The 144,179-nt window shown below is 44.6% G+C and overlaps 1 long non-coding RNA gene across 1 annotated transcript; it reads left to right on the forward strand.

Annotated features, from left to right (window-relative positions):
* The first annotated feature begins 52,547 nt into the window (after positions 1-52,547).
* On the forward strand, positions 52,548-53,309 carry LOC138641410 (uncharacterized). Its single transcript, XR_011313823.1, has 3 exons — positions 52,548-52,686; positions 52,858-53,053; positions 53,190-53,309. It is a non-coding gene; the product is annotated as an uncharacterized lncRNA (long non-coding RNA).
* The last annotated feature ends 90,870 nt before the right edge of the window (positions 53,310-144,179 follow it).

The following is a 144,179-nucleotide window of genomic DNA, read 5'->3' on the forward strand; positions in this document are numbered from 1 at the left end:
TTGTTTGTTAGTAGTTTAGTTATCCATCTTAACCCCTTAATGACCGCCAATACGCCTTTTAACTGACCTGACATATAAGAGAATAGCCTCCCAATACAGATGACAATCCAGCATCTGTTGGTTGTGCACTATAGCTGACAACTTGCTGTATCAGCCATGATCAGTATTTGCACCTTCTAAATCTGTTTAACCCCTTAGATGCTGCTGTCAATAGTGACTACATCATTATAAATGGTTAACAGAGTGTGGGGGCTTCTTCTTTATCCCAATTGGTGCCCTCACATCATGATTTTGTTGTCCTGATGTTTGCCATGGCAATTCATGACCAAATAGCGGCCTTAGAGTCTGATGGCTGTAGTAATCTGTTTAGAAGTTAGCAACATTTAGGTGGTAAAAATACACATTTTCATTTCTGTCATGTCACTTTGCATTAATTCCTGTAAAGCACCTGATGGGTTAATAAACTACCTGACAGCAGTTTTCAATATGTTTAGGGGTGCTGTTTTTAAAATGGTATCACGTTTGGGGGTTTCCCAATATATGGGACCCCTAAAGTCACTTCAAACATGGATAAGTCCCTAAAAAAAAAAATGTGGTAAATTTCTTTGAAAAAATGAAAAATTGCTGCTACATTTTTAAACCTCCTAAAATGCTAACAAAATAAAATAACATTTTACAAATGGTGCTGATGTAAAGCCAACATGTGGGAAATGTTATTTATTAATGGTTTGCTGTTGTATGACTATCTGGATTAAAGGGATAATCATTCAAATTTAGAAAATTGCTAATTTTTTAAAATTTTTCTCAAATTTTTTATATTTTTTATAAATAAACACAAAAAATGTTGAACTAAATTTACCATTATCATAAAGTATAATGTGTCACGAAAAAACTGTCTCAAAATCACTGGGATTTGTTGAAGCGTTGCAGAGTTATTACCACATAAAGTGACACTGGTCAGATTTCAAAAATTTGGCTCGGTCACTAAGGGGTTAAGGTGTGTAGTGGTTTATTTCTTCATCCTTAAGTTCCCTGCAAGCCTTGGGGATTGCAAAGACTTGTGGAGCAGCCCCTTCCCTGACTGCCCCTACAGCCACCAGAGTCATCCAGATTAGTGATGAGCGAATGTGCTCGCCACTACTCGGTACTCACCCATGTATCACTGTGCTCGGTGTACTCGGCGAGCACCGAGTATTTCCATGATTATTCGGCGGGAGCTTGGGTCTCCGCCCTGCAATTCTGGCACTCTTTAGAGCGCCAATGACAATGCAGGGATTGGCTGCCATGTACTGTAATACTGCAGTCATCTTTGTTGTAGTATTACAGCAATTGGCTGGCTGAACAGCATCATCAAGTCTATAAGAGACCTGGTACCGCCCTGTTCACTTCATTCTGCTCCGGACTTAGGTAGTGTAGGGAAAGCTGCTTCAGAGATAGGGTCAGAGTCGTCCTTTTAGTTGTTAGTGTGGGTCTGCAGGTGTTCAGTCCACAATTCCTGAGAAACCTGCTGTCCTGTTTAGGGCTAATTCTGGAGTTCTGAGTTTGCAGCGCTTGGTAGGCAGGGGAGTCTATGTGCACATATCCACATCAGTGCAAAGCCTGCAGGCACTGTATGTGAGTACATAAATCTCACAGCATACCTCAAAAAGCTCCATTACTGTCTGCTGCTGCTTATTTAATATATACCTAGCTGAAGTTATCTGTGGCCATTTTTTGCAGCTTGTACCTGCTCATTTTATTCCAAAGGAATTCATAGCCCCCTTTTTTCTACATTTATTTGCTTGGTCACGCTGCAGACTACAGCAGGTCATTGTAATAGAAGAGCGTGCAAATCTAAGAATTTATTTTATTTTTTTTTGTCCCAGGCATCAGATGTGAGAGCACCAAAAAGCTGTCCTTTTTTTTTTGGTACTATGTACTATTTTGTACTGTCTTACACATTTTGGACACCATTTTGCTGCCCCAAAAATCTGTAGCTGGCCCAAAAATATTTAGCTACAGGATTTATCACTGTGATTTGTACACCACACGCATCGCATATTATTGCTCTTAATATCTTACAGTTTTAGTACTCAATTTTTTTGTGTGTCATAGCCAACTTGTTGACACAATTTTGGTGTGCCCAAAACATCAAGGCCACATTTAGATCAGTCTGTTATCTCAGAACGACGGCTGGTGTATCTGTGGTGGAAAAATCTTTGCTTCGCAGGCATACATTGCATAGTTCTGTCTGCTAGCCTTGTTCTACTCATTCTTTATCATTTTAAAAAATGACCAACAAACATAAAATTAAATTTATACAGTCTGGTATCTCAGGCTGAGGCCTCATGTATCTGTGGTGGAAAAATCTTTTATTTGCAGGCACATGTTGTATACTTCTGTCTGCTAGCCTTGCTCTATTAATTTTTGATTGTCTTCAAAAATTGCCAACAAACATAAAAAAATTATAGTCTGCTATCTCATGTTGAGGCCTGGTGTATCTGTGGTGGAAATATCTTTTATTCGAAGGCATATGTTATATAGTTTTGTCTGCTAGCCTTGTTCTACTCATTTTTTACTGTTTTTAAAAATTCACAAAAAACATACAAAAAAATTATACAGCCCTATCTCAGGCTGAGGCCTGGTGTATCTGTGGTGGAAAAATCTTTTATTCGCAGGCATACATTGCATAGTTCTGTCTGCTAGTCTTGATCTACTTATTTTTTATTGTTTTCAAAAATTCACAAAAACACATAAAAAAAATATACAGCCTTATCTCAGGCTAAGGCCTGGTGTATCTGTGCAGGAAAAATCTTTTATTCGCAGGCATGCTTTGCATAGTTCTGTCTGCTAGCCTTGTTCTACTCATTTTTTATTGTTTTCAAAAGTTACCAACAAACATAAAAATAAATTTATACAGTCTGTTATCTCAGGGTGAGGCCTCGTGTATCTGTAGTGGAAAAATCTTTTATTTGCATGCATACTTTGCATAATTCTGTCTGCTAGACTTGTTCTATTCATTTTTAATTATTTTCAAAAATTGACAACAAACCTAAAAAAATAATACAGTCTGTTATCTCAGTCTGAGGCCTGGTGTATCTGTGGTGGAAATATATTTTATTCGAAGGTATATGTTGCATAGTTCTATCTGCTTGCCTTGTCCTACTCATTTTTGATTGTTTTCAAAAATTTACAAAAAACACAAAAAAATTATACAGCCTTATCTCAGGCTGAGGGCTGGTGTATCTGTGGTGGAAAAACCTTTTATTAGCAGGCATACGTTGCACAGTTCTGTTTGCTAGCCTTGATTTACTCATTTTTTTATTGTATTCAAAAATTACCAACAAATAAAAAAAATGTATACAGTCTGTTTTCTCAGGCTAAGGCCTGGTGTTTCTATGGAGGAAAAATATTTTATTCGCAGGCATACTTTGCATAGTTCTGTCTGCTAGCCTTGCTCTCCTCAGTTTTTATTGTATTCAAAAATTACCAACAAGCATAAAAAAATATACAGTCTGTTATCTCAGGCTGAGGCCTGATGTATCCATGGTGGAAAAATATTTTATTAGCAGGCAAACTTTGCACAGTTCTGTCTGCTAGCCTTGTTCTACTCATTTTTTATTGTTTTCAAAAATTACCAACAAACAAAAAATGTATACAGTTTGTTATCTTAGGCTGAGGCCTGGTGTATCTGTGGTGGAAAAATCTTATATTCACAGGCATACATTGTATACATTTGTCTGATTGCCTTGTTCTACTCATTTTTTATTGTTTTCAAAAATTACAAACAAACATCATAAAATATTCAGTCTGTTATCTCAGGCTGAGGCCTGATGTATCTGTGGTGGAAAAATCTTTTATTTTCAGGCATACATTGCATAGATTTGTCTGTTTGCCTTGTTCTACTTATTTTTTATTGTTTTCAAAAATTACCAACAAACATAAAAAAAATATGCAATCTGTTATCACAGGCTGAGGCCTAATGTATCCGTGGTGGAAAAATCTTTTATTAGCAGGCATACTTTGCATAGTTCTGTCTGCTAGCCTTGTTCTACTCATTTTTATTGTTTTCAAAAATTACCAACAAACATAGAAAAATGTATACAGTTTGTTATCTCAGGATGAGGCATGGTGTATCTGTGGTGGAAAAATCTTTTATTTGCAGGAATACATTGCACAGATCTGTCTGATTGCCTTGTTCTACTCATTTTTTATTGTTTTCAAAAATTAACAACAAATACAAAAAAAATGTATGCAATTTTTAATCTCAGGCTGAGGCCTGGTGTAACTGTGGTGGGAAAATCTTGTATTCGCAGGCATACGTTGCGTAGTTCTGTCTGATAGCCTTGTTCAACCCATTTATTGTTTTAAAAAATTACCAACAAAAATAAAAAAAATTATACAATCTGTTATCTCCGCCAGATGCTTGGTGTATCTGTGGTGGAAAAATCTTGACTTTGCAGGCACACTGATCACATATTATTTTTCTCCAAATAAATCCATTTGCATTGAGCTTTTCAAATATTTCTGTAGTCCATTTAAAATGGGCAAGGCAAGGGGCAAGGGATGGGTAAGTGGATGTGATGCTGATTGTGCATGCAGAGGACGAGGCCGTGGCCAAGATGAAAGTGGGCCACATCGAAGACCCACATGTTGGCACTCGACCTTCTTGTCCCAGTTTTAGGGACCGCAGCACACCACTATTGAAGCCGGAGCAGAGTGAACTGGTTGTTGGTTGGATAGCGGATAATACTTCCAGTCTCTTAGCCACCACCACCATGTCTTCCATACGGTCAAGTCTGAGTAGCCATAAATGTGGACCGGATATTCCTCACCCTGATCCTCCTTCCTCACACTATGCTGAATGCCCTAAGACAACTGATCCAACACTTGGATGATGATGAGACAAAATTGCCAGAAAGTCAGGAGGAGGAGCAGGGTGCGGATGTGGAAGACGAGATGGTAGATGACTATGTGACTGACCCAACCTGGCAGGAGGACATGTAGAGCGAGGACAGCTGCACACATGGGGAAGGAGGCATATCACCCCAACAGCCAGAAGAAGCAGTGTGGTGGCCGCAGACAGAAGGCGTGAATCTGTTCCCCGTAACACCAACATGACGGAAGTTGCCATTCCAACTGTTAGATCTTCCCGAGTCTGGTTATTTTTTAAAAACTCTGCCGATAACCCCAAACAGGCCTTTTGAAGCACTTGCCATGCATCAGCAGGGGTAGCAAGACTACCAGCTTGACCACCAACAAAATGATTAGGCACATGGCAGCAAAGCACCCGACTTTGTGGGCTGAACCCCAGGCTCCAGGAGCTCTGTCTGCAGGTGACAACTCTGCTTCTTCCACTGTTTTGCATAGAAGCCAATCCCAGTTCACCTTGCCTGTGAAGATGCCTCGAGCTCTGCACCTGTTGTTGCCTACAGTCAACCAGCACTATCATCAAGCTGTCTACATCCTTGTCCCAGCACAGCCTTCAGTTGTCTATACCACAGTCATTGGAACACAAGCGGAAATACCCAGACTATGCCCCACAGTTCACAGCACTTAATTCGAACATTTCTCTTCTGCTTGCGCTCAAAATGTTACCTCTTAGGCTCGCTGACATGGAAGCTTTCGGCGGCCATCCCAAGATACTTGGTACCCAGTCACCAATATTTCTTCTGGTGTGTTGTACCGGCATTACACCAGCATGTGTCCCACAAAATTACCCGTGCACTCAACAATGCTGTTAATGGGAAAGTCCACCTAACAATGGACACATGGACAAGTTCTTGTGGGCAGGGACAGTACATTTCAGTGACGGCACACTGGGTTAACAAAGTGCAAGCCAGGACCCCGTCGGACCTTGGGATGGAACACATCCTCCCCACGCCGAGGATTGCGGGTACTACATCAGTCAGAGTAGCCCCCACAGTCTACGGCTCCTGCACCTCCTCTTCAGCCACCATCTCTGAAATCAACACATCAGTCAGAAGCTTGAAGCAGTGAAGCACTGCCTCAGCCAAGCGGCAACAGATTGTGCTGAAGCTAATTGGAATAGGTGACAAACCGCACAATGAAGAAGAGTTGTGGACGTGCTGAAAAAGTAGTCAGATATTTGGATGACACCGCTGAACCTACTGCCAGGCATGGTCGTGTGTGACAATTGCTGAAACCTGATAGCAGCTCTGAGGCAAGGTGAGCTCACACACGTACCTTGCTTGGCCCATGTGCTTAACCTCGTGGTCCAATGTGTTCTGTAAAGCTACCCATAGCTGCTGGATCTGCTAGTGAAAGTATGCCGTCTGCCCATTTTTGAAAGTCAACTAAAGCTTCAGCCGCCCTTGCCGTGTTTCAGCAGCGTCTGCAGCTTCCAGCTCATTGACTAGTGTGTGATGTCCCCATGTGATGGAACTCTTCACTGCATATGTTTGAAAGGATTTGTGAGCAGAAGAGGCCAACTGTTGACTACCAGCATCAACAAGGCCATTGATATTCAGTTCAGACTCCACACATAAGACCTCAGGAGTGGACATGGATGTCAGACATATGTACCATCCTCCAGAACTTTGAGGAATGCACCAAGATGGTGAGCGGTGATTACACCATAATTAGAGTCACCAGCCCGCTTCTCAGCATTCTGAAAACCTCTCTGCTCACAATTAAAGAGGATGCATTGCAGGCAGAGCACGAGGACATGGAGCAAGGAACCATACAGGGTGTTGACTCTCAACCCAGCCTCATGTTGTTGCAGCATGGATTGGTAAACAATGAGGAGAAGGAGGAGGAAGAACAGGAGTTACTTTCATGCGCTATAGATGGTACTACAAGCACAGCTGTCATATCGTCTGTTCAGAAGGGATGGCCTGAGGACAGGGAGGAGGAGGAGGAGGAGTACAGCATTATCAGTCATCATGTTGGTGAGGACACAGAAGTCTTTCCTGTTAGCAGTCTGGCATGCATGGCTGACTTTATGTTGCGCTGCATTTCCCGTGACCCTTGCATTATTAAAATTTTCAGTGACACTCATTACAGGTTGGTGACACTTCTAGACCCACGCTACAAGGAGAACTTTCAATCTCTTCTTTCAGAGGCAGATAGGTGTACAAAAATGCTGCTGTACCAGACGACCCTTGTAGCGGATTGCTGAAAAAATTCCCATGTCTGAACGCTGCCAGCAGACGTCAAAGTTTGTTGTACAACCAAGGAGTCCCAGCTAAAGAGACAGAAGTACAATCCAGCTCAGGCAGGGGAACAATGACAAAGTTCTGGGACAGTTTTTTTCAGACCCTCCCATCATGTCAGCACAGAGGCATTGGGAGCTGGCACAAGAAGTGCAATGTTTGGGAAGATGCTGAGGGAGTACCTTGCAGATTGTACAAACGTCCTCCATTATTCCGCTGTGCCTTTTAATTTTTAGGTATCCAAGCTGGACATGTGGCATCAACTGGCTCTCTGCATCTTGGAGGTCCTGGCCTGCCCTGCTGCTAGTGTTCTGTCACAGTGGGATTTTGGTGCCACTGGTGGAATTATAACAGATAAGCGCATCCGCCTGTCAACTGTCAATGCTGACAGGCTGACTCTTATAAAAAATGAACAAGGGCTGGATTGGGCAAGATTTCTGTACACCACCGAATGAAAACAGAAAAAGATAACTTCAAATACATTGTCTTTTTTGTGGTGGTGTATTCTCATGCACCTCTACCAAACCACACATGGGTATCCACTTCCTGATTTGGTCTGTTTGGTTTTATCCTCATCCTCATCCTCATCATCCACAACCAGTACAACACCAGGGTGAACATATTCTGTGATGCAAAAGTCACTCAATTTTTGTGCAAGGGTGTTTTTATAATGCTTGTTACTAACTAGAAACCAAACAAATGTTACTCCCCCAAGGAGAACTGTCATAAAAATGAGATGTACGCATGTTCTTCCCATTTATTGTTATATTTTCTATTTTTCCTATCTCTGGACCATCCTTTTATGACCTACTGTATACCTCTCCAATATAAAAATATTAAAATACCACTATATTATATTTTTATTTATATCCCTGTCTCTGAGCTGTTGCTAGGGACCAACATATTTTGTTGGACACATTCAGGCTTCATATCAATGAACCTGTGTTCGCCCCTCCCTTTTGTTATTAACTTTCATAGTTAGATTCACATCCTTTATTTATTTGTTTGATTTCAGTATGATTTATCTTTATGTCTCCTCATTCTCCACCACTAGATCACCAGCGTTTACTTGTTCTGTGCTGCTACAGGCAGTCCAATTTTTGGCAAGGGTGTCTATGATGCCCATAATATACTTTTTAAAAATGCACCCCCCATGGGGAAATGTTTGTCAGCCTATGCACTGCGTGTCTGGGCATTACAAGTTTAGGATACCCGTTCCTTTACATTGGGCCTAGTTTTTAATGAGGCCTTCATCAATATCTCCTCATTCTCTGCCACTAGATCACCAGGGTTAATGTGTTATGTGCTGCTACATGCAGTTCAATTTTGGGCAAGGGGGTCTATGAAGCCCATAGTATATTTTTTAAAAATGTATCCACCATGGAGAAATGTTTGTCACCCCAAGCACTGTGTGTATGTGCATTACAAGTCTCGGAGACATATACCTTTACATTGGGCATAGTTTTTAATGAGGCCTTCATCAATGTCTCCTCATTCTCCGCCACTAGATTATGAGGGTTTACGTGTTCTGTGCTGCTGCAGTCAGTCCAACTTTTAGCAAACTTGTCTATGATGCCCATAGTATATTTTTAAAATATTTACCCCCCATGGGGAAATGTTTGTCATCCCATGCACTTCATGTATAGGCATTACAAGATTTAGAGACCCACTTCTTTACATTGGGCCTAGAATTTTATAAGGCCTTCCTCCACATCTCATCAATCTCTGTCACTAGAACACCATAGTGAACATGTTGTTTGTTGTTACAGCCATTCAATTTTTGTGCAAGGGTGTTTTTATGATGCCGTTACCAATTTGAAACCATAACAAATGTTACTCCCCCAGAGAGAAATGTTGTAAAAATTAATATGTACGTATATTCTTCCCATTTATTTTTACATTTTCCATTTTTCCTGTCTCTGGACCATCCTCTAATGAGCTAGTGTATACCCCTACAATACAAAAATATTGAAACACTATTATAATGTATTTTAAATTATATCCCTGTCTCTGAGCTGTTGCTATAGACAAACATGTCTCGTTGGACACATTCTGGCTTCATATCTATGAACTTGTGTTCGCTCCTCCCTTTTGATATTTTCTTTCATAAGTGATTTCATAATTTGTATTTATTTGTTTGATTTCAGTATGAATTATCATTATGTCTCCTTATTTGTTGCCACTAGATCACCAGGGTTAACTTGTTCTGTGCAGCTACAGGTAGTCCAATTTGTGGCAAGGGTGTCTATGATGCCCATAAAATATTTCTAAAAAAGGTACCCCCATAGGGAAATTTTTGCCAGTCCATTCACTTCGTGTATGGGCGCTACAAGTCTAGGAGACCTGCTCCTTAACATCAAGCCTAATTTTTAATTGTGCTAGCTGGGCAGGGGAGTCTATGTGCACATATCCACATTACTTCAAGTCTTGCAGGCTCTGTATGTGAGTCTATAGATCTCCCTGCATACATGAAAAGGCTCCATTACTGTCTGCTGCTGCGTATTTTATATATACCTAGCTGCAGTTATCCGTGGCAATTTATTTTATTTTTTTTAACGTTATACTTGCTCATTTTATTATAAAGCAATCCATAGCCCCCTTTTTTCTACATTTATTTCCTTGGTCACAGTGTACACTACAGCCAGGTCATTGCAATACAAAAGCGTGAAAATATAATTTTCTAACTATTTTTTGGGATGCCCAGGCATCAGATGTGAGTGCGCCAAAAAAATCTGTCCTTTTTTGGCACTATCTAATATTTTGCAGTGTCTTACAGCATTTTTGAACACCATTTTGCTGCCCCAAAAATCTGTAGCTGGCCCAAAAATATTTAGCTACAGTTGTTATATTTATCTCTGTGATTTGTATGCCACACGCATCGCATATCATTGCGCTAAATATCTTAAAACTTTAGTACTCAAATTTTTTTTAGGTGTCATAGCCAACTTTTTGATACAATTTTGGTGTGCCAAAAAAAATCAATGCCATATTTGGATCAATCTGTTATCTCTGACTGATGCATGTTGGTGTCAAAATCCATGCTTTGTAGGCATACCTTGCATTGTTCTGTCTTCTAGCCTTGGTCTACTCAGTATTTATTGTTTTCAAAAATTAAAAAAAAAATTATGCAGTCTGTTATCTCTGTCACACGCCCGGTGTATCTAAGGTGTCAAAATCATCTTCGTTTCACAGGCATACTTGTATTTTTTGGTCTGCTAGCCTTGGTCTACTCATTTTTTTTTTTAAATATTTAAAAAAAGAAAAAAACATTATTTTAACTGACTGTTTTCTCTGTCAGACACTTGGTGTATCTGTGGTCTCCAACTACTTGCTTTTCAGACACACTGATCACATATAATTTTTCTCCAAATAAATCCATTTGTATTGAGCTTTTCAAATATTTCAATTGTCCATTTAAAATGGGCAAGACAAGGGGCAGGGGACGGGTAAGTGGACGTGATGCTGATGGTGCATGCAGAGCACGGGGCCGTGGCCAAGCTGAAAGTGGGCCACAACAAAGACCCACATGTTCATGCTCGACCTTCCTGTCCCGGTTTCTAGGGTACCGCAGCACACCACTATTGAAGCCAGAGCAGTGTGGTATGGTTGTTGGTTGAATAGCAGATAATGCTTCCAGTCACTTAGCCACTACCACCGCCATGTATTAAACACGGTCTTTCCATTTTTCTGGTCTCTTGACCATCCTCTTATGACCTAGTGTGTACTTCTCCAATCTAAAAATATTGAAATACTGTTATATTATATTTTTATTTATGTCCCTGTCTCTGAGCTCTTGTTAGGGACCAGTATATCTCGTTGGACACATTCTGGCTTCATATGTATGAACCTGTGTTCGCTCCTCCCTTTTGTACTTTCTTTCATAGGTGGATTCACATCCTTTATTCATTTTTTTATTTCAGTATGAATGATCATTCATTATGTCTCCTCTTTCTCCGGGTTCTATGCTGATTCAGCCAGTCCAATTTTTGGCAAGGGTGTCTATATTGCCCATAAAATATCTTTAACAATTTTACTCCCCCGGAGGAAAATGTTTGTCAGCCCGTGCACTTAGTGTATGTTCATTATGAGTCTAGGAGACACGCTCCTTTAATTGGGCCTAGTTTTTAATGAGGCCTATCTGAACATCTCATCATCCACCACCACTAGATCACAAGGGTTAATGTGTTCCGTGCTGCTACAGCCAGTCCAATTTTTGGCAAGAGTGTCTATGATGCCAATAAAATATTTTTAAATATTTTACTCCCCCAGGGGGAAATGTTTGTCAGCCCATGCACTTAGTGTATGGGCATTACGAGTCTAGGAGACCCACTCCTTTGTAATGGGACAGGTTTTTTAGGAGGCACTTCTCCATGTTTCTTCCAAGGGGGGATTGGGGTGCATGCAAATTTGGGTCAAGGCGGCCCTTGCATTCAATGCATAAGGAAACTGTATGGCAGGACCAGCTGAAGACTGTGAAGTGGGTTTTCATGTGGCCTTCCAGTATCTGGGTTCAAAGACTTATTGGGGTGCATATGACTTGGTAGCAGGGCAGGCCTTGCATTTAATGCAACATACTTTCAGGAGGCCCTCCTGTACCTCTCGACCTCTCGTGAAAGAGGTATTGGGGTACATTGTAATTCTTGGCAGCCCAGCCACTCACTGCATAGGCAATATCAGCATAGGAGACTCACTGTTTAATAATGGCCCTTTAAGAATATTAATGCCTCCTGATGCCCTTCTAAAAATAGGCTTTATGTCTTTAAGTGTCCCTCCTTCAGAAATGAAACAAGATGTGTCTCCTTATGTATCAAACACCACATGGCCAGCTAGGGTTGTTAAATGTTACAATGACATTTCCCAGAGAATGCATTTGTTTTCATTGAAAGCAATGTTAAAGTTGAAAAACGCATCAAAAACACTGTGTGTGAACATAGCAAAAGTGATGGAAGAACATTTCAGTCTGGGGTTAATTATTTTGCCTTATATACAAGTCATTACCCTGGAAAGGATATACCTTAACATATTTTCCAGCAAAATCCATTTTGGTTTCGTTTTTGTATGTTTTTTGGTGCACCTGTAAAAATGGCGTGAAAATCTGACAACATTGCTCACAGCTGGGACCTAGGAGTCAGAAATGCTTTCGGGGCGATCTCCATGAAGTTCCTGTGTCATTTGAACAGTGTTTCCATCATTTTCAGACGTTTTTAGACTTAAAAGGACCCCTGGGGGAAATTGCGGTAAAAATACTAGAGTTTCCCATAGACTTACATTGGGCTTGTTGCTTGGGTCGAGAACCCGAGTATTCCAATTTTCTCTACTCAAGCAACGAGGACCAAAGCATTTTAGTGCTCGCTTATCACTAATCTAGATGTAACTCCCCTGTCCATGCTTGCTCATCCAGGTGTCATTGTTGAAATGCACCCTGGCAGACAAGTAATTTTTCAGGGAACGGGTGATGTTGTCTGTGACTTGTTGCTGTAACGCAGGCACATCTTTATCGGAGAAATAATGGTGACTTTGCAACTGGTACTGAGGGGACTGTGACGGACATCAACTTTCAGAAACCATCTGTATCCATAAGGCAAAAAGTCTGCATTTCTGTCGCCAACAGATTTTAGTGGCCATGCAATAATCAGAGAGATCACAGGCAATGAGTCATACAGAAACAAGCTCTTTGATCTTTGTAGTGAATAGTTCTCAGCTGGACCCTATCATCCACACAATTACACAATTGGGCAATGAATCATCTGAGGAGACCCTCTAATCACTGGGTCTAATTGTGCTGAGTAGTAAGCTATCGGTCTCTGCTTCCCTCCATGTTGTCGCATCAGTACTGCGGTAGCATGTACTCCCTGCTCTGTGCAAACCAAGAAAAATGGCTGATCATAGTTTGGAATGCCTAAGGCTGAAACAATGAGCAGTTTGAGGGCACGGAAGGAATCAATTGCTTCTTGGGTGAGATTGTAGGGGTCTAATGACAAGCAGTCTTAGAGTGGTTGCATCATTTCTGAAGCAGACCTTATCCAAGGCCTACAGTAGGTCACCAAGCCTAGGAAAGTGCGTAGATGCTGGTGTGACCTGGGCAAAGGTTTTGAATTGCCTGTTTTCTCTCTTTAGTCAGGTGTCTTGTACCTTCAGCAATACAATGTCCTAAAAATGTCACCTTTTGTTTGCAATACTGTAATTTGTCACGTGAGACCTTGCAACCCCTCTCTGCCAAAAAACACAACAAGGACATCTGGTCTGGGCAGCAGAGTAGGAGGTCATCCACGTGCTGTAATAGTACAATCTGTGGATGAGGTGGTTGCCACTGCTCAAGGATCCCTGCCATTGCTGTTGAATAGATGGTGAAGGAGTTCTTTCCTCCTTGTAGGAGGACTGTCCAACAATATTGTTTACCTTCGTGAGTAGAAGAAAAAAGATACTGAGAGCCAGAGTGCAGGGTACAGAAAAGAATGCATTTGCCAAATCAATGACTGTGAAACATTTTGACATTGCTGGGATCTGTGACAGTAAGGTGTGTGGGTTAGGGACAATTGACGTCACGCTCACAGTTACATCATTAATAGTCCGTAAGTCATGAACTATTCTGTAAGTGTCAGGGGAACTCTTGGGTCCTTTTTCTTCTTAATGGGATACAAAGGGGTGTTGCAGGGGGAAGATCTTTGCACCAGAACCCCTGCCTTAACATACTCTTTAATATCCCTGCTCAGGGCAATTGATTTAGCTAGGCGCAAGGGGTATTGCTTTAAACAAGGAGGAGTGGGTCCTTCTTTCAATTTAATCATGACAGGGGGAATGGGCAGCCAACCCACATTAGTTTTTCCCCTTGCCCAAACTGTGTCTGGCTTCTGACTCATTTCCCCATCCTCAGACATTTTGGTTTCAGGCGTTACTTTCACTGTTTTTGTCATATACATCATTTCTGCAATCTTACACAAGTGTTTATCTGAGAGGGGACTTGTGACTGTAATACCCTCAGGAGGGTACTGTATAGTGGCCTGGATAGGACTCAACACATCTGCTTCCAACAAATTCATAGGGGCATTGTAACTAACAATAAGTTTTGTAAGCACCTCTTGGCTGTCTCGTAATTTTAGTCTTATTTGTTTAGTCATTAGGGCTTCTGTCACTTATCCCTCAACCCCCACACATTCCACAGTCTCCTTAGTAATCATGTCTGGCATTATCAAGTCTTTGTGTACCACAGTTCACATTGTTATGGTGGTCATCAAGGCAAGACCATGTCCGGAGGGGACAAGAACAGGGCACACATTTGTCACTGGGTTGCCAGTTTCCTAGCCTGAAGGTGAAGGAGGTGGAGATTGGTCTGCTTAGCCTCCTTTGTAGGGTTTCTGTAGTGGTTGGCGTAGTGTCCATTTTCTCCACAATTCGAGCACTTCACTGTTTCTATGTCCTTAGGTCCCCTACTACGTCTCTACTGTTTTCCTTGTGCTCCAGCATATATGGCAGGTCGTCTTATTGTCGTAGTTTGTTCAACTCCTTTAGCAACCTTCAGGAGGACTTTTGGATCTACATTTCTCCATTCAGGTCTGGCTGTCTTTACTGCGTCTCATAAGCCTTTGTTCATACAATCAATAAATGCATTTACCAATATTTTAACATTGAGTGGGATATGGGACTGTACCCTGTGTCTGCCCATTTCAGCTGTAGCCATCCAAAGTACGTCTCCACACTTTCTTCTTTTTGCTGTGTCACGTCAGTCAGGAGTACAGACTGCTCTGATTGTTTCACTATGGCCCATTGTTTTAGTGATTCACAGTACATCTTCCCAGACAATGCAGATTTATCATCCATGTCCCATGCTTGATCCTTTGCCACATCTGTATGTGTCTTAATTATGTGTCCTAGTACGTCACCTGCCTTTGAACTCACCAAGCTCTCTAGGTCTGCCCAGATGCACTTATACGTCCGTTGTATTGTCTTTATTTGTCTGTAAAATGGGAATGGTTGGTTCTCAGGGTCAGCCACTGTTTTAGCATAGCTAGCTGGTCAGAGGGGCTCTATGGATAATACTTCCATATCTGTCTTACCATACTCACCCTTTTTGGTCCTGATGTGGTTGGTTCTCTGGTAGTGGGTCTGGTGGTGAAGGTGACTAGATGATCGGTTGGGGGTGACATGCTGTTCTACAACTTCCTTCCCAAAAGGATTACTGTCAGCTTACTCCCAAAAAGTTAATGTCTCCACTACCCACTAACCACACTCCTGTGTCAGCTTCTTATGTCGCTACATCTGATCTTGTGTGGACAGGATTCAGTGCAATTCATTTAGGTCGGGTTGCAGCACAGGTCATACAAGTATTTCTCCAGTCTGGGTTTGTCTGACCACAGTGTTTACAAATCCATCTGTCTTGTCTGGGTCTCTGGTTATACAAAGGTATGACGGTAGCAGTATTGTGTCGGTAATAGTCGGACTCTTGAGCATCAAAACATTCATAATACACCTTACTTCTGTACTGATGCAGAGTGGCCGATCGCTCAGACATACTATTCTTTTATGGTCAAATTGGCCCGGATCACATGGACTGAATAGTACATGTGATGTCAGAAATTGGTTAATAATAATAATAATAATAGTAATAATAATTATAATAATAAATAAAAATGATTTTATTTCCATAGCGCCAACATATTCCGCAGCACTTTACATTTTAGAGGGGACAGGCAATAAAAGACATAACAGAATAACAATAGTCACATAAACAACAGATACCAAGAGGAACTAAGGCCTTGCTCACAAGCTTACAATCTATGAGGAAATAGGGGAGACACGAAAGTTGGATGGTAATAATTGCTTTCATTGTTCTAACCAGCCATAATGTAAAAAAGATTGGGCGTTCATGTAATGCTGCATGAACCGGTTACTAACCAGTTTATGTAAAAGTACAGTCACAGAGGGCTATTCACTGCATAAAGTGTGTGAGAGCAAGATACAAGGATCTTGGTTATGAAGAAAATTTTGAATGAACAACACAGGGATAGTTATGCATATGTGTTGAGGCAGTAGGCGGTTCATATGTTGGCAAGGCTTAGTGAGCAGCACAGAGAAGTGTCTTAATTCCAGCTTCTCAATGCCCGTCACTCAGCTTCCACATATGACAAATGCCGAGTGAGTGTAGATCGATGTCATTTGTGAGGTTCTTCAAAATTTTCAATACTGCACCAAGATGGTGAACGCTGATGGTGTAACCATTCTGCTGCTTTATCTATTAAAACGTTTGCTACAGAATCTCCAAGAGGAAGCTTTGAATTCCAATCAGGTGGCTATGGAGCAAGATTTTACAGTGGCTGATAATGCACAGCCCAGCCTCACACAATATTATCAAGCCACATTGGGTGATGATGAGGAGCAGGAGGAGGAGGAGGATGAGGCAGAACAGGACTTTTTGGTCAGTTCTACAGAGGGGACTCCCAATTCAAGCTTTATGACTGTCCAGCATGGATGGCCTGAAGAGTTCAATTTTAGAAGAGTCAGCCTGTCTGCATTTTCCATTGACAGGCGTGTGCGCCTATCTATTATAAATGCAGTAGCCAAACTAAAAACCCGCTAAGACAACACATTGCGGCATGGCATTTTTAGTTGGCTGGTGCAATCATAACAGATAGGCACACACTCCTGTCGATGGAAAATGCAGACAGGCTGACTCTCCTAAAATTGAACAGGGGCTGGATTTATGTTGACTTTGTAAGCTCTGCGGATGACAGCAACGTAATGTAAGAGCAGCCCAAATGTTTTGTTTGAGAAGTAGTCTTAACATGCCTCACTTACCATCCAAACCCATTTTGTTCAAGAAATCACCTTCGCCTGCATCTGCAACAAGTACTTATTGTTCATCTATGTCAGTGTTTCCTAAACTCAAGTCCTCACAGACCCCAACAGGTCTTGTTTTCAGGATTTCTTTAGTATTACACAGGTGATGGAAATATCAGGAGTTCTCTCACTTGTACAGCACTATGAAAATCCTGAAAACACAACCTGTTGGGGTCCGTGAGGACTGGAGTTTGGGAAATACTGATCTATGTATACATTGTGCAATGGTGAAATTTGTTCTCCCTATTGATTCCCTTCCTGTTACACTCTAACAGCGGAGTAATAAAGATTATTGCCTTTGCTAAATTATCTCTACCCATATTGCTAGATAAAGATATGCTATTTTTTAAGCCAAAAGAAAATTAGGATTTTTTTTTCAATCGTCTTGCGGACACACTTCAAATACGGAGTAATGAAGATTATTTCCCTTGCTAAATTGCCACATACGATTATCTCTACCCAGATTGTGCGAGTTAAGGCCCCTTCACACTAAGCGACGCTGCAGCGATACCGACAACGATCCAGATCGCTGCAGCGTCGCTGTTTGGTCGCTGGAGAGCTGTCACAGAGACAGCTCTCCAGCGACCAACGATGCCGGTAACCAGGGTAAACATCGGGTAACTAAGCGCAGGGCCGCGCTTAGTAACCCGATGTTTACCCTGGATACCATGCTAAAAGTTAAAAAAAACAAACACTAGATACTTACCTACCGCTGTCTGTCCTCCAGCGCTGCGCTCTGCTTCTCTGCTCTCCTCCTGTACTGTCTGTGAGCCGGAAAGCAGAGCGGTGATGTCACCGCTCTGCTTTCCGGCTCACAGCCAGTGCAGGAGGAGTGCAGAGCACAGCGCTGGAGGACAGACAGCGTTAGGTAAGTATCTAGTGTTTGTTTTTTTTTACTTTTAGCATGGTAACCAGGGTAAACATCGGGTTACTAAGCGCGGCCCTGCGCTTAGTTACCCGATGTTTACCCTGGTTACCAGTGAAGACATCGCTGGATCGGTGTCACACACGCCGATCCAGCGATGTCTCCAGGGAGTCCAGCGACGAAATAAAGTTCTGGACTTTATTCAGCGACCAACGATCTCCCAGCAGGGGCCTGATCGTTGGTCGCTGTCACACATAACGATTTCATTAACGATATCGTTGCTACGTCACAAATAGCAACGATATCGTTAACAATATCGTTATGTGTGAAGGTACCTTTACACAACTGCTAGATAAAGATACCCTATTTTTTAATCCAATAGAAAATTATGATTTTTTTTAAAGTGTCTTGCTGACACTCTCCAAATGTGGAGTAATGAAGATTATTGCCCCGGCTAAATTGTCATATACCTTTATCTCTACCCAGATTGTGCTAGTCGTACAACTGATAGATATTAGGTATTTTAAGCAATGGACAAGGAACATTATTTAGCAATAAGATTTTAAAATGGATGTTACTATATGCTGACATTGAGTTATATTATTTAGTGGTAAAAAAAATGTATATGCTGCTATATAGGAATATTATGTAGCTCCCCAAAAATGGTTTTGAATATGCTGGTACTACCTAATATTATTTCCCTCTACAAATAGCTGATATTTAAATTTTGGTAGTGGATGAAACCCTCTCTATTTCACCATAATCCCACAGTCTATTCCTAATACTAACTACTATACAACACTGTGGAAAATAGCACAGATCTGCAGCATGTACTTGCAATGAAATGGTCAGATCGAGTTTGAAGTAGAACGGATCATGGATTCTCATATGGTTCGTAGTTCACTTCAGTATTTGGTCCATTGGAGGGGTTATGGTCCTGAGGATCGATCTTGGGTTCCGGCACGATCTGTCCATGCTGATCGATTGATCCGGGCATTTCATGCACATTATCCTAGGAAACCTGGGGGTCTGGTGGCCCCCCTTGAGAGGAGCGTACTGTCATTATCCGTTCCAGGGTTTATTAGTGTCTGCCCTTTTTTTGGGATGGATCATATCAAGGGTTAACTTTGCTCTGCCTCATTCTGGGTTTGGGTTTGCTATTTAGCTCCCATGAATCTTGCTGGCAGTGTCAGTTATAGTTCTGTCTTCGGCCTGTGAACCTGACTCTGGAAACCCTTGGTTTGTCCTGCTGTTAACCATGACTTGTCCTGTGTCTGTAATCCCCCTCTGCCTGCCCTTTCCCTGCATTTGTCTGTTCTGATTGATTCCCTGATGCTGATCTCCTGGCTTGGTTATTGACTCTGTCTTGATTTGTCCCTATTGTACCGTATTTTGCTCGCTCTGGTTTACTGATCTCCTGCTATGTCCTGACTATCCTTTCTGTTTAATCCTTTTTGTACCGATGTGTTATTTTGTGTTCTGACTCGGCTTTTTCTGACTACTCTCTTGCCACTAGGTGGTATCTGTTCAGCTGCTCAGTGTGTGCAGTCTCGCATCCCTATTAATCTCCCCCTAGTGTTAGTTGCACTGTATTGCACTGCAGCTGCATGACACCAGCCCAGCATGTTCATTGACTGCAAATAAGGCACGAAATATGCTGGGTGGGTCACTCAAATATAGCGAGGTGAATACCTAAGGCCTCTTTTACACTTCCGCTTTTTACAATCAGTCACAATCCATCAAAATGTTGAAAAGACGGATCCTGTGCAGACTGTAAAAAACTGATGCACTGGATCCTTTTTATTGACGGATCTGTGGAGGCAGTTGTTGCCAGAATTTAAGGATATGTTCACACGTTGCCGTGTTTTTTCGCTGCAAAAATGCATACACAACACAACCCATGTTAAAAGTAATAAAAAGGTAAGAATATAACGATTTTTGTTTTTTTATTATTCTTACTTTCTGACATCCCCGGCAACCTTCCCGTTCCCAGTGATGCCTTGAGAGACAATGACCTGAGATGACGTAGCGGTCTCGTGAGACCGCTACGTCATCGAGTTATTGTTGCAATGCATCACTGGGAACGTGAGCTGCTGGGAACTTCGTGAAGGCTGCGGAGGATGCTGAAAGGTAAGAATATCACGATTTTTTATTTTTTTATTATTTTTAACATTATATCTTTTAACTATTGATGCTGCATAGGCAAATAGTAAAAAGAGAGAGTGAGAGAGAATTTCCATGACTGGAAATTTGTCCAGGCATGCTCAGTTTCAAAAGACGGCATTCGTTGCAGGATTCCTGCTTTTGACTGTCAGCGATGGATCCTGCGTCCATAGGCTTCCATTATAGCCAACGACGGACAGCGCAGGATTTTCCGACGTACACAAAACATGTTTCTATGTGGGTTGTCTCTGCCCGACACAGCAATTTTACGATGGATCCAGCGCACGACGGATGAAACAGAAGGCCATCAGTCACAATGCGTCGCTAATACAAGTCTATGAGAAAAAAACAGATCCAGCAGAAACATTTGCTGGATCCATGTTTTTGACGGAAACAAAAACATGGAAGTGTGAAAGAGGCCTAATTACTCGATGAGTAACAATAGCCCTAATATCGTATTATTCGTGCGAGTAATGAATAAAGCCAAATGTATTTGCTAATCACTAGTTATTTTATAATGGTACAACTATTAGACTACTGTGTTAGGCATTGGGATTCTCCTGCTCCACAGGATAGATCCCAAGCCTTATCTGCCTATGCTGTCTCCAATTCAGCTTCAGCCGCTGCTTAGCATAGATGTCAGTCCCAGCGTCTTGCTCAGGCTCATGCTGTTCACTTGTTTACTGCTGGCTGTCCAGTCAAGCCTTTAGTAACCAGTAATATTCAGGTGCAGTCCAGCACTCTGTAGCCTAAGTTCAGAAAACCCCTTACTGAACATGTCCGTTGTCACGCTCACGCCCAGAATGGTGGGCGTGAGCTCGGGGGGTTTGTGGCCCCACTGTGCCACAAACCAGACTACCCTGGAAGGGGCCTGACTATGACAGCTGCCTGGGTTTTCACTGGAGCCTCTGATAGTGAGGTCAGGCTTGTGCAGCAGGCAGCTGCCAGGTGCTACTCCAGGGTGGTGTCTGGCTGTGGCTGCTGATCCCACTTGGGAGACAGGAACACCAGGATTGGTGCGGGCATCAGGCAGGACTGGCAGAAGAGCATGGCTGGAACTCAGACGAGTAGGCTGGCACGGCTAAGACACAGGACTGGCAGACACGGCAGAGAACACAGGGCTGGCAGAGACACGGCAGAGAACACAGGGCTGGCAGAGACGGCAGGAAACACAGGACTAGCTAGGATGGCAGGAAACACAGGACTGAAAGGCACAGCAGAAACACCGGACTGGAAGGCACGGCAGGAACGCAGAACTGGCAGGAACACAGGATTGGAAGGCACGGCAGAGAACACAGGACTGGTTGATGTGGTATATGAAGGAACAGGTAGGGGCCTGTTCACACTAGAGGTGCAGGTACGGATATGTAGTTTGGAGGAACAGGTAGGGACCTGTTCATACTGGAGGTGCAGGAACAGATATGTAGTATGGGGGAACAGGTAGGGACCTGTTCACACAGGAGGTGCAGGAAATGAAACAAGCAGAAAGGAATGAGGTATGAAGGAACAGGTTGGAACCTGTTCACATAGGAGATGTAGGAACGGAAACAAGCCAGAAGGAAAGAAGAATGAAGGAACAGGTTGGGACCTGTTCACACAGGAAGACAACCACAAGGCTGCAGATAGGAATGGTAGAGCAGCAAGAGATAGTGTAGCAAGAAAAGCTAAGCAGAGCAGAACCACAAGGAATACCGAGAGGAGCTGCAGCGAGAGGTTTCTGCAGCAAAGCAGAGCAGAGCCACAAGGAATGTGGAGAGGAGCTGAAGCAAGGAATAACTGCAGCAGCAGAAGATAAGCAGAGTAGAAAGGAGCAGAACCGCAGGAGTGCGGAGCAGAGGTAAAGCCACAAAGGTACAGAGCAGGCAGAGCCGCAAGAGTGCGGAGTGTAAGCAGACTGAGAACACGAGGAAAGACACAGCACGGAAGGAAGCCACAGACAAGGAGACCGAGATAAGACTAAGTTCAGACAAGGAAAAGGAACAAGACAAGAAACAAGGACAAAGACACAAGGACCAGGATATTCTGCCTCCTGGAGGGCAGACAACAAGATCAAGGCAATAGCACAGAGAAAAGCCTCCAGAGAGGGAGTAACACAGAGCAAGGCCTGGCAAACTCAGAAGCAAAACAGTAACTGAGCTAACATATTGCACAGGCCCAGACCACAGGGTGGAGCTGCACTATATACTGGAGGCCTCTTGGTAATTGGTCAGGAACAGATTAGACAGATGCACCTGATTCCTATAAGAACCAGAGAGTTCAGGTGCCACCCCCCTATACACACAGCCATGAAGCATGCAGAGAGCAGAGACACAGAACATGGAGCTGGCATGAAACAGAAACCACATCATGACCTGGAGCAGTGGGTAAAATAGAGTGAGAGATGCGAGGCCATGCTGTGATGCCAGCAGAATTGTTACATCCGTGATGTGGCAGCTCCGATTTGGCCTGTGGGTGATGTCACGACTGGCTGGGCGTGAGTATATGGGGTGAAGCCTAATGTTTAAAAGGCCATCAGAGGTGCATGCCGGTGTACTAGCATCATTTTATGTATGGCTATGTAAAAGAGTTTCTACCACTCTGTCTGCCAGTATCGCGAGTCTGTCTATGCTTTGGGACTGTATACGTCGTCAGGTAGCTAGCGTCAGTAGGGGCAATTAGCTATTGGCTTAGCATCTGGTTCCTACTTGTGTGCGGTTAGCACAGCAGAGTTCCAGAGCAATCATAACCCTAGTCAGGGTATTAAGCTCAGATCATCTGTTCCATTTCTGTGTGCGAGTGACACAGTTCAGTGCAGAGCAGCTGTTTTGTTTCTGTACTGTTCATCTCCGTGGAGTAACAGAGGTTGGATCTCAGTATCCTGTTCACACTGAGTGATGTCAACCCAGTGTGTACAGGCAATTGCTTGCCGTGTGTGCCGTCATTGTTTACTAGCAGCAGTTTTCCATCTCTGCACGGTGGACACTGGGTTGCAATTTCTCTTTATTATTTATTTTATTTAGTGCAATCCACCAATGTTAACACACTGTTTGTCTGTTTCAGGAAACATCATCTATCCGTTAGTCCTGGAAAAGGTTTGGGTTGTTTAATAGGACATATGTGGGAAAAACACAATTCTAATTCAGACTCAATGCATTTTGCTGGCTTAGAAAGGTTGAAGATCACCACAAATGTCATGAGAAGAGAAGCTAGGTGGATACTTCGCACAAAGTGCTTCCGGCCTCAATGAGAAATTGGATATGTTAGTGTTTTTATAACGTTACATTGTGTTTTCAATATTTTGCCACTCTTGTTAGTACAGAGTGTTAATAGTGTGGTTCACATGGTTCACATCTCTTTAATGATATACTTGTCAGGAGAGTTATGTGTATTTAAAGCAATTGACACCCATTTACCTGTAAGCAATGACCCTTTGAATCACTTTTAGGCCGAAACGGTCATTGTCCACAATATGTATTGCGTTCTCTCCTGCAACCTGCTGGAAGGTATGTGTGACCTTTTTCCTTTTACTTCCTATGTATCTACAATGTGTATAAAGGCTATCAGTTTCCTTTTTCATGTGACTGAACTGATTTTATTAGAGATAAGCAAATTGTTGAAAGGAGAATACAATTTTAATTTGACAATAATTTGAATTTACCAGAATCTGTTTTTTTTTTCTTTTTACAATTTGCTTTGGGCAAATCCAGCAAAATGTCATTTTGTTTAACCCCTTTACAACCCCAGCTTTTTTCGGTTTTGGCTTTTTCGTTTTTCACTCCGCTCCTTCCCAGACCAATAACTTTTTTATTTTTCCATCAATATGGCCATCTGAGGGCTTATTTATTGTGGGACAAGTTGTACTTTTGAACGACATCATTGGTTTTAGCATGTCGTGTACTAGAAAACGGGAACAAAAAAACAAGTGCCGTGAAATTGCAAAAAAAAGTGCAATCCAGCACTGGCTTTTTGTTTGGCTTTTTTGCTAGGTTCACTAAATGCTAAAACTGACCTGCCATTTTGATTCTCCAGGTCATTACAAGTTCATGGACACCAAACATGTCTAGGTTCTTTTTTATTTAAGTGATAAAAAAATTCCAAACTTTGCTAAAAAAAAAAAATACCCATAGCGTCTCCATTTTTCGTGATCTGTGGTTGAGTAAGGGCTTATTTTTTAAGTGCCGAGCTAACGTTTTTAATGATACCATTTTGGTGCAGATACAACTTTCGATCGTCCGTTATTGCATTTTTATGCAATGTTGCGGCGACCAAAAAAACGTAATTCTGGCATTCCAAATTTTGCTCTCACTACACCATTTAGCAATGAGGTTAATCCTTTTTTTATTGATAGATCGAGCGATTCTGAACTCAGTGATACCAAATATGTGTAGGTGTGTTTTTTATTGTTTTATTTGGATGTGGTTAAAGGGGGGTGATTTAAAGGTTTATTTTTTTTATTTCTTTCATATTTTTTAAAAACTTTTTTTTACTTTTGCCATGCTTCAATAGCCTCCATGGGAGGCTAGAAGCTGGCACAACTCAATCGGCTCTGCTAAATAGGAGCGATGCATAGATTACTCCTATGTAGTAGAATTACTGCATTGCTATGAGCACCGACCACATGGTGGCGCTCACAGCAATACGGCATCAACAACCATAGAGGTCTTCAATAGATCTCTGATTGTAATGCCGATGCATCGCTGACCCTCAATCACATGACGGGGGTCAGCAATGTGCTCATTTCCTGCCCGATGGCCGGAAGCGCTAGTTAAATGCTGCTGTCAGCATTTGACAGCGGCATTTAACTAGTTAATAGCAGCGGGTGGCTGGCATCAAAGCAGGGGATCTGACCTCGGACATACTATTCCATCTGAGGTTAGAAATGGTTTAATGATAGAGGGTAAAAAAGCTGTTGTAAAGAATCCTTAGTCTCTTTTCCTCGTTTCTCCCTGTACCTTTTCCAGTGGTTCTTCACACAGATTTCTGTCTCCTATTTTCTTTGATTCAGTGAATGTGCCAGAATATAACTGTAATGATAACAGTATTAAAAAAAGAATTGTCTGGCATTTTCATATTTTTTTGTTGCTCTATTGGTGAGATGGATCACAAAGTGTACTGTATAGTATAGTATTTTCTGATTCAGCTCTTTGAAGGGTCTGGAGCAAGAATTTGTGGCTCAAATTAGTATGAACAATCCACTCTCACATCCGTTTTTGTCGCCGTATAGGTCGCCATTGATTGTTACAGCCATGTTACAGTACTATTGTCATTTCATTTAGCCCTAGCAATATATTTTTCTGCAAGTGTTTTTTTAGATATTAAACATAAAAAGTTAATGTATTTGTATCTTTTTTATGGAAGTATTTTTATAACTAACTTGTACCATATAAAAAGCATTTTTAAATTCCTAATCCCTTACATATAAAAATTGTCCTCCCAATTTTATGAAGGTCTTTATGACAGAGACCAGGTATTTCAGCCTAATGACAGAAAACACTTCATTCTAACTAACTGCCTAATGTGTTTCATAATAGCTAAAGAATGAATAATTTAATGGTGAATTAGATGATTTTGCTGAAAAATATAGTAATAATCTCTACTGCTTTAATTAACCTTTACTGCATGTAGGACACTTGATGCTTGTTTTTGCGATTGGGAAATATAATATATGGGACTTTAAAGATTTCATAATTATTCTTTCTTTATGCCCTTAATTGTTAAGAAAGCAGTCAAGTAATGAACTTTCTATTTGACTTTTACGCTAATTTTGTGCACTGAAGTTAAAAACTTCTTGAATCTTGTAAGTTGAATAAAATCCAATAATGAGATTTTTCCTGCATATTCCTAAATTTTAAATATAAATTATAAAATGTTTTGTTATTTTATATTGTGCTGTGTTGTGTACAAAGAATGTGCCTAAAATTAAATGCATTATTATTTTTCTTATTATTTAATAAATGCTCTTTGCATAAATCTGCAAACTATGTCTTATGAGGAACAGTTCAAGGATCTGGGAAAGTTTAGCTTTCAATAAAGAAGGCTGGAAGGAGACTTACCGTAATAAGCTGTGTACAAATATCTGACGGGATGTCATAGTGTAGAGGGATCATCCTTAATATCATTTGCACATGGAAACACTACAAGCAATACAATGAAACTGGAAGGAAAAAGATACAGCTTAGATAATAGAAAAAACTTTTTGACTGTGAGGGTGAACAATGAGTGGAACAGACTGCCATGAGAGGTGGAAGTCTTCCTTCAGAGGTTGGACAGACATCTCTCAGATTAGTAAATCCTGGATTAAGCCAAGAGTTTAACATGATTGATTACTCTTGAGGTCCCTTCCAACTCCTGCTTAGTTATCAAAAATGTAAAGTTTTTCCAATTATTCATCTTTAGGCATGTACCATTCACCTGCCTCCTGGCTTCCTAACAAAAAGTTTGCAAGTCTATGTCCTTTGTCTAGGAAACTGGCAAAATCTGATAGACTGTTGCAGTGGCTACTAATCTTGGCAACAATCATTGAACTACAAAATCAAAAACCTCTCAGCTTTTTTGTAAATGAGTGGATTTTTATTAAATTGTTTATACAAGAACTTTTCAATTTTACTTTTTTAATAAGGTGCTACAACCCATTTACCATGCCAGACTAGCTTCATGAAACAATTATAATTAAAAAAAAAAAAATCCTTCCTAAACGTAGTTATGCAGTCATTTCTAAGTAGAAATTTACCCTGCCATTTAATGACAGCTTCATCTTCGGTCTTGTTTCACCTTTCAGTTTAAGTAGAGTATGGTTTATTTTAAAATCAACCTTAGCTTTTTGTAAGATAAAACAAACAACAATTGCATAACAAAATGTTAAATTGAATGATTGCGGGAATTCATTCTTCTGTTGGATGAAGAAATATTATCAGAACTGAATTAGTAGGATATAAATAATGTTTTATACTATTGTCCTTTGTAACAGTGGTCAAAATTCACTAAGCAGTATAATCGTTCTCGACATCTGACGGACATGTATGGTGCAAGTCAGCTGAGGTATGAAATAGGATCAGAGGCTGAACTCACCATATCCCCTTAATGACCAATAGCCTCCCCATACAGGTGACAATCCAGCAGCTGTCATCTGTACACTATAGCTGACAACTTGCTGCATTAGCCATGATCAGTGTTGGCACTGTCCATATCCGTTTAACCCCTTTGATGCTGCTGTCAATAGTGACTACATCATATAAATGGTTAACAGAGTGTGGGGGCTCCCTCTTTATCCCACTTGGTGCCCTCAGATCATGATTGTGTATTCCTGATGTTTGTGATGGCAAGTCACGGCCAAATAGCAACCTTAGAGTCTGATGGCTGTTGTAACCTGTTCAGAAGTTAGTGGCATTTAGGAGGTAAAAATACAAATTTTCATTTATGTCATGCCACTTTGCATTAATTCCTGAAAATCACCTGAAGGGTTAATAAACTCCTTGACAGCAGTTTTCAATATGTTGCTGTTTTTAAAATGATATACCTTTTGGGGGTTTCCCAATATATGGGACCCTTAAAGGCACTTCAAACATGGATAGGCCCTAAAAAATAAATTTTGTAAAATTCCTTGAAAAAATGAAAAATTACTGCTACAGTTTTAAACCTCCTAAAATTCTAACAAAATAAAATAACATTTTACAAATGGTAGTGATATAAAGCAGACATGAGAGAAATTATATTTATTAATGTTTTTCTATGGTATGACTATCTGAATTAAAGGGATAATCATTCAAAGTTTGAAAATTGCTAATTTTTTTACATTTTTCTCAAATTTCTGATATTTTTTAAAAATAAACACAAAATATATTGACCTAAATTTACCATTATCATAAAGTATAATGTGTCAAAAAAAGTCTCAAAATCACTGGGATTTATTGAAGCGTTTCAGAGTTATTAACACATAAAGTGACATTGGTCAGATTTCAAAAATATGGCTCCATTACTAAGGGGATATACCTAACAGATAATGACTGCATGTCACAGTCAGAATCTGTCGCTAAAGGTACCTTCACACATAATGATATTGTTAACGATATTGTTGCTTTTTGTGACGTAGCAACGATATCGTTAATTAAATCGTTATGCGTGACAGCGACCAACGATCAGGCCCCTGCTGGGAGATCGTTGGTCGCTGAACAAAGTCCAGAACTTTATTTCATCGCTGGACTCCTGCTGACATCGCTGGATCAGCGTGTGTGACACCGATCCAGCGATGTCTTCACTGGTAACCAGGGTAAACATCGGGTAACTAAGCGCAGGGCCGCGCTTAGTAACCCGATGTTTACCCTGGTTACCATCCTAAAAGTAAAAAAAAAAAAAACACTACATACTTACCTACCGCTGTCTGTCCCCGGCGCTGTGCTCTGCACTCCTCCTGCACTGTCTGTGAGCGTCGGTCAGCCGGAAAGCAGAGTGGTGACGTCACCACTCTGCTTTCCGGCCGCTGTGCTCACAGCCAGTACAGGAGGAGTGCAGAGCACAGCGCTGGAGGACAGACGGCTGTAGGTAAGTATGTAGTGTTTTTTTTTTTTTACTTTTAGGATGGTAACCAGGGTAAACATTGGGTTACTAAGCGCGGCCCTGCACTTAGTTACCCGATGTTTACCCTGGTTACCGACATTGTTGGTCGCTGGAGAGCTGTCTGTGTGACAGCTCTCCAGCGACCAAACAGCGACGCTGCAGCGATCCAGATCGTTGTCGGTATCGCTGCAGCGTCGCTTAATGTGAAGGGGCCTTAACAGCCTTGAATGGAGATGAGCTCTGACAACAGCAGTTAACCTCTTGATCACAATGCAACAATGGTATGCTTAGAAAGCCAGGTGTCTGCTGAAGACCTTTATACATGTTATAAGAGTGCTGACTTTAACCCCTTCATGACCAGAGGTATTTTCATTTTTGCATTTTCGTTTTTTACTCCCCTTTTTTCCAGAGCCAAAACCTTTTTATCTTTTAGTCAAAATGGAGATGTGAGGGCTTGTTTTTTGAGGGATAAGTTGCGCTTTTGAAAAACATAATTGTTTTTAACATATTGTGTACTGGAAAATATGATTCTCTAGGTCATTATGAGTTCATAGACAAAAACCATGTCAAGGTTTTTGTATTTAATTAATGAAAGAATAATCCAAACTTTGGTGAAAAAAGTGCAATTTTCCTACACCTGTATCGTCTCCATTTTTTGTTATCTGGGGCTGGTTGAGGACTTATTTTTTCACGCCGAGGTGACATTTTTATTGATACCATTTTGGTGTAGATATGATCTTTTGATTGTCCGTTATTGCCTTTTATTGCAATGTAGCGGCGACCCAAAAAAACATAATTCTGATGTTTTAGATTTTTTTCTCATTATGCCGTTTATCGATTTTTTGTTTACTTTTTGCATGCTTCAAGAGTCTCCATGGGAGACTAGAAGCTGCAATTGTCTGATCTCCTCTGTTACACACAGGCGATGATGTGTAGCAAAATGCTCACTTGGTATGAGTGCCAACCACCATGTGGCACTCATAGCAATCCGGTTATGAAAACCATAAAAGTCTGCTGGAGGCCTCTGTTTGTCATGCTAACCCATCAGTATAGGAAAAAATGTTAGCACGGCCAAACTTGGAGGTACCACACAGTAGGTTCCCAATCCTTATAGCTAATTATCAAATACCAGGCACACTCAGGGATTTTTGGTGCAAAAATCAAAATTTAATACATACAGTAGCCACTAGTTACAAATGTTTCGGTCGTGATAGACCTTCATCAGTGTACTAGAGTTAATTTTTAGATGCTAGTGTGAGTAGAACACAAACAGTAGCCAAAGATCAGCTAAAGGGTGTAGCCCAGAGCGTAGGTGGTCAGTAACCTGATATAAGGTATTTTGTGACCAAAACCAGGTATCTGTTGAGTATCATATGTCGCAGTATACACCGCAAGACAAGGAGGTGTCACCGCCATATTGACACCTCCTTGTCTTGAGGTGGATACTGTAACATATGATACTCAGCACATACCTAGTTTGGGTCACAGTGTTAAGGAGAGAATGTATGGCATATGAAGATATACTGAAATCAAACATATATGGACGTTTTACTTAATATTAGATTCATGTCACTTTATGGGTTTCTAATTCACTGTTATAAGACTTAATTCTGTTTATTATTCCATCCCAAGATTTGCCAAGATATGCCAATGTCTAGATGGACTTTGTAATTCCCCTAGTCTTATCAAGAGTAAATGCACCTGTACATAGGGAGATCATTTCCCAGTAAACTGAAGATCAGTAGAATACGTGCATAGACATATGCCAACCTGACCTAGAACGGGTCATTAGGGTGATAACGGTTCAGAATAATCAACAAACAATATAATCAATCAAAAGTGACTTGTGATAATTGTTTTGTTAGAAAAAACCATGAAGTAATGAGACTGCCTAATTTCTCCTATAAAAGGAGGTATTCTGCGAAGCATTAAACGGGAAATGAATCATTTGATACATGATCTACTGTGTATTGTGTGTTCTTTCCTCCGTGCACATATCATCTCTTTCAGAGACCCAATTTGGCCACAGACAAGAGGGGTCACACCTTTGTGTGACAGAATTCACAGCTGGCGCCCAACATGGGGCTCAGGATGATACCCAGATGACAACAGCCACACCAAGTCTCCCCCAGGATGGACGTCATCAGTGGGAAGAGTCTGCAGCTCTGAACAAGGTAAGAAAATATATCATCTTACCTGACCTCTGTATTCACGTCCGGGCCTGGGTCGAGATAGTTGGCTGTCATTTGAAAGTCCTGAGTCTACGAACCTGGTCTGATATATACTTCCTTAATTGTCTGTATCTGTGTGTATTGTCCAGTCCATTATCAATTAAGGGTGTGTCTGGTGTCTAGGCATACATAGGCCATCCCACACTGTACAAAGGCTGCTTGAATAATACAGTGCGGAGGGGGTGTTATATTACTACCGTGCAATTGCCCTGGTTCTGACCTTAGACGGTCGATCAGTTAAATTTATACAGGTGCTCACATTCGGCCATTCGCCCCATAGTACAGATCTGGGGTCTGGTGACGTGACTTATACGGCATACACACATATGTGACACTAGAACAAAGGATTGTGGCATTGCTATAGACCTCCACTGTAATACTAAACGGTAGAGAATAATCAACAACAATATAATCAATCAAAAGTGACTTGTGATAATTGTTATGTTAGAAAAATCCATGATGTAATGAGACTGCCTAATTTCTCTTATAAAATGAGGTATTCTGCAAAGCATTAAACGGGAAACGAATCATTTGATACATGATCTACTGTGTATTGTGTGTTCTTTCCTCCGTGCACGTATCATCTCTTTCAGAGACCCAATTTGGCCACAGACAATTAAGAGGGGTCACACCTTTGTGTGACAGAATTAACAACAGTATACCTGATTGCAGGTCACTGACCACCTATGCTCTTGGCTATACCCTTTAGCTGATCTTTGGCTACTGTTTGTGTTCTACTCACTCTAGCATCTAAAAATTAACCCTAGTACACTGATGAAGGTCTATCACGACCGAAACGTTTGTAACTAGTGGCTACTGTATATATTAAATTTTGATTTTTGCACCAAAAATCTCTGAGTGTGCCCGATATTTGATACTTAGCTATAAGGTTTGGGAACCTACTGTGCGGCACCTCCAAGTTTGGCTGTGCTAACATTTATTCCTATACGTGGCAACCCTTATGTTGTGCACGCCTTTCAGTCCATGACCTCACTTACCTTTTCTTATAACCTGGAGGAGATATCCAATATCATTGCCCTTTCTAAGGTCCCTAATGATTTTCTAAAAATCCCCCCAGTGAAACCAAGGGGCAGGATTGGCAAAGGGAACTCTGTCACCACACCAGGTTGGAGCTTCACGGGGCTACTCTAACTGAATATGTCAAAGCAAAGAGAATACCCCGGGGTCTCCGGGTTTCATTCCACTCCACTCTCTTTAGCAAATCTACTGAGTTTTGATCTAAATTCAAATTGATTTTAAACAAATGATCTTTTGATCTTATTGATCTTATGGTTTTTACATTAGAACACCTCCATAAAGAGATCTCCACAAGCCAGGAAAGAGTTGAAAGCATTGAAAGTCAACTCTCTACCACTACCCCCGCTGAAGAATTCCGCTCCTTGAAATCTAAAATTGAGATTAACATCAGCCAATACCGCAGAGACATTGAACAGAGAAAAAGGGCTAAGTTTCAATGTGACATAGAGGACTACAAACTTGACAGGGTATACAGATGGCGGGACAAGCCTACATCCAGACAAACCTTCAACAGACAAGGTAAGCAATCTTCAATAGATTTTTCTACCTCTGGCTCGAACATGGAGAGGCCAATAAGAGCCCCCAACCCAGGTCATTTTTTAGGATGACAATGGTGACTAAAGAGAAGTGGCCCAGATGGGGGAGTCAACGTCCAAAGAAATTCGGACTCTCAATGAGTGACACACTCCCAGGTACTAACTCACTCATAGTTAACATTTCCTCCAAATCAATGGGCATAGCAGAACGCCAGGTCCTCCAAAAAGGGCTATCTTTTTGTCCTAGCTACAAAAATAGCACCTTCAATCTTGAAATGTACCATCAGAGATTTTACAGATGTCTTAAATTACATTTTGCCAACAGTGACACAGATAATAATCAGCCCTCAACTGCCCCTTCTGTTAAATGTTTGTCCGCTGTGAGCCTTGACCTATGCAATAAGAGCACATACAGGCCTCCATTAGGCTCTCACACGGTCAAAACATTTATTCATTTTGTCAATAATGTTTTCCAGAAACTAGGTAATGACACTGATAGAGGACTACTACATTATCCCCTTAATCTTTCTCCATTAGATGGCCAGGCTCTCAGCTCTCTACAACAACAGAAATACCTCATAATAAAGCCAGCAGACAAGGGTGGCACCATCGTGGTGATGGATAGAGCACTCTATGTCAGTGAGGTCTACCATCAACTTAATGATGGTAGCACATACAAGAAACTTACAAGCAATTCCACTGACCAGATCCAAAGGGATATACAGAATACCCTACAGAAATTCCTAGCTAGGGGTGTAATTGATAAAAAAAATGTGATTTCCTAACGAAAAAATACCTTATTACTAGGGTTGAGCGACTTTTGCTTATTTAGGGTCGAGTCGGGTTTCGCGAAACCCGACTATCTCAAAAGTCGAGTCGAGTGAAATCGGCCGATTATGGTGAAAAGTCGGGGATCAACTGAAACACGAAACCCAATGCAAAGTCAATGGGATTTTTTTTCTCTCTCTCTCTCTCTCTCCTCCGTCCCTGAACAGAAAAGCTGATGTTACACATTGCAAATCGCTACAGCGCACAAGCGACAAGATGGCGATAGGCGTCCACGCCCCTAAGACCTATGTCATCACTCTGCCCACGCTCCTTCATTGGCTGAAAAAATGGCACCAAATGCGTCATACGAAACGCGACTTTGGCGCCAAGATCGCCGACCGCATGGCCGATCCCACACTAGGATCGGGTCGGGTTTCATGAAACCCGACTTTGCCAAAAGTCGGCGACTTTTGAATTTGTACGATCTGTTTCGCTGAAGCCTACTTACTACACCAATCTTTTACATCTTGCTTAAAATTCATAAGAGCCTCGTTAATCCCCCTGGCAGACCAATAGTAGCCTCTACTGATTCCATTTTGTCTCCCATCTCAATATAATAAGAAAAAGGTAATTACCCCATTGATAAAGAATACACCTCCTTTCTCCTTAATACCGGAGAATTTCTTGTTATTATCTGTGAAATCAGTCCTGTTCCACCAGATACAAAATTAGTTTCCTTCAATATGAAGAACTTTTATACGTACATACCTCATTCTAATGGCATAGCCTCAATACGCATCTTCTCTCTAACTCCAGTATAGACCCAGACCAAATTGACCTCTGCTGTGACCTTCTCTCTATCGCCCTCACCAAGAATTTCTTCCTTTTTGAGGATTCTTACTACCTACAGGTTAAAGGCACAGCAATGGGCTCGATCATCATGTCTCCATATGCAAATGCTTATATGGCCCACTATTAGGAGTTTATTTACATCAACCATCTCTTCCATACCCATGTGAAGGTATGGAAGAGATTCATAGATGACATATTTTGCATCTGGACAGGGGAACTTACATCTCTGGAATGTTTATTTATATTCCTGAAGACCTCTTGGCCCAGACTGGATTTCGCTATGACACACCATAGTGAACAAACTAGTTTCATTGACACTTTGGTCATCAATAATGTTGAGCGATACCTTCCGATATCCAGAAGTAGCGGTATCAGGTTGGATCGGCCGATATCCAAAAAATATCGGATATCACAGATACCGATACCCGATACCAATGCAAGTCAATGGGACACAAATATCGGAATGTAAATAAGCCCTTTCTGTCCTTCTACATCCTGTTCTGGAGGGGGAAGAGTGTGGGTGGTGCGTGGGTGGACACTGTGCATGCGAGCGGGGTCTGTGCGGGCCTGCCGGGGATCTGTAAGGGCCTCTTGGGGCTCTGTGTGGGCTGCTGGGGGTCTGTGCGTGCTAGCTGTGGCTCAATGCGGGCTGCATGGGGTCTGTGCACGCCTGCCGGGGCTCTTTGCTGGCTGCTGGGGGTCTGTGTGTGCCTGCCAGGGCTCTGTGTGGGCTGCTGGGGCTCGGTGCATGCCTGCTGGGGCTCTGTGCAGGCTGCCGGGGGTCTTTGCGTGCTGCCTGGGCTCTGTGCAGGCCTGCCGGGGCTCTGTGTGGGCTGCCGGTGCTCTGTTCAGGCCTGCCGGGGCTCTGTGCGGGCTGCCGGTGCTCTGTGCCGGCTGCCAGGGTTCTGTGCAGGCTGCTGAGGCTCTGTGCGGGCCTGCCGGGGGTCTGTGCAGGTTGCCGGGGCTCTGTGCGGACTGCCGAAGTTCTGTGTGGGCCTGCCGGGGGTCTGTGCATGCGTGCAGGCATTGTACGATGGGATTACAAGTCCCATCATAGTTATATAGTTATTAAGGTTGAAAGAAGACTATAAGTCCATCTAGTTCAACCCATAGCCTAACCTAACATGCCCTAACATGTTGATTGGACGATGCCTGCTATAGTGACAGTAATTGACACATTAGCCAATGATGAGACAGTAGTAGCCCCATCATCCGGCTAATATGTTGAATAAAAAAAAAAACATACATACTACATACATATTACATACAGTACATTCATACATTACATACAATACATACATATAGACATACAGTACATTAAACATAGAGTACATACTCACCATTACTTGCCATTTTAATCCCCGAAGCCAGTGACACCTGTAAAAAATATTAAAATAACAAACAACCAATATACTCCCTGTCAGCAGAAATTCACGAGTGTCCCACGACGATCTCCCATAGAGAACGGCAGCATCAGCTGATGCGACCGCTCTCCAGGGGCTCCAGAAACACAATGATGAGAGGAAGGTATCCTTCCGCACTGTATTCCCCCGCCACTGTAAAAAAAATAGTCCCTAGTCTCACTTTTGGCATTGCTGTGTGAGAAATTTTCCCACGCAGCAATTGCCATAAAGTGAGACTTTGAACTCAGGTAACCTCAGTGATGCACTGCAGAAGCCATTGTCTCCTCTCAGTGTGTCATTGAGGGTCATATAGAGCAGTGACATCACCCAAAGTCACTGTTCTATAGGGGAGATCGTCATGGGACACTTGTTATTAATTGGACTATGGCGGACAGGTAGCATACGGTTTATTATTTTACGTTTTTTGCAGGCACTGAAGTATGGTAAGTATGGTTAAATGAAGAATATTAACATACTTTTTTCCTAATGTGTGAGTGTTTTATTAACCCTTTATTACTATTGGATTACTAATGGATAGGTGTCCGTTATTAACCCGGCTTAATGTCACCTTACAATTGCAAGGTGACATTAACCCCTTATTACCCCATATCCCACCGCTACAGGGAGTGGGAATAGCAGAGCTAAGAGCCGAAATTGGCGCTTCTTACAGATGTAGCCATTTCTGGGGCGGCTGCGGGCTGGTATTTGTAGCCTGGGGGCCAATATCCATGGCCCCTCTCTAGGCTATGAATATCAGCCCGCAGCTGTCTGCGTAGCCTTTCTGGCTATAAAATATAGGGGGACCCCATGTCATTTTTGGGGGGTTTCCCTATTTTAATAGCCAGTAAAGGCTACGCAGACAGCTGCAGGCTGAAATTCATAGCAGACTACAAATATTGGCCCCCGGCCGTCGGCTTTCCCCCTCTGGCGCAGAAAATTGCGCGGGAGCCCCCCAACGTTTTCTTCCATTTTTTAAAATTAAGCGCTCATTAAGGCCTTTTTCACAGTTGCGTCGGTACGAGTCCGTCGCTATTTGTCGGGCCGATGTACCGACGCACATTGTGAAATTAGTGCACGACGTGGGCAGCGGATACAGTTTTTCAATGCATCCGCTGCCCATTCTGAAGTTCGGGGAGTATGGGTAGGAGTTTTGGCCGCACATGCGTGGTAGAAAATTGCGGACGCGACGGACAAAAAAAGTTCACTTGAATGTTTTTTTGTGCCGACAGTCTGCTAAAACACGACGGATCCATTGCACGACGGATGCTACGTGAGGCCTTCCATCACGATCCGTCGCTAATACAACTCTATGGGTAAAAAACGCTTCCTGCGAGCACATTTGCAGGATCCTTTTTTCCCAAAACAATGGATTGCGTCTAGTGTTGAGCATTCCGATTCCGCAAGTATCGGGTATCGGCCGATATTTGCGGTATCGGAATTCCAAAACCGAGTTCCGATATTTTTGTGATATCGGGAATCGGTATCGGGATTAAGATTCATGTGTAAAATAAAAAATAAAAATAAAAAATATTGATATACTTACGCTCGGACGCGCCCTGGTTGTCACCGCTGCAACCGCCATGCTTCCGTTCCTAAGAATGAGCGCGTTAAGGACTTTCGATGACGTCGCGGCTTGTGATTGGTCGCTGAGCGGTCATGTGACCGCACACGCGGCCCAATCACAAGCTGCGACGTCATCGAAGGTCATTAACCCCTTTACCCCAAGGGTGGTTTGCACGTTAATGACCGGGCCAATTTTTACAATTCTGACCACTGTCCCTTTATGAGGTTATAACTCTGGAACGCTTCAATGGATCCTGGTGATTCTGACATTGTTTTCTCGTGACATATTGTACTTCATGACAATGGTAAAAATTCTTTGATAGTACCTGCGTTTATTTGTGAAAAAAACGGAAACTTGGCGAAAATTATGAAAATTTCGCAATTTTCCAACTTTGAATTTTTATGCAATTAAATCACAGAGATATGTCACACAAAATATTTAATAAGTAACATTTCCCACATGTCTACTTTACATCAGCACAATTTTGGAACCAAAATTTTTTTTTGTTAGGGAGTTATAAGGGTTAAAAGTTGACTAGCAATTTCTCATTTCTACAACACCATTTTATTTTAGGGACCACATCTCATTTGAAGTCATTTTGAGGGGTCTATATGATAGAAAATACCCAAGTGTGACACCATTCTAAAAACTACACCCCTCAAGGTGCTCAAAACCATATTTAAGAAGTTTATTAACCCTTCTGGTGCTTCACAGGAATTTTTTGAATGTTTAAATAAAAATGAACATTTAACTTTTTTTCACAAAAAATTTAATTCAGCTCCAATTTGTTTTATTTTACCAAGGGTAACAGGAGAAAATGGACCCCAAACATTGTTGTACAATTTGTCCTGAGTATGCCAATACCCCACATGTGGGGGTAAAGCACTGTTTGGGCGCATGGCAGAGCTTGGAAGCGAAGGAGTGCCATTTGGCTTTTCGTTTGGAGAACCCCTGATGTGGCTAAACATTGAAACCCCCCACAAGTGACACCATTTTGGAAAGTAGACCCCCTAAGGAACTTATCTAGAGGTGTGGTGAGCACTTTGACCCACCAAGTGCTTCACAGAAGTTTATAATGTAGAACCGTAAAAATAAAAAATCATATTTTTTCACAAAAATTATCTTTTCACCCCCAATTTTTTATTTTCCCAAGGGTAAGAGAAGAAATTGGACCCCAAAAGATGTTTTACAATTTGTCCTGAGTACACTGATAGCCCATATGTGGGGGTAAACCACTGTTTGGGCGGATGGGAGAGCTCGGAATGGAAGGAGCGCCGTTTGACTTTTCAATGCAAAATTGACAGGAATTGAGATGGGACGCCATGTTGCGTTTGAAGAGCCACTGATGTGCCTAAACATTGAAACCCCCCACAAGTGACACCATTTTGGAAAGTAGACCCCCTAAGGAACTTATCTAGAGGTGTGGTGAGCACTTTGACCCACCAAGTGCTTCACAGAAGTTTATAATGTAGAACCGTAAAAATAAAAAATCATATTTTTTCACAAAAATTATCTTTTCGCCCCCAATTTTTTATTTTCCCAAGGGTAAGAGAAGAAATTGGACCCCAAAAGATGTTTTACAATTTGTCCTGAGTACGCTGATAGCCCATATGTGGGGGTAAACCACTGTTTGGGCGGATGGGAGAGCTCGGAATGGAAGGAGCGCCGTTTGACTTTTCAAAGCAAAATTGACAGGAATTGACATAGAACGCCATGTTGCGTTTGAAGAGCCACTGATGTGCCTAAACATTGAAACCCCCCACAAATGACACCATTTTGGAAAGTAGACCCCCTAAGGAACTTATCTAGAGGTGTGGTGAGCACTTTGACCCACCAAGTGCTTCACAGAAGTTTATAATGCAGAGCCGTAAAAATAAAACAAAATTTTTTTCCCACAAAAATTATTTTTTTAGCCCCCAGTTTTGTATTTTCCTGAGGGTAACAGGAGAAATTGGACCCCAAAATTTGTTGCCCAATTTGTCCTGAGTGCGATGATACACCATATGTGGGGGGAACCACTGTTTGGGCACATGGGATGGCTCAGAAGGGAAGGAGTGCCATTTGAATGCAGACTTAGATGGAATGGTCTGCAGGTGTCACATTGCGTTTGCAGAGCCCCTAATGTACCTAAACAGTAGAAACCCCCCACAAGTGACACCATTTTGGAAAGTAGACCCCCTTAGGAACTTATCTAGATGTGTGCTGAGCGCTTTGACCCACTAAGGGCATCACAGAAGTTTATAATGGAGAGCCGTAAAAATAAAACAAAAATTTTTTCCCACAAAAATTATTTTTTAGCCCCCAGTTTTGTATTTTCCCGAGGGTAACAGGAGAAATTCGACCCCACAATTTGTTGTCCAATTTGTCCTGAGTGCGCTGATACCCCATATGTGGGGGGGAACCACTGTTTGGGCGTATGGGAGGGCTCGGAAGGGAAGGAGCTCCATTTGGAATGAGGACTTAGATGGAATGGTCTGCAGGTGTCACATTGCATTTGCAGAGCCCCTAATGTACCTAAACAGTAGAAACCTCCCACAAGTGACACCATTTTGGAAACTAGACCCCCTAAGGAACTCATCTAGATGTGTTGTGATAGCTTTGAACCCCAAGTGTTTCACTACAGTTTGTAACGCAGAGCCGTGAAAATTTAAAAAAAAAATCTTTCCGCCCAAAATTATTTTTTAGCCCCCAGTTTTGTATTTTCCCGAGGGTAAGAGGAGAAATTCGACCCCAAAAGTTGTTGTCTAATTTGTCCTGAGAGCGCTGATACCCCGTATGTTGGGGGAAACCACCGTTTGAGCGCATGGCAGAGCTCGGAAGGGAAGGAGCGCCATTTGGAATGCAGACTTAGATGGAATGGTCTGCAGACGTCACATTGCGTTTGCAGAACCCCTAATGTACCTAAACAGTAGAAACCCCCCACAAGTGACCCCATATTGGAAACTAGACCCCCCTGGGAACTAATCTAGATGTGTTGTGAGAACTTTGAACCCCCAAGTGTTTCACTACAGTTTATTACGCAGAGCCGTGAAAATAAAAAATCTTTTTTTTTCCCACAAAAAATATGTTTTAGCCCCGAGTTTTGTATTTTACCAAGGGTAACAGGAGAAATTGGACCCCAAAAGTTGTTGTCCTATTTGTCCTGAGTACGCTGATACCCCATATGTTGGGGTAAACCCCTGTTTGGGCACACGGGAGAGCTCGGAAGGGAAGAAGCACTGTTTTACTTTTTCAACGCAGAATTGGCTGGAATTGAGATCGGACGCCATGTCGCGTTTGGAGAGCCCGTGATGTGCCTAAACAGTGGAAACCCCACAATTATAACTGAAACCCTAATCCAAACACATCCCTAACCCTAATCCCAACAGTAACCCTAACCACACCTCTAACCCAGACACACCCCTAACCCTAATCCCAACCCTATTCCCAACCGTAAATGTAATCTAAACCCTAACTGTAACTTTAGCCCCAACCCAAACTGTATCCCTAGCCCTAACCCTAGCCCTAACCCTAGCCCTAACCCTAGCCCTAACCCTAACCCTAGCCCTAACCCTAGCCCTAGCCCTAACCCTAGCCCTAACCCTAGCCCTAACCCTAGCCCTAACCCTAGCCCTAACCCTAGCCCTAGCCCTAACCCTAACTCTAGCCCTAACCCTAGCCCTAACCCTAACCCTAGCCCTAACCCTAGCCCTAACCCTAGCCCTAACTCTAACCCTAGCCCTAATGGGAAAATGGAAATAAATACATTTTTTTCCCTAACTAAGGGGGTGATGAAGGGGGGTTTGATTTACTTTCATAGCGGGTTTTTTAGCGGATTTTTATGATTGGCAGCCGTCACACACTGAAAGACGCTTTTTATTGCAAAAAATATTTTTTGCGTTACCACATTTTGAGAGCTATAATTTTTCTATATTTTGGTCCACAGAGTCATGTGAGGTCTTGTTTTTTGCGGGACGAGTTGACGTTTTTATTGGTAACATTTTCGGGCACGTGACATTTTTTGATCGCTTTTTATTCCGATTTTTGTGAGGCAGAATGACCAAAAACCAGCTATTCATGAATTTCTTTTGGGGGAGGCGTTTATACCGTTCCGCGTTTGGTAAAGTGCTCCCCTCTCCGCACACGGCAGCAGGTTGGTACTCTCTATGTGTACCCTTTCATCAGGAGTATGTAGGCAGACTATAGGCTGTATCTACTTCACTATATGGGACTTTCCCTTGATCTTTGATTCGTACCCTTAGCCTTAGTATTGTGGATGCCACATAATATACATCTAGCCCTTATTATGCACCTTATGGATAGCAATTAAATATACTATCTCCTGCATCAGGCACTTTACTTGATATCCTTATGCATACTGGGTATCTCCCTGCATTGGCACTTTATCTGAGAGCAATTATTATATGTTCTATATTTTATTCTTAGTTACTTCTAATAAATACCAATATTATTTCATTATGTGCATTACGCGATACACATCAATCTACGTATGATATTGTGCATTTATTGATATCAGTGTAACTGTTCATAATTTTGGAATAGGTCTCTTGATTATCTTTTGGCTCTATTTGTGTGTCATTTGTTCCGTGTGTGGTACTAGTGTCGCCTCTTTTATCTTGCTTCATTGCATCCCATTACTTGGTTTTTATCTATGCATTTTTTTGTATTCTAGTTATATGGTTCTTTAATAAAGTGTTATATTTTAGCTCTTAGTGTCCATTTTTCTTTTGGGTTTCTCCTGGCACATAGTGCCGGATGTCAGCTGCGATAGCCAGCTGACACCAGGCCGCGATCAGCGGCGCTCCCGCCGTGAGCGCCGCCGATCGCGCTGGACATACTATCCCGTCCATGGTCATAGGGGCCCACCCCACATGGACGGGATAGTACGTCCGATGTCAGAAAGGGGTTAATGCGCTCATTCCTAAGAATGACCGCTCAGCGACCAATCACAAGCCACGATGTCATCGAAGGTCCTTAACGCGCTCATTCTTAGAAAGGGAAGCATGGCAGTTGCAGCGGTGACAACCAGGGCGCGTCCGAGGGTAAGTATATCAATATTTTTTATTTTTATTCTTTATTTTACACATAAATATATGGATCCCAGGGCCTGAAGGAGAGTTTCCTCTCCTTCAGACCCTGGGAACCATAGAGGATACCTTCCGATATTTGTGTCCCATTGACTTGTATTGGGATCGGATATCAGTATCGGCGATATCCAATATTTTTTGGATATCGGCCGATACCATCCAATACCGATACTTTCAAATATCGGACGGTATCATTCAACACTAATTGCGACAGATTGCTAAAAGCACAAGTGTGAAAGTAGCCTTAGAAACATCGGCCTCTCTATTATAGATCTATGGATATATCTATCTATAGATATATTTATAGATAGATATATCTATAGATACATAGATGTATCTATCCATATCTCTTTCTGCTTTCACACATCAGTTTTTTGCCATCAGGCACAATCCGGCGAGTTTTTGGAAAAAAACAGATCCGTGGAAAAGAACAGATCCGGCAAAAAAAAATGGATCCGGCGGAAAAGAACAGATCTGGCAGAAGAAAACAGATCTGGCGTAAAAGAACGGATTCGGCGGAAAAGAACGAATCTGGCAGACAAGAACGGATCCAGCGGAAAAAACAGATCTGGTGGAAAAAAACGGATCTGGCAGAAAAGATCGGATCCAGCGGAAAAGAATGGATCTGGTGGAAAAAACTGTATTTGGTGGAAAAGAACAGATCCGGTGGATAAGAACGGATCCGGTAGAAAAGAACGGAATCCGGTGGAAAAATGGATCCGGTGGAAAAGAACAGATTCGGCGGAAAAACGGATCAGGCAGAAAAGAACGGATCTGGCAGAGAAAAAGGATCCAGTGGAAAAACAGATCTGGCAGAAAAAAACAGATCCGGCGGAAAAAAACAGATCCGGCGGAAAAGAACGGATCCGGCAGAAAAAAGGAGCCGGTGGGAAAAAAACAGATCTGGTGGAAAAAAAAACAGAGACGGCGGAAAAGAACGGATCTGGTGGGAAAAAAAACAGATCCAACGGAAAAAACAGATCCGGCAGAAAAATGGATCTGGCGGAAAAGAACGAATCTGACGGGAAAAAAGGATCCGGTGGAAAAAATGGATCCGGCGTAAAAAAATGGATTCGGCAGAAAAAACAGATCTGGCAGAAAAAATGGATCCGGCGGAAAAGAACGAATCCGGTGGACAAGAACGGATCTGGCGTAAAAAACAGATCCGGTGGGAAAAAACCAGATCCGGCGGAAAAGAACAGATCCGGTAGAAAAGAACGGATCAGGCGGAAAAAATGTATCCATCAGAAAAGAACGGATGCGGCGGAAAATAACGGATCCAGCGGAAAAGAACGAATCTGGCGGACAAGAACGGATCCTGGCGGAAAAGAAAGGATCCGGCGTAAAAAAATCGGATCCGACGGAAAAGAACGTATACGGCAGAAAAACTGATCTGGCAGAAAAAAATGGATGGGGCAAAAAAGAACGGATCTGGCCGAAAAGAACGGATCCGGCGGAAAAGAACAGATCCGGTAGAAAAACAGATCCGGCAGAAAAAACAGATCCGGCAGAAAAAATGGATCCTGCAAATGTGCTCGCAGGATGTGTTTTTTACACATAAACTGGTATTAGCGACGGATCGCGACTGATGGCCACACGTCGCGTCCGTCGTGTGCCGGATCCGTCGTGTTTTGGCGGACCGTCGGCATGAAAAAAATGTTCAAGTGAACGTTTTTTTGTCCATCACGTCCGCCATTTTCTACCGTGTATTCGCGGCCGAAACTCCGTCCCATCCTCCCTGAACTTCAGAATGGGCAGTGGATGCATTGGGGGCTGATCGACAGCATTACAGAATGCTGTATATAAGCTCCTGATGCCGGTGGGATTACCTCACCCGCGATTTTTGGGGTGACAGGTTCCCTTTAACCATACTTACCATACTTCAGCGCCTGCAAAAAACATAAAATATTAAACCGTATACTACCTGTCTGCCCTAGTCCAATTAATAACGAGTGTCCCACGGCGATCTCCCATATAGAACAGTGACATTGGGTGATGTCACTGCTCTATAGGAACCTCAGTGACACACTGACAGGAAACAATGGCTCCTGCAGTGCATCACTGAGGTTACCTGAGTTCAAAGTCTCACTTTATAGCAATTGCTACATGGGAAAATTTCTCACACAGCAATGCCAAAAATAAGACTAGGGACTATTTTTTTTACAGCGGCGGAGGAATACAGTGCCGAAGGATACCTTCCTCCCGTCATTGTGTTCCTGGAGCTCCTGGAGAGCGGTCGCATCAGCTGATGCTGCCGTTCTCCATGGAAGATCATCGTGGGACGTTCATGGATTTCTGAGAACAGGGAGTATATTGGTTGTTTGTTATTTTTATCTTTTTTACAGATGATACTGGCTTTGGGGAACAAAGTGACAAGTGATGGTGAGTATGTACTCTATGTTTAATGTACTGTATGTCTATATGTATGTATTGTATGTAATGTATGAATGTATTGTATGTAGTATGTATGTAGTGTGTATGTACAGTATGTATGTAGTATGTATGAATGTATGTAGTATGTATGTGGTATGTATGTAGTAAATATGTATGTAGTATGTATGTAGTATGTAGTATGTATGTAGTATGTATGCAGTATCTTTTTTTTTTACATTCAACACATTAGCCGAATGATGGGACTACTACTGTCCCATCATTGGCTAATGTGTCAATCACTGTCACTGTAGCAGGCATTGTCCGATGGGACTTGCAGACCCCTCGGACAATGCCTGCACACACGCACAGACCCCTGGCAGCCCGCACAGACCAATGGCAGCCCGCACAGAGCGCCGGCAGGAGTGCATAGAAGCCGCGGCAGGCCCGCACAGAGCCCCGGCAGGCCCGCACAGAGCCCCAGCAGGTAAGCACAGACTCCTGGCAGGCACGCACAGACCCCTGGCAGCCTGCAGAGAGCCCTGGCAAGCACGCACAGACCCCCGGCAGCCCGTACAGAGCCCTGGCAGCCTTGCATAGACCCCCGGCAGCTCCGCACAAAGCCCCGGCAGCCCACACAGAGCCCCGGCAGGCCTGCACAGAGCCCCGGCAGGCACACACAGACCCCCGGCAAGCACGCACAGACCTCTGGCAGCCTGCACAGAGCCCCAGTAGGCGTTTACAGACTTCCGGCAGCCCACACAGAGCCCCGGCAGGCACACTCAGACCCCCGGCAGCTGCACAGAGCCTGGCAGCCTGCACAGAGCCCTAGCAGGCTCACATAGACCCCCGGCAGCCGGCACAGAGCCCTAGCAGGCTCAAATAGACCCCCGGCAGCCGGCACAGAGCCCAGGCAGGCACGCACAGACCCCCGGCAGCACGCACAGAGCCCCGGCAAGCACACACAGACCCCAGCAGCCTGCACAGACCCCTGGCAGGCACGCACAGACCCCCAGCAGCCCGCACAGAGCCCCGGCAGGCACGCACTTACCCCCGGCAGCCCGCAGAGAGCCCCAGCAGGCACAAACAGACCCCCAGCAGCCCGCACAGACCCCCGGCAGTCCGCAGAGAGCCCTGGCAGGCACGCACAGAGCCCTGGCAGGCACACACAGACCCCCGGCAGCCGGCACGGAGCCCCAGTAGTCCGTACAGAGACTCGGCAGGCACGCACAGAGCCCTGGCAGCCCGCACAGAGCCCCGGCAGGCCCACACAGACCCTCGGGAGGCTGCACATACCCCAGCAGGTAAGCATAGACCCTGGCAGCCCGCACAGACCCCCAGCAGCCCACACAGAGCCCTGGCAAGCATGCACAGAGCCCCAGCAGCCCACCCAGAGCCACGGCAGGCATGCACAGACCCCCGGCAGCCCGCACAGAGCCCCGGCAGGCACGCACAGACCCCCAGCAGACCGCATAGAGCCCCAGCAGGCACGCCCAGACCCCTGGCAGCCCGCACAGAGCCCTGGCAGGCACGAACAGACCCCCCATGGTCACGCACAGACCTCGCCCACACACACAGACACGAAGTCTCCGCCCATGCACCGCCCAGACTCCATTATAGTGCATCATTGCACTATGGAACTTCTGATTCCGGTATCCGATATCGCAAAAGTATTGGAACTCGGTATCCGAATTCCGATACAGCGAATATCGGCCGATACACGATATTTGCAGTATCGGAATGCTCAACACTAGTCATCAAGGACAGCAGAGGCAATCTAACAACTGATTTGTACTCTAAACCCACCAACAGGAATAGCCTTCTACATTTTGATAGTTTTCATCCTACAAGAATGAAGGAATCCCAAATCAAAAGGGTTACCAGAATAGTTACTGACTCTCAGCCACAAATACTTCGCGTTAGCGAGATGAAATCTAAATTTTTACAGGGGTTATTCTCTACATGTCTTTGACTCTCATATGAACACAATGCCTTCTAGTGACAAGAATACCAGTGGACGTATACCATTTGTCCACCATTATCATCCATCAGCATACCTCATTCATAAGGCAATAAGAAAAAATTGCCACATACTACAAACCGCCCATCCATCCGTTGAGGCATTTAAACAACCCTTTCTACCCTGCTTTAGGAGACCACTCAACATACGGTACAGCCTTGTTAAAGCGGATATTGGCACAACTAGGCCAGACACTACACAACACTTTCTCTGAAACCCTAAAATGGGCATGTTCCTGCGCCTTAACTGTAATCAGTGTAACAATGTTCTCAAAGGGGACATTATACATCATCCACACACCGGCAAGAGATACAACATTACCCAATTCTTTACCTGTGACTAAAATTTTTTTGTGTACCTGATCAAGGGCCCATGTGGTCTGCTCAATGTGGGAGAAACCACACAGTGAATTAAAGACACCTCCTTGTCTTGCGATGGATACCGCGACATATGATACTCAGCACATACTTAGTTTGGGTCACAGCATACCTGATTGCAGTTCACTGACCACCTACGCTCTGGGCTACACCCTTTAGCTTATCTTTGGCTACTGTTTGTTTTCTACTTACACTAGCATCTAAAAATTAACCCTAGTACACTGATGAAAGTCTATCACGACCGAGAAGTTTGTAACTAATGGCTACTGTATGTATTAAATTTAGATTTTTGCACCAAAAATTCCTGAGTGTGCCCGGTATTTGATACTTAGCTAACCCATCAGTGACCCACAATCTCTTGATGGGTCACTGATGGGCAGGATTTCCAGCATGCTTCTGGGAAAGTGCAAGTTAAATGCCGCTGTCAGAGATTGACAGTGGCATTTAACAAGTTAACAGTTGCAGGTGCATCGCGATTCCAGCCATGGCTGTTAGAAGCACATGTCAGTGTTCAAAACAGCTGACGTGCCAGGAAAGATGTGGGCTTTGCGCGGGAGTCCACATTAAAGGGAGCGATTCCGACGTGGGCATACTATCACACCCAATGTCATGAAGGGGTTAAGTGTTATGACCTGGTGGTTAAGAGGCCACACTGAGATGACCTGGTGGCTAAAACGCAACATGGAGCGAGATCTGAGAAGGTGGTATCTCTACTGACCGCAGTCCCTAATCCTAACAACAACACTAGAAATAGCCGTGGGATGTTCCTGACTCTCCCTAGACACCTCTTCACAGCCTAAGAAATAGCTACCCCTAAAGAAGGAAATAGAAAGCTATCTTGCCTCAGAGAAAACCCCCAAAAAGAAAGATAGCCCCCCACAAATATTGACTGTGAATGGAGAGGGAAATGACGAACATAGAAATGAAATCAGAATTCAGCAAAGGAGACCAATACTAAACTAGATAGAGAGAAAAGGATACTGTGCGGTCAGTATAAAAAACTACAAAATCCACGCAGAGATTACAAAAATGAACTCCACACCGACTCACGGTGTGGAGGGGCAAATCTGCTTTTCCAGAGCTTCCAGCTAGCCTGAATAAGACATAGTGACAAGCTGGACAAAAAGAAACATATTTGCAAAGCAATAGAGTCCAAACGAATGGACAAACAAAAACAAGCAAAAACTTATCTTTTGCAGACAAGGACTGGCCATATGAAAATTCCAAGGAGAGAACCAAATCCAACCAAGAATATTGACAGCAGGCATGGACTAAAGCCCAGAGCAGGTTTAAATAACAAACCCAGGCAAGGCGATTAGTGAAGGCAGCTGCTACAGCTATCTAAAGGAGCAGCAGTTCCACTCGAAACCACCAGAGGGAGCCCAAGGGCAGAACTCACAAAAATACCATTAGCAACCACAGGAGGGAGCTCCAGAACGGAATTCACAACAGTACCCCCCCCTTGAGGAGGGGTCACCGAACCCTCACCAGAGCTCCCAGGCCGATCAGGACGAGCCAAATGGAAAGCACGAACCAAATCGGCAGCATGAACATCGGAGGCAACAACCCAAGAATTATCCTCCTGGCCATAACCCTTCCACTTGACCAGATACTGAAGCTTCCGCCTCGAAAAACGAGAATCCAAAATCTTCTCCACCACATATTCCAATTCCCCCTCAACCAACACCGGAGCAGGAGGATCAACGGAGGGAACCATAGGTACCACATATCTCCGCAACAAGGATCTATGGAACACATTATGAATGGAAAAGGAAGCTGGAAGGGCCAAACGAAAAGACACTGGATTGATAATTTCAGAAATCTTATAAGGCCCAATAAAGCGAGGCTTGAACTTAGGGGAAGAAACCTTCATAGGAACATGACGAGAAGACAACCAGACCAAATCACCAACACGAAGCCGGGGACCAAAACACCGACGACGGTTAGCAAAACGCTGAGCCTTTTCCTGAGACAACGTCAAATTGTCCACCACATGAGTCCAAATTTGCTGCAACCTGTCCACCACGGAATCCACACCAGGACAGTCAGAAGGCTCAAGCTGCCCTGAAGAAAGACGAGGATGAAAACCAAAGTTACAAAAGAAAGGCGAAACCAAGGTAGCAGAACTAGCCCGATTATTAAGGGCAAACTCGGCCAACGGCAAAAAGGTCACCCAATCATCCTGATCAGCAGACACGAAGCATCTCAAATAAGTTTCCAAGGTCTGATTGGTTCCCTCCGTTTGGCCATTTGTCTGAGGATGGAAAGCTGAAGAAAAAGACAAATCAATGCCCATTCTAGCACAAAAGGACCGCCAAAACCTAGAAACGAACTGGGAACCTCTGTCAGACACAATATTCTCCGGAATACCATGCAAACGAACCATATGCTGAAAAAATAATGGAACCAAATCAGAGGAGGAAGGCAACTTAGGCAACGGCACCAAATGGACCATCTTAGAAAACCGGTCACAAACCACCCAGATGACAGACATCTTCTGAGAGACAGGAAGATCAGAAATAAAATCCATGGAAATATGCGTCCAGGGCCTCTCAGGAATAGGCAAAGGCAAAAGCAACCCGCTGGCATGGGAACAGCAAGGCTTAGCCCGAGCACAGGTCCCACAGGACTGCACACACGAACGCAAATCCCGTGACAAGGAAGGCCACCAAAAGGACCTAGCCACCAAATCTCTGGTACCGAAAATCCCAGGGTGACCAGCCAACACCGAACAATGAACCTCAGAAATTACCCTACTAGTCCATCTATCAGGAACAAACAATTTCTCCACAGGACAGCGGTCAGGTTTATCAGCCTGAAACTCCTGAAGTACCTGCTACAAATCAGGGGAGATGGCAGAAAGAATCACCCCCTCCTTGAGGATTCCAGGCGGCTCAAGAACTCCCGGAGAATCAGGCAAAAAACTCCTAGAAAGGGCATCAGCCTTCACATTCTTAGAACCCGGAATATACGAGACCACAAAATCAAAACGTGAGAAAAACAGAGACCACCGAGCCTGTCTAGGATTCAACCGCTTAGCAGACTCGAGGTAAATCAGATTCTTGTGATCAGTCAAGACCACCACGCGATGCTTGGCTCCCTCAAGCCATTGTCGCCACTCCTCAAATGCCCACTTTATAGCCAACAACTCCCGATTGCCAACATCATAATTACGCTCAGCAGGCGAAAACTTTCTGGAGAAGAAAGCACATGGTTTCATCAAAGAGCCATCAGAATTTCTTTGAGACAAAACGGCCCCTGCCCCAATCTCAGAAGCGTCAACCTCAACCTGAAAAGGGAGAGAAACATCTGGCTGACGCAACACAGGGGCAGAAGTAAAACGACGTTTAAGCTCCTGAAAGGTCTCAACAGCCGCAGAGGACCAATTCACCACATCAGCGCCCTTCCTCGTCAAATCAGTCAGAGGCTTCACCACACTAGAAAAATTAGCAATGAAGCCCAATCATCGGAGAAAACCAAAATATCATCCAAATACACAATCATGAAATTATCCAGATAATTCCGGAAGATATCATGCATAAAGGACTGAAATACCGATGGAGCATTAGAGAGCCCGAATGGCATCACATGATATTCAAAATGGCCTTCGGGCGTATTAAATGCTGTTTTCCATTCATCACCTTGTTTAATACGCACGAGATTATACGCCCCTCGAAGGTCGATTTTAGTAAACCAACTGGCACCATTAATCCGAGCAAACAAATCAGAAAGTAAAGGTAAAGGGTTCTGGAATTTGACAGTGATCTTATTGAGAAGGCGATAATCAATACAGGGTCTCAAGGAGCCATCCTTCTTAGCAACAACAAAAAAAATCCCGCTCCCAACGGTGACGAAGACGGGCGAATATGCCCCTTCTCCAAGGACTCCTTTACATAACTCCGCATAGCGGCATGCTCTGGCACAGACAGATTGAAAAGTCGGCCCTTAGGGAACTTACAGCCAGGAATCAAATTAATGGCACAATCGCAGTCCCTATGAGGAGGCAGAGAACTGGACTTGGGCTCATCAAATACATCCTGGAAATCCGACAAAAACTCAGGAACTTCAGAAAAAGGGGACGAGGAAATGGACATCAAAGGAATATCACTATGTATCCCCTGACAACCCCAACCAGTTAGGCTACGTTCACATTAGCGTCATGCGACGCAGCGTCGTCGACGCATGACAACGCATGCGTCATGCGCCCCTATCTTTATCATTGGGGACGCATGCGTTGCGTTGTCGTGCGTTTTCGGAAAAACGCACGACGCATGCGTCGTTTCACCGCACCTGGGTGGCGTCGGAGACGCTACATGTTGCATTTTTGTAGCGTCAAAAAAACGCACGCGTCGCACTTGTGTCGCTCGTGCGTCGCTCGTGCGTCGTCATTGCGTTACAATTTCCCATAGAAACCGATTGACAACGCACTTGCGTCGCGTGTGTGCATCGTGCGTGCGTTGTGCGACGCATGCGTCGTTAAATAAAATTAAACAAAAAAGTGTCTAGACAGTGTCTAGACAGTGCAAACAGTGATAAAAACATCCCCCATATATAAAGAAAATGTTGGATTGTTTGTCACTTCTGCTGCAGGCTACACATCAGGCTACACATCAGAACAGACTGTCTTTTCATCCGCTGTCCAGAGATGTAAGTATAGAATGATTCTGTGCATTTTCTACATGTTTTTTAAAATTGTTTTTGCAAGTTGTGTATTATATTCTGCACTGTGGTTGTTTAAAGATATTGTTGTATTTTTAGTCTGGTTGTGATTTATGGCGTTGTATAGGATGGCGTTTCATTGTCTGCGGCCTTGATTATTGTTCTTTCCAGGATAGATTTTTCTTTTCCATTTATTGGTTTGGTGGTGTTTTTTGGATTCAGTTGTGATGTTTTATTCTTGCGTTATATGAATTTTATTGTCTCTGGCCATGTTGGTTTTATTGTAAAGTATGGTAGTATAGAATGATTCTGCGCCCTTTTATTAAATGTAATATTTTTTATTGCAAGTTGTGTATTATGTTCTGCACTGTGGTTATGTAAAGACATTGTTGTATGTTTGTGGTTGTGATGTATGGCATTGTGTGGCCTTTTATTGTCTCCGGCCCTGTCGGTTTTATTGTAAAGTATGGTAGTATAGAATGATTCTGCGCACTTTTATTAAATGTAATAATTTATATTGCAAGTTGTGTATTATGTTCTGCACTGTGGTTGTGTAAAGACATTGTTGTATGTTTCTGGTTGTGATGTATGGCGTTGTATGGCCTTTTATTGTCTCCGGCCCTGTCGGTTTTATTGTAAAGTATGGTGTGTTATTAACGTTTCTGCCCTTAATTTTTGGGGGTTGTTAATTTTTTCCTTTCAAAAATCTATTGTGTTTTTTGGGTTGCTCCCCGCATACTGTCCTTTTTGTTTAAAAAAAACTCTCTTTTGGGATTACCACTTGGGTCTGTTGTATATTTGTTTTGTTATCTGTGGGCTTTTGTTTACTCTGGCATTGGGTTGTCTCTGCCATTGTTTCTTTTAATCAATGTGGCAGTGTTGTTTGCACAGCTTTAGTTCAGTTGGAGTGCAATGTTCTTTGTGGTTGAAATGTAAATGTTTTTTTTTTTTTTTTAAATTGCTGTATTGTGCCAAGGAGCATAGGATAAATGTTATTTTGTTCTTTATTTCAGAATTGCATTATGGCCAGCGATTCCAGCAACACCCCACCGCTGAGGAGTCCGGTGAGTACATGATCAACTATTGCTTACTATTCGCTGTCATTTGTAGATGGGTCACTCAACTTTTTGGTAAACTATTTTGCAGGCTTCTTCAAGTGAGGAGGAGAGCCAGGAGGAACAGAGGGAGCAGGAGCAGAGACCACGGGGCCAAGCTGTGGTTGCAGGACGGCGAGTAAGTTTTTATGTCAAACCTATTCCTTTTTTTTTTTTAATTAAATTTTTTTGTTTTTGCGGGTATGGGGGGTGGTGGGAGGGGGTGGTGGTGGAGGTGGTAGGTGGCGGTGGAGGAGATAGGGACAACATTGTTTATCTTGCAAACATTAATATTTTACATTTATTCTAGGTTTCACAACGGGCCCATGATGACCAACTCGATATTGACATGATGGTAGCAGCCATAGAGGAACGGGGCCCGTTGTGGGACAGCCGTGACCCCCGGCACGCGGACCAGGGCATATTGCGCCGTTTGTGGATAGAGGTGGCACAATTGCTGTGGGATGGCTTCGACAGCGCTTCCCCCGTGGCCAAAGCTAAATTTCGTAAGTATTTCCAAAATGCTGCTGTGACCCATCAGGCCAGGATTACACAACCGTCTGTGATGTCTTCTATTGGGATTGCACACGGTTGCGTAATCGTTTTCAATATATTCTCTAAAACTTATTTTTTTATACACAGTTAAACAATTGAAGACCAGATGGCGCTCCATGAAGGACCGTTTCAGGAGGGGCCTGAAAAAGGAGGGACAGATCCATAGTGGTGCTGCAGCGTCAAGGACCTCTGTGTACAAATACAACCGTATATTGCAGTTCTTGCGACTGGTCCTTGAAAGCAGAGAGTAAGTATAGTACCTACGCACACACCTAGTTTTTACAACATGCATATTCACGTACTATATTCCAGCCACATAGCTTATTGCCCAGCCATTTATTTTGGCAAGTACGAAGTATAGAAATGAAGAAAAAAATGCAAGCTCGCAGAGGCGTGAAAAGTAAAAAATACATACTTTTATCCACTTCAATCATAAGCAGAGGATGAAACATCAGCACAATACAATAGACACTATCTACGCGTTTCAGGTGACAGGGAACATCAGACCTGAAACGCGTAGATAGTGTTTTTATTGTATTGTGCTGATGTTTCATCCTCTGTTTCTGATTGAAGTGAATAAAGTATTTAGTTTTTACTTTTCACGCCTCGGTGACCTCGTATTTTTTATTCATTTCTGGTCTTCTCACCCTTGACACAGCGGCTCCGTGCTCTGAGCCTTCTGGGATTACTGCAATGGTGAGCTTGACTTACTATTTCTTTCCCTGAAATCAGAAGTATACAGAACACAGAAAGATAGTAGATTGGCCATGCCCGGGCAATATTTCATAGTGGAGTAGTATAGTGCCCATCCAGGTGTATCCCAGTTTTTTTACACACAAAAAATTAAAATATAATAGACACGGCATACCTTCTACTGCAAGGCAGGTTATGTTCCCATGGTTGCTCAGCTCGCAGGACCTGTGATGACGTCTCGGTCACATGACCGTGACGTCATGGCAGTTCCAACGGTAAGCGTAACTGTCGGGCGTTACAAACCGCAACCATGGGTGACTATTTTGGAATCAATAAATGCATTTTTTCTTTTAAGATTGATGCGGCATATGCAGTGTCAATATTAAAAATAGGTTAATATTAACGGCGGCTATGGATACCGCCGGTAAAGTTAATTAATGACGCATGTGAAATGTTATATTTAGTATACTAATGGTTTCCTTATGTTTTCACAGAACACACAGCAGCACCCGCGAGACTGTCCGACCCTCTGGAGCGGTCCTTCGTGAAGCGCCATCTGAACCGTCGCAGCCATCCCACAGCGAGAGCAGGTCTGCACCACCACAATCTGGCGAACCGGCAGCCGGTCCATCAGATGTTCCCCTGGCCGAGGCCTCTGTCGCTCCTTCCTTCGGGTCTTCCCGACAGCGTCAGCGGGCCTCGGACAGGGCGGTCATGCTCGAATTTTTACATTTGAGCACCGTATTTCAGAATGGTTTCAAGGCGCTGTGCGATAAAATGTCCAATATCGACCGGCGTCTTGAAAACATCGAATCGGAGCTCTCGAGGCCGGCCAAACATTTTTTTAGTGCCATTCACAAGGGCATGGTTGAACATCTTACGCTGGAACTCCAGATTTCGGTCATGCAGGGCTGCAACAATGCATATGTCACTGCTCTGCAGCAGGCTCGGGTCATGCAGTCAGCAACTACAGTGCCCGCAGTACCATCGCTGGCTGCCATGACTCCGACTCCTGCTGCAGAGCACCACCACAGAGCTCCGCGTGCCGAGGGCCACCGCCACCGCCACCACAGAACACAGCCCCAAAGTTCTGATCATGCCAGGCCTTCAAGGGCACACAGACGGGAAGCCGACCCACACCCAGAGGGAGAGAGGAGGAAAAAAAAGAAGAAGACGACGACAAGCACTACGACCTTGGCTATGGCTGCTCCCAAAACAACCACCAGTACACAGCCTGGGTCGACCTGGAGCACACCAAGTACCCAGCCTGGGTCAACACGGAGTACACCCAGTACCCAGCCTGGGTCTACAAGGAGTACACCTAGTACACAGCCTGGGTCTACCCGGAGCCGGAGTAGCCAGCCAAGGACACTGGTCGTCCCTCCTCCTCCCTCACCTCCTGCTTTCGCCACCGTCAACTGGCTGGATTGATGTCGGCATCCCGTCTAGTGTCATAGACTATGCTGCTTCCTCCCCCTCGTCCTCCTCCTCGGTCTCCTCAACACCCCCCAAAAGTGGGGTATATCAATCCCCCTTAATTGCTGACATAGATACCCCTTAACATTTCCCTTTTCTTTTATTTTGTGTCCCTAATAAATTGTTATTTTTTTTTAAAATACTGAGTTTTTATTGTCTCAAATAAAGTTTGCACCAAATCACACCGTGCGCCGTATACACAAATATTGTGTTTGTAACACCTGATGTGCAATGTCTGACAATATTTTATATTTTTTTTTTTTCATTTTTTTATAGGGCTGTCGCTCATTGTACTATGAGATGTTACAAACAGAAACAGCATTGCTCAATATATCAAGTTTAAAATGTACCATCACACCACGATTTCAGTAACGATATAGTTGGTTTTTGTGTGTAACCAACGTTATCTTTTCTGAAATCGTACAACGATTAGACCCCTGCTGTGAGATTATTGGTGTCAGCGAATGATTAGGAATTTTTTGGGGTAACTGATCACACGCTGTCATTGTTGGATCTGCGTGTTTGACACCGATCCAGCGATGTCTTTGTTTTACACAAGCGAATATTGGGTTACTAGCGCAGTGTTTTTAACACTCAAATATAAGTGAACAATACCCCCCCAAAAAAAAAAAAAGGTGTCAACAACGTCCCTCGCCGTCATCTTTCCGCAGTGACTGACACTGTGATTCCCGCCCGTAAAGCAGAGCACACCGTTGACTTAATAATAAACGCTGTGCTTTAGGGCTGGCACAGTACGGAAAGATGACGGCGATGGACGTGTCACACACCGGAATGTAATAGTTTTTTTATTTTTTTAAATTACATTAACAGGGAAAACATCGTGAGTGCGGCCATGCGCTTCATAACATTACCCAGATTACACGGGGACTTGCTCTTTTTTGGTCGCTGGAGAGCTGTCTGTGTGACAGCTCTCCAGCAACCACGCGACGACTAAACAACGATCACGGTCCGGTCGTATCACTGGTCGGTATCGTTGGATAATAGTTTTATTACGGTACCTTAAGAATATTGGTCAGGTGAGGTGGTAGCAATGTTCACAGTGTCGCCACTATTTGACTCTGGACGAATTCTAGCATCCTGAGTCCAATAGTGTTAACTCTGTAGAGTTTTGCAAACATGATCTTCTCCCTCCTTGTCAAGCCAGGTTCATTATGCAAATAGTCAGCAGGATTAAAAATGGTTGACAAGGTGGGAGCCGATCATGTTTATGTCAAAACTATGGAAAACACGGCTGAAATATTTTTTTGTTTTGTCACAGTCCATTTGGGTACTGGTGCTCACATAAATTTTGTGGGACACACATTACTTTACATAACATTGGATTTTACAATTTGATTATTATGGAAAAACATATGGGAGATTTGTTTTGTGAAAACGGAAAGGCACAAGAACTTTATTTAAAAACACAACGCATTAGACAATCAGAAGACATTATAACAATAACCTTACATAGGATGGTAAAATGACATGGACTCCACAGTGTTTACATGACATCATAATACCAAGATGAATTAAACCATTTGATCTTGCCATGAAACACGGCCAACATCTGAAACAAAGTATGCAGCAAATTGGTCCCTCATATGAGCAATCTCCACAGTTGTCCGCAGAGGATGATCTTGATAATCAGGCAATGGATTTGGTATGGGTTCATCGAGTTCCACGTTGACTCTCTCTTTATCAATAATAAAATTGTGGAGAACCACACACACCTTCACCACCTCATCCACTGTCTCAATTTTCAAATTTATAGCGGATCCTAAGATACGCCATTTGGAGACAAGGATTCCAAAGGCGCACTCCACAGTTCTTCTGGCCCTGGACTGTCTATAATTAAATATACTTTTGGTGCGGTCCAACCCCCGACTGGAGTACGGTTTAAGTAGGTTGCCACTCATTTGAAAAGCCTCATCCCCAACCACAACAAATGGCAGGGCCGGGCCTTCGGTGTTGGGAAGCGGTCGTGGCGGGGGAAATTAATATTGTTATCGTACAATCTTCGGCCCATATCAGACTCCTTAAATGTCCGTGAATCATTTGCACGGCCAAACGCTCCAATGTCCACAGCGAGAAACCTGCAGTCCGCACCTGCAATTGCCATGAGCACGGTGGAAAAGTATTTTTTATAATTAAAAAACAGAGATCCACTTCTGGAAGGCTTGGTAATCCTAATGTGCTTCCCATCCACGGCTCCAATACAGTTAGGGAAAGAACACACTTGTTCGAATTTTTGGGCGTTGGCCTGCCATAATTCTGTTGTAGGGATGGGTAAAAATTCCTCACGGAGGTTGTCCCACAATGCGCGGCATGTGTCGGCAATAATACCAGACAGTGTGGAGACTCCAATCCGAAACTGGAAATGCAGTGATCTCAAGGTCTCTCCGGTAGCAAGGAAACTGACAAGAAAAAAAAGAAATAAATGTAATTAATTAAATTGTTATGAAAGAATTTTTCATTCTTAATTACAATCCCCCACCCCACAAAACCAAAACACGTTACTTTAAAAAATGGCAAGAACATATAAATCCTTCACATTGCATTACGTACCGTAGAGTCACCAGCAGACGTTCTTCGGGGGAAATCGATTTACGGAGCTGCGTGTCCTGCCTGGAAATGGTTCCTTCCACCAGACGCAGCAGATATCGGAAACTGTTTTGTGACATCCTGGTGTATTCAAAGTATTTCTCCTGGTTCTCATTTAATTCGCCAAACAGACAATGGTAGGCTCCACGACTCTCTCGGACTTCCACTATAGGGTGTAGCCAAAAACGCCGACGACTCCTTCTCCGTAGTTTGTCTCTTTTCCTCTGTTCATGACAGGCAATAGCATAAGCAATAGCAAGTGCTAATTCCAGCTCAATATTGAGGTAGATACTCTCCATGGTACGCTCCATCCTGATGCTGTATGGTTGGAAATAATCTATGCCGGGGTATATATACCACTATTACATTAATACCCACCCTCATCTACCCATTGGTGGCATTATCTACTGTCTAGACACTAGACCCACCCTCTTCTATTCATTGGTGGTGTTATCTAGTGTCTAGACACTAAATTGTGTGGAAAGATAACATCATTGTTTGACAACGCATGCGTCGTAAAACGCTGCGTTTTTTGGGAAAACGCAACAAAAACGCACAAAAAACGCTGCGTTTTACGACGCATCCGTTAGACGCATGTGTCAAAAATGGTGCGTTTTTGCGCACGTTTCCGATCCGTCGTGCGTTGCGTCGGCGACGCTGCGTCGCATGACGCTAATATGAACGTAGCCTTACAGACATAGATCTCCAATCCAGCACTGGGTTATGTACCTGTAACCATGGAAAACCCAGCACAACAACATCATGCAAATTATGCAACACCAAGAAGCGAATATTTTCCTGATGTGCTGGAGCCATGTACATGGTTAACTGAGTCCAATACTGAGGTTTATTCTTGGCCAATGGCATAGCATCAATCCCCCTTAAGGGAATAGGACTCTGCAAAGGCTCCAAGGAAAAACCACAGCGCTTGGCAAATTCTAAGTCCATTAAGTTCAGGGCAGCGCCAGAATCCACAAATGCCATAACAGAGAAGGACGACAATGAGCAAATCAGGGTAACAGACAAGAGAAATTTAGGCTGTACAGTACTAATGGTAACAGACCCAGGAACCCTCCTAGTACGCTTAGGGCAATCAGAAATAGCATGGGCAGCATCACCACAGTAAAAACACAGGCCATTCTGACGTCTGAATTTCTGTCTTTCTGCTCTAGTCAAAATCCTATCACATTGCATAGGCTCAGGACTTTGCTCAGAGGATACTGCCATATGGTGCACCACCTTGCGCTCACGCAAGTGCCGATTAACCTGAATGGCTAGAGACATAGATTCGCTCAAACCGGCAGGCGTAGGAAAGCCCACCATAACATCTTTAAGGGTTTCAGAAAGACCTTTTCTGAAAATAGCAGCCAGAGCCTCTTCATTCCACTTAGTGAGCACAGACCATTTTCTAAATTTCTGGCAGTATAACTCTGCCGCTTCTTGACCCTGACACAGGGCCAACAGTGTTTTCTCAGCATGCTCTACTGAGTTAGGTTCGTCATACAACAATCCGAGCGCTTGAAAAAATGCATCCACACTCAACAATGCCGGATCCCCTGTTTCAAGAGCAAAAGCCCAGTCTTGAGGATCACCACGCAGTAAGGATATGATGATTTTTACTTGCTGAATGGGATCACCAGAAGAACGGGGTTTCAAAGCAAAAAACAATTTGCAGCTATTTTTAAAGTTCAAAAACTTGGATCTGTCCCCAAAAAACAAATCAGGAGTAGGAATTCTAGGCTCTAGAGCCAGAGTCTGGACAATATAATCTTGGATACTCTGGACTCTTGCAGCAAGTTGATCCACACGAGAAAACAAACTCTGAACCTCCATACCAGAGCATATATCCAGCACCACCCAGATATCAAGAGGAAAAAAAAGACAGAACAGAGCGCAGAAAAAAAAATGGTTCAGAACTTTCTTTTCCTTCTTTTGAGATGCATTTAATTCATTTCTGGCCTGCTGTACTGTTACGACCTGGTGGTTAAGAGGCCACACTAGATGACCTGGTGGCTAAAACGCAACATGGAGTGAGCTCTGAGAAGGTGGTATCTCTACTGACTGCAGTCCCTAATCCTAACAACACAACTAGAAATAGCCGTGGGATGTTCCTGACTCTCCCTAGACACCTCTTCACAGCCTAAGAAATAGCTACCCCTAAAGAAGGAAATAGAAAGCTATCTTGCCTCAGAGAAAACCCCCAAAAGGAAAGATAGCCCCCCACAAATATTGACTGTGAATGGAGAGGGAAATGACGAACATAGAAATGAAATCAGAATTCAGCAAAGGAGGCCAATACTAAACTAGATAGACAGAGAGAAAAGGATACTGTGCGGTCAGTATAAAAAACTACAAAATCCACGCAGAGATTACAAAAATGAACTCCACACCGACTCACGGTGTGGAGGGGCAAATCTGCTTTTCCAGAGCTTCCAGCTAGCCTGAATAAGACATAGTGACAAGCTGGACAAAAAGAAACATATTTGCAAAGCAATAGAGTCCAAACGAATGGACAAACAAAAACAAGCAAAAACTTATCTTTTGCAGACAAGGACTGGCCATATGAAAATTCCAAGGAGAGAACCAAATCAAACCAAGAACATTGACAGCAGGCATGGACTAAAGCCTAGAGCAGGTTTAAATAACAAACCCAGGCAAGGCGATTAGTGAAGGCAGCTGCTACAGCTATCTAAAGGAGCAGCAGTTCCACTCGAAACCACCAGAGGGAGCCCAAGGGCAGAACTCACAAAAATACCATTAGCAACCACAGGAGGGAGCTCCAGAACGGAATTCACAACAGTTAAGCTCAAGCTGTTTCTCGGCTGATTTTCCTTATTTAATCCAAAGATAAAGTCTATATGTGTTATTTCAGTTTGGGAGGGGGTTGTGTCTCTTCAGAAAGTGATTGAGGAGGGAAAATTTGGACCGAGAGTTCCATACCCATTCAAGGGTGGCATTGTGCTGATCTATGCAAATTAAGCATAGGCCCCTATGATAGATATTGCATAGGATTGATACTGAAAGATAGGGGAGCATAGATGGCTAACAGAGAGCAGGGGGCATATACAGGGTGGACCATATATATGGATACACCTAAATAAAATGGGAATGGTTGGTGATATCAACTTCCTATATGTGGCACATTAGTATATGGTAGTGGGGAAACTTTTCAAGATAGGTGGTGACTAGTGATGAGCAAGCATGCTTGCCACTACTCGGTACTTGCCCGAGTATGATGTACTCGGTGTACTCGTCGAGCACCGAGCACTTCCGGGATTATTCGAAGGGCTCTCAGGTCTCCACCTTTAAATTTTGGCGCTTTTTAGAGCGACAATGAACATGCAGGGATTGTCTGCCATACACTGTAATACCGCAGCCATCTTTCTTGTGGTATTACAGTGATTGGCTGGCCACACAGCATCATCAGGTCTATAAGAGACCTGACGCTGCCCTGCTTGGCGCATTCTGCTCTGGACTCAGCTAGTGTAGGGAGAGCTGCTGCTGAGATAGGGTCAGATTCAATCTTTTATTAGTTAGTATGGGTCTACTACTATTGTTCAATCCACAAATCCCAATAAACCAACAGTCCTTTTTAGGGCTAATTCGGGGGTATATAGATTGTAGTGCTAGGTAGGCAGGAGAGTCTATGTGCGCATATCCACACCAGTGCAAGGCATACAGGAACTATATGTGACTTTATAGATCTCACTACATGCATCAAAAAATTTCATTACTGTCTGCTGCTGCATATTTTATATATACCTAGCTGCAGGTATCCGTGGCTAGGATTTTTTTTTGCACCTTATACCTGATAATTTTACTACAAAGCAATCTATAGCCCCTTTTTTCCTACATTTATTTACTTGTTCACACTGCAGACAGTCAGGTCATTTTAATGCAAGAGCGTGAAAATCTAACAATTTAAAAAGTTTTTTGTCACAGGCATCAGATGTGAGTATGCAGAAAATTCTGGCTTTTTTGGAAAGTAGTATTTTTTGGAGTGTCTTACAACATTTTTGGTGACCAAAAAATCTTTAGCTGGTGCAAAAATATTCAGCTACAGTTTTTAAATTTACCACTGTGATTTGTACACCACACGCATTGCATATCATTGCGCTAAATATTTTACAATTTTAGTTCTCCAATTTTTTTGTGTTATAGCCTACTTATTGACACAATTTTGGTGGGCCCGAAAAAATCAAGGCCACATCAGTCTGTTATCTCCGTCAGATGCCAGGTCTGTCTGTGGTATACAAATACTTGCTGTTCAGGCATACATTCCACTTTTTTGTCTGTCTGATACCCTAGGCCTATAGAGTATTTTGGGGTTAAAAATGTTTTAAAAACTCCAGGCCACCTATTGAAACAGTCTGTTATTTGTTATGATCAGGCGGCCTTGGAACAACATGAAAAAACCTTCGCTGGAGTAGTGGTAACTATACAGACCGCTAACCCTGAACTTATCACAGACACTAGAAGTAGCCGTGGGGTGTGCCTATCCAGACCTAGACACCTCGACACAGCCGGAGAACTAAATATCCCTAAAGATGGAAAATAGGAAAACTGACTTGCCTCAGAGTAGACCCCCAAAGTATAGGCAGCCCCCCCACAAATAATGACGGTGAGTAGGAGAGGAAAAGACACACGCAGGCGGAAAACAGATTTAGCAAAGGAGGCCACTTCTACCTAGATAGGAAAGTATAGTACAGGATACTGAGCGGTCAGCACAAAATCTACAAAATATCCACAGCAGAAAAATACAAAAACTCCACCACCTAACTAAAGGTGTGGAGAGTATATCTGCAACTCCAGCGAATCCAACCAGACTGAGAAAACAACAGGACAGTCGAAGCTGGAACAAAATAGAAACTATGAACAGCATTGAAAAATAGACACACAGCCTGTGAGCCTAATAAAAAGAATCAGACACTTATCTTTAGCTGAAATGGCAACAGGCAGGAGAGGCCAGGCAGAGAACCATTACTGGCAATAGAACATTGACAACTGGCAGGGACTAATGAGTCCTGCAAAGCTAAATACCCCAGTCAGCTTTGCAATTAGCAGATACACCTGTCCAATCCTGCAGTCCAGGCACAACTGCATTACCATCTACAACAACCAGAGGGAGCCCAAAAGCAGAATTCACAACAGTACTTCCCCCTTGAGGAGGGGTCACCGAACCCTCACCAGAGCCCCCAGGCCGATCAGGATGAGCCCGATGAAAGGTACAAACCAAATCAGCGGCATGGACATCAGAGGCAGAAACCCAAGAATTATCCTCCTGGCCATAACCCTTCCATTTGACAAGGTACTGAAGCTTCTGCCTCCAAAAACGAGAATCCAAAATCTTCTCAACAACATATTCCAACTCCCTATCGACCAACACAGGGGCCGGAGGAACAACAGAGGGAACAACGGGCTCCACATATTTCCGCAACAAAGATCTATGGAAGACATTATGAATAGCAAAAGAGGCCGGAAGCGCCAGGCGAAAGTACACCGGATTAATAATCTCAGAAATCCTATAAGGACCAATAAACCGAGGCTTAAACTTAGGGGAAGAAACCTTCATAGGAACATGACGGGAAGATAACCAAACCAGATCCCCAACCCGAAGCTGGGAACCAACACACCGACGACAGTTAGCAAAACGTTGAGCCTCCTCCTGAGACAGCACCAAATTGTCCACATGAGCCCAAATCTGCTGCAATCTGTCGACCACAGAATCCACACCAGGAAGGTCAGAAGGCTCAACCTGCCCAGAAGAAAAACGAGGATGAAAACCAAAATAACAAAAAAAAGGCGAAACCAAAGTAGCCGAACTAGCCCGATTATTAAGGGCAAACTCGGCCAATGGCAAAAAAGCCACCCAATCATCCTGATCAGCAGACACAAAGCATCTCAAATAGGTCTCCAAGGTCTGATTAGTTTGCTCAGTCTGGCCATTTGTCTGAGGATGAAATGCAGAAGAAAAAGACAAATCAATGCCCAGCTTGGCACAAAAGGCCCGCCAAAATCTAGAAACAAACTGGGAACCTCTGTCGGACACAATATTCTCCGGAATACCATGCAAACGGACCACATGCTGAAAAAACAACGGAACCAAATCAGAAAAAGAAGGCAATTTAGGCAAAGGCACCAAATGAACCATCTTAGAGAAACGGTCACAAACAACCCAGATAACCGACATCCTTTGGGAAACAGGAAGATCGGAAATAAAATCCATAGAAATATGCGTCCAGGGCCTCTCAGGGACCGGCAATGGCAAAAGCAACCCACTAGCACGGGAGCAACAAGGCTTGGCCCACGCACAAGTCCCACAGGACTGCACAAAAGACCGCACATCACGCGACAAAGAAGGCCACCAAAAGGACCTACCAACCAAGTCTCTGGTACCAAAAATACCAGGAAGAACAGCCAACACAGAACAATGAACCTCAGAAATCACTCTACTAGTCCATCTGTCAGGAACAAACAGTTTCCCCACAGGACAACGGTCAGGTTTGTCAGCCTGAAATTTCTGAAGAACCCGTCGTAAATCAGGAGAAATGGCAGAAAGGGCCACCCCTTCCTTCAAAATACCGACTGGTTCCAAGACCTCAGGAGAATCAGGCAAAAAACTCCTAGAGAGGGCATCAGCCTTAACATTCTTAGTACCAGGAAGGTACGAGACCACAAAATCAAAACGAGAAAAAAACAAGGACCATCGAGCCTGTCTAGGATTCAACCGTTTGGCAGACTCGAGGTAAATCAAATTCTTATGGTCGGTCAAGACCACAATACGGTGCTTAGCTCCCTCAAGCCAATGTCGCCACTCCTCAAACGCCCACTTCATAGTCAACAACTCCCGATTGCCAACGTCATAATTGCATTCCGCAGGCGAAAATTTACAGGAAAAGAAGGCACACGGCTTCATCAAGGAACCAACAGGATCCCTCTGAGACAAAACGGCCCCTGCCCCAATCTCAGAAGCGTCAACCTCAACCTGAAACGGAAGAGAAACATCCGGCTGGCGCAACACTGGAGCAGAAGAAAAACGACGTTTAAGTTCTTGAAAGGCAGAGAGAGCCGCAGAGGGCCAATTCGCCACATCAGCGCCCTTCTTAGTCGAATTAGTCAAGGGTTTAACCACGCTGGAAAAATTAGCAATGAAACGGCGATAAAAATTAGCGAAACCCAAAAATTTCTGAAGGCTCTTCACGGATGTGGGCTGAATCCAATCATGAATGGTCTGAACCTTAACCGGATCCATCTCTATAGATGAGGGAGAAAAAATAAAGCCCAAAAAGGAAACCTTCTGCACTCCAAAAAGACACTTAGACCCTTTCACAAACAAGGCATTGTCACGAAGGATCTGAAATACCATCCTGACCTGCTGCACATGAGACTCCCAATCATCAGAAAAAAATCAAAATATCGTCCAAATATATGATCAAGAATTTATCAAGATAACTCCGGAAGATATCATGCATGAAGGACTGAAAAACAGATGGAGCATTAGAGAGTCCGAATGGCATCACAAGGTATTCAAAATGGCCTTCGGGCATGTTAAACGCAGTTTTCCATTCATCACCCTGCTTTATACGAACAAGATTATAAGCCCCCTGAAGGTCAATCTTAGTAAACCAACTAGCTCTCTTAATCCTAGCAAACAAATCAGAAAGCAAAGGCAAAGGGTATTGAAACTTGACCGTGATCTTATTTAAGAGGCGATAATCAATACAGGGTCTCAAAGAACCATCTTTTTTAGCAACAAAAAAGAACCCCGCTCCCAACGGTGAAGAAGATGGACGAATATGCCCCTTCTCCAAAGACTCCTTAATATAACTCCGCATGGCGGTATGTTCAGGTACAGAAAGGTTGAAAAGTCGACAATCAGGAAACTTACAGCCTGGAATCAAATCAATAGCACAATCGCAGTCCCTATGCGGTGGAAGGAAACTGGACTTAGGCTCATCGAATACATCCTGAAAATCAGACAAAAACTCCGGAATTTCAGAAGAGGGAGAAGGGGCGATAGACATCAGAGGAACATCATTATGAACCCCCTGACAACCCCAACGAGTTACAGACATGGACTTCAAATCCAAAACAGGATTATGTACCTGCAACCACGGGAAACCCAGCACGACAGCATCATGCAAATTATGCAACACCAGAAATCGACAATCTTCCTGGTGGGCTGGCGCCATGCGCATGGTCACCTGTATCCAAAACTGGGGCTTATTTTTAGCCAAGGGTGTAGCATCAATGCCCCTTAAAGGAATAGGATTCTGCAAAGGCTGCAAGGGAAAACCACAATGCCTAGCTAGGTCAAAGTCCATCAAATTCAAGGCAGCGCCTGAATCCACAAATGCCTTGACAGAAAATGACCACAATGAGCAGATCAAGGACACAGATAACAGAAATTTAGGTTGTACAGTACTGATGGTAAATGAACTGGCGATCCTTTTTGTCCGCTTAGGGCAGACAGAAATGACATGAGAAGCGTCGCCACAATAAAAACACAAACTGTTGAGACTTCTGAAACCTTGTCGTTCCGTTTTAGACAGAATCCTATCACACTGCATAGGCTCAGGAATTTGCTCTGAGGATAACGCCATAGCGCGCACAGTTCTGCGTTCCCGCAAGCGCCGGTCAATCTGAATGGCCAAAGACATAGAATCACTCAGATTGGAGGGTGTGTGAAACCCCACCATAACATCCTTAACGGATTCAGAAAGACCCTTTCTGAAAATTGCCGCCAAAGCATCATCATTCCATTTAGTCAGCACAGACCATTTTCTGAATTTCTGACAATACAATTCAGCCGACTCTTGCCCCTGATATAGGGCCAACAAGGTCTTCTCAGCTTGATCCACAGAATTAGGCTCATCATACAATAACCCCAATGCTTGAAAGAAAGAATCAACATTAAGCAAAGCAGGATTGCCATATTCCAGGGAAAATGCCCAATCCTGTGGGTCACCACGCAGCAGGGAGATGATGATTTTAACCTGCTGAATGGGATCACCAGAGGACCGGGCTCTCAATGCAAAAAACAGTTTACAGTTATTTTTAAAACTCAAAAATTTGGATCTGTCACCAAAAAATAAATCAGGAGTGGGAATCTTAGGTTCTAAAGCAGGAGTCTGAACAATATAATCTGAAATACCCTGTACCCTAGCAGCAAGCTGATCCACACGAGAAGCTAACTCCTGAACATTCATGTTAGTACTAGGTTCCTCAGACACCCAGAGATTAAGAGGGAGGAGAAGACAAAACAGGCTGAGGAAAAAAAAATGGCTCAAAACCTTTCCTCCCTTCTTCTGAGATGCAATTAACTCATTGTTGGCCAGTTGTACTGTTATGATCAGGCGGCCTTGGAACAACATAAAAAATCCTTCGCTGGAGTAGTGGTAACTATACAGACCGCTAACCCTGAACTTATCACAGACACTAGAAGTAGCCGTGGGGTGTGCCTATCCAGACCTAGACACCTCGACACAGCCGGAGGACTAAATATCCCTAAAGATGGAAAATAGGAAAACTGACTTGCCTCAGAGTAGACCCCCAAAGTATAGGCAGCCCCCCCACAAAAAATGACGGTGTGTAGGAGAGGAAAAGACACACGCAGGCGGAAAACAGATTTAGCAAAAGAGGCCACTTCTACCTAGATAGGGAAGTATAGTCCAGGATACTGAGCGGTCAGCACAAAATCTACAAAATATCCACAGCAGAAAAATACAAAAACTCCACCACCTAACTAAAGGTGTGGAGGGTATATCTGCAACTCCAGCGAATCCAACCAGACTGAAAAAACAACAGGACAGTCAAAGCTGGAACAAAATAGAAACTATGAACAGCATTGAAAAATAGACACACAGCCTGTGAACCTAAGAAAAAGAATCAGACACTTATCTTTAGCTGAAATGGCAGCAGGCAGGAGAGGCCAGGCAGAGAACCATTACTGGCAATAGAACATTGAAAACTGGCAGGGACTAATGAGTCCTGCAAAGCTAAATACCCCAGTCAGCTTTGCAATTAGCAGATACACCTGTCCAATCCTGCAGTCCAGGCACAACTGCATTACCATCTACAACCACCGGAGGGAGCCAAAAGCAGAATTCACAACAGTAATTTCAGTCAGATGCCTCGTCTATCAGTGGTCTCCAAATACTTGCTTTTCAGGCATACATTCCACTGTTTTGTCAGTCTGCTTCCATTGGTCTATACAGTATTTTGGGGTTAAAAAATTAAAAAAACTCTAGGCTACATATTGAAACAGTCTGTTATCTCAGTCAGACACCCGGTCTATCTGTGGTCTCCAAATACTTGCTTTTCAGGCATACATTCCACTTTTCTGTCTGTCTGCTACCCTATGTCTATACAGTATTTGGGGGTTAAAAATTTGTAAAAAAAAAAAAAACTCCAGTTCAAATATTGAAACAGTCTGCTATCTCAGTCAGATGCCCGGCTCATCTGTGGTCTCCAATTACTTGCTTTTTATGCATACATTCCACTTTTTGTCTGTCTGCTACCCTTGGTCTATACAGTATTTTGGTTTTAAAAAATAAAAAAAAACTCCAGGCCACATATTGAAACAGTCTGTTATCACAGTCAGATGCCCGGTCTATCTGTGGTCTCCAAATACTTGCTTTTCAAGCATACATTCCACTTTTTTGTCTGTCTGCTACCCTAGGTTTATACAGTGTTTTGGGGTTAAAAATTTGTAAAAAAAACTCCAGGTAAAATATTGAAACAGTCTGCTATCTCAGTCAGATGCTAGGCCTATCTGTGGTCTCCAATTACTTGCTTTTCAGGCATGCATTCCACTTTTTTGTCTGTCTGCTACCCTTTGTCTATATAATAGTTTGGGTTTAAACTTTAAAAAAAACCTCCAGGTCACATATTGAAACAGTGACATTAAGGGGCTTATTGTGAATATAATGTACGAGAAGCCTTACTCACAACCCAATCGGCACCTAGCAGCATTACGCTGAGCTCTGCAGGAGGTCTTCTACACAATACTCTAGGTTTGTGACTTGAGCTTTAATGGGGATAAATGTAAGGTCATGCACTTGGGTAGAAGTAATAAGATGTATAATTATGTGCTTAATTCTAAAACTCTGGGCAAAACCGTCAATGAAAAAGACCTGGGTGTATGGGTGGATGACAAACTCATATTCAGTGGCCAGTGTCAGGCAGCTGCTACAAAGGCAAATAAAATAATGGGATGCATTAAAAGAGGCATAGATGCTCATGAGGAGAACATAATTTTACCTCTATACAAGTCACTAGTTCGACCACACTTAGAATACTGTGCACAGTTCTGGTCTCCGGTGTTTAAGAAAGACATAGCTGAACTGCAGCGGGTGCAGAGAAGAGCGACCAAGGTTATTAGAGGACTGGGGGGTCTGCAATACCAAGATAGGTTATTACACTTGGGGCTATTTAGTTTGGAAAAACGAAGACTAAGGGGTGATCTTATTTTAATGTATAAATATATGAGGGGACAGTACAAAGACCTTTCTGATGATCTTTTTAATCATAGACCTGAAACAGGGACCAGGGGGCATCCTCTGCGGTTGGAGGAAAAAAGGTTTAAGCATAATAACAGACGCGGATTCTTTACTGTAAGAGCAGTGAGACTATGGAACTCTCTGCCGTATGATGTTGTAATGAGTGATTCATTACTTAAATTTAAGAGGGGACTGGATACCTTTCTGGAAAAGTATAATGTTACAGGGTATATACACTAGATTCCTTGATAGGGCGTTGATCCAGGGAACCAGTCTGATTGCCGTATGTGGAGTCGGGAAGGAATTTTTTTCCCCAATGTGGAGCTTACTCTTTGCCACATGGGTTTTTTTTGCCTTCCTCTGGATCAACATGTTAGGGCATGTTAGGTTAGGCTATGGGTTGAACTAGATGGACATATACTCTTCCTTCAACCTTAATAACTATGTAACTATGCTGCTCTGGATGTGACTAGAGGAATGTAAAGTGACATATAGGGGATTATTGTGAATATAACGTACGAGAAGCCTTACATATTGAAACATTCTGTTATCTCAGTCAGACGCCCGGTCTATCTGTGGTCTACAAATACTAGCTTTTCAGGCATACGTTACATTTTTTGCGTGTGTGCTACCCTTAGTCTATACAGTATTTTGAGGTTAAAATCTTTTTAAAAACTCCATGCCACAGTCTTTTATCTCAATCAGACACCTGGTCTATCTGTGGTCTACAAACCCTTGCTTCTCAGGCCTACATTCCACTTTTTTTGCCTGTCTGCTAGCCTTGGTCTATACAGTATTTTGGGATTTAAAAAATTTAAAAAAACTCCAGGCCACATATTGAAGCTGTCTGTTATTTCAGTCATACGCCCGTTCTATCTGTGGTCTCTAAATACGTGCTTTTCAGGCATACATTCCACTTTTATGTCTGTGTGCTACCCAAGGTCTATTCAGTATTTTGGGGTTAAAAATTTGTAAAAAAAAAAAACACTCCAGGCCACAAATTGAAACAGTCTGTTATTTCAGTCAGATGCCCGGCCTAACTGTAGTCTCCAATTACTTGCTTTTCTGACATAGATTCCACTTTTTTGCCTGTCTGCTACCCTAGGTCTATACAGTATTTTGGGGTAAAACATTTTTTAAAAACTCCAGGCCACATATTGAAAGAGTCTGCTATCTCAGTCATACGCCCGGTATATCTGTGGTCTCCAAACACTTGCTTTTCAGGCATAGATTCCACTTTTTTGTCTGTCTGCTCCCCAAGGTCTATACAGTTTTTTGGGGTTAAAAAAGAAAAAAAAACTCCATGCCACATATTGAAACAGTCTGTTATTTCAGTCAGATACCCGGTCTGTCTGTGGTCTCCAAATACTTGCTTTTCAGGCATACATTCCACTTTTTTTCTGTCTGCTACCCTATGTCTTTACAGTATTTTGTGGTTAAAATTTTTTTAAAAACCACAGGCAACATACTGAAACAGTCTGTTGTCTTAGTCAGATGCCGGGTCTATCTATGGCTTCCAAATACTAGCTTTTCAGGCATATATTCAGCAGCATACACCTGCTGCTAGCTTTCAGCCAGAGTGAGTTTTTAGTGCCACTAGTGGAATTATAACTGATAAGCGCATCTGCCTGTCAACTGAAAATGCTGACAGGCTGACTCTTATAAAAATTAACAAGGGCTGGATTGGGCAAGACTTCTGTTCAGCACCAAATGAAAACAGCGAAATATAACCTCAAATACATTGTCTTTTTTTGGGGAGGTGTAGTCTTATGCACATCTTCAAAACCACACATGGGTATATGCTTCTTGATTTTGTCTATTTGGTATTATCCTCCTCCTGATCCTCATCCTCATCCACAACCACTATAACACAAGGGTGAACATATTCCATGATGCAAATGTCACTCAATTTTTTGGGCAAGAGTGTTTTTATGATGCCCGTTACTAATTTAAAACAAAAAAATTTACTCCCCCGGGGGAAATGTTTGTCAGCCCACACACTGTGCATGTGCATTCAAAATGTAGGAGACCCGCTCCTTTAAATTTGGAATAGAGACATATGAGGACATCCTCCATGTCTTTTCAGGCACCTCCATTAGAACACGAGTGTGAAGGTATTCTGTGATGCAACAGTTACTCACTTTTTGGGCAAGGGTGTTGCTATGATGCCTGTAAATACTAACCAAAAATAAAAATGTTGTACCTCCTAGGGGGAAATGTTTGTCAGGGTTAGTCAGTCACCTAGAGGTGGAGATTGGAAGAAACAATTAGCACTGCGGGAAGCCTTTTGGATTCTGACTTTAGACACTAAACATCCACACGGTATGAATTACAGGAATGATCTTTTTTACATATATTGAACTAACAGATAGATTTTGCGGCAATTTAAAGTATATATTCATGCAATTTCAATGTATTTGAAATAGGAGAAAAAAGTCTTGTTATGTGTGTTTAGCTGCAGCTTTTTTCAATGTAATTGATTGCTATGTCTGTGATTGATTCCTTGCTATATATAAACCTGTTCATCTATATGGTATTAGTTCCTATGACTAAGGGCGCCGTGGTGCTCCAGAAACGCGTCAGGCAGAGAGGGTCTCTCTCTCTCTTTAATATTTTTTTTTAAAATGCTCTAATAAATTTTGGATATTTTACTTACACTGGATGTACGTGCTGGATATTCCCTTTTCCTTTCTTCTTCTTCAGCTGAAATCACCAGCAGGTACGGCACCCACCAGCTACATTCATTTGCAACGGCTTACAGATGCATGTCTCGGCGTGTCAAGCTCCTAACCTTCCCTCTCCCCCCTCCTCTTTTTCTTGAATGTAGACACGGTGACATTTGCCTCCAAATTGTCCTTTAAGGGGACAATTACTATAGGCTCATTCTACCACTCGGTAGAGCTCTGCGTGGATTCTGGGGCGGAGTGCAATTTTATGTCTTCTGCCTTCACCCAATATCACACAATTCCCCCGGTAATGCTAGCTCAACCAGTTACTGTACGAGTGGTGAATGGGTCGACACTGCCCTCTCAGATAACACACCAGACCATCCCTTTCACTCTGTCCATGTCACCATCTCATTAGGAGATTATATCTCTGCTTGTAATTCCTGAGTTAATTGATGAGGTCCTGTTTGGGATACCTTGGCTAAGATATTACTCTTCTCATACTGAGTGGTCCACAGGCAGAATTTTTGGATGGGGTGAATCTTGTGGGGGTAGATGTCAGAGGGAATGCATTCAGGTTGCTACTACCGAGGTACCTGCAGATCTATCTTCTCGCCCCAAGCCATATTGGCTCTATGTTGATGTGTTCACCAAAAGGGCTGAGAAGACCCTTCCGCCTCACCGCCCCTATGACTGTCCTTTTGACCTCTTGCCCAGTGCTGAGCCTCCCCGGGGTCGAGTCTATCCATTATCTCTCCTGGAGATGGAGGCAATGTCACAGTACATCCAGGAAAATTTGGCAAGGGGATTCATTAGGAAGTCAATGTCACCTGCATGGGCTTGGTTCTTCATCGTGCAGAAGAAGAACGGAGAACTATGTCCATGTATAGACTACAGGGGTCTTAATGCCATCACTGTTAAGAAAAAATATACCCTGCCACTGATATCGGAGCTCTTTGATAGGATAGATTTGCGGGGTGCTTACAACCAGATTCACATCCGTGAAGGGGACAAATGGAAGACGGCTTTTAACACCCGGGATGGACACTATGAATATCTAGTGGTGCCCTTTGGGCTCTGTAATGCCCCAGCCTTTTTCCAAGACTTTGTAAATGATATCTTCTGGGATATGCTTTCTACCTTGGTCGTAGTCTATCTGGATGATATCCTCATCTACTCTCCAGATATTGACTCCCAACGTAGAGATGTTTGCAAAGTCTTTGACCTCTTACAAGTTAATTCCCTCTACGCCAAGTTGGAGAAATGTGTGTTTGAGCAGGAGTCCTTACCTGTCCTGGGCTGTATCATCTCCACCCAGGGATTGGCTATGGATCCGGCCAAACTACAGGCTGTGATGGACTGGCAAGAACCCCATTCTCTTACAGTGGTGCAGCGCTTTATGGGGTTCATTAACTATTATCTCCAGTTCATTCCTCATTTCTCAACTTTGGTAACTCCCTTGGTAGCCCTCACCAAGAAGGGAGCAAATCCCAAATTGTGGTCTAAGGAGGTCTCCAAGGCCTTCACTTCTATTAAGTCCCATTTTGCTAGCGCTCCCATCCTACATCGCCCCGATGTAGATAAGCCATTTATATTGGAGGTGGATTCCTCTTCCATTGGTGCTGGAGCAGTCCTCTTTCAAAAGGATGCTCAAGGTCGGAAGCATCCTTGCTTTTTCTTTTCCAAGACCTTCACACCAGCGGAGAGGAATGAATCCATCGGGGATGGGGAGTTGCTAGCAATAAAGTTGGACTTCTCTGAGTGGAGACTCTTATGGAGGGGGCTCGCTTTCCTTTCAAAGTATTCACAGACCACAAAAATTTGGCTTACCTACAGACAGCCCAGCGGTTAAATTCTCGCCAGGCCAGATGGTCCTTGTTCTTCACCCGGCTCCATTTCACCCTCCATTTCCTTTCTGGGGAGAAGAACATTCGTGCCAATGCTCTTTCTCACTGTTGTATCATCTGAAGAGGAGGAAGAGGAGCCTTGGCTTATTGTCCTGACCGAGAGTCTGAGAACTCTGGCTCCGGTTTTGCTAGAGTCTGTGTCTCCAGGCAAGACTTTTGTACCATCCAGTCTGCATCCGGAGGGTCTCTGTTGGGCTCACTCATCCAGGGTGGGTGGACATTTTGGGACCAAAAGGACATCTGAGCTACTGGCGAGGAATACTGTTGGCCGCATATGGCCCGTGATGTCGCAGACTATGTTTGGGAGTGTGTCTCCTGAGCCAAGAACAAGTCTCCTCATCAACGGCCAGCCGGGTTGCTTTACCCCCTACCGGTGGCAGACAGGCCCTGGGAGATGGTCAGGATGGATTTTGTTGTGGGCTTACCCAAGTCTCTTAGCTGCAGCACTATTTGGCTGATCACCGACCATTTTTCCAAAATGGTGCACTTGGTGCCTCTTGCACGGCTACCTTCTGCATGGGCGCTGCAGCGTTGTTTATCAAACACATCTTTCGCCTACATGGTATGCCGGACAAAATTGTCAGTGACCGGGGTCCCCAGTTTACATCTCGTTTCTGGAGAGAGCTTTGTCGTTTACGCAGCATTGAGTTAAAACTCTCCTCGGCATATCATCCCGAGATGAATGGGTTGGTAGAGAGGGCCAACCAGACTCTGGCCACATATCTAGGTCATTTTGTTTCTGCCAGGCTGGATGACTGGGCATCCTTGCTGCCATGGGCGGAGTTTGAGCTTAACAACGCCGTTGCTGACTCCACCGGTCAGACTCCATTCCTCTTTAATTACGGCCAGCATCCACGTGTCCCTGTGCCCATGCCAGTGTCTTCCGCTGACTATACGGTGGCAGAATGGGCTGTGGAGGCACGGGACATTTGGGACCGCACTCAGGATGCCTTTAGGGCCTCCAAGGAGAGATTGAGGTCCTCCGCTGATGCTCATCGGTGCTCCGCTCTGACCTTTGATCCTGGTGAGTTAGTGTGGCTCTCCGCCCATAACATCAGGCTGCATGTTGAGTCCATTAAATTTGCTCCTCGCTACTTGGGTCCCTTCAAGGTCCCCGAACAGGTTAACCCTGTAGTCTACTGTCTGGCCTTTCCTCCACCCCTAGGTATCACCAACACCTTTCGTGTGTCCCACTTGAAGCCCGTATACATGTCCCGGTTCTCCGAGTCATTTGCCAGGACATCGGGTTTGCCTACGGATGATTACGAGGTGAACGCTATTTTGGGGTGCAAGGTGGTACTTGGCAAGAAATTTTATTTGGTGGACTGGAAGGGTTATGGCCCAAAGGACAGGTCATGGGAACCTGCTGAGCACATTCTAGCTCTGCAGCTCATTGCGGCCTTCGAGCGTAGCTAGGACCAAGGAAGGGGGCCCTAGGAGGGGGGGTAATGTTAAGGATCAAGTTCCCACCCCTGCACAGGGGGAATCTCGAACCATCTCCGCTGCAGTCTCCCATTCTTCTCCAGCCAGAGTGGAGCCTGCTCAGTGGAGACATTGGTCCCAGCGTCTGGCTCAGCCTGATACGGTGCAGATGGTTCCTGTTGCCTTTCCAGGCTCAGCCATTGTAGCCAGTACTGGTCAGCGGTGAGCAGACATCTCTGGGACTAAGTCCTGCTTTTTCTCTTCTGAGTATGCCCAGGGTAAGTCATCTCATTGGAGGTCGGGGGTCACATGCTCAGGTACTACAGCAGCTCCCATTGGTCCTCTAGGAAGGTCCTGAGGTGGCTCTGTGATAGAAATATTTATATCATGTAGATCTCACTTTCATGTATACTCTCTATAATCATATATACTCATATAAACGCAAATATATCTATATACACTATAATCAATTGCTTAAAATGGCTGACATAAACTGATATAAGCCAGACAGACTGTTCGGTGATTTCCACCCAAAAAAGCGGAAGAACTCCAGATGTCTTAAGTGCTGATGAGATGTCTCAACTTTGTCCTAGATGCAGAGATACATTTTAGTTGCTTAATCAGCAATCATATGTGCATTAGTCACAATATTCCATATATTCAGATAACCAATAACAGAGGAGCTAGACAATATGTTAATTAACTAACCACCCCTAACCACTCCTTTCTATATGCAATTATAAAACTATGTATCAGGAAATAAAGGAGCAGTATTGATGGAATGCTTTCCTGTCACAATGGTGTACAGACTCATTCTTGAGCAATCAAAATACTCAGTTTTATTGGGAACGGCTGCAGCACACACGGGATAGATTTATCCAACCCAAATTTCCATATCAGCTGCTCCCATATAGCAGCTCCCATTTGTCCCCTAGGATGGTCCTGTAGTTGTGTAGCTATAAAAGGTCCGCATGGCCGCACGGCCATGCGCTAATGTCAACTAAGTTGTGTGTTCTGCGCCAGTGTGGTCATGTGTACGTGGTTTCAGGGTTCAGCTGAAATAAGCCCCTAGAATACCAGCACCTCTGGTGAGGAGTTTTGCGTGTGCTATGCTGACTGCATGATCACTGTTCCCTCTATTTGGTAGCTGTATTCCTCTGTGAGGTTAACAGGGCACAGCATTCTCTTGTCTTAAGTGACTCTGAAGTAACAGAGTTCACTTATACTGCCATATAGTACCGTCAGTTACTAGCAGCGGGTTTTACTCCTGCACGGTGGACCCCGGGTAGCGAACGCACCTATTACTCTATAAATATATATTTGGTGCGCTCTGCCAAACCCTAACAAACTCCTCCACGTTTCTTCCAAGGGGGATCGTAGTGCATGCAAATTCCTGCCAGGCCTTGCATTCACTTCATTGACAAAATTTATAGTAATAAAAAACTAAATAATAATGTAAACTTTTGTTTTATGTGGCCATCCAGTACATGGTTTCAAAGGGTCAGTGGAGTGCATGTATCATTGGTGCAGGGCAGGCCTTGCATTCAATGCATAAGCAAACAGTATGGGAGACACACTTTCTTCAAATGGGAACAATTTTGTCATGAGGCTGTAAAGTACATCTGCTGAAAGGCTTATTGGGGTGCATGCAACTTTGGGACAGGTCAGGCCTTGCATTCAATGCATCAGAAAACAGTATGGGAGGCACACTTTCTTCTAATGGGAACAATTTTGTCCTGATGTGGTAAAGTACATCAGCTGAAAGGCTTTTTGGGGTGCATGCAACTTTGGGACAGGACAGGCCTTGCATTCAAGGCATAAGAAAACAGTATGGGAGACACACTTTCTTCTAATAAGAACAATTTTGTCTTGAGGCGGTAAAGTACATCTGCTGAAAGGCTTTTTGGGGTGCACGTAACTTTGGGACAGGACAGGCCTTGCATTCAAGGCATAAAAAAACAGTATAGAAGACACACTTTCTTCTAATAAGAACAATTTTGTCATGAGGCGGTAAAGTACATCTGCTGAAAGGCTTTTTGGGATGCATGTAACTTTGGGACAGGACAGGCCTTGCATTCAAGGCATAAGAAAACAGTATGGGAGACACACTTTCTTCTAATAAGAACAATTTTGTCATGAGGCGGTAAAGTACATCTGCTGAAAGGCTTTTTGGGGTGCACGTAACTTTGGGACAGGACAGGCCTTGCATTCAAGGCATAAGAAAACAGTATGGGAGACACACTTTCTTCTAATAAGAACAATTTTTTCATGAGGCGGTAAAGTACATCTGCTGAAAGGCTTTTTGGGGTGCACGTAACTTTGGGACAGGACAGGCCTTGCATTCAAGGCATAAGAAAACAGTATGGGAGACACACTTTCTTCTAATAAGAACAATTTTTTCTTGAGGCGGTAAAGTACATCTGCTGAAAGGCTTTTTGGGGTGCACGTAACTTTGGGACAGGACAGGCCTTGCATTCAAGGCATAAAAAAACAGTATAGGAGACACACTTTCTTCTAATGGGAACAATTTTGTCATGAGGCGGTAAAGTACATCTGCTGAAAGGCTTTTTGGGGTGCACGTAACTTTGGGACAGGACAGGCCTTGCATTCAAGGCATAAGAAAACAGTATGGGAGACACAATTTCTTCTAATGGGAACAATTTTGTCATGAGGCCGTAAAGTACCTCTGCTGAAAGGCTTATTGGGGTGCATGCAACTTTGGGACAGGACAGGCCTTGCATTCAAGGCATAAGAATACAGTATAGGAAACACAATTTCTTCTAATGGGAACAATTTTGTCATGAGGCCGTAAAGTACATCTGCTGAAATGCTTATTGCGGTGCATGTAAGTTTGGGGAAGGGAAGGCCTTGCATTCAATGCAACATTTCTTCAGGAGGCCCTCCTGTACGTCTGTGAAAGGGGTATTTGAGTGCATCATAATTTTTAGCAGCCCAGCCACTCACTGCATTGGCAACTGAAGGAAATAATGTACGGTCAGGCGGTCAGAAGGTTATAACATGTACAAACCTTCATTAAAATGCTGAACACACAATGCATTTCGGCGGCTGAAAGCCACCTTCATTAGGTATTCTTCTGTAGTGTTGCTATCAGTGTAACAAGAGTGGGAGAAGATGTTTGCATTGACAATCCAACACAATGAGCAGTACTTTGAACACATTTTGTAAGTGGTCATAAACTTGTAAATAACTCGTGGAAGAATAAAGTTACGTTAAAACCAAGCACATCATTGATTTTCTTGTGAAATTCTCAATATGTTTGATGTGTCACATGACCCTCTTCCCATTGGAAAAAATAAAGTTGGATCCAAAATGGCAGACTTCAAAATGACCACCCATCTTGAAAAGTTCCCCCCTCCCATATACTAATGTGCAACAAACATGAAGTTGATATCACCAACCATTCACATTTTATTTAGGTGTATCCAAATATATGGCCCAAGGGGTATAAGGGAAAAAATGTGGGACAAGTGTTCATTTTAAATGGATAATAATAATACTATTTTTTTATAACAACAACAACCTATCCCACAGCACTTTTCAATTTTAGAGGAGACTTGTACAGGCAATAAAGGCATCACAGAATATCACATACAGTAACTCAGATGCCAAAAGAAGTGAGGGTCCTGCTTGCAAGCTTACAATCTATCAAGAAATAGGAAAGACATGAAAAGTAAATGATAAAATGTGTTTACTTTGTATGGTACAGCCATTATATACTAAATAGGGTATGTACATAGTGATGTATGAACAGGTTACCTTCCAGTATGTGTACAGGACAGCTACAAAAAGCTATTAAGTGAATGGAGCGTGTGTGAACTGTTGCTATGTGATGATTTTGAAGAAAATTTTGTATAGGCAAAATGGAGATAGTTAGATAATTGAAAGGAGGTGATAGGCTGGTCTAAAGAAATGCATTATAAGCCACACTTAAAACTGTGGGTGTTTGGAATTAATCAAATTGCCCTGGGTGGTGCATTCCAATAAATTGGCAAAGCACGCAAGAAGTCTTGGAATGGGAATAGGAGTTTTGGATTATTGAGGATTTTAGCTTTAAGTCATTACCAGAACTGAGGGCATGGCTAGGGTGGCAAGGAAACTGATTTGTAGAGAGTTGCAATAATCTACATCCTATAGAATGTGAAATCTGTACCTCTTGATGGAGCCATGATGTCTTGGCTGCTGTCATGTAGTGTTTCTGGCTGTGGTTTTGTAAAGAGTATCTGGTTCCTTGGATATCTGGATCTTTGGATGTCTTGTTACACAGGCATATCTCCTTTATGTAGATCATAGCTGTTGTCCTTCAAGCATGCACCCACATGTCAAAGGGAAGGGGTGATAAGACTAACCAACATTGTTTGATTATTTAATCAATTTGCATAGTTTTTCCACCATTGTTTTGCATATCAACAAGCTACATGACCTACACAATGGTTAATCAACATATTAACTAAACATCCATTGTTCAATGACACTGCATCACTGTCTCGTCAAAGTAGTAGACAGTAACCTGTAGGAGCTGATATAAGAGGCAAACATCAGCCATTCAAAAATATCAAAAGTCAACATTTAAGACTCATGTGACAACAGTGACCAAATAAATAACAAACACATAAATCCAAAAGTGAACATAAAGATAGCAGTGTATGGCTTCTGGATTACTGAATATACAACTTAATAATAAAAATAAAATGCTGTATGGTCACATAGATCATTAGATATAACTGTTAGTAGATCATTAGAGACTTTAGTAAGGGTAGTTCCAGTACTGTGCAAAGAGCAGAAACAAGATTTTAAAGAGTTAAGAAGAGAGTGATCTGTAGTGTTGAGCAATACCGTCCGATACTTGAAAGCATTGGTATCGGATAGTATCGGCCGATACCCAAAAAGTATCGGATATCGCCGATACCGATATCCGATACCAATACAAGTCAATGGGACACCAAGTATCGGAAGGTATCCTGATGGTTCCCAGGGTCTGAAGGAGAGGAAACTCTCCTTCAGGCCCTGGGATCCATATTAATGTGTAAAATAAAGAATTAAAATAAAAAATATTGATATATTCACCTCTCCGGCAGCCCCTGGACATCACCGCGGGTAACCGGCAGGCTTCTTTGTTTAAAATGAGCGCGTTTAGGACCTGAGAATGACGTCGCGGCTTCTGATTGGTCGCGTGCCGCTCATGTGACCGCCACGCGACCAATCAGAAGCCGCGACATCATTCGCAGGTCCTAAATTCCTAGAATGAGGAGTTTAGTGCCTGAGAATGATGTCGCGGCTTGTGATTGGTCGCGTGGCGGTCACATGAGCGGCACGCGACCAATCAGAAGCCGCGACGTCATTCTCAGGTCCTAAACACGCTCATTTTAAACAAAGAAGCCTGCCGGTTACCAGCGGTGATTTCCAGGAGCCGCCGGAGAGGTGAATATATCAATATTTTTTTATTTTAATTCTTTATTTTACACATCACTATGGATCCGATACCGATTCCCGATACCGCAAAAGTATCGGAACTCGGTATCGGAATTCCGATACCGCAATTATCGGCCGATACCCGATACTTGTGGTATCGGAATGCTCAACACTAGTGATCTGAGAGATAGCGGATTAGACAGGAGCGGACCAAACGTTCAAGTAGTTTAGAGATGAAGAGGTCTGAGAGATATTTTTAAGTAATGGATGCATGCCGGCATTTTTAAATGAGGAGGGAAAAATACCAGGTGAGAAAGCGAGATTAAATATTTTAGTAAGGTGAGGGGTGACAGCTGGAGAAAGAGACTGGAGGGGACATGAGCAAGTAGAGACACTGGTGTAGGGAGAGATGATGCAAGGAGCCTAATCACTTATCCTTGCGCGACAGGTTCAAAACAGAAATTAAGCTAGATATAGAGCAGGGGAGAGAAGAACGCATAACATTAGGGCATTGGAAGAAAATATCCTGTTGGATATTGCAAATTTTTTCTTTGAATTGATTGGCCAGATCATCAGTGCTGAGGACGGTAATGGGGACCGGCACTCTTGAACTGAGGAGACAGTGAAAAGTTTCAAAGAGTCACGCAGGATCTTTGGATAGTGAGGTTTTGAAGGTGTTGAAATAGTCTTGTTTGAAGAATTGAAGTGCGAAGTTGTATCTTTTAAGTATAAACTTATAATATATGAAATATTCTGTCAGATTGGATTTTCTCCACAGACATTCAGCACAACAGCTGGAGAAAACGTATTTGCATAGTTAGCTAAGTTTTTCACTGTTTGTGTTGAGGTGTACTAAATGTAGGCACAGCATCATTCAGGGCAAAGTGCACTTTGCAATGTTTCATTAAAATGATTCAGTGCTGAGTCAGGACATGAGAGGAAGGAGATTAGGGCCTATGATGACTGCAAATTCTTAATAAGTTTCTGGGTATTAATGGCATGTATATTTCTATAAGTGTGGAAGGTGGCGGTGTCTGGAGATGTGACCATCAAGGCTGAAAACCATTACTAGTGGTGATGTCATAGAGGTTACTGCAGGTTACTGAGGCTGCATTCCCACCATCACTTCACTGTGAGTGAAGTGCAGGTGACCTCAGTGACCTGCAGTAAGCTTGATAATGTCATCACTAGTAACTGACGCTGCGCTTGTCACACCTCATTCTCCCATGGTTTTCAGCCTGGGTGGTCACATCATGCCATTATTCAGGTTGTAAACTACATATCACAGACATGGATTATAATGTGAGAGATCTTCACTTCGGACAGGTGAGAGATAAGGTTGTTTATTATTTTTCTATTTTTACAGGAGACAAGGGTTTCAAATGAATGGGTGGAAGGTGAGTATTATTATTGCATGTTATTTTCTGTTTTTTTTTACAGGAGACAAGGGCTTAAATGGAATGGGCATAAGGTGAGTGTAACTGTACCTTTTTTATTTTTATTTAAAATAAAGGAGTCAGTGTTTTTTTCAAATAAAGTATTTTATTCTGGCTGTTTCTTTTGTGCAATCTAACTATGAGCTTATTAGGCGCCTCTCCATAACTTTCCTGTGGGCTTAATGTCCCAAAAACAGCTGACATCAACCCCACAAACATTACTGCACTTACCATTGCACCAGGGCAAGTGAGTGAGAAGAGCAGGGCAAAGTGCCAGAATTGGCGCATCTAATAGACTAATAAACTTTTTTGGGGCAGCTGCATGCTGCAATTTTTTGCTGGAGGGGGCAATATTCATGGCCTTTCATCAGCCTGAGATTACCCCAACTGTCTGTTTTAGCTTGGCTGCTTGTCAAAAATGAGGGGGACCTATCACCGTTTTTTAAAATTATTTATTTATTAAATAATAAATCTGATACCTGAGGGCTGCAGCCCGCAGTGGTCAGTTTTGCCAGCGCTGGTTATCAAAAATAGAGAGACCCACATCTTTTTTTAAATTTATCTATAGCACGGGCGTCGGCTGATGAATAATCCCACGAGCTGCGCTTGCTTTTGCTGTTATCAGCGATGGCAGGTGTTGGCTGATGGGAGTAGTACTTTCTGATCAGCCAACGTCTGTGACTGATGGTAAACTTTTTACCTCTGGTCACAGATGCTGGCTCACAGTGTCATCTTACAGAGTGGGAACCGCAGCTCTCTTAGGCTAGGTTCACACTAGCGTTGCGCCGCCCTGCGTCGGCGACGCAACGCGCGACGCACGTAAAAATGCACGCAAACGCGCGCAAAAACGCGCGCGTTTTGCGACGCGTGCGTCGTTTTTGACGAAAATCGGACGCACAGAAAATGCTACAATGTAGCGTTTTCTTGCGTCCGACGCTAGCGTCGGAAACGACGCACGTGGCGAAAAACGCCACCAAAACAACGCACGCGTCCCCTATGTTAAACATAGGGGCGCGTCGCCGCTGCGTCGCCGCTGCGTCGCCGGCGCAACAGCGACGCACATTGGCGGAACGCCAATGTGAACGTAGCCTTACTAGCGGTAATAATCATACCATTGATCAGAGCCACCGTTGTTACTCACGCTGTCAATGCATGCAGAAAAGCCACGGAGACACCATCATGTGTTTCTCAATGCAAGCAATAAATAGCCAGGTCTTTCACCGTGTAGGAACAACGACGGGAAGGGCAGCATCCAAAAAGGAAAACCACCTATGCCAAAACGTGGTATCCACAGACAGCTGTTTCTTTTTTTTCCCCCTCAGATGGGAAAATCCACGGTCCAGAAATCCAAAACCAAAGAAAAATCCCAAACAGCTGCGTCAAATCCAAAACACAAAAGCTGTTCCCATCATCATCGGAAAATTTCAGTTTAATACAACATCAGAAAAAACAAATCAAGACATATTTACAAGGTATCTCCACTACTTCACCTTCCAAATCCCTTCGGCATCCACCTCCCCCCTTCTCCTTTTATCCCATAGAAAACACAAATACATCTTCCCCAAAATCACTTTTCGACTATTCTTTACTACAATTTCCTTTCTCTTTAAAACATACACATTCCTCACATCCCATAATATTTCCTTTATACATGCAACAATTAACCACAACACTCTCTCCTTCACTCCATCACACATTCCCAAGCCAAACATGAACAACTCGAACGATAACAAGCTCACACCACACAATTCTTTACACGACGGTCCCATTCTTCCAATCATCTCCCTAGCATAATGACAATTCCAAAACACATGTATTACACTTTCCCTTCCACCACACCCACCTCTCCGACACATATCACTTCTCACCAACCCATGATTCCTCTGAAATTCTCTAACTGGTAACACTCCATGCAAAGACTGCCACACAATCTCACTCTGCCTATTCGTCATACCGTCCAACCGCACTTTCTTCCATACTTTTTCTATATCATTCCCTCTAACCATGTTTATTCCACACTCTGTCTCTCTACATTCAATCATCCTATACACAGCCTTCTTATTACTCAGCAACCTAACATCCACATCACACAACTCATACTTCACCAAAAATTTATAAACCCAAACAGAAACCTACACAGACAAGAAAACTTCCCATCCATCCTAATCACCCTCAACGCAAAAAAACACAATATTTACACCAAAAAACACCTCAAGGTTTGGAAAACCCAACCCTCCTTTTTCTAAACGTTTCACCAAAACCTCCCTCCTAGCCCTCTCCATTCTAGAATTCCACAAAAACACAAACAGAATCCTATTTAACCCCCTCATATACATATACCCCGGCGGAAAGACCACTGCAATATATAAGAAAATAGGCAAAATCACACTTTTAATAACGAAGATTTTTCCAACAAATGAAAGACTTCTCATCTTCCAAAAACATATCTTCCGCTCAACCTTTCCTTTCGCATCATCCCAACTTTCTTTCCCATCCAAACTCTCTGAAAATTTCACCCCCAAAACCTTAATAGACCCAGTCACCTCATTCACTCCTACATCCTTACTTAAGACCCCTCCCCCAAAAACCTTATACTCACTCTTCTCCCAATTCACCTTAAATGCTGACGCACCACAAAAATAGACACTAATAACTTCACCCGCCTCACAGAATACTCTGAATCACACAACACACACATCATCCATATAAGCACTAACCTTCCATTCCCTCCCCCCACCTCCTGGCACTTGTACACCTCTAATCACTTTATCTTTCCTCAACATACAAAGCAACGGTTCAATCGCACAAATAAAGACCACAGGAGACAAAGGACAACCTTGTCGCACACCTGAAAAAACATTCACTCTTCTACCCACATAACCATTCATAAAAACACAACTATAAATGTATTGATATAAGCTCCTCACCCTCCAAACAAAATCAGGCGGAAACCCCATTCTCAATAATACCCGGAACAAAAAACTATGTGCTAACCGATCATATGCCTTTTCAAAGTCCAAACTCAAAACAAATACACTCTTCTTCCGACTCATACAGTCCCACACACACACTCATGTATACGTCTCCCAGGCACTGCACAACACTGTTCATCCCCAATCACACTCTCTATCACATCACGCATTCTATTCACCATTACTTTCGCATAGATCTTATAATCACAATTCAACAACGTTATCGGTCTCCAATTTTTTAAACTCTTCAAATCTCCTTTTTTAGGTATTAACACAACCATCCCTGCACGCATACTCTCAGCCCCTCCATACTAGACCACATATACTTACACACAGCCACAAAATCCTTACCAATCACATGCCACATCACCCTATAAAACTCTATAGGAAGACCATCCTCTCCTGGAGTCTTATTTAACGCCATGCTATTCATTACCTTCCATACCTCATCACCTGTCACCTCACCCATCACTCTCTCTCTCCATCTCACTCAGTTTATTTTCTAATACACTTAGTACATCCTCCTCAAAAAGCCTCATCCCTCCACTTCACTGCATACAGCTCCTCATAAAATTTAGCCACCTGTTCACACATATCCTCCCCACTTACCTCTCTTCCATCCAATGCATTCAAAACACCCTGTTAGGACTGGCGGAACGCACCAAGACAGATGGTATAGATGCGTTCGCAGTCCGGGGTCCACCATGCAGGTGAAAACCTGCTGCTAGCAATTAGCAGACTATATGGCGGTACACTAAAGTATACACGCGTGGGTTGACCTCACCCAGCGTGAAAGAAGCAATCCTGTTAAGGCACAGGACCGCGGTACCGTACCTAAAGCGCGAGCAAGTAGTCAGCGAACTCAACCCCAACTAGGATTAAAGTCCGATTAGACCCTTGCTGGCACAACACCGCAACTGGGTGTGTAGGAAACTGAAGAGCAATATTAAGGCACAAGAGTGCATGCAGTGCCGCACTGACGAACGCCACTAACCACCCAGGCTTGGGTAAGGAAAGCACAGAGGAAGTGCACGGCGCCGTACTGGCAGTCACAGCAACTGGACGCTATAATGTGTGACTCGTGCTGTAGGATAAGTCAGGCGCTAGGTAGCAGCCATACACCGTCCGCGAACAGTCATACAATAGGGTAGGGGTATCCAAGGACGACTTGCACTCACAACATACACACATTAGCGATTGAAAGACAATACTAGCGCATGGCCGTGCGGTCATGCGCAGTTTATATAGCAGCAGCACAGGAAGTGGCCCCAGCACCTTTGCCCTTCCAAGACCTGCCAAGAGGACCAATGGAATGTGCTGCAGAGCCTGAGCACATGACCCTCGATCTCCAACGGGAGATCTTACCCTGGGCATGCTCAGTACGTGCAGACAAGGACTTAGTCCCAGATAAGTCCGCTCGCTGCTGACCAGCACTGACTTTAATGGCAGAGACTGGAGAAGCAGCAGTAACTCTCAGAACAGAGTGAGAATGAGGAAGACCGATGTCTTTGCTGAGCAGACTCCACTGTGGCTGAACAAGAATGAGAGACCGCAGCAGAGGTGGCTCGAGATTCCCCCTGTGCAGAAGCGGGAACTCGACCCCTAACACACCCATACTCTGCTTTTTCCCAAAAACCTTTTTAAAGAAAAACCTCGAACACCTTTCATCTTGCTCCATTCTATCAATTTTTGCCCTAAAAATAATACTCTTCCCTTTCTCCTCCAAAAACTCATTAATTTATTTTTTAACCTTTTTTTATCCTCTCCTCCACCTCCATTCCTCCTTCCCTCAATTTATACAATAAACATAAACGGGCATTCAACTTAACAAACTTTTCCCTCTTAATTGCCGCAAATTCATACCCCACACTTTTAAAAAAAACTTTTTTGTCTGCCTCTTAACCCAATCCCACCACTCACAAACATTCCCAAAATTTTCCTTACTCTTACACCACTGTTCATACTTTCTCACATAATCCTTCCTCACAGCTTCATTTTCCAACAATTTCACATTTAATTTCCACAAACCCTTTCCAAACACACCACTAACATTAATATCTAACTCGCACAATACACAAACATGGTGTTAGGACTGGCGGAACGCACCAAGAGAGATGTAATGGATGCGTTCGCAGTCCGGGGTCCACCGTGCAGGTGAAACCTGCTGCTAGGACATGACAGACGATATGGCGGTACTCATAAGTATACACGCGTGGGTTAAACCTCACCCAGCGTGAAGAAAGCGATCCTGTTGCGTCACAGGATCGCGGTACCGCACATAGAGCGCGAGCAAGTGGTCAGCGAACTAGACCCCAACAGGGATAGTAGTCCGATTAGACCCTTGCTGGCACTACACCACAACTGGGTGTGAAAAGTATATACAATAGAGGCACCGAAGTGCAAACTGTGCCGTGCTGGCAGGCACCACTAAGTACCCAGACATGGGTCAGGAAGCGCACACAGGCGCGTGGTGCCGCACTGGCGGTCACAGCAGAGGACGCTGACACGTGTGTGACACGTTGAGTGTTAAGTCGGGCGCTAGATAGCAGCCATACACCATACGCGAACAATCATACAGTAGGGTAGGGGTATTTAAAGGACGACTTGCACTCACAACAAACACACGTATAAAGTTGTACACTAGCGCATGGCCGTGCGGTCATGCGCAGTTTATATAGCTGCAGGACAGGAAGCGGCCACAGAAACTTTGCCCTTCCAAGACCTGCCAAGAGGACCAATAGAATGCGCTGCAGAGTCTGAGCACATGACCCTCGATCTCCAACGGGAGATCTTGCCCTGGGCATGCTCAGTGTGCGCAGACAAGGACTTAGTCCCAGAGAAGTCCACTCGCTGCTGACCAGTATTGGCTTTAAAGGCAGAAGCTGGAGAAGCAGCAGTAACTCTTCTCACAGAGTCAGACTGAGCGAGACGCTGGGATCGACGTCCCTGCTGAGCAGGCTCCACTGCGGCTGGAGGAGAATGGGAGACCGCAGCGGAGACGGATCGAGATTCCCCCTGTGCAGCAGAGGAAACTCGACTCCTAACACATGGTCCGAAAAAACAACCCTATCCTGCTTATATCCAACAGGAATAATATTTTTAGAAATAAAACAATAATCCAACCTGGACTGTGCTCTTCCACTATCAGAAAAAAAGGTATCTAACAAAGGGTTAACCTTACACACACGCTGCATATCAGTCAAATCAAAGTCAGTAACTAAGGCTGCTTTCACACATCAGGTTTTTTGTTTCTGGCTAATTCCTGCTCTTCCGCCAAAAAACGGAATTGGAAACCGGAGAAACCGGATCCGGCTTTTCCCCCATTGAATAGTATTGGCGCCGGATGGCCCAGCATTCCTTCCGGTGTGATGCCGGATCCGGTGTCGACTCGATTCCGGTGTCTAAAAAAAACATCTACTGTAATGTTTTTTGTCTCCGGCTTTTCGCGGCAATGCATGTCTATGGACGCCGGATTGCACCGGATCCGGGAAAAGCCGGATCCGGCGGCCAGATCCGGCTTTTTACACTGAGCATGCTCTAAAAACTATGGGCCAGCCCCCAGGACTATATATAAAGCTGTGCCATTGAGGCCTTCATTCATTTCCAGCCATACTGCAGAAGAGCCAACACCCTGCCACACCCTGCCAAGACAGAAGGAGCCAGAGAGCCTGCCACAAAGCCAGAAACCTGCCAGAAACCTGCCACAGAGCCAGAAACCTGCCAGAGAGCCAGCCACAGAGCCAGAAACCGGCCACAGGACCAGGTCTCGTGCCTGCCACAGAACCAGGTCTCCTGCCTGCCACAGAGCCAGATCTCCTGCCTGCCACAGAGCCAGACCTGCCACAGAACCAGGTCTCCTGCCTGCCACAGAGCCAGACCTGCCACAGAACCAGGTCTCCTGCCTGCCACAGAGCCAGACCTGCCACAGAACCAGGTCTTCTGCCTGCCACAGAGCCCCTGCCACAGAACCAGGTCTCCTGCCTGCCACAGAGCCAGACCTGCCACAGAGCCAGCTCTCCTGCCTGCCACAGAGCCAGCTACCTACCACAGAGCCAAGCCGTAGTAGAGCAGCAGCCATGTCTTCTGGGAGCCCTCCTCCTCCTCGTCGGCGGCAACGCACAGAGGTAAATATGAACATAATTTAGCTCTCCTGCTCCATCGTTGTCGAGTGTGTGTGTGTGCGAGTGTGTGTGTGTGAGTGTGTGAGTGTATCTCAGTATGTATCTATAATGTATTTTTAAATCTTTCATCTTTGTAGGAAGCTGCTGAAGCTGCTGTTGAAGAGGTGCTCCCCGAAGAAAAAGGAAGTGGTGGAGAAACACATGGAGAGGGCTCACAATTGGTATGTATCTGTATTGCGGAACCACACTCTACACTACACACAACACATAACACAAGATACTTAGAACACAACACATAGAAACTGACACTTTCAAACCTCACCCAACACATACAAAACTTATTATTAGTGTTGAGCATTCCGATATCGCAAGTATCGGGTATCGGCCGATACTTGCGGTATCGGAATTCCGATACCGAGATCCAATATTTTTGTGGTATCGGAGGTGTAAAATAAAGAATTAAAATAAAAAATATTGTTATATTCACCTCTCCGGCGGCCCCTGGAACATCAACGCGAGTCACCGGCGTCCGGCAGGCTTCTTTGTTCAAAATGAGTGCCTTTAGGACCTGCGGAATGACGTCGCGGCTTCGGATTGGTCGCGTGCCGCCCATGTGACCGCCACGCGACCAATCAGAAGCCGCGACGTCATTCCTCAGATAAATTCCTAGAATGAGCGCCTTTAGGACCTGTGGAATGACGTCGCGGCTTCTGATTGGTCGCGTGGCGGTCACATGGGCGGCACGCGACCAATCAGAAGCCGCAACGTCATTCCGCAGGTCCTAAAGGCGCTCATTTTGAACAAAGAAGCCTGTCGGACGCCGGTTCCTCGCGGTGATGTTCCACGGGCCGCCGGAGAGGTGAATATAACAATATTTTTTATTTTAATTCTTTATTTTACACCTCACTATGGATCCCAGGGCCTGAAGGAGAGTTTCCTCTCCTTCAGACCCTGGGATCCATCAGGATACCTTCCGATACTTGGTGTCCCATTGACTTGTATTGGTATCGGATATCGGTATCGGCGATATCCGATACTTTTCGGGTATCGGCCGATACTATCCGATACCGATACTTTCAAGTATCGGACGGTATCGCTCAACACTACTTATTATAGATATCACATGGCACACAACACATAGAAAGGCTACCAACAAGCACATCATTTTTGTTATTTTTCTTCTAGAGTTCGGAATCTGGTGCTCCTTCCAGTGGCTCCCAGGGTCGTCGGCGTGAAAGTCGTGGTGGCCGTCGCCGTGTAGGTTTTTTTTTTTTCCTTGGAGGTTAGCAATGTTTCAAATTTAGTGTTAATTTTTTTCCCCTTTTCAAACAGGCTTCACAACGTGCTCCTGATTCTGATGGTGAGGAGGTCGGCCTTGATATTGACCTCCTCATCGATCTTGTCCGAGACAGGGAGCCGCTGTGGAATATGGGTGACCGCCGCCATGCTGATCTCTCAGTGACCCGTCGACTCTGGGAGCAAATCTGCCGAGAACTGATAGCGAGGTGGGAGGACCTTGATGACCAGGCCCAGATTCAAGAACGTAAGTATCCTCAGTTCAGTTTTGGTGATGCATTCTAAAATGCTGTTTCTAACCAAGTTGTGTTTCTCCTTTTTTAACAGTTGAGCGGATTGTGAAAAGGTGGCGGTCGATCAGGGATTGCTTTAAGAAGGAGTTCAACAAAGAGATGCAGGCCCCGAGTGGATCTGGAGGACGCAGGAGCAAGTATAAATATGCAAGGGCCCTGTCGTTCCTCAGGTCAACGATGGTTACCCGAAGGTAAATATTACCCACCACATGCACTAACAAATGTTTAACATGTCTAAACCTCTTTTGCTCTTTCAGCCAGGGCCATGCAATGACAGTATATTAATTGTTTGTTTTTCTCTTTTGTTCCCCAGCACCGTCGGGAGCAATCGGGAGCCTGCAGCACAGTTGAACCCTTCTGGGGCGATCCCTCAGGAGGCCACCACCGAGGGACATTTTGACAGTGAGGAACCCTCTGCACCTTCCCACTCTGCACCTTCCCACTCTTCTGATCCCTCTGTCCCATCCACGAGCGCTGGAGCATCCTGGCCGGTTCCATTCGATGTATCTGCTGGGGAGGATATAGCGTTTCCTGTACCCCACCCCTCTGCCGCAGCCACCTCTAGTACACCTGTAGCATCGGGGCGCCTTCGGCAGGGGGGTCAGGTACAGAGTTATGCCCCCGAGTTCTTACACCTGAACGCATCATTCCAGAACTGTCTGAAAGTTTTGTCTGAGCAAATGGCTGCAGGTTTTAATTTCATAAATAAAAGTATGCTTGAGATGCATACACTTCTGGTAACGATGCGTTCAGAGGCAAGACAGTCACCGAACAACACTTTTTTTCAGTCGGTACTTGAGCAAATGGAGACGCTATCTACTTCTCAGCAGATGCAAGTAATGGAATCCTGCCAGTCTACTCTAGCGCTCATTGCCTCAAGAGCAGATACTCTTGCCACCTATGCTGCAACTGCCCCCCCTTCCTCCACTGCCCATCACTACAGCCACTACCATCCTCCTGACCCGTACCGCCAAACTGACCGTGCACCATCCCACCAACCTCACCATCACCCACATCGTGCCCGTGCCCAATCCCAACAGCCACAACACTTCCAGCATTCCCGTGCCCCTTCCCACCAGCCACACTACCAGCCCTGTGCCCCTTCCCACCAGCCACACTACCAGCCCCGTGCCCCTTCCCACCAGCCACACTACCAGCCTCCCACCCGTGCCCCTTCCCACCCATATGATGATCCCGACCCATACAACTTCCCATCTACTTCATCCTCGCCTCCTCTCCCTGCCCACTTCCAACAGCCTCTATCACCCTCTTCCCAACCCTCTTCTCCACCCATCACTCCTTCTGCCTCCCAATCCTCCCAAAACATAACCTAAACCCCTCCATCCTACCAAATTCCTAACCCCAATCCCACTTTCTTGTCTACCCGCTCAATTGCTTTCTCCACTCCTTCACCACTACCTATTGATCCTTCCCCACCACCAACACATTCCTCTCTCCACACTCCCACTGTCGAAGTGTCCCTATCCGACAGCCCCTCCAACAGTATCTCCACCCCGACGTACGAAAACCTTTAATGTTCTGTATGCTGTATATTTTTTTGTTTCAAAAAAAGGTTGTGTTGTTCATGTTCATGAGAAATTTTAATAAAACTTTTTTGGTTGAAAACTATCTTGTATTTATTCATTAGGGACAAATACCAATTTGGTTAAACAAGGTTTATTGGTAAGAGGTAAAACACTTTGGGTACAACCAAAACAGATGCACATCTTGATTAAAAGGTAAAACCAAACAGGTAAACAACATGGTTAAAAGGTAAAACCAAAAAGGTACACAACATGGGTAAAAGGTAAAACCAAACAGGTACACAACATGGATAAAACCTAATAGATACACAACATGAGTAAAAAGTAAAACCAAATGGGTACACAACATGGGTGTTAAAACTCTCTCATCCTGCCAGTGTATTCTTCCTTCAGGTGAAATAAAATATTCTGCAAAGTGATCCCGTATTCTGGAAACAGTGGCAGAACTTCTGTACGTCTGGTTGCTAGAATCCGTCAAGGTGGTTTCGGCAGAGTGGTCCTCAATGGAAAGCTGTTCCTTGGATATAACATAATTGTGTAGGACAACACACCCTTTCACTACCTCATCCACAGTGTCTGTCTTCAAGTTAATGGATGTCAGGAGAACTTCCTATTTGGCGGTTAGGATCCCAAACGCACACTCTACCATTCTCCGTGCACGTGTGAGTCGGTAGTTGAAAATTCATTTAGTATTGTTCACTCCATGGCTTGAGTAGGGTTTCAAAAGATGCTCGGAAAGCTGAAAAGCTTCATCCCCAACACAAACAAATGGCATTGGTAGCTCTGAGGTTTGAGGCAATGGTCTGGGGGGGGGCAAATTGAAAGGTTTGTTCATATAAATGCCGCCCCATAGAAGACAGTTTAAAAACTTGCGAATCATTAGAACGGCCATACGCCCCAATGTCCACCACTACAAATTTGTAATCCGCATCGGCGATGGTCATTAGCACGATGGAAAAGTACTTCTTGTAGTTGAAAAACTGAGATCCAGTACCAGCCGGTTTCACGATACGGATGTGTTTCCCGTCCACCGCACCCAAGCAATTGGGAAACTGACACACTTCCAGGAATCTGTCAGCTACTTCCAACCATGTCTGCATTGTGGGATGTGGAATGTATTCTTCATGCAGAGAGTCCCACAGTGCACGGCAAGTGTGCCTCACTATTCCAGATATGGTTGAAATGCCCAGTCTGAACTGAAAATGTAGTGAAGACAGGGATTTACCAGTTGCTAGGAATCTGTGAACAAAAGCAAGGCAGAAATTACTGCAAATTCAAAATATCAAAGAAAGTGCCCTACAAGAGTGGATCCAAAAAGAATGCTTACCGAAGAGTGACTATCAGACGCTCAGCCGAGGTAATGGAGAATCGGCAATAGGTATCACTCCTTCTTATTAGATGTTCAACCTGCTCCACCAATACAAAAAAGTTCTCAGCTTTCATCCGCACATAGCTGAAAAACTTGTCAGGGTCACCTCGTAGCTCCATATACAAAGTGGAAAAGACTCCCCGGGTCATTCTCTGTGCCGTGATGGGGTGGATCCACAAACGGCGTCGTCGCAGACGCATGACACGCTGTCTCTCTCGCTCCTTCTCAATTACAATAGCTTTCAATCGATTCGCCTCCACGATGAAATCCACGTTATTCTGAAGAATCTTCACAATAATGCCGTCCATCTTGCTCTGTATCTTGCTCCTCTCCAACCTGTCACAGATGGGCTGTAGGAACACTGTATATATAGTTTTCAGCGGGCCAATCACCTTTTTAGCCTTTCAGGGGGCGTTTTTACAAGCCGGATCCGTAAAAAACCGGATGGAAAACCAGACGAAACGGATGGTAACCGGATGGGACGGATCCCGTTTCTCGCCGGATCCGGACACCTGATCCGGACACCTGATCCGGCTGAAAACAATATCCGTCTCATCTGGTTTTCATCCGGTTTTTACATAATAAGCCGGATCCGGTGCTGCGGCGCGACGCCGGAACCGGCATGCGGCAAAAAATCTGATGTTTGAAAGCAGCCTAACTCCAGCAAAACTTTTCCAGACACATCCACATTCACTCCCCCCACATCACAATTCATATCACCTACAATCACCACAGGCACTCTTCCTGGAACAAAAAGCTTCACTTTTTCAAATAATAACTTACGCTCCTTTTTTTCTACTGGCGCATAAATATTGATAACACAAAACTTAGCATTTTTATATTCAAAATTTGCTAAGATACACCTCCCCACCTCCACCACCAAATAATTATTCAAAACAACCTCCTGCCCCTTAACTAAAATACCCACACCATCATTTCTATTATTTGCACTACCAGACCATACAGACGTACCATAAGACCACTCATCCCCTTTCACACCATCCACAATCCCACATTCTTGCAAACAAAAAATAGATGCACTCTGCATAGCTAAAAAATCCAAAATTGCTGCTCTCCTCCTCGCTTTCTTAAAAACTCTCACATTTTGAGAAACTATAGAAAAACCCATACTATAAAAAAAAAAAACACAATGCAAAAATTAGCACAAAACTACACACATTACACAAAAAGCCCTTGACAAAGGTCAAGACTCACAGAAAGGAGAGAAAAAAAGCAACAGATCCACTGAGCTTTCATTCTACCCAGTATCACCATTGTCCTCCTCCGCCATTTGGACTGAACAACTAGTCTCTTGAATCACTAACCCCTTTGTGCACACTCTATTTTTTTTAGCTGGCCTAATTTTCCTCTGAGGCATACTACTGCATGCCTCATCACTTTCCCCATCCTCCTCCCTCTGACACTTCTTCCCACCCCTGTCCTCATCTGAAGAAAGCCCTCCAATATTCTGAGGATCTGAGAGATGCACAGGGCTCTCAGCTTCAGAAATGTGCACATCTTCCTCCGTTGCATCCATTGCTTCATTAAGAGAAAACATTTCAGGCACAGTAGAGTCATCATCCTCTTCCTCATCTTCTTCCTGATCTTCTTCCTTATTAAACCTCCTCTCTACTTTTTTTTGCCGCCGACCAAAACTCCTTATCTTCCTTCTGTGCATCACTCATAGAACCACGGGGTGCTAGCACAATGTCATCTGGAGTCACAGAGCTTCTTTCCCTCTCCCTCCTTTCCTCTCTCTCCATTCTTTCAGATTCCTTTCTGATAATCGCCAACCTTCTCCTTCTCTCCTCCTCCTCTCTCCATTCACTCTCTGAGCATCTAGGCGCCCTCCGTGGACAATCCTTATACATGTGGTCACCACTACCACACACGTCACAGGTCTTAGCCATCGGGCAATCACCAGCCATATGCCCCTCCTTCTTGCAGTTTTGGCAACACTGCCCCTTCTGGCAGTCTGCCTGATCATGTCCAAAAGCGAAAAATCTCCTGCAAAACAGAGGCTGCCCAGGGTACGTGAGTAAACCCCTATTCCCTGCCACAGAAAAGTTCACCGGAGGGTGTCTGAACCCACCCACACTGCCAGGATCTCTTCTGAACCTTACACGATACTTGTATCGACAATTGAAGATTCCTAAGCAGTTCACTTGCTTCTCTCCCTTTGAAACAAAGTCACAGTACTGTGAGAGGAAGCTCTCCAACAATGCAGGTTCAGTAAAGGGTTTATAGACAGTGATAGTCACCTGCCTTTCCTGAAGACCAAACAGTGGTTCACATTTGACTCCCTTCAAACAGGGATCTCCGGCATGATTCCGAAACCACTCATAGACATTCAGGCAATAATGCTCCAACATAAAAGTAACGTCGTAGTTACCTTGATTAGGGAACTCATTGATACTATAGATGTTCTCCCATTTTCTTCCAGCCTCTTCCTCAATAAGGTCACGAACAAGAAAGACCACGCTGTTCCTTGCCCGGATAGATGGCTCCAACGTCACTCGGATGGTGTTCTTAACGTAACTCATCTTCAAAGCTGTCGGTACAAACTACCACAGAAAAAAAACAGAATTCTCTGTAAAAGAGTCTAGATTCCTCCAGAAAACCTCACTCCTGACAGCTGTTTCAGGGTATTTGCCCCTTAACAGTGTGGAGTAGGAAACTGGCTATTAGGAGCTGTGCCTAGTAAAAGGACTACAAACATAAGGATGAATGACCTCGGGGAGATCACTGGATCACTGCGTTGAGAAACACGTGATGATGTCTCTGCGGCTTTTCTACATGCATTTGCATATTTCCCATGAGGGATGGGGGCAATGTTCTGGATCACTGCATTGAGAAACACATGATGGTGTCTCCGCGGTGTTGGATATTTTGATCTCCCCGAGGTCATTCATCCTAATGTTTGTAGTCCTTTTACTAGGCACTGCTGATAATAGCCAGTTTATTACTCCACACTGATGAGGGGCAAATACCCCGAAACAGCAATCTGTGGATGGATACCATGTTTTGGCATAAGTGGTTTTCCTTTTTGGATACTTTCCTTCCCGGTGAAAGACCTGGCTATTTTTTGCTTGCATTGAGAAACATGTGATGGTGTCTCCGCGGCTTTTCTACATGCATTTGCATATTTCCTGTTGTGAAAGGTAATTCAGTACCACAATGGACATAGAGGTCAGCGCACATACAGTGACCTGGCAATAACCCAAAAAACAAGAACAAGCTCTGAGACGTGGAAACTCTGTTGACCGCAATCCCTAATCCTCTCAAACCACACTAAAGGCAGCCGTGGATTGCGCCCAACGCTCCCCATGCAGCTCGGCACGGCCTGAGAAACCAGCCAGCCCGAAGACAGAAAACAAGCCCACCTTGCCTCAGAGAAATACCCCAAAGGAAAAGGCAGCCCCCACATATAATGACTGTGAGTTAAGATGAAGAGACAAACGTAGAGATGAAATAGATTTAGCAAAGTGAGGCCCAACTTTCTGAACAGAGCGAGGATAGGAAAGGTAACTTTGCGGTCAACACAAAACCCTACAAACACCACGCAAAGGGGGCAAAAAGATCCTCCGTACCGAACTAACGGCACGGAGGTACACCCTCTGCGTCCCAGAGCTTCCAGCAAGCAGAAAAAAACAAATTGACAAGCTGGACAGAAAAAAACAGCAAACAAATAGCAAAGAGGAACTAGCTATGCAGAGCAGCAGGCCACAGGAACGATCCAGGAGGAAACAGGTCCAATACTAGAACATTGACTGGAGGCCAGGATCAAAGCACTAGGTGGAGTTAAATAGAGCAGCACCCAATGACTTCACCAAATCACCTGAGGAAGGAAACTCAGAAGCCGCAGTACCACTTTCCTCCACCAACGGAAGCTCACAGAGAGAACCAGCCGAAGTACCACTTGTGACCACAGGAGGGAGCTCTGCCACAGAATTCACAACAGTACCCCCCCCCCTTGAGGAGGGGTCACCGAACCCTCACCAGAGCTCCCAGGACGACCAGGATGAGCCATATGAAAGGCACAAACAAGATCGGGAGCATGGACATCAGAGGCAAAGACCCAGGAATTATCTTCCTGAGCATAACCCTTCCACTTAACCAGATACTGGAGTTTCCGCCTTGAAACACGAGAATCCAAAATCTTCTCCACAATATACTCCAACTCCCCCTCCACCAAAACCGGGGCAGGAGGATCAACAGATGGAACCATAGGTGCCACGTATCTCCGCAACAATGAGCTATGGAATACGTTATGTATGGAAAAAGAATCTGGAAGGGTCAGACGAAAAGACACAGGATTAAGAACCTCAGAAATCCTATACGGACCAATAAAACGAGGTTTAAACTTAGGAGAGGAAACCTTCATAGGAATATGACGAGAAGATAACCAAACCAAGTCCCCAACCCGAAGTCGGGGACCCACACAGCGTCTGCGATTAGCGAAACGTTGAGCCTTCTCCTGGGACAAAGTCAAATTGTCCACTACATGAGTCCAAATCTGCTGCAACCTGTCCACCACAGTATCCACACCAGGACAGTCCGAAGACTCAACCTGCCCTGAAGAGAAACGAGGATGGAACCCAGAGTTGCAGAAAAACGGTGAAACCAAGGTAGCCGAGCTGGCCCGATTATTAAGGGCGAACTCAGCCAAAGGCAAAAAGGACACCCAGTCATCCTGAAACTAAGCATCTCAGATATGTTTCCAAGGTCTGATTGGTTCGTTCGGTCTGGCCATTAGTCTGAGGATGGAAAGCCGAGGAAAAAGACAAGTCAATGCCCATCCTACCACAAAAGGCTCGCCAAAACCTCGAAACAAACTGGGAACCTCTGTCAGAAACGATATTCTCTGGAATGCCATGTAAACGAACCACATGCTGGAAAAACAATGTCACCAAATCAGAGGAGGAGGGCAATTTAGACAAGGGTACCAAATGGACATTCTTAGAGAACCGATCACAGACCACCCAAATGACTGACATCTTTTGAGAGACGGGAAGATCTGAAATAAAATCCATAGAGATATGTGTCCAAGGCCTCTTCGGGATCGGCAAGGGCAAAAGCAACCCACTGGCACGAGAACAGCAGGGCTTAGCCCGAGCACAAATCCCACAGGACTGCACAAAAGTACGCACATCCCGCGACAGAGATGGCCACCAAAAGGATCTAGCCACTAAATCTCTGGTACCAAAGATTCCAGGATGACCAGCCAACACCGAACAATGAACCTCAGAGATAACTTTATTCGTCCACCTATCAGGGACAAACAGTTTCTCCGCTGGGCAACGATCAGGTTTATTAGCCTGAAATTTTTGCTGCACCCGCCGCAAATCAGGGGAGATGGCAGACACAATTACTCCCTCTTTGAGGATACCCGCCGGCTCAGATACACCCGGAGAGTCGGGCACAAAACTCCTAGACAGAGCATCCGCCTTCACATTTTTAGAGCCAGGAAGGTATGAAATAACAAAGTCAAAACGGGCAAAAAACAACGACCAACGAGCTTGTCTAGGATTTGACCGCTTGGCGGACTCGAGATAAGTCAAGTTCTTATGATCAGTCAAGACCACCACGTGATGCTTAGCTCCTTCAAGCCAATGACGCCACTCCTCGAATGCCCACTTCATGGCCAGCAACTCTCGATTGCCCACATCATAATTTCGCTCAGCAGGCGAAAACTTCCTGGAAAAGAAGGCGCATGGTTTCATCACCGAGCAATTAAAACTTCTCTGCGACAAAACAGCCCCTGCTCCAATCTCAGAAGCATCAACCTCGACCTGGAACGGAAGCAAAACATCTGGTTAACACAACACAGGGGCAGAAGAAAAACGACGCTTCAACTCTTGAAAAGCTTCCACCGCAGCAGAAGACCAATTGACCAAATCAGCACCTTTCTTGGTCAAATCGGTCAATGGTTTAGCAATACTAGAAAAATTGCAGATGAAGCGACGATAAAAATTAGCAAAGCCCAGGAACTTTTGCAGACTTTTCAGAGATGTCGGCTGAGTCTAATTATGGATGGCTTGGACCTTAACAGGGTCCACCTCGATAGTAGAAGGGGAAAAGATGAACCCCAAAAATGAAACCTTCTGAACACCAAAGAGACACTTTGATCCCTTCACAAACAAAGAATTAGCACGCAGGACCTGAAACACCGTTCTGACCTGCTTCACATGAGACTCCCAATCATCCGAGAAGATCAAAATGTCATCTAAGTACACAATCAGGAATTTATCCAGGTACTCTCGGAAGATGTCATGCATAAAGGACTGAAACACTGATGCAGCATTGGCAAGTCCGAATGGCATTACTAGATACTCAAAATGGCCCTCGGGCGTATTAAATGCAGTTTTCCACTCATCGCCTCGCTTAATACGCACAAGATTATACGCACCACGAAGATCTATCTTGGTGAACCAACTAGCCCCCTTAATCTGAGCAAACAAATCACATAACAATGACAAGGGGTACTGAAATTTAACCGTGATCTTATTTAGAAGGCGGTAATCTATACAAGGTCTCAGTGAACCATCCTTCTTGGCTACAAAAAAGAACCCTGCTCCTAATGGCGACGATGACGGGCGAATATGCCCCTTCTCCAAAGACTCCTTCACATAACTCCGCATAGCGGCGTGCTCAGGCACAGATAAATTAAACAGTCGACCTTTTGGGAATTTACTACCAGGAATCAAATCGATAGCACAATCACAAACCCTATGCGGAGGTAGGGTATCGGACTTGGGCTCATCAAATAAATCCCGGTAATCAGACAAGAACTCAGGAACCTCAGAAGGGGTGGATGACGAAATAGTCAGAAATGGGACATCACCGTGTACCCCCTGACAACCCCAGCTGGACACCGACATGGATTTCCAATCTAATACTGGATTATGGGCTTGTAGCCATGGCAACCCCAACACGACCACATCATGCAGATTATGCAACACCAGAAAGCGAATAACCTCCTGATGTGCAGGAGCCATGCACATGGTCAGCTGGGCCCAGTACTGAGGCTTATTCTTGGCCAAAGGCGTAGCATCAATTCCTCTCAATGGAATAGGACACTGCAAGAGCTCCAAGGAAAACCCACACGCCTAGCATACTCCAAGTCCATCAAATTCAGAGCAGCGCCTGAGTCCACAAATGCCATGACAGAATACGATGACAAAGAGCAGATCAAGGTAACAGACAAAAGAAATTTTGACTGTACCGTACCAATGGTGGCAGACCTAGCGAACCGCTTAGTGCGCTTAGGACAATCAGAGATAGCATGAGTGGAATCACCACAGTAGAAACACAGGCCATTGAGACGTCTGTGTTCTTGCCATTCAACTCTGGTCAAAGTCCTATCGCACTGCATAGGCTCAGATTTAAGCTCAGGTAATACTGCCAAATGGTGCACAGATTTACGTTCGCGCAAGCGTCGACCGATCTGAATGGCCAAAGACATAGACTCATTCAGACCAGCAGGCATAGGAAATCCCACCATGACATCCTTAAGGGCTTCAGAGAGACCTTTTCTGAAAATAGCTGCGAGCGCACCTTCATTCCACTGAGTGAGTACGGACCACTTTCTAAATTTCTGACAATATACCTCTATTTCATCCTGACACTGACACAGAGCCAGCAAATTCTTCTCAGCCTGATCCACAGAATTAGGCTCATCGTACAGCAATCCGAGCGCCAGGAAAAATGCATCGATATTACTTAATGCAGGATCTCCTGACGCAAGAGAAAATGCCCAGTCCTGAGGGTCGCCACGCAAAAAAGAAATAACGATCCTAACTTGTTGAACTGGGTCACCAGAGGAGCGAGGTTTCAAAGCCAGAAATAGTTTACAATTATTTTTGAAACTCAGAAATTTAGTTCTATCTCCAAAAAAACAAATCAGGAATAGGAATTCTCGGTTCTAACATAGAATTCTGAACCACAAAGTCTTGAATACTTTGTACTCTTGCCGTGAGCTGATCCACACATGAAGACAGACCTTTAATGTCCATTGCTACACCTGTGTCCTGAACCACCCAAATGTCTAGGGGAAAAAAAAGGCAAAACACAGTGCAAAGAAAAAAAAAATGGTCTCAGAACTTCTTTTTTCCCTCTATTGGGAATCATTAGTACTTTTAGGCCTCCAGTACTGTTGTGAAAGGTAATTCAGTACCACAATGGACATAGAGGTCAGCGCACATACAGTGACCTGGCAATAACCCAAAAAACAAGAAAGAGCTCTGAGACGTGAAACTCTGTTGACCGCAATCCCTAATCCTCTCAAACCACACTAAAGGCAGCCGTGGATTGCGCCCAACGCTCCCCATGCAACTCGGCACGGCCTGAGAAACCAGCCAGCCCGAAGACAGAAAACAAGCCCACCTTGCCTCAGAGAAATACCCCAAAGGAAAAGGCAGCCCCCACATATAATGACTGTGAGTTAAGATGAAAAGACAAACGTAGAGATGAAATAGATTTAGCAAAGTGAGGCCCAACTTTCTGAACAGAGCGAGGATTGGAAAGGTAACTTTGCGGTCAACACAAAACCCTACAAACACCACGCAAAGGGGGCAAAAAGACCCTCCGTACCGAACTAACGGCACGGAGGTACACCCTCTGCGTCCCAGAGCTTCCAGCAAGCAGAAAAAAACAAATTGACAAGCTGGACAGAAAAAAACAGCAAACAAATAGCAAAGAGGAACTAGCTATGCAGAGCAGCAGGCCACAGGAACGATCCAGGAGGAAACAGGTCCAATACTAGAACATTGACTGGAGGCCAGGATCAAAGCACTAGGTGGAGTTAAATAGAGCAGCACCCAATGACTTCATCACATCACCTGAGGAAGGAAACTCAGAAGCCGCAGTACCACTTTCCTCCACCAACGGAAGCTCACAGAGAGAACCAGCCGAAGTACCACTTGTGACCACAGGAGGGAGCTCTGCCACAGAATTCATAACAATTTCCCCATGAGGGATGGGGGCAGTGTTCTGGATCACTGCGTTGAGAAACACGTGATGGTGTCTCCTCGATGTTGGATGTTTTGATCTCCCCGAGGTCATTCATCCTTATGTTTGTAGTCCTTTTACTAGGCACTGCGCCTAATAGCCAGTTTCTTACTCGACACTGATGAGGGGCAAATACCCCAAAACAGCTGTCTGTCGATGGATGCCATGCTTTGGCATAGGTGGTTTTCCTTTTTGGATGCTGCCCTTTCCGTGGTTGTTCCTTCCCGTTGAAAGACCTGGCTATTTATTGCTTGCGTTGAGAACCACGTGATGGTGTCTCTGCGGCTTTTCTACATGCATTTGCATATTTCCCATGAGGGATGGGGGCAATGTTCTAGATCACTGGATTGAGAAACACATGATGGTGTCTCCACGGTGTTGGATGTTTTGATCTCCCCGAGGTCATTCATCCTTATGTTTGTAGTCCTTTTACTAGGCACTGCTCCTAATAGCCAGTTTCCTACTCCACACTGATGAGGGGAAAATACCCCGAAACAGCTTTCTGTGGATGGATACCATGCTTTGGCATAAGTGGTTTTCCTTTTTGGATGCTGCCCTTCCCGTGTTTATTCCTTCCCGGGGAAAGACCTGGCTATTTATTGCTTGCGTTGAGAAACACGTGATGGTGTCTCTGCGGCTTTTCTACATGCATTTGCATATTTCCCATGAGGGATGGGGGCAGTCAGGGCCGCCATCAGGGCATGACGGCCGTGACTGGCGTATGGGGCCCGGTGAGCAGAGGGGGCCCGCATCGGGCCCCCTCTCATCTGCTCACCGGGCCCCTACCGGCAGCCGCAGGCTAACTGGGCCCTTAGCGCCGACGCTGCAGCTGTTTAAAGCTATTGACGTGCGGACGCGGGCCCGCACGTCAATAGTTAACAGCCGCGGCGCCGCCAGCCAATCTGAGGCTGGCAGGCGCTGACGTCAGCCGCAGCGTGCGTGCATGTCGCCGGCGTCTGACATCATTGTCAGTCGCCGGCGAGTGCATGCACGCTGCAGCTGCGTGGAGAGTTCGCCCGCCGCAGGAGCGCGGCAGGTAAGAAGAACTTCTTTGGGGCAGAGTGCTGGACAGAGATGGGGCAGAGTGCTGGACAGAGATGGGGCAGAGTGCTGGACAGAGATGGGGCAGAGTGCTGGGAACAGATGGGGCAGAGTGCTGGGCAGAGTGCTGGACAGAGATGGGGCAGAGTGCTGGACAGAGATGGGGCAGAGTGCTGGACAGAGATGGGGCAGAGTGCTAGACAGAGATGGGGCAGAGTGCTAGACAGAGATGGGGCAGAGTGCTGGACAGAGATGGGGCAGAGTGCTGGACAAAGATGGGGCAGAGTGCTGGGCAGAGTGCTGGGAAAAGATGGGGCAGAGTGCTGGGCAGAGTGCTGGACAGAGATGGGGCAGAGTGCTGGACAGAGATGGGGCAGAGTGCTGGACAGAGATGGGGCAGAGTGCTGGGCAGAGTGCTGGGAAGAGATGGGGCAGAGTGCTGGGCAGAGTGCTGGACAGAGATGGGGCAGAGTGCTGGACAGAGATGGGGCAGAGTGCTGGACAGAGATGGGGCAGAGTGCTGGACAGAGTGCTGGGAAGAGATGGGGCAGAGTGCTGGGCAGAGTGCTGGACAGAGATGGGGCAGAGTGCTGGACAGAGATGGGGCAGAGTGCTGGACAGAGATGGGGCAGAGTGCTGGACAGAGATGGGGCAGAGTGCTGGGCAGAGTGCTGGGAAGAGATGGGGCAGAGTGCTGGGCAGAGTGCTGGACAGAGATGGGGCAGAGTGCTGGACAGAGATGGGGCAGAGTGCTGGACAGAGATGGGGCAGAGTGCTAGACAGAGATGGGGCAGAGTGCTGGACAGAGATGGGGCAGAGTGCTGGACAGAGATGGGGCAGAGTGCTGGACAGAGTGCTGGGAAAAGATGGGGCAGAGTGCTGGGCAGAGTGCTGGACAGAGATGGGGCAGAATGCTGGACAGAGATGGGGCAGAGTGCTGGACAGAGACGGGGCAGAGTGCTGGACAGAGATGGGGCAGAGTGCTGGGCAGAGTGCTGGGAAGAGATGGGGCAGAGTGCTGGGCAGAGTGTTGGACAGAGATGGGGCAGAGTGCTGGACAGAGATGGGGCAGAGTGCTAGACAGAGATGGGGCAGAGTGCTGGACAGAGATGGGGCAGAGTGCTGGACAGAGATGGGGCAGAGTGCTGGATAGAGATGGGGCAGAGTGCTGGACATAGATGGGGCAGAGTGCTGCACAGAGATGGGGCAGAGTGCTGCACAGAGATGGGGCATAGTGCTGCACAGAGATGGGGCAGAGTGCTGGGCAGAGTGCTGGGCAGAGATGGGGCAGAGTGCTGGGCAGAGTGCTGGGAAGAGATGGGGCAGAGTGCTGGGCAGAGTGCTGGACAGAGATGGGGCAGAGTGCTGGACAGAGATGGGGCAGAGTGCTGGACAGAGATGGGGCAGAGTGCTGGACAGAGATGGGGCAGAGTGCTGGGCAGAGTGCTGGGAAGAGATGGGGAAGAGTGCGGGGCAGAGTGCTGGACAGAGATGGGGCAGAGTGCTGGACAGAGATGGGGCAGAGTGCTGGACAGAGATGGGGCAGAGTGCTGGACAGAGATGGGGCAGAGTGCTGGACAGAGATGGGGCAGAGTGCTGGACAGAGATGGGGCAGAGTGCTGGACAGAGATGGGGCAGAGTGCTGGACAGAGATGGGGCAGAGTGCTGGACAGAGATGGGGCAGAGTGCTGGACAGAGATGGGGCAGAGTGCTGGGCAGAGTGCTGGGAAGAGATGAGGACAAAGTGCTGGGAAGAGATGGGGCAGAGTGCTGGGCAGAGATGGGGCAGAGTGCTGGGCAGAGTGCTGGGAAGAGATGGGGCAGAGTGCTGGACAGAGATGGGGCAGAGTGCTGGACAGAGATGGGGCAGAGTGCTGGACAGAGATGGGGCAGAGTGCTGGACAGAGATGGGGCAGAGTGCTGGACAGAGATGGGGCAGAGTGCTGGGCTGAGTGCTGGGAAGAGATGGGGCAGAGTGCTGGGCAGAGTGCTGGACAGAGATGGGGCAGAGTGCTGGACAGAGATGGGGCAGAGTGCTGGACAGAGATGGGGCAGAGTGCTGGACAGAGATGGGGCAGAGTGCTGGACAGAGATGGGGCAGAGTGCTGGGCTGAGTGCTGGGAAGAGATGGGGCAGAGTGCTGGGCAGAGTGCTGGACAGAGATGGGGCAGAGTGCTGGACAGAGATGGGGCAGAGTGCTGGACAGAGATGGGGCAGAGTGCTGGACAGAGATGGGGCAGAGTGCTGGGCAGAGTGCTGGGAAGAGATGGGGCAGAGTGCTGGGCAGAGTGCTGGACAGAGATGGGGCAGAGTGCTGGACAGAGATGGGGCAGAGTGCTGGACAGAGATGGGGCAGAGTGCTAGACAGAGATGGGGCAGAGTGCTGGACAGAGATGGGGCAGAGTGCTGGACAGAGATGGGGCAGAGTGCTGGACAGAGATGGGGCAGAGTGCTGGACAGAGATGGGGCAGAGTGCTGGGCAGAGTGCTGGGAAGAGATGGGGCAGAGTGCTGGGCAGAGATGGGGCAGAGTGCTGGGCAGAGTGCTGGGAAGAGATGGGGCAGAGTGCTGGACAGAGGTGGGGCAGAGTGCTGGACAGAGATGGGGCAGAGGGCTGGACAGAGATGGGGCAGAGCGCTGGACAGAGATGGGGCAGAGCGCTGGACAGAGATGGGGCAGAGCGCTGGACAGAGATGGGGCAGAGCGCTGGACAGAGATGGGGCAGAGCGCTGGACAGAGATGGGGCAGAGCGCTGGACAGAGATGGGGCAGAGCGCTGGACAGAGATGGGGCAGAGCGCTGGACAGAGATGGGGCAGAGCGCTGGACAGAGATGGGGCAAAACGCTGGACAGAGTTGGGGCAGAGTGCTAGACAGAGATGGGGCAGAGTGCTGGGAAGAGATGGGGCAGAGTGCTGGACAGAGATGGGGCAGAGTGCTGGACAGAGATGGGGCAGAGTGCTGGACAGAGATGGGGCAGAGTGCTGGACAGAGATGGGGCAGAGTGCTGGGCAGAGATGGGGTAGAGTGCTGGGCAGAGATGGGGCAGAGTGCTGGGCAGAGTGCTGTGAAGAGATGGGGCAGAGTGCTGGACAGAGATGGGGCAGAGTGCTGGACAGAGATGGGGCAGAGTGCTGGACAGAGATGGGGCAGAGTGCTGGACAGAGATGGGGCAGAGCGCTGGACAGAGATGGGGCAGAGCGCTGGACACAGATGGGGCAGGATTGGACACAGATGGGGCAGAGTGCTGAACACAGATGCGGCAGAGTGCTGGACACAGATGGGGCAGGATTGGAAACAGATGGGGCAGAGTGCTGGACACAGATGCGGCAGAGTGCTGGACAGAGATGGGGCAGGATTGGAAACAGATGGGGCAGAATGGACACAGATGGGGCAGAGTGCTGAACACAGATGGGGCAGAGTGCTGGACACAGATGGGGCAGGATTGGAAACAGATGGGGCAGAGTGCTGGACACAGATGCGGCAGAGTGCTGGACACAGATGGGGCAGGATTGGAAACAGATGGGGCAGAATGGAGACAGATGGGGCAGGATTGGAGACAGATGGGGCAGGATGGATACGATGGGGCAGGATGGGGAGATCATATGGGGCAGAATGGATACTCATGAGGGCAGGATGGGAGAACATATGGCTGGAGCCTGCAATGAGACACACGGGGGCTAGGATGGCGAATATTACCATAGGGGCTAATTAAGGGATATTATTATTGCAGTGATGTATTTATTTTATTTTTTGAGTATACTGTTTTAAATGGGGGGAGGTCCTGTTACTGTGCAGAGTGATACTATGTCACCTTCTTTATGTGGTGTAATGTAGAGGCTGTGAAAATTAAGTAATGTATTCTGCAAGTGGAACTCGAGATAACTGTGTTATTTCCTGCAGAGACGAGTCCTGGCTGGAAGAAATGATGGCGGTCTGTGCTGGATGAAAGATGAAGGACTTCACCTAGAGACGTCACTGGTGAGTCAGTGTTAACTATACACTGACACTATACACTGTATACTATATACAGAGCTCCTGTGTATAATGTCACCGGTGATCACTGTATTACCTGTACACAGACACTGCTTACTAATTACAGATCTCCTGTGTATAATGGCACTGATGGTGATAGTATTGTGGTTGTTTTTTTTTATTACTGATCAGTATTGTAGTATTCAGTCATTATGTGGTGGTAATATGCGGTCTGGTCATGGTGTTGTGGTATTTGTTCCTTGTATTTTATATTATTCGATCACTGTGGTGGTAATATGTCATCTGGTCATAGTGTTGTGGTATTTGTTCCTTGTATGTAGTATTATAGGTCATTTTAAAAATTGAAAAATAAATAAAAATATACCTAAATTGTATTGCATATTTTAACAAATATTTAGTAGGTTACAGTACAGTAGGGCCCGGCCAAAAGTGTCTACCGTGTTCTGGTGGCGGCTTAAAAAATCTTTTGGCCAAAACAAAAGCTGCCGGCTATATGTGTGATCTGGTGATGGGAACTGTTAATGTGTGATAGGTGAGAAGTGGAGATTTTCCAAGAGATAGCGGTGGGACTGTGGACAGTTTGAGGGGTGGAGCCTGGAGGCGGGGCTGGGGTGGAGCCTGGGCGGAGTCTCAAGGGGGCCCCGAAAATTTTGCCAGTATGGGGCCCCAAAATTTCTAGTGGCAGCCCTGGGGGCAGTGTTCTGGGTCACTGCGTTGAGAAACACATGATGGTGTCTCTGTGGTGTTGGATGTTTTGATCTCCCCGAGGTCATTCATCCTTATGTTTGTAGTTACTCACGCTGTCATGCGGATATCAACGTGAGAAACAACCGACGTTCGGGGTGGCAGACCCAAACAGCAGAATTAGGTGTTCGGAATGGACCCCAAACTTTACTGTTCAAGTTCTCCCATCTCTAATCATAAGTAGAAGAGACTGAATATGAAGGAAGGCATAATAAAACTCTAAATGTGAAAATATTGCATTTTAAATTGGAGTGTAATAAATTATTTTCATGAGATTTCCTTCTTCAACATTTCATCTAGTCTTTAAGTAATTTAGGGAATGAAATGTTTTTCTAATGAAGAAAAGCTCAGTTTATCTAATCATTTAATAAAGTCCATGAAAAATGTTATTTCTGTTAAGAAGAGATTTATGCTGAAAACTTGCAGCTGATGTCACCTAGTATATCCAACAGTAGTAGCTGTAGTTTGTGTTCTAATTGGTTCAAACCTTACACCTTGTCAAAGTGTTTTCACTCAGAAAACTGGTTCAGCAAAAATCAATAATTTAGAATATCTGTCACTCTCAGTCTTTCTCTGCAATATTTTTTTCAAGTAATATCCCTCTTTCACTCAGAATACATTATTTTGCCCATCTTTTAAATTGAAAGCATCACCAGATTGAACCTATATGTCTTACATTTGTTAATGTTAATTTCAAGAAACCACAAAAGAATTAATAAATTTGGACTATAGAATCCAATAAAGCTCTGCTGAAGATTTTGAATTGATACATTTGAATATTTATCAATTCTTGAAAACACAAAAAAGCACATTAAAACCAAAAACACTCTGTTGCAAAAAAAAATCACAGTGGACAGCAAGTGCTAGTAAAAAGATAGAAAAAACAGGGTATTTGGTTGATAAGTTTTTTTCAAAAAATGTATATTAAGCCGCTCTACCAAACGTCAAGGTATACCCATATCAGTGCAGTCCTAACTAATGTATGTAATCCCTATCTGATGTATTTAAAACCTGGTCATATGTACAATACCTGTATGAGCAGGATTCAGAAAAGGAATGTCCATGTGGACTCGCTGGACAGAACGGCTCCTGTGTGCACAGCTCAAAAAAGAGGGGTGGAGTCCTCCCCAGTCTTGTGGACACAAGAAAACAATTATGTAAAACCAGAACACATGAGCTGCGCGCACAGTGAACAAGCCCGTAGAGACATGTTCTCACCACCAAGAGACTTGAAAACACAAAAAAGCACAGTAAAGCCAAAAACACTCTGTTGAAAAAAAAATCACAGCAAGTGCTAGTAAAAAGATGGAAAAAACAGGGTTTTTGGTTGATACTTTTTTTGCAAAAACATGTATATTCAGCCGCTCTACCAAATGTCAAGGTATACCCATATCAGAGCAGTCCTAACTAATGTATGTAATCCCTATCTGATGTATTTAAAACCTGGTCATATGTACAATACCTTTATGAGAACTCCACCCCTCTTTTTTTGAGCTGTGCGTACAGGAGCCATTCTGTCCAGCGTGTCCACGCTGCAAACAGCGGACATCATTAGCGAGAGACCCCTTATGGTAGCGAGGCGAGCACCAAATTTAAGAGACCTTCTCACCAGAAGTCATTTTCAGAGACCTACAACGAGATTGAACAGGGGCGTTATTCTGAGGGGCTCATTTCCATGTGGGGACTGCAACATCTGTCCCCACATGGCCGTGACGCGAGATTTTTTTATTCACCCTATCCGTTCCAGTAGACATCCACTCAAGGCTTACATTAATTGTAAGTCTAGGGACGTGATTTATGCCCTCATCTGTCCCTGCAAATTATTGTATGTTGGACAGACGTCGCAAGAACTTAGAAAACGCGTCCAGAAACATATCTCTACGATACATCTAGCGGCTTCTGATTCTAGGAAGGGTGTCTGAACATTTTTTGGCACATCATGGCGGTACTTCTTCTGGTCTTCAGGTGGTGGGCCTGCAGAAACTTGTTTACAATGAAAGAGGAGGGGACAAGCGTAGGATTTTATTACAAGTGGAATCTAGGTGGATTTTCCAATTACAAACGGTGGCTCCCTTTGGATTGAACGAGGAGCTTCTCTTCACGGGATTTTTAGGCTGATGATCAATAAATGGAATGCTTTATATCCTTTTTTTTATACCTATATGTTTTCTTTGAGGTTCTTTCTCAAGGTTTATATTATTGGGTTATGACTTGTTGTATATCGTTCTTGTAGTTTCTATGGGGCTGTGACTCGTCCACATGGTTTGTGAACTGACCCCTCTACAATTCGGAAAATGGAAGCACCACTATTGGACCCTCTCCTGGAATCCGTGGAGATGCAAGGAAGAACACGCTACATTTGGATATTTCCCCTGTTGTTTAATGAATCTCTTCATGGGGATCCACCTTGCTCACTTGGACTCTATGTCGCTTGGACTCAGGCAGGACATTGGACTTGTTTGGCTCTATTTGTACATGACCTGGTCGTTAACATTGTTCATCCTGGACATTTGAGTCTTCTGGTGTCGCCATAGAATATGGAGGAGCCGATGGAGTACCTTTCGGATGGGACTTTGTGGACTATCTTAGTATTATTGTATGCACTCATTTTTTCCCCCAACAGACACCCTGTGATGAAGAAACATCCTTTATATGATTCTAATATTCATATGCCATTATCGCGTCATTATATTGTTTTCTTTATTGGGTGTCGAGCCTTTAATTGTGGATATCATTGGATGTGCTTGTTTTTGTTTTGGGATGTGTTTACATGTATGGGGCTGCGGCATGCATATTTTCTGTATGCCGCTCTTCTCCATACACTTATGTGGGCATTTGTTATCTTCACCAGTCTTTATATATGCCTGTGTGTGCATTAATTAACATTTATTTCTTTTCCCTGGCTTTAGGTGCCTTATTTGCCATACTGGCTATTGGGCCAGGTTATATGCTCCATCTGGCGTTATGCCTTCTGTTTCCTCCTTTCCCCTCTTTGGCTTCCCCGTCCATTCTTCGCGCACCTTCGGCCGTGCTTTCAGGCGCTTGCGCAATGCAACTCAAGTGTGAGTCGGCTTTGCGCAGCCGCCGCTTATCTCCATGGACATTGTTGATACTTCCGGTCTGCCTCCCATTCCACCCAGCCGGCGCGCGTCTCTGCACCTCCTCCACCTGCTTCCGGGCGTCCCAGCTGTCTGCACACCGGACGGTATTGGTTAGTGTATATATATGTGGATTAATCACCACTACTCTCACTTCCCCTGACGAAGCCGCTGCGGCGGCGATACGCGTGGGGTTCTCTTTGCCCACCCCACCTCTGTCTTGATGCCGGACACTTAGGCACGGACTTTTGCTTTGGATCGTATGGCCGGATTAGGTATGGGATTCAGCACAGCTGCTCGCTGACTTAGCTGAGTATTCACTTTCATGCGTGCAGGCTAGATCTTGATAGGCATTACATGGCATCTTTTTGCCAGGGCGTCATTAGGAGGCTCCTATCCTATGCAGTGTAGCCATTGTAGATTATTATATTCTTTTGGGCCGCGTGCATCTAGCTGTGTTAGCTTTCGAGGATATATATCTACTCATTTTCCCTACCGTGCTTATATGCTTTATGGCCATATGTATCCATTACCTATGTTGCTATTGTTGTGGGGTGTTTCTGTACATGGTGTTGTATTTTAAATGTTTTTATTATTTTTGTTGTGGTGTTTAATAAACGATATTGTATTTTTCTACTACATTTGGTTGTGTGGGCCTTTCTATAGTCCATTCTTTTCCTCGTCTTGTTCTATACAGGAGCCATTCTGTCCAGCGTGTCCACATGGATGCTAATACAGGTATTGTACAGAGTTTGACAACGGAATTTAACTGGTTAATAGCTGCTGGTGGATCGTAATTCACCAGAAGATTTTAATTCCACTAGCGGCTATGGCAGGTGTATGTCAGCTGTTCCAAACAGCTGACATGTCCCCGGAAAGATGTGGGCTCACCGCCAAACCCCACATCAAAAGGAGGGACCCCAACATCATCAAACTATTATGCCCGATGTTGGTAAGGGGTTAAAAACACATCCTTTTAGACAAGTCTATTACCCTACTTCACTAGTTTAATTTTTCCCTGTTCCCCCTTTCTATGTTTTCCTTAGAACCTGGTCCCTCCTTTTCATCTGTCGCCACATTCTCCATGCACCCAATAGCACTTGGTAACTGTACTTACAATGATGGCTGGATCATACATGACAAGCACTTTTACCTATTGTGTCCCTCCATTTTATTATAGTTTGTAAGCTTGTCACCAGGCCCTTGCTCTTCCTCTAACAGTTGAACTATGTGTTACTCAGCAAAGTATTTATTGTTTGTACATATCCCCACTTTATTGTAAAGTGCTTTGGGATATGTTGGAGCCATTTAAATAAAATTATTGTTATTAACATGTTTTTGCTACCTTTGGCAGTAGCAAATGCAATGAAATATAATAGCTTGTACTGAGTTTTATCATCACTGTGTAGGGATTATGGCTCATTCTTTTATGAAAAACTATTTAATTTAGCTCTATTCAATGTTTTTTTTCAGCATGAACTGCCTATTTAAGTTCATGTGTGAGCAATAAATGGGATTGAAGTTACATCTTTAACTTGGCCACTCCAAAATCATGACTCTGTATCTTTTGAATCTTTTATTAGAAAGTTTTAAAATGTTGCAGAAATAGGTTAAAAGGATATAGCATTATCAGTACAAAGCAAAACAATAAAAAAATGTAAATATATTATTAATATTACTATTAAATGAAAAAAGTGAAAAACACCAACAAATAAATATTGAAAAAAATGGAAAAACAGCATGAAAATTTATTTTGATTAAAATAGTGATATAGTGGAATATAAAAAGTACACGTATACCACAGATTGTGTGGGCTAGAATGCCCTAGAATTTCCTAAGGGATGCCCTAACAGTGGAGGTTGGCAAACTTAGTTTCAACAGTATGGCTCCCCAACTCCTTAGCGGCTAGCCGTAATAATCCTAATATAACCCTAACCTATGGCAGGTTTCCTGTCAAGGCCACTTAACACCAAGAAATGGATGGATGTTGATAGGGAAGTCTTCTCTAACATTGAGGATGCAGGTCCAACCCTCAGATCACTTTTTTGGACCTTTTGAATGCCTGTAAGGAGAACAACAAATCGTGGTGGCATGAGCAATCACTGAACAACTACATTAAACATAAAATCTTCTCACATGGCCTGAGGATCTTAATTATACCTGCTCCTAGTTGCAGATCTGCCACATTATTAACAAAGTGGGAAGAGATGTTGATGTCATCATCCCTGAGGTTCATGCAAATCTTGCTACAGGAGGAGAAGTGTTATGATAGGCAATTCAGTAACACAATGTACATAGCGATCAAAGCACATACAGTGATCTGACAATAACCCAAAATAATAGAACGAGCTCTGAGACGTGGAAACTCTGTAGAGCGCAATTCCTGATCCTCTCCAAACACAACTAGAGGCAGCTGTGGATTGCGCCCAACGCTCCCTATGCAACTCGGCACAGCCTGAGAAACTAACTAGCCTGAAGATAGAAAAATAAGCCTACCTTGCCTCAGAGAAATACCCCAAAGGAAAAGGCAGCCCCCACATATAATGACTGTGAGTAAGATGAAAAGACAAACGTAGGGATGAAATAGATTCAGCAAAGTGAGGCCCGATATTCTAGACAGAACGAGGATAGGAAAGATAACTTTGCGGTCTACACAAAACCCTAAAGAAAACCACGCAAAGGGGGCAAAAAGACCCTCCGTACCGAACTAACGGCACGGAGGTACACCCTTTGCGTCCCAGAGCTTCCAGCAAAACAAATAGACAAGCTGGACAGAAAAAATAGCAACAAATAGCAAAGAAGCACTTAGCTATGCAGAGCAGCAGGCCACAGGAATGATCCAGAGAAACACAAGTCCAACACTGGAACATTGACAGGAAGCATGGATCAAAGCATCAGGTGGAGTTAAGTAGAGAAGCAGCTAACGACCTCACATGATCACCTGAGGGAGGAAACTCAGAAGCTGCAGTACCACTTTCCTCCACAAACGGAAGCTCCCAGAGAGAATCAGCCGAAGTACCACTTGTGACCACAGGAGTGAACTTTGCCACAGAATTCACAACAGTACCCCCCCCTTGAGGAGGGGTCACCGAACCCTCACCAGAGCCCCCAGGCCGACCAGGATGAGCCACATGAAAGGCACGAACAAGATCGGGAGCATGGACATCAGAGGCAAAAACCCAGGAATTATCTTCCTGAGCATAACCCTTCCATTTAACCAGATACTGGAGTTTCCGTCTTGAAACACGAGAATCCAAAATCTTCTCCACAATATACTCCAATTCCCCCTCCACCAAAACCGGGGCAGGAGGCTCAACAGATGGGACCATAGGTGACCTATGGAATACGTTATGTATGGAAAAAGAATCTGGAAGGGTCAGACGAAAAGACACAGGATTAAGAACCTCAGAAATCCTATATGGACCAATAAAACGAGGTTTAAACTTAGGAGAGGAAACCTTCATAGGAATATGACGAGAAGATAACCAAACCAGATCCCTGTTGTGAATTCTGTGGCTGAATTCACTCCTGTGGTCACAAGTGGTACTGCAGCTTCTGAGCTCCCTCCCTCAGGTGTTCTGGTGAGCTCGTTAACTGCTTCATTACTTAACTCCGCCTGATGCTGCTATCCTTGCTCCTTGTCAATGTTTCAGTGTTGGATCTGAGCTTCTCCTGATTGTTCCTGTGACCTGCTGCTCTGTATAGCTAAGTGCTTTTTGCTTTTTTGTTGCTTTTTTTCTGTCCAGCTTGTCTTTTGTTTTGCTGGAAGCTCTGAGACGCAAAGGGTGTACCGCCGTGCCGTTAGTTCGGCACGGTGGGTTTTTTTTGCCCCCTTTGCGTGGTTTTGCTTTAGGGTTTTTTGTAGACTGCAAAGTTCGCTTTACTATCCTCGCTCTGTCCTAGAATATCGGGCCCCACTTTGCTGAATCTATTTCATCCCTACGTTTTGTCTTTTCATCTTACTCACAGTCATTATATGTGGGGGGCTGCCTTTTCCTTTGGGGAATTTCTCTGGGGCAAGTCAGGCCTATTTTTCTATCTTCAGGCTAGCTAGTTTCTTAGGCTGTGCCGAGTTGCCTAGGTAGTTGTTAGGCGCAATCCACAGCCGCTTTTAGTTGTGTTTAGGATAGGATCAGGTGTGCAGTCTACAGAGTTTCCACGTCTCAGAGCTCGTTCTTGTATTTTTGGGTATTTGTCAGATCACTGTGTGCGCTCTGATCGCTAAGCACACTGTGTTTCTGGATTGCCTTCATAACACCTGTCATTAGCAAACATAACAGATCCCCAACACGAAGTCGGGGACCCACACGGCGTCTGCGATTAGCGAAAAGTTGAGCCTTCTCCTGGGACAAGGTCAAATTGTCCACTACCTGAGTCCAAATCTGCTGCAACCTGTCCACCACAGTATCCACACCAGGACAGTCCGAAGACTCAACCTGTCCTGAAGAGAAACGAGGATGGAACCCAGAATTGCAGAAAAACGGCGAAACCAAGGTAGCCGAGCTGGCCCGATTATTAAGGGCGAACTCAGCCAAAGGCAAAAAGGACACCCAGTCATCCTGATCAGCAGAAACAAAGCATCTCAGATATGTTTCCAAGGTCTGATTGGTTCGTTCGGTCTGGCCATTAGTCTGAGGATGGAAAGCCGAGGAAAAAGACAAATCAATGCCCATCCTACCACAAAAGGCTCGCCAAAACCTCGAAACAAACTGGGAACCTCTGTCAGAAACAATATTCTCTGGAATGCCATGCAAACGAACCACATGCTGGAAGAACAAAGGCACCAAATCAGAGGAGGAAGGCAATTTAGACAAGGGTACCAGATGGACCATCTTAGAAAAGCGATCACAGACCACCCAAATGACTGACATCTTTTGAGAAATGGGAAGGTCAGAAATAAAATCCATAGAGATATGTGTCCAAGGCCTCTTCGGGACCGGCAAGGGCAAAAGCAACCCACTGGCACGAGAACAGCAGGGCTTAGCCCGAGCACAAATCCCACAGGACTGCACAAAAGTACGCACATCCCGCAACAGAGAGGGCCACCAAAAGGATCTAGCCACTAACTCTCTGGTACCAAAGATTCCCGGATGACCAGCCAACACCGAACAATGAAGTTCAGAGATAACTCTATTCGTCCACCTATCAGGGACAAACAGTTTCTCCGCTGGCCAACGATCAGGTTTATTAGCCTGAAATTTTTGCAGCACCCGCCACAAATCAGGGGAGATGGCAGACACAATTACTCCTTCCTTGAGGATACCCGCCGGCTCAGATAAACCCAGAGAGTCGGGCACAAAACTCCTAGACAGAGCATCCGCCTTCACATTTTTAGAGCCCGGAAGGTACGAAATCACAAAGTCAAAACGGGCAAAAAACAACGACCAACGAGCTTGTCTAGGATTCAAGCGCTTGGCAGACTCGAGATAAGTCAAGTTCTTATGATCAGTCAATACCACCACGCGATGCTTAGCTCCTTCAAGCCAATGACGCCACTCCTCGAATGCCCACTTCATGGCCAGCAACTCTCGGTTGCCCACATCATAATTTCGCTCAGCAGGTGAAAACTTCCTGGAAAAGAAAGCGCATGGTTTCATCACTGAGCAACCAGAACCTCTCTGTGACAAAACAGCCCCTGCTCCAATCTCAGAAGCATCAACCTCGAACTGGAACGGAAGAGAAACATCTGGTTGACACAACACAGGGGCAGAAGAAAAACGACGCTTCAACTCTTGAAAAGCTTCCACAGCAGCAGAAGACCAATTGACCAAATCAGCACCCTTCTTGGTCAAATCGGTCAATGGTTTGGCAACACTAGAAAAATTGCAGATGAAGCGACGATAAAAATTAGCAAAGCCCAGGAACTTTTGCAGACTTTTCAGAGATGTCGGCTGAGTCCAATCATGGATGGCTTGGACCTTAACCGGATCCATCTCGATAGTTGAAGGGGAAAAGATGAACCCCAAAAATGAAACCTTCTGCACACCAAAGAGACACTTTGATCCCTTCACAAACAAAGAATTAGCACGCAGGACCTGAAAAACCGTTCTGACCTGCTTCACATGAGACTCCCAATCATCCGAGAAGATCAAAATGTCATCTAAGTACACAATCAGGAATTTATCCAGGTACTCACGGAAGATGTCATGCATAAAGGATTGAAACACTGATGGAGCATTGGCAAGTCCGAACGGCATCACTAGATACTCAAAATGACCCTCGGGCGTATTAAATGCAGTTTTCCATTCATCGTCTTGCCTGATTCTCACCAGATTATACGCACCACGAAGATCTATCTTAGTGAACCAACTAGCCCCCTTAATCCGAGCAAACAAATCAGATAACAATGGCAAGGGGTACTGAAATTTAACAGTGATCTTATTAAGAAGGCGGTAATCTATACACGGTCTCAGCGAACCATCCTTCTTAGCTACAAAAAAGAACCCTGCTCCTAATGGCGACGATGACGGGCGAATATGCCCCTTCTCCAGGGATTCCTTCACATAACTGCGCATAGCGGTGTGCTCAGGCACGGATAAATTAAACAGTCGACCTTTTGGGAATTTACTACCAGGAATCAAATTGATAGCACAATCACAATCCCTATGCGGAGGCAGGGCATCGGACTTGGGCTCATCAAATACATCCCGGTAATCAGACAAGAACTCTGGAACCTCAGAAGGGGTGGATGACGAAATTGACAGAAATGGAACATCACCATGTACCCCCTGACAACCCCAGCTGGACACCAACATGGAATTCTAATCCAATACTGGATTATGGGCTTGTAGCCATGGCAACCCCAACACGACCACATCATGCATATTATGCAACACCAGAAAGCGAATAACCTCCTGATGTGCAGGAGCCATGCACATGGTCAGCTGGGTCCAGTATTGAGGCTTATTCTTGGCCAAAGGTGTAGCATCAATTCCTCTCAATGGAATAGGACACTGCAAGGGCTCCAATAAAAACCCACAACGTTTAGCATAATCCAAGTCCATCAAATTCAGGGCAGCGCCTGAATCCACAAACGCCATGACAGAATACGACGACAAGGAGCATATCAAGGTAACGGACAGAAGAACTTTTGACTGTACAGTACCAATGGCGGCAGACCTAGCGAACCGCTTAGTGCGCTTAGGACAATCAGAGATAGCATGAGTGGAATCACCACAGTAGAAACACAGCCCATTCAAACGTCTGTGTTCTTGCCGTTCAACTCTGGTCATAGTCCTATCGCACTGCATAGGCTCAGGTTTAATCTCAGGTAATACCGCCAAATGGTACACAGATTTACGCTCACGCAAGCGTCGACCGATCTGAATGGCCAAAGACATAGACTCATTCAAACCAGCGGGCATAGGAAATCCCACCATGACATCCTTAATGGCTTCAGAGAGACCCTTTCTGAAAATGGCTGCAAGCGCAGATTCATTCCATTGAGTGAGCACGGACCATTTTCAAAATTTCTGGCAATATAGATCTATCTCATCCTGAGCCTGACAAAGAGCCAGCAAATTTTTTTCTGCCTGATCTACTGAATTAGGCTCATCGTACAGCAATCCAAGCGCCAGGAAAAACGCATCGATATCACTCAATGCAGGATCTCCTGATGCAAGAGAAAATGCCCAGTCCTGAGGGTCGCCACGCAAAAAAGAAATGACGATCCTAACCTGTGGCGCTGGGTCACCAGAGGAGCGAGGTTTCAAAGCCAGAAACAGTTTACAATTATTCTTGAAACTCAGAAATTTAGTTCTATCTCCAAAAAACAAATCTGGAATAGGAATTCTCGGTTCTAACAAAGAATTCTGAACCACAAAATTTTGAATATCTTGAACTCTTGCCGTGAGCTGATCTACACATGAAGACAGACCTTTAATGTCCATTGTAACACCTGTGTCCTGAACCACCCAAATGTCTAGGGAAAAAAAGACAAATCACAGTGCAAAGGAAAAAAATGGTCTCAGAACTTCCTTTTTCCCTCTATTGAGAATCATTAGTACTTTTGGCTTCCTGTACTGTTATGATAGGCAATTCAGTAACACAATGTACATAGCGATCAGAGCACATACAGTGATCTGACAATAACCCAAAATAATGGAACGAGCTCTGAGACGTGGAAACTCTGTAGACTGCAATTCCTGATCCTCTCCAAACACAACTAGAGGCAGCTGTGGATTGTGCCTAACGCTCCCTATGCAACTCGGCACAGCCTGAGAAACTAACTAGCCTGAAGATAGAAAAATAAGCCTACCTTGCCTCAGAGAAATACCCCAAAGGAAAAGGCAGCCCCCACATATAATGACTGTGAGTAAGATGAAAAGACAAACGTAGGGATGAAATAGATTCAGCAAAGTGAGGCCCGATATTCTAGACAGAACGAGGATAGGAAAGATAACTTTGCGGTCTACACAAAACCCTAAAGAAAACCACGCAAAGGGGGCAAAAAGACCCTCCGTACCGAACTAACGGCACGGAGGTACACCCTTTGCGTCCCAGAGCTTCCAGCAAAACAAATAGACAAGCTGGACAGAAAAAATAGCAACAAATAGCAAAGAAGCACTTAGCTATGCAGAGCAGCAGGCCACAGGAATGATCCAGAGAAACACAAGTCCAACACTGGAACATTGACAGGAAGCATGGATCAAAGCATCAGGTGGAGTTAAATAGAGAAGCAGCTAACGACCTCACCAGATCACCTGAGGGAGGAAACTCAGAAGCTGCAGTACCACTTTCCTCCACAAACGGAAGCTCCCAGAGAGAATCAGCCGAAGTACCACTTGTGACCACAGGAGTGAACTCTGCCACAGAATTCACAACAGAGAAGAATACCTTTGATAAAATGTCACTGAAACTAAAAGACTGTATTAAGGGTGTCCTTAAGTTCAAGATTGATCCTGACTTTGGAGCTAAGGAAGAAAATTTCAAAATTGCGGTGGATAGATTTCAACTTGAATTTAAGTACATAAATTACAAACGGTTTATCAAGGACTGTGCTGAATTCGAGAAACAAGCATAGCCATCCTTACAATCTACACAAGCTCCCACTACAGATATTTCTTCTTCAGATATCAAATTCTCTGACATAGATTCTGCACCTAGGTGTTTTGCATCTAGGCAATTTCACAAACTAAGGGTCGGGAAAGAAGGGAAAATCAAAAAACATGGCAAAGACAAGGTAACAAAAAGATATCCTGCTTCCTCTGGGTTGGCTTCCTGCTCTTTTTTAGAGGATTGGCAACTGATTCCTTATTATCTCAGGATTTGATCTATCCCATCCAACAATGGGACACTGAGCAATCTAGACAAGCATCTGTCATCAACAAAGTGGCTCTGCATAATAACCAGGTCATAAACCTCTCAAAACATAAACTTATGGACGTGGAAAGGTTGCTATTGAGTAGGGGCTTAACATTTGTCCCTACAACAAGGTTTGACCCCTTTCTATGGATCAAGGACCTTGATCTCTTCACTAGAAAACTAACGTGGAGGAGGTTTTTTAAAAAAAATGATCTGGCTAAATGTCAGCAACTGAGTATCTCCCCATATGAGCTACCCGATCTAAGAATGCTTAATGCACTGTCAGAATAAAGGAGTAAAGCCATCAGTACAGGTCCCTTTATGGATCTAAAAAATAAGAGCACATGTATGCCTCCATCAAATGAATTTGGAAGTACAGAGATCTTCCAAGAACTGGTGACCAAGGAGATCAACAACATTAATCCAAAACCACTCACCCCAATCTGTCATTCGCTGAAAGGAAGACTCTTGTTGGCTTGATAACAATTCTACTATTATTAAGCCATCTGATAAGGGCGGCAATACTGTGGTAATAAATAGCGTAAAATATGAGATGTATTTAATCATATTATCTGACCACTACGCATCCGAGGTAATAAGAATGGATCCAACTAAGGATTATACCTCTAAGTTAAAATGCATCCTCACATGGGCATTACAGGGTGGCTTGGTCTCCAACAGTGAATTACATTTTTTACTCCCTAAATTTCCAGTGGTGGCTACTGTGATGTTACTGTAAGATTTTGGAACTCCTAGAGTGAACCCACAGATCCGCGACAACGAACCTCCCAAGGGTGAGCTAGCCAGGTAGACAACCCCCAATACAGGGAGCGTTAGGGGCAGGCCCAAGGGAGACAATTGCCGCAGAAGCTGGCACCTGGGGACAGGAAATAAGAGATTCAAAAGAGAGAAGGAGAGGGTAGGTCTGACCGAGCGAGAAAAGATTTTGGATGGACTGGTGTGGACTGGAAAGAAACGAGATAAGGAGATAACTGAAAATGACCCAGACACTGGAATGGCTGGGTGAGACAGAGGCGGAACGTGGACAGGACATGGAAGAGACACAGAACCAACCAGACTAGAAAGGAGAATCAAGGAAGACTTGAAAATGACAGAGACACTAGGTGAACCGGACTGAGCAGAGACACATGATGGACCGCGCAGAGACAAGAGAGGACCTGGGTCATTAGAAGCACAAATGACAATCAGGCTAGGAGGCAGAGGAAGAGTTACCTTAAATACATGGGACGCAGAAGGACTTCAGGGTCTGGGTCCTCCAAGATCAAAGAGAGGAGAAGCAGCTCGCCTATATATCAAAAGAGAAAGTGCTCGTGCGCAGAGGGAGCTGGAGTGCGAGGTGCGCCCGCGCAGCCGGCGGAATCCCAGAAGCTGTGGTGAGTCATGAAGAGGAGAAGGAAGAATGGTGTCTGCAGGAAAAGCGCGCCGAAGCAGGTGAGTATGTCGGCGAGTGGAGAAGGGAGCAAGGGGCAGAGTGGCAGGCAGGGCAGCAGGAGCGGTAGCGCAGAGCGGCGCCATGACAGTACCCCCCCTTACTTCCCCTCTTTCTAAGACCTGAAAGAAATCTGGCTAAAAATGTGAGGAGCCTGTATGTTCTCACGGGGCTCCCAAGAACTTTCCTCGGGACCAAAACCCTTCCAATCAGCCAAAAAGAGGGTTCTACCTCTAGACTTTTTCATGGCAAGAATATCTTTGACCTCAAAAACATCTGGGTCGGAAACAGGCAAAGGAGTTTGAGGAGGGGAAGCATGGAACTGATTGGAAACGAGAGGTTTAAGAAAGGAAACGTGGAAAGAGTTGGTATGCGAAGTGAAGCAGGCAACTTCAACTTGTAGGAAACATCATTGATATGAGCCAAAACCTCGAAGGGAACTATGTACTGTGGACCCAACTTAAACGAGGGGATCTTAAGACGAATGAACCTGGAAGACAACCAGACCTTATCACCTGGCCGATATAACGGAAGATCCAGGCGTCTCTTATAGGCATAGCTCTTAATCCTGACCTGTGCCTGTTCAAGTGCAATTTTGGTCTCCTGCCAGACACTGGAGAACTCCTCGGACGGAAGATCGGCCGCTGGCACACCCGAGACAGGAAGCACCGGCAGGGGAACTCCAGGATGTTGCCCATAAACGATGAAGAAGGGAGATTTGGAAGAAGAGTCATTGATATGTTATTGTACGTGAACTCGGCCCATGGAAGCAAATCAGCCAAGTTATTATGATGACCATTGGAAAAATGACAGAGATAGGTCATTAGAATTGGGTTTGTGCGCTCAGCTTGTCCGTTGGTCTGTTGATAGTAAGCAGTAGAGAAATCCAAAGTAACATTCATCAGCTTGCATAGAGTGCGCCAGAAACGAGAGGTGAACTGCACTCCTCTATCAGAGACTATGTGTAGAGGAAAGATGTGAGCTATGAAGATTCTTGCCAACTCTGGAGCGGAAGGTAAACCAGGCAAAGGGACAAAATGAGCCATCTTGGAAAATTGATCCATGACTACAAAAATGTCCAGAAGAGCAAGGAAGATCTGTAATAAATTCCATGGCGATGTGTTGCCAGGGAGCCGAAGGAACTGGAAGCGGATGCAAGAGACGGAGGGCAAATGCCTAGGAACCTTGTTCTTTGCACAAGAAGGACATGAGGCGACAAAACTTCGGAAGTCTTGTAGGAGAGACCGCCACCAATAATAGCGCATGATGAGAGCGAGTGTCTTCTTGTACTCAACATAGCCTGCCAATTTGGAGGCATGACCCCAACATAAAACTTGAGATCTCTTGTTTGCCTGGACGAAGGTCTTACCTGGAGGAAAGGAAGACATGCTGATCGGAACTACAAGAATGATCTTGCTGGTATCCATGATATGTGAAGTTTCTTCTTCAACATTGGATGCAAGAAAAAATCTAGACAAGGCATTAGCTTTGAAGTTTTTGTTGCCAGGACGGGATTAAGTCTTTGTGCAGAATTAATGTATTCCAGTTTCGTCCGTATAGATCTTGAAAGGGTGAACAGCTCCCTCCAGCAAATACTGCTACTCCTCCAGTGCCAACTTAATAGCCAATAGTTCTTTGTCGCCAATGGCGTAATTTCTCTCCGAGACGGAGAATATTTTGGAAAAGAAGCCACAAGTAGCTAGTTGTCCGGAAGATGATCTCTGAGAAGAACCGTGCCAGCGTCAATGGCAGAAGCATCTACCTCAAGGATGAAAGGTCTGTTGACCTCAGGATGACGAAGTACAGGAGCGGAAGCAAAGGCTTGCTTAAGATACCAAAATGCTTCTTCAGCTTCAGAAGTCCAGATGTGAGGATTGGACCCTTCTCGAGTCAAGGCAGAAATTGAGGAGACCAGAGTAAAGAAATGTGGAATAAACTGCTGGTAGTAATTTGCGAACCCGAGAAAGCGTTGACTTGCCTTTACCCCTTGAGGATGTGGCCAGATAAGAACAGCAGACACTTTATCTGGATCCATCCGTAAGCCTGAGTCAGAAATTATATAGCCGAGGAACGGTAATGAAGATTGTTCAAAGACACACTTCTAGAGTTTGGCATAAAGATGATTCTGTCTAAGACGAGTTAGGACTTGGCGGACATCTCTCCTGTGGGAAGCAAGATCCGAGGAAAACACAAGAATGTCGTCTAAATATACCACCACACAGGAGTAGAGTATATCCCGGAAGACATCATTCACCAACCCCTGAAAGACCGCTGGAGCGTTACACAGGCAGAAAGGCATGACTAGATACTCATAGTGGCCATCTCAGGTGTTAAAGGCGGTTTTCCACTCGTCTCCAGACCAAATACGGACTAGGTTGTAAGCTCCATGAAGATCCAATTTCGTGAAAATTCATGCTCCCCTAAGGCGATCGAACAACTCTGGAATAAGAGGTAGAGGATACTTGTTTTTGATTGTGAGATTGTTGAGGCCTTGGTAGTCATTACATGGACAGAGGCATCCATCCTTCTTCTTAACAAAGAAAAAAACAGCACATGCAGGGGAGGAGGACTTGAGAATTGTAACAGCCCTGCCGGCATCACTGCATGGCCTACCATTCCCCACCTGCCTGCTACATCAACTCACTCACTCTGTGCTGTGAGATCTGTCTGCTGCCGGCTCCATGCCATGTGCTCCATGGCCGCTAACTCTGTGAAAACTTCCTGGCTGTGTGCACAGGAGGGTGGTGCCAGCAACTCCGGATTCTTATTGAGACTGTGTGCACCACCTTAAGGTGTTCCTTCCATTAGCCTTGAGGCCTCTGATACTTAAGGCATCCTCACCCTTTGGAGGAAGCCTGAGCAAACTATTTCCCTCAGTTAGCACTTGCTATTGAGCTGCCAGGTCGTGTCTGTTTCCTGTCTCAGAGGGCTGCAATTAGCAGGCCTTCATCGGTGTTCTGTTTGTGTATCCGTTTCTGTCTGTACTCTGGTCTATGTCAGTTTCTGTTACTCCTTTGTCATTAGTCATTTCCCACTCTGCTGTGTGTACCTCCGCCTTATCTTTCTGCTCTGTTCGCAACTGTCTGTGGCTCTGCTTCTCTCTGCTCAGTTCTGCCACAACCTGTGGTTCTGTGCCTCTCAGCTTTGCTCTCAGCTCTGCACTCTGTGGCTTTGCTCTCAGCTCTGCTCTCTGTAACTTTGCTCTGCACTCTGACCTTGCTATGCACTCTGTGGCTTTGCTCTGCGGCTCCACTCAGCTCTCGCTCTGCGGCACCGCTCCTTGCGGTTCTACCTGGCTCCATTTCTTGTGGTTCTACGTCTCTTGCTCTTGGCTCTGACTACTACTCTTGGCTCCACCTCTGGCGTTTCTGCATGTGGCTCTGCCACCTGCTCTTAGCTCCGCCTTCTCCTTCTCTGCTCTTAGCTCCGCCTTCTCCTTCCCTGCTCTTAGCTCTGCCTTCTCCTTCTCTGCTCCTAGCTCCGCCTTCTCCTTCTCTGCTCTTTGCTCCGCCATCTCCTTCTCTGCTCCGCCTTCTTCATCTCTGCGCTTGCTCCGCCTCCTGTGGTTCTGCTTTTCATCCGCTCTTGCTCTATCTCTGTGCAGCAACATGCCGTACAGGTCTCTACCTGTTTGCTTATATTCACCAGTCTGAACAGGTTCTTACCTGTTTCCATACACCTGCCTGTATACCAGTTGCTACCAGAATATCATCCCTGTCTGCCTGTCTTCCAGAGTGCCAGCCGTGCCCACCTGTCTGCCAGAGTGCCAGCCGTGCCCGTCTGTATCTCCATCAAGTCAGTCTGCCCATCAGGGTCTCTGCCGTACCAGTCCATCAGCCAGTGTCACAGCCATGCCTGCCTGCCTCTGTCTGGTCCCTGGTGGGTTAAGCATCTACAGTCCGACTCCACCCTGGAGTGGTACCTAGTAGCTTCCTATTGCACAAGCCTCACCTCACCATCAGAGGCTCCAGCGAACACCTAGGAAGCTACTTAGTTACGCCCCTTCCAGGGAAGTTCAGTCTGTGGTCCACTGGGGCCACACCCCAAGACGCCCGCACCAACCATTCTCGGCGCAAGCATTACACGAATAAAGCGTTTAGACAAATTTTCCCAGACATATTCAGTCATGGCCTGTGTCTTGGTTGGTGACAACGGATAGATTCGACCCCGGGGTGGAGTGGAGCCTGGTACAACATCTACTGGGCAGTAGCATGGTCGATGTGGAGGCAAGATCTCTGCTTCTTTCTTGTCAAAGACATCCAAGAATGACAAATACGAGGAAGGTAAGTTAGCAGGCACAGAAATTGGATGAGGAGGTTTTCTTGGCAGAACAGGAAGCAGGCAGTTATTCTGACAGAAGAGTCCCCAGCGCATGATGTCACCAGACCATCAGTCAAGACAAGGCTTGTGAGTTCTCAACTAAGGAAGACCAAGCAGAATAGTATGGGACAAGGAGGGCAGCACATAGAAGACGATCTTATCCCGAAGTAGGATTCCAATTTGGAGTTCCAACTCTTCAGTTACCAAAGTAACAGACTCCCACAGGGGTGGACCATCGACAAATGCAATCTGTCGAGGAGTCTCCAGGGATCTGACCGGAATCCGCAACCTTCTAACTGCCTCGAGTTGGATGAAATTCCTGGCCGCCCCGGAATCTATATAAGCAAAATCAGAAAAACGCTTATTACCCAGATGCAAAAGAACTGAAAGAGTAAGGGGTTGAGAGGGTTCAGGGATACCTAGGGAGAGCTCTCTTAACTTTCCTAGGTTGAGGCATTTCCTGGCCTCAAAGGACAGGAACGCAAAAGATGAGCCACACTGCCACAATAGAAACAAAGACCTTGAGTAAGCCTCTCTTTCTGACGCTGCTCCACAGGCTTAAGATGATCCACCTGCATGGGTTCTGGGGCAGAGATGGCAGAAGTCGACTCAGGACATGAACAGGAGGAACTAGGAGTAGTCGGAGTGAGACGAGGAAATCTCCTTTCTCTAGCAGACTGTCGAGTACGTTCTTGAAATTGTAATTCTATGTGGGTCGCCAATGAGATTAGATCCTTTAGTGACGTCGGAGTGTCGCGACCTGCCAACTCATCCTTGATCTGAGGAGAAAGCCACCGCCAGAAGGTCCCCACTAAAGCCTCATTATTCCATTCTAATTCAGATGAAAGAGTGTGAAAACAGATGGTGTATTGACCCACCGAAAGTGTTCCTTGATGAAGGTTAAAAAGAGACTCATTGGAAGAGGCCAAACAACCCGAACACCTTGCGGAAAGTATCTAAAAAGATGGAAAGTTGAGAAACAAGAGGACCATCCCGCTTCCAGAGAGGATTTACCCACTCTAAAGCGTCGCCCTCTAACTGTGAGATAACAAAAGCAATTTTAGCATGGTCAGTGGGATACTGCATGGGTAGTAACTCAAAATGAAGCTGACATTGATTAAGAAACCCTCTACACAATTTAGGATCCCCACTATAGTGAGGAGGTTCTGTCAGGCGAGGAGGTGGGTGAGACACCGAGCACTGAGAGGCAACGGAAACTGGAGACTGAAGAGCACGAAGATGGTCATCCACAGAAGCCATGAAATTAAGAATATGAACTTGAGTATCACGCTGCTGAGCAAGTTCATGTTGGAGACTTGCCAAGTGCGAAGCACTCCCAGGGTCGGAAGCCTGCAGGCAGGAGAGTCGAGACTCCATGGACTTCAAACAGGACATAATCCTTGCTTGATTTTCCTGAAGGAACAATAACTCCTGAGTAGGAGTCGAGGTACTGTACCAGCGGTGTCCATGGCCTGATTGTCCTGTGATGTTACTGTAAGGTTTTGGAACTCCTAGAGTGAACCTGCTGATCCGCGACAACGAACCTCCCAAGGGTGAGCTAGCCAGGTAGACAACCCCCAATACAGGGAGCGTTAGAGGCAGGCCCAAGGGAGACTATTGCTGCAGAAGCTGGCACCTGGGGACAGGAAATAGGACATTCAAAAAAGAGAGGGAGAGCGTAGGTCTGACCGAGCAAGAAAAGACGTTGGATGGACTGGTGTGGACTGGAAAGAAATGAGATAAGAAGCTGCGGTGAGTCATGAAGAGAAGGAAGAACGCGCGCCGGGAAGAGGAGCGCGCCAAAGCAGGTGAGTATGCCGGCGAGCGGAGAAGGGAGCGAGGGGCAAAGCGGCAGGCAGGGCAGCAGGATCAGTGGCGCAGAGCGGCGCTGTGACAGCTATGTTTTATGCATTGCCCAAGATCCACAAGGGCATGACCCCCCTTAAGGGATGACAGATCATTTCTAGGATTGACTCTCTCTCCCAGAACTCCAGAATCTATCTGGTCAGACTCCTGAAACCCTTGTGAAGTCCTTCCCTCATACCTGAAGAATACTATTGATCTCAATAAACTAGAGGTCATATTTGGTGACGCTGATAACATCATTGCCTCCATTGATGTAGAGGTTCTATATAGTAGTATTCGGCAAACGGACGGTTTAAATGCAGTTAAACATTTTCTCTGCCATAGGGGTACCCATTTGGGGCTGCAAAATGGGTTTATTTGTGTTTATTCTTTGAGGTGCTGGAATTTTTGCTTCAGTACAACTATTTTCTGTTTGATGGGAAGTGCTATCACCAGCTCAGGGTCACAGAAATGGGAAACCCTTGTGCCCCCACCTATGCTAACTTAGTCCTGGGCTGTTGAGAGGACTCATACATTTTCAGGGAAGAGAATGTTGTCTGATGCCCCAAGATATTGTTCTGGACGTGCTACATTGACAACATTCTTATCCTGTGGCACGGAAACCATGAATCATTTGTGGACTTCATGAGCCACCTCAACGTCAATGACCTAGACCTTTTGTTCACCTATGAAATTGGAAGTGACCAAATTGCCATCCACTTCAAGGACATCTGATGGCTATCTCTGTACCTCAATATTCCAGAAATAAACAGCGACAACCTCCTCGGTGAGAAAGTCATTATCCTTTCCCCTGAGGAGGGGATTGCTAATGGGCAGTTTCTCAGACTGCAAAGGAATTGTTCTTCACTGTTGTATTATAAGATCCAATCCAGAGCCCTAAAGGTTCAGTTCATGGATAGAGGGTAACCAGAAGATATAGTGGATTTGTCTCACAACTTCTCTCTTCATACCAGCAGCTCCTCTCTACTTGTTCCTGAACCCAAGGATGATTCTAGCTCCATCACACGCTTGATTGGTATGTTTGGTGACCAGTCTAAGAAAGCAATGGAAATTCCTAACCCCTTTACCCCCAAGGGTGGTTTGCATGTTAATTTCCAGGCCAATTTTTACAATTCTGACCACTGTCCCTTTATGAGGTAATAACTCTGGAATGCTTAAATGGATCAGTGATTATTATTATTATTTTATTATTTTTATTATTATTATTATTCATTTTTATAGCGCCATTTATTCCATGGCGCTTTACATGTGAATGGGGCAAATATAGACAAGTACAATAATCATGAGTAAAACAAGGCACACACAAGTACAGGAGGAGAGAGGACCCTGCCCGCGAGGGCTCACAGTCTACAAGGGATGAGTGAGGATACACTAGGTGAGGGTAGAGCTGGTCATGTGGCGGTTCAGTAGACTGGGGATCACTGCAGGTTGTAGGCTTGTCGGAAGAGGTGGGTCTTCAGATTCCTTTTGAAGGTTTCCGTGGTAGGTGAGAGCCTGATGTGTTGGGGTAGAGAGTTCCAGAGTATGGGGGAAGCACGGGAGAAGTCTTTGATGCGGTTGTGGGAGGAAGAGATGAGAGAGGAGTAGAGTAGGAGATCATGAGATGATCGAAGGTTGCGTGTAGGTAGGTAGCGGGAGACCATGTCACAGATGTATGGAGGAGTCAGATTGTGAATGGCTTTGTATGTCATTGTTAGTGATTTGAACTGTAGCCTCTGGGCAATAGGAAGCCAGTGAAGGGCCTGGCAGAGAGGAGAGGCTGGGGAGTAATGGGGAGACAGGTGGATTAGTCAGGCAGCAGAGTTTAGGATGGATTGGAGTGGTGCCAGAGTGCTAGAAGGGAGGCCAGAGAGTAGGAGGTTGCAGTAGTCAAGGCGGGAGATGATAAGGACATGTGCTAATGTTTTGGGGTTTGCGTGGTCAAGGAATGTACGGATCCGGGAAATGTTTTTGAGTTGGAATCGGCAAGAGGAGGCAAGGGCTTGGATATGTGGCTTGAAAGAGAGGGTAGAGTCAAGGATCACCCCGAGGCACCGAGCGTGCGGGACCAGGGAAAGAGAGCAGCCATTGACATTGATGGATAGGTCGGGTGGAGGGGTAGGGTTAGGTGGGGGAAAGATGATAAATTGATGATTGTGAAAATGTTTTCTCGGGACATACTGTACTTCATGATAGTGGTAAAATTTCTTTGATATGACTTGCGTTTTTGTGTAAAAAGCAAAAATTTGGCAAAAATATTGAAAATTTCACAATTTTCCAACTTTGAATTTTCATGCCCTTTGTCCATGTCTACTTAACATTACAATAATTTTGGAAACATTATTTTTTGTTAGGAAGTTATAAGGGTTAAAAGTTGACCAGCAATTTCTTATTTTTACAACAAAATTTACAAAACCATTTTTTAGGGTCAAGTTACATTTAAAGTCACTTTGAGGGGTGTAAATGACAGAAAATACCCAAAAGTTACTCCATTCTAAAAACTGCACCTCTCATAGTGAGCAAAAACACATTCAAGAATTTTTTTTAACTCTTTATGTGCTTCACAGGAACTGAAGCAATGTGGAAGGAAAAAATTAACATTTAACTTTTTTTTACAAACAATTTAATTAAGTACCAATTTTTTGGTTCACAAGGGTAACAGGAGAAAGTAGATGCACAAAGTTGTTGTGCAGTTTGTTCTGAGTACGCCGATACCCCATATGTGAGAGTAAACCACTGTTTGGGCGCATGGCAGAGCTTGGAAGGGAATGAGCGCCGTTTGACTTTTTCAATGCAGAATTGGCTAAAATTGAGATTGGATGCCATGTTGCTTTTGGAGAGCCCCTGATGTGCCTAAACAGTAGAAACCCCCAGATGTGACACCATTTTGAAAGCTAGACCCCTTAAGGAACTTATCTAGATGTGTGGTGAGAACTTTGAACCTCCAAGTGCTTCACAGAAGTTTATAACGTAGAGCTGAGAAAATAAAGATCCTAATTTTTCGAGAAAAAATTACATTTTTGCCCCTCCAATTTTTATTTTCACAAGGATAACAGGAGAAATAAGTTGCCAAAAGTTTTTGTGCAATTGTCCTGAGTATGCTGATACCCCATATGTTGGATTAATCCACTGTTTAGGCACACAGCAGAGCTTGGAAGGGAAGGAGCGCCGTTTGACTTTTTCAATGCAGAATGGCCTGAAATTGAGATCAGACGCCTATGAGGCACACATAGGCGGGACATCAGGACCCACGCAGGACATCAGGGTACACGAGGACATCAGGATACAGACAGGACATCTTGACTTAGGAAAGACCTCAGGACATCAGGACACACGCAGGGCATCAGGACACAGGAATACTGGATAAACATCTGGGACACTGGCGTGGCAGCCCAGGTCATCAGCTGGGACACTGGCGTGGCAGCCCAGGTCATCAGTTACATCAGGATATTGGACACAGGGAGGATATCAGGGACACTGGATAGACATCTGGGACACTGACGTGGCAACCCAGGGCATCAGTTAAATCAGGATATCAAACACAGGGATGACATCAGGGTACAGACAGTACATCAGGACATCTGCACCCAGGGTCACCGGCAGACATCAGACAGGAGTCTTTCGGTTCCGGACATCCGACATGACCTACAGGCACCACCAGAGTCATCAGGCTCCAAGCTCCTGACAGCGGTCGTCAGGTTCCAGACTGCGGTCGTCAGTCTCCGGGCATCGGACCTAGGAAGGAACTCAAGCGTGATGGTACAAACACCGCCGTACTAGACATGAGCCAGACAGGGTTAACACCGCATGGTAGTCAGAGCACAGAGTAGTAGATGCTCAGCATAAACAACGGTTTCAAGAGACTCAAAGTCACTGGGAGTGAGGCTCCAGATGCAGAGGGATTCCAGGAACATAATCACAGCAGACACAGTTCAGACAGGTTCAGGTACATGACAGGTACAGGATCAAGGATTCTGGCCTGGATATACTGCCTCCAGGACAGGTGCCAGGACAGGACAAAACAGAAATCAAAGCAAGGACTTTGGTACCAAAACATAGACAGGAGAGGTGCAGGAACACAAACACACATAGCAAAGTTCAGGAGCTTTGTGAGTAGCTCAGGCCCCACCCATAGGGCAGGAGCCGCCCCTGAGCAATTGGCTGGGGACGGCAAGTACACACCCTAACCCTGATAAAAGCAGGGGAGGTGTGGCCTCGCACGCCCTAAGCACAAACAGAAACCACACAGCACAATCAGTGCAGGATCTGAGGCTCAGGGCACGTGACTGAATCTGCATGCATTGACCCATGTGGAAAGTCATGCACCAGCTGCAAATGACCTCAAAACCCGCCGACAGCTTCACAGCAGCAAGCAGGGACCGCACATGCGGATCATCCTACAGCAGAAAAGATCTAACCACCATGTATGGTTGCGCAGCAGAGCAGGGAACTGAGAAGGCTTCATCCAGGTAACAGCCAACAGTATCTCAGCTCAAATTAGGGGGAAAAGAGTAAAGGGTTAAAGCAAACACATGCATTGTTATGCCAAAAGCCAGAAACAGGCAGCATGGCATGACACTTTGCAACTGTTCCTAAATATTTCTAGCAATAGTAGTCTACAAAGCTGATTTTTGGGCTACCGGAGTGTGGCTGAGTAGAAATGCAGTTTGAGCTGTTGATTGAGGTATCAGGGCTCTCAGCAAAGCAGGCTTACATCAGGCCCTTTCCATCCTTGTGTCAGGATGCTAACCCAGCAGCTATTGTGCAGTAGGTGGCAGCTCTTTACTTTGAGACATTCAGCTCGCTAGACAGTTCCTTGTTAACCCAGATACTAGTATGTCTGTTGTTACTGATTATCTCAACCCTGAGTTCCTAATTGGCTCCACGTTGATTGAACACTATGCTTAAACCTGTTATTGTACTTCCATCCTTGCAAGATTATTGAGCTCCAGCTTTTAGTCAAACTTACATTTCACCTGCTGCTTAATTCCAAGATTATATTGCTGCTACTGTGTACCTGTAGGGGGTTTGATATTTTACATTTATACCCTTCCTTGTTCCCCCTTGTCCAAGTGCCCATAGATTATCAGTGCTGGATTATTTCTTAACTCCTGTTGGTATTGCTATGCGAGTAAGTGTATTATCATCTTGCTTAATGTCAATTTTGTATAGTACATATTAGTGATGCTATGTGTAGAATAGGGAAAGTGTAGTGTCCAATTGTGGCCACTAGATCAGGGGCACTATAGCATTTATAGTATATATGAGAACGTAGTGTAAGTAAATAGTTAACTGTTGGAGGGGCTGCTGTGTGGTATGCTAGGAAAGTTTCCCTTAGGTAGTCAGAAGGGCCTAGGTGCCCGAAGCGTCCACGACTCTAAGTCCAGGACACCACAGCAGCCATGTAATGTTTCAAGTGGAGAATACAGTCATTCAGAGTCCTATAGGGACAGAAGGGCAGTATACAGCACCAGAGCTACTGCAGTTTGGCGTGGAAGAAAGGAAGCGGTCCGGGAAAGTACAAGGCACAGATGGTTCAAGATGTGGCAGATCATTGCATGGGCAGATACTCTCAAATCCGGGGTGAAACGGATGAGGAAAAAATGAGAAGTAGTGATTCTGGAAAAGGAGAACGCTGCGGTACCGCCTAAGGCATTATTACCCCATAATGTACTGAAGGATGTTGGACTGAGTAGAGGAAAGATGCAGGATGTGTACTGTATGGAGACTGATGTTTATGCTGATTCTGACAAGAATGTGCTGCAAATTGTATTAAGTAAAGTTCATAGTTTTGTATTCGAAATGGACTGTGTCTCAATTCTTGTGAAGTCAATTGCAGAAAGTCCCCAGCACCACAGAGGAGTCCCTGACCGTGAGGTGAGAGAAAACACAGGTATGCTGACAGAAGAATGTTATTTTTCTGAAAGGGGAAGCTGGGACACAAAGACCCCAGTGTCCTTGGCCATGACTACGGTCCTGGTCGACCCTTACATTTGGCTTAGTTGGCAGGAAGTGACAACCTCACAATGTGGAAAACCCGCGAAGAAAGATGATGATGATGATTTGAGTGCCACTGTTGTGACCAGAGAGAAGAGTGATGGAGAATTTGAGAATGCTTTTGAAATGCCTGAAGTGACTAACAAATTGTGCTTGACTTATACCGTGAAAGAGACTGTGGCCAAGATGGAGGCCCTGAAGAATGTGGAGTTTGGGGTCAAAAAGAAGAACAACAACCATAATGACACCCTTTGTGGGAGTGCTGACTCAGGTATGGTGCCAAAATCTGCCTGGTGACACCTCCTGGTCCGCTCATGATGGGAGCAGATGAAAAGCAAGAGACCTCACCCTCTACCACACAAGGCAGCAAAATGGGTAGAGCAGCTGGAAGGGACCCCACCTTGGAAGGGGTGGGGCTCAGAAGAAAATTTCATATGCAACTGTGGCAGCCTGAGCCACATTGAGTGGAGGTGGCAGCAGTAAATTGAAAGTGCATGGCCCAGTAGAATGTGGGAAGACACCACGGAGGTCCCTATTCACCCACTCTTGGTGAAGTCCCAGGCGCAGATTTGGAGGTCAGAGGAATCATCTTCTTTCCAGAGGTCGAAGCCTATGTGTACCAGGTCAGCATTGCTGCACCAGGAGGAGGAACCTAATCATCTGGAACCAAAGTTGTTAACTCAGCAGGGACCGGAAACAGCGGCCGCCCTGGAGAAGCCTGCACCGGAAGTTAAAGGCAAGCCGGAACTTCAGTCTCAGGAGCTGGAGTGTGCAGATGTGTCTGCGGAAGGATCCAACATTTGCGGGATGGGCAAAGCCAAGCTACAGGAGCTGGAGGTGGTGAGTGTACCACGGTCCTTGACCACAGAAGGCTGGTTCATTCCCCGGTCCCTCACATCAGATGCTCGGCCTGTCACCCGGTCTCCCATCCCGGGTAGTGAGCCGTGCGTGGCAGCCTCATGCCTCTTGACCTGTCACGTCTTCACCTGGAGTTATATGAGGTCCTGGAGCACGTGCACTCAGCCCCCTCTTTCCCAGTTAATGGACAGCCAGGATATGTCTCTCTCCTGTGCAGAAGGACATGACACCTGCAGAGGCAGGGTCATCTACTGGAGCGCGGACATGGAGCTCGATGTGCGAAAAAGTGACATGGGAGATGTGTTGTGAACTGGAGAGTACATTGGACAAAGTGACATTGTGCTTGTTGCATTTGTGACTTGAAGTAAATGGGACTGTTCCACAACCCTGTGGGCAATGGAACCCTGGAGCACCCCAAGAGATGGGTGTAGTATGGCCAGACAGCCTAATTGAAGAATCACTGCATTGCTTTTTTCTTTTTGCGTGTGTTTTTGTTGCGCTTATTGCACCCTTTCTGCTGGAAAGCAGGAATTGTCTCCTTAACCTTGGACTCTGTGATATTCCTGGATGGAGGAAAAAAAATGCTGGACTCAATGAAACAGGACTGTGCTCTCCTTAAGTTAAGGGGGGGTACATCTTCGGAATTTGCAGACCCAATACATGAGTCACACTTTTCAAAAAATTGTGTGTTTAATCTGGCCTGGAGGAACTGTGCTGCCTTCAAGGGAAGGAGGTGCTCACCCCTAAAAAATTCAGACCCCATGCACAGGTCAGGCTGAACATTTCTGTGTTTACTCACTGAAGGAGATTGCATATCGTTGAACTGTGCCTGGAGGACTGCAGACCAGACTGAATACAGGAATGATGCAGGATGTGTATTGTATGGAGCCTGATGTTTATGCAGATTCTGACAAGAATGTGCTGCAAAGTGTATTGAGTAAAGTTCTTCGTTTTGCATTAGAAATGGATTGTGTCTTGATACTTTTGAAGTCGATTGCAGAAAGTCCCCAGCACCGCAGAGGGGTCCCTGACAGTGAGGAGAGAGAAGACACAGGTATGCTGACTGAAGAATGTTATTTCTGTAAGGGGAGGCCAAGACACAAAGACCCCAGTGTCATTGGCCATAACTACGGTCATGGTTGACCCTTACATACCAACCCCTGGCTATTCCTGACTGCGAAACCTGTTGATCCTCTAACTATATTGCTGCTCCATGTACTGACTCCTGGCTATTCCTGACTATGCAAATTGCTGATCCTTTAACTACATTGCTGATTCTGTGTACCGACTGCTGACTATTCCTGACTAAGCAACTTGCTGATTCTTTATCCACATTTCTGATACTGTCTACTGACCCCTGACTATTCCTGACTATACTTCTCGCTGGTGTTAACCCTAGTGGTTGCAATACCACTACTCCAACTCATTTTGGCAGGCCTCTCAGAACACCAGGCCTACACCTGTCACTCATCCTCCTGTTACTGATCAATGTTTGAGCTAGAAATATTATTTGTACTCTGTGTCAATTCATGCCACTTTTCCTGGTGCCTTCCCCTAATTTCTGCTGGTTGGGAATCTTATTGCCCACCTTAAGGTGTTGCCTATGCATTTGGTTTTGCCTCCTATTGAATTCAATAGGGTTTGGGTATATTCAATGAACCGTTTGTTGAATTTTTTTGGTGAACACTGCAACGTTCATCTAACCTAACCTTGAAAGGTTTCGCTCATCTCTAGTGAAGACTCCAAGCTGAGATTCTATCTGGTGAGTTGCCAGTAGTAGAAGGGGTGTCAGAGCCCCATGGTACTATTTTTACTCTGTAGAAATTGATGCCACTTTAGTGGCATGTGCCAACAGTTTTTTGAAATGTGGAGACTCCTAGTTGGGTCTCCATCTGGTGGGTTGCCTGGAATGAAAAGGGTATCAAAGCACCATTATACTGTCACAACTCTGTTGTCGAGTTTCCCGGGGTCAGAGATTCCTTCAGACTAACAAATTGATACAAACATGGATAAAGGCAAATACCAATCATACAAATATACACATATAAACAACAGAGGTAAACGCCAGGGAGTTGAGGATGTAACTAAACCAAAGTAGAAGAAGAAAAAGAATTATCACACACTCAAAACCTAGCAACAGTCACATATAAATCCACCAAAAACAACCACAAACAACCTCTAGCCGTGCAGCATAAGCTTCTCTTACAATGAGTGCTAGCCATGGCTCAGACTATATAGGAGATGTGAGTGCCTAACAGTGCATAGCTGAGAGCCTTAACACAGGAAAGCTTCTAGGAGCTATCAACTGAGCTGATTAACCCCTGCAATACCAAAGGAAACTTACACTGTTTAATATGAAGGTGAAGTGCTTCTAATCAGTGTGTGAGTTGGAAAAATCAGACACTGCCGTCTTCTGGCATGTACTCTTTCTACTCTGGGAAAATTTATCCCACTTTAGTGCTGTATGCCAACAATGTTTTGAAATGTAGAAACTTCAAGTTGGGTCTCCATCTGGTTGGTTGCCTGTAATAGAAGGGGTCTCAGAGCACCAGATCTACACCTGTCACTCATCCACCTGTTATTGATCAATGTTTAAGCTAGAAATGCTGGTCCAATCCCTGTCCCAAGCTTTGCCCCATGCATCCATGCTGCACCGTTACAAAATTTCTTCTACTTATAGCATTTCTCTGTGAGTCAATTGATGGTACTTTTCGTAGTGTCTGCCCCTAATTTAAGCTGTTTTGGCAGCCTTTTGGCCACCCTGAAGGTGTTGTCTATCCATTTGGTTTTGCCATCCATTGAATTCAACAGGTTTCGTTAGGAGAACATCAGAAAGTATAACTGTTGTGGGATGAGCTTAACTCTTACGTTAGGAAAACAATGTCTTTCAAAACTGTGATACTTTAAAAAATAAATTTGAAAAAAAAAATGGCCAAAGTTGCCAAGTACATGCTTCAATCATCTGATTAATTTAAAGTTTTGCAAATAAGACAGCTATATTGAATAGGTTATAACATTGTCAGGGGATTAACTATACATACTGTAAATCTATGATTAATATTTCACAAGCAACTTGACAAAAAGTATCATTTTATTCAGAAAAAATAAAGGTATTTGAGGTATTTGTGACTTGCATACAGTGTATTGGTTAAATTATGTATAATAACAGACAGATCAATTATTCTGATATTAATAATATCATGGGATTTTGTGATAATGATATTATGCCTTACTTATAACTATAAATCAGGCATACTTTACAGAACGTGTGATGCTGCTACTTTTCTCTTCTTTGGTTCATTACCAGAGTAATGATTATTATTAGATACTCTAATTATGCATAGGTGTATTACCTTTTTTTGCTGTAGGGCAAAAGCTATTTATTTCACTTACTGAGATTTTTATGCAGTTTAAGCATATTTATATTGTAGAAATCTGTGAAGCATTTCACTATATGTGATTAGCTTGTATTTTTGCTAGAATATGAAAAAAAACTAAACTGTTTCTTGAAAAAATTCAATTTCTTCTAATAAGTCTTGAAATTATTTTGATTTAAATTAAAATATACAAATATAGCATCTACATAACTGAACTGATTCCATTACTATGTTTTTTTATTTATTTTTACTGCTGTTTTTAATGTAATGCTATCCTAAAAATATAACAATAAAACAGAATTTGGTGCTAAAATAGCTTATATACATTATATTTTATAGAATGCCTATTGTTATAAAATAAATTCCATTTTAATTGTAATGAACTGTAATGCATAATCATTGCAAAAATGTTGTGTGCAACCTGTGCATTTTTGATATTTATTCTTAATTTTTCAGAAAGTTTTAACTTTTTATCCCAATGTTGGTTGACTGGGGGTCTCTTCTTTGTATAATGTCATTGCTGTGCTAGATACTTCTAGAAAATCAAATAGCCAGGTAAAATTCCCCATTTCCCCCCTCAGACATTGAGGGACTGTAGCATAATTTTATTTTTTTTCTTCCAACATATCATGGGACTTTAAGGACATGTTCAAATGATATATTTTACAATTAAATTGGGGAAAGGCGATGAATGACCGTGCTGCTGCAGAAAAGGAAGAGTCTGGTGGATTCTTCCTCTCCAGAACTCTAAAGACTTTCCTCCATTTCATTGTACATTTTATGCAGAAAAAGATCTGTTGGAATGCAGCAAATAATTCATTTACATAGTTTGTATTGCAGTTTAAACAATGGGAACTCTGTCAGGTAAGTAACAATTCACACCCATCTTCCACCTTGCAAACCATACTACCCTATGGGAGTTTGTCTCTCCCATTTTTGTATTATGTCTTTTAGACATGCACATACTGTTAGGGTTGGCGGAACGCACCAATTATATATATGTATAAATAGGTGCGTTCGCAACCCGGGGTCTACCGTGCAGGAGAGGAACCTGCTGCTTGCAAATGGCGGCACTATATGGCAGTATAAGCGAACTCTGTTAACTCCACACAGTCGCTAGAAATAAGATGCTGTGCCCTGTTAGCATCACAGGGGAAAGCAGCTAACTGCTGAGCTGATGGCAGTCAATTGTCATGCACCTAGAAAAGCACACAAACACTCCTCACTGGTGGTGCCGGTATTCTAGGGGCTTATTCTAGCTGGGTCCCTGAATACCTACATGCAAACGCCTCATCGGAGGTGCCAGTATTCTAGGAACTTATTTCAGTCGGGTCCCTGAATACACACATACAGGCAGGATGACAAATAAGCTCATGACATGAGGTGATACTAGCGCTTGGCCGTGCGGCCATGCAAACCTTTTATAGCTGCAGCAGCTTTGGAGCCTTCCTAGGGAACCAATGGAAGTTGATACAGTACCTGAGCCACTTCAGGACCTTCCTAGAGGACCAATGATAGCTGCTGCAGTACCTGAGCATGTGACCCCTGACCTCCAATGAGAGGTCTTACCTTGGGCATGCTCAGTGTGTGCAAAGCAGGACTTAGTTCCAGAAAAGCCTGCTTGCCGCTGACCAGTGCAGGCTACAACAGCAGAGCCTGGAAAGGCAGCAGTAACCCTTTGCACAGTATCAGACTGAGTGAGACGCTGGGACCAACGTCTCTGCTGAGCAGGCTCCACTGCAGCTGATGTAGAATGGGAGACCGCAGCAGACTTGGCTCGAGATTCCCCCTGTGCAGTGGTAGGAACTCGACTCCTAACATATACCCACTGAGGTTTTTCAAGTAGAAGACTCTGCAGGACACAATGGCCTATTTTTTTTTAGAAGCAGCTTTTGGTCATTGTTTGCTATATATTTACCCCTGACATATTTTTTAACTTGTACTTCTACTGGTTAATCTAGTGAGTCCCTTAAGAATGGTCAGGTTATTTATTTTGTCCTATTTGCAGCTTTGGAAACTGAAAGCAGTTGAAAGATGCACAAAAGACTGAACATATGCACTGCTAGCCAGTTTGACATTTCAGTGCATAAGTTCTTTCTTTTGAGCTTTCATTAAGGGCTTTTTCAGGAGGGTTATGAAATGTATCCACCTGAGAAAGATGGTGTGCATACATGCCCTAACATTCAAATAGCCTTTTTCAGAAATGAACAGGAATTGATCATCCCCGACCTCACCTATTGGATGTAGAAAACCTAAAGTCAAAAGCGACTCGAACCACATGACTTAGGATAAGAAACTAAGCTAGAAACTCCATTTGCAAATGAGTGCTTTGAGGTGTTTGCCCTACTGACTGCAAGAAAAAGAGAACTGATTTGGTTATGTGATATACCAAATTGTAGATCTATCGGTGATTGTTTCTCTTTTAGGACAGTGCAAGTATAGGGAGGCTTGCAGCCCATGCAAAGCTAAACTGGGAATTTAAATATGCAAATAGCCTCTTTAAAGAGGAAGAAGGTTTGAACTCAAGCATCAACTATTGGATGTAGCAATCTTACGTTTTCAAGATTTCTTTAAAATTATGGTATATTATTATACTACTAGAGGGTGGCCCGATTCTAATGCATCGGGTATTCTACAATATGCATGTCCACGTAGTATGTTGCACAGCCCACATAGTATATTGCCCAGCCACGTAGTATATTGCCAAGCCAAGTAGTATATTGCCCAGCCACGTAATATATTGCCCAGCCACATAGTATATTGCCCAACCACGTAGTATATTGCCCAGCCACGTAGTATATTGCCCAGTGACATAGTATATTGCCCAGTGACATAGTATATTGCCCAGCTACATAGAATATTGCCCAACCACGTAGTATATTGCCCAGCCACGTAGTATATTGCCCAGTGACGTAGTATATTGCGCAGTGACGTAGTATATTGCCCAGTCACGTAGTATATTGCCCAGCAACGTAGTATATTGCCCAGCCACGTAGTATATTGCCCAGTGACGTAGTATATTGCCCAGCAACGTAATATATTGCCCCGCGATGTAGTATATTGCCCAGACACGTAGTATATTGCAGTCACGTAGTATATTGACCAGTCACATAGTATATTGTCCAGCCACGTAGTATATTGCCCAACCACATAGTATATTGCCCAGTGACGTAGTATATTGCGCAGCCATGTAGTATATTGCCCAGTGCCGTAGTATATTGCCCAGTGACGTAGTATATTGCGCAGCCACGTAGTATATTGCCAGTTACATAGTATATTGCCCAGTGACGTAGTATACAGCACAGAGCCACGTAGTAAATTGCACAGCGACGTAGTATACAGCATAGAGCCACGTAGTATATTGGCCAGTTACATAGTATATTGCCCAGTTATGTAGTATATTGCCCAGTGATGTAGTATACAGCACAGAGCCATGTAGTATATTGCACAGCGAAGTAGTATACAGCACAGAGCCACGTAGTATATTGCCCAGTCACGTAGTTTATTGCCCAGCCAGGTTTGTCACAGTTTAAAAAATAAACATATACTCACCTTTCCGAGGGCCCCTTGTAGTCCACGGCAGCTTCCGGTCCTAGGGTTGGTTTGAGCGCAGGACCTGTGATGAAGTCGCGGTCACATGACCGTGACGTCATGGCAGGTCTTTCTAGCGCAGGCACGCAGGGCCTGTGATGACGTCGCGGTCACATGACCGTGACGCCATGGCAGGTCCTTCTCCCATACCATCTTTGCCCACGGAACCTGCAATGGAAGATGGCGGCCGGCGCGAGCGGCTCAGCGGACTACAGAAGGTGAGTATAGCAGGTTTCTTTTTTATTATTATTTTTAATAAGCAGCATCAATAGTAAAAAGTTGGGGACACACAGGGTTAATAGCGGCGGTAACAGAGTGCGTTACCTGCGACATAACGTGGTCCGTTACCGCCAGCATTAACCCTGTGTTAGTGGTGACCGGAGGGGAGTATGCAGGCGACAGGCACTGACTGCGGAGAGTAAGGAGCAACCATTTTCTTCCGGACTATGCCCGTCGCTGATTGGTCGTGGCAGCCATGACAGGCAGCTGCTGAGACCAATCAGCAAATGAATAACCATGACAGAAGGACAGACAGACAGACAGACGGAAGTGACCCTTAGACAATTATATTGTAGATACTTTAGTATAGTATAGTATGCTGTCTTATAGTATTATAGTATTTATGCTTATGTAGTATTAAGTTGTGCATGAGGACTGGAGTAGAGGAGCATTCAATTAGAATAAGAAGATCAACCAGAAACCCCATTTGAAGATACATGTCTCTGAGTGTTTGCCAATTTTCATACACTAACAGACACTTAGAGAAAATGCAGCTGCATCCCTTTCCTCCAGGCTCCAGTCTATGTAATAACAGTGAATAATAGATTTCTCTATTGTCTTGTAGGCCAATATATTTTGCTAGACAAGGAGGAAAAGGGTAAATACAGACAAGAAGGATATCAATTACCTCATATAAAACATATTACAAAAATTAATATACAGTATGTATATAGTAGGTCTGTTGGTGGATATACTGCTTTGATGGTAGGTACAGCTTCACAGGGACCTTGAAAAGAGGGGATTCATTAGACAGACAGAACTGCAGTGAGGGCAGTATAATCAGTATTGATGAGCGAACTCGTTCGGAAAATGATCGCCAAAAATAAATTCGGCATGAATATGGCACATTCAGATTCGTCATCGGAAACATGACCAAAATGTTATAAAATCATGAAAAATCGGTAACATTCTGGAAAAGTGCTGGAAAATATTTGCATTGCCACAAAAATATTTTCAGTACTTTAGCAATGATAATGGTGGTGTACCATGAGCATTTGGCACGTGTTGATGAAGGTAGGAGTTTGCAGAGCATTCTTGTAAATAGTAATTTTTATGTGTGCACATTGTGGCTAGCCAATCAGGGAGCCGGAAACACCCACAATGTCGTAACACAATGGCTTGTGTCATTGGCTGCTGAAATCACATGTCCCTCTCCGTATAAATAGCAGACATCTTGTTTTAGTGCCATTTTGATACTGTAACAGCACAGAGAGGCTGCTCCTGATGCTGGCACTGTTTACAGCAAGATTTTATCTAGTTAGCTAGGCAGTGTAGCTATCTACTGTCCAGTGTGGCTGTTAAATTTACCTTCCAGCACTTATTTTTCTTTTTTGGACATTACGGAGGTCCAAAAAGAAAGCCAGCATTGTTGTGCACTGCTTCTATTATGCTTCATGCATGAGTATAGCATTCTAATTAATATTTTTTCACTAGCTAAATG

The sequence above is a fragment of the Ranitomeya imitator genome, chromosome 6 (assembly GCF_032444005.1).
Source record: "Ranitomeya imitator isolate aRanImi1 chromosome 6, aRanImi1.pri, whole genome shotgun sequence".
Taxonomy (NCBI): Eukaryota; Metazoa; Chordata; class Amphibia; order Anura; family Dendrobatidae; genus Ranitomeya; species Ranitomeya imitator.